At 50.3% G+C, this 123,441-nt stretch overlaps 7 protein-coding genes across 7 annotated transcripts; 4 read left to right on the top strand and 3 right to left on the bottom strand.

Annotated features, from left to right (window-relative positions):
• Positions 1-315: 315 nt before the first annotated feature.
• Positions 316-1,459, bottom strand: LOC117000198. Its single transcript, XM_033067627.2, has 2 exons — positions 782-1,459; positions 316-694 (listed from the first exon to the last, which is right to left on the bottom strand). Exons 1-2 carry the CDS (start codon positions 1,457-1,459, stop codon positions 416-418), a joined length of 957 nt encoding a protein of 318 aa, XP_032923518.1. The 3' UTR covers positions 316-415.
• Positions 1,046-16,862, bottom strand: ANKRD13C (ankyrin repeat domain 13C). Its single transcript, XM_033067625.2, has 13 exons — positions 16,532-16,862; positions 12,406-12,447; positions 10,957-11,061; positions 9,984-10,069; positions 8,971-9,016; positions 8,193-8,259; positions 6,838-6,982; positions 6,048-6,179; positions 5,246-5,407; positions 4,430-4,509; positions 3,570-3,668; positions 2,902-3,002; positions 1,046-2,006 (listed from the first exon to the last, which is right to left on the bottom strand). Exons 1-13 carry the CDS (start codon positions 16,836-16,838, stop codon positions 1,876-1,878), a joined length of 1,503 nt encoding a protein of 500 aa, XP_032923516.1. The 5' UTR covers positions 16,839-16,862; the 3' UTR covers positions 1,046-1,875.
• Positions 16,863-20,578: 3,716 nt separating this feature from the next.
• On the top strand, positions 20,579-29,868 carry LOC117000479 (cystathionine gamma-lyase-like). Its single transcript, XM_033068125.1, has 12 exons — positions 20,579-20,788; positions 22,306-22,387; positions 22,683-22,778; positions 24,389-24,498; positions 25,174-25,305; positions 26,455-26,512; positions 26,737-26,814; positions 27,461-27,613; positions 27,786-27,907; positions 28,666-28,718; positions 29,086-29,224; positions 29,664-29,868. Exons 1-12 carry the CDS (start codon positions 20,627-20,629, stop codon positions 29,670-29,672), a joined length of 1,194 nt encoding a protein of 397 aa, XP_032924016.1. The 5' UTR covers positions 20,579-20,626; the 3' UTR covers positions 29,673-29,868.
• Positions 29,869-30,933: 1,065 nt separating this feature from the next.
• LOC117000258 (retinoid isomerohydrolase) lies at positions 30,934-52,156 on the top strand. The gene is given in 24 exon segments (XM_042779577.1): positions 30,934-30,970; positions 31,706-31,971; positions 35,073-35,208; positions 35,810-35,928; positions 36,286-36,416; positions 36,821-36,868; positions 37,554-37,694; positions 39,588-39,760; positions 40,398-40,574; positions 40,761-40,946; positions 42,635-42,768; positions 45,694-45,776; positions 46,070-46,220; positions 46,610-46,717; positions 46,810-46,951; positions 47,389-47,536; positions 47,782-47,863; positions 48,047-48,179; positions 48,271-48,410; positions 49,201-49,330; positions 50,435-50,612; positions 50,615-50,739; positions 50,822-50,933; positions 51,321-52,156. Coding segments are annotated over 23 exon segments (3,162 nt in total). The 5' UTR covers positions 30,934-30,970; positions 31,706-31,738; the 3' UTR covers positions 51,473-52,156.
• A 93-nt stretch (positions 52,157-52,249) lies between these two features.
• On the bottom strand, positions 52,250-62,296 carry LOC117000259 (biotin-dependent 3-methylcrotonyl-coenzyme A carboxylase beta1 subunit-like). The gene is made up of 12 exons (XM_033067757.2): positions 61,941-62,296; positions 59,950-60,146; positions 58,948-59,126; positions 58,118-58,198; positions 57,391-57,569; positions 56,518-56,710; positions 55,469-55,560; positions 55,148-55,304; positions 54,485-54,607; positions 53,956-54,089; positions 53,562-53,643; positions 52,250-52,361 (listed from the first exon to the last, which is right to left on the bottom strand). Exons 1-12 carry the CDS (start codon positions 62,294-62,296, stop codon positions 52,278-52,280), a joined length of 1,857 nt encoding a protein of 618 aa, XP_032923648.1. The 3' UTR covers positions 52,250-52,277.
• A 19,053-nt stretch (positions 62,297-81,349) lies between these two features.
• On the top strand, positions 81,350-110,418 carry WLS (Wnt ligand secretion mediator). The gene is made up of 12 exons (XM_033067907.2): positions 81,350-81,510; positions 92,839-93,111; positions 99,297-99,421; positions 100,050-100,211; positions 102,543-102,679; positions 102,987-103,155; positions 103,270-103,367; positions 103,817-103,880; positions 104,069-104,212; positions 105,431-105,514; positions 107,170-107,323; positions 108,357-110,418. Exons 1-12 carry the CDS (start codon positions 81,405-81,407, stop codon positions 108,464-108,466), a joined length of 1,626 nt encoding a protein of 541 aa, XP_032923798.1. The 5' UTR covers positions 81,350-81,404; the 3' UTR covers positions 108,467-110,418.
• A 3,905-nt stretch (positions 110,419-114,323) lies between these two features.
• Positions 114,324-115,735, top strand: DIRAS3 (DIRAS family GTPase 3). The gene is made up of 2 exons (XM_033067515.2): positions 114,324-114,699; positions 114,854-115,735. Exon 2 carries the CDS (start codon positions 114,927-114,929, stop codon positions 115,521-115,523), a length of 597 nt encoding a protein of 198 aa, XP_032923406.1. The 5' UTR covers positions 114,324-114,699; positions 114,854-114,926; the 3' UTR covers positions 115,524-115,735.
• The last annotated feature ends 7,706 nt before the right edge of the window (positions 115,736-123,441 follow it).

The raw sequence follows: 123,441 nt of genomic DNA on the forward strand, positions 1-123,441 counted from the left end.
CAGTGCTCCCCAGCTTCCCAGAGGTGCTGGGAAAGGACCAACCCCTCCCCTCCCACTCTGGTGCTCCTGGATTTTGTTGCCTGTGATCCCCTGGGGCTTCTCCCTGTCCCTGCCCAGAGCAGCCCCTCTGGGATGGCTCAGAGATTCCAGCAGTTTGGAATCCCCTGCTCTCAGGTGTGCCTGACACCTTGCCCTGTGCTCAGCCCTCCCTTTCCCTCATGCTCAGCACAGCTGTTCCCTCCACTGAGCATCAATGATCCTCTTCATTATAAACTTTGATCCTTAACTCTATGGAATTCCAGAAAAAGTTTTACCTACAGTGCACAAAGAATATAATTTGGAAAATATTTACATTTTTGTACAATGACACCACAGCACTTGAATCTAAATTTCTTCATACAAACAAATAGCACCATCAGCCTTCTGCACAAATCTTGCCTAACAAACCCCAGAAAGGTGGATTACTGGTAAATGAGGAGACTGGAACAACTGGGAATGGGAATAAGCTCGAGGAGCTGGAGTACTGAAACATCCACAAAGGAGGGGTGGCCAAGATGAGCTTCAAGGTCCCCCCACCCCAAACCAGTCTGGGATTCTCTGTGATGGAAACACAGCAAAGAGGAAATGAGAGTGGGAACACCCCAGTGAGAGCAGCCCACGAGCACCACGAGTGCAGGGAAAGCTCCTCCTGCAGGGAGGGGCAATGCTGAGCTCTCCTCTCCTCCTGCAGGGAGGGGCAATGCTGAGCTCTCCCCCTGCAGGAAGGGGCAATGCTGAGCAGGAAGGGGCAATGCTGAGCAGGAAGGGGCAATGCTGAGCAGGAAGGGGCAATGCTGAGCAGGAAGGGGCAATGCTGAGCTCTCCCCCTGGAGGAAGGGGCAATGCTGAGCAGGAAGGGGCAATGCTGAGCTCTCCCCCTGCAGGAAGGGGCAATGCTGAGCTCTCCCCCTGCAGGGAGGGGCAATGCTGAGCTCTCCTCTCCCCCTGCAGGGAAGGGCAATGCTGAGCTCTCCTCCTGCAGGAAAGGACAATGCTGAGCTCTCCCCCTGCAGGGAGGGGCAATGCTGAGCTCTCCTCTCCCCCTGCAGGAAGGGGCAATGCTGAGCTCTCCCCCTGCAGGAAGGGGCAATGCTGAGCTCTCCCTCCTGCAGGAAGGGGCAATCCTCAGCTCTCCCACATTTCCAGGCTGCTGAGGGCACACACAGACTGAGCTGGTGGTGCTGGGACACCTCTCCCAAGTGAGGTCAAATAAAGGATGAACAGGTGACATTCCTGGCCAGGCAGCCCTGGAGTGCTCCCCAAAACCCCAGGGAGCCAGGCAGGGAGCAGAGAGCAGGGAGGGAAGGGGGAATGAGGGGATCAGGCAGGGACAGCACCAGGCTGGGCTGGGGCTCTGGAGGAGCCTCTGCCCTGGGGTGCAGCAGGAAACCCAAGTGTCAATGGTGCCCATTTGGTTCATTCACCTACAGCCAAGGCATTCCTTGGGGATACCTTCCAACATTCCATGGCTGAGCTGGGAGCTCAGGGAACAGGGAGCACGGGAAGGAGGGAGGGGCTCACCCCCAGCCCCGGGCCCAGCTCGGTGCCAAGGTCCAGCAGTGTAAAAAATTTAAAAACCAGCAGCTCCTCCCAGCTGGGGGGTGGCAGCTCCAGGGCTGTGCCAAAGGGAATGGCAGCAGGAGGCTCTGGGAAGCAGGAGCTGGAGGGGCTGATGCCCAGTGCAGTGCCAGCACATCGCACTGCCGCTCGTTCCCTTTGCTGCCTTTGGGCTCACGGAGTTCATCCCTTGCTGTGCCCCACGGCTCTGCTCTGCTGTGGGGGCAGCCATTCCCTTTGCCTGCCACGGGGGGGGTCCCCAGGAAACCTCCAGCCCCCCTAGAGGTCGGGGAAGCGGCTGGGATCCTCCTTGTAGTCGTCGGGAATGCTGAAGATGGAGTCGTGGAACTCGTCGTAGCGGAACTCCTGGAAGGTCACAGTGGCCGTGATGGTGGGGAACACGGGGATGTCTGCAGGGCACCAACAGCCAGTGAGGGCAGGGAACAGCCTGGCACCAACCCCCAGCCCTGCTCACAGCAGCCTGGAACCAACCCCCAGCCCTGCTCACAGTAACCTGGGCACCAACCCCCAGCCCTGCTCACAACAGCCTGGCACCAACCCCCTGCCCTGCTCACAGCCCAGCCCTGCTCACAGCAACCTGGGCTGCTGGGAGTTGTGCTCCATGAGAACAGGAGCACAAAGTGGGATCTGAGGTCACTGCCACCCCAAACTGCTCTGGAGTGCTGTGCAGATGTGGCAGAGGTGGAGCACAGCCTGGCCAGGCTCACACAGCTCCCTGCAGCTCCAAAAATCCTGCATCCCCTAGCAAAGGGGTTTCTGGGATCATCTATCCCATTAATACATTGTTTTTAAACATTTCCATCTGTTACAAGTGCAATCAATTTATGTATTTCATTTTAAATAAATCTATCACCAGTGGTCCTTGAAGAAAAGTAAACACAGAAATGTTCCCAAATGCTCCACACCTGAGATGCTCCCTAATGCAGGAATAATCCAGCACATCCCCCTGCTCTTGGAGCAAGGCCCCAGCACTTCTGTGCTCCTGAATTCTCCAGCAACACATTCCTGGGTGAGAGTTCTTCCCCAAAACTCAAAAAAATACTTCTGAATATATAATAAATAAATTCTCATGTTCAGATGTGGATTGGATGTTTGGGAAAATTTCTCTTGGAAAGGGTTTTCCAGCCCTGGAGGAGTCCCCACCCCAGAGGGATTTCAAAGCCCTGGGGATGTGGCACTTGGGGACATGGGGCAGTGCTGGGATGGTTGGACTCAGTCTCAGAGGGTTTTTCCAAGCTAAAATTCTGCACATGTAAAGCCCCAGGAGTGTCTGTGTGCTCTTACCTAATTTGACAGGAAAGCCTGGTGGAAGCTTCATTTGAACAAATTCTCTAAGTTTGTTAAAGTGCTTGAAGGGTGCAATGACTTCTAAGACATTCAACAACCTGCAAAGGAGAGCAGAGCCTGTGACAGATCCTGCTGCCAGCCTGGAACAGGAACACCAAAGGGCCCAGGGACACACAAGTGACAATGACAGCATCCCCTTGTCCATCCCAGGGCTCCAGAGTCACCCACACCAGCTCCTGCTGATGCAGAATTAAAACAAACCAAGCCCAGGATTGCTTTAGCAATTCCTTGTTCTCATTTTCCACAGGAGATGAGGGATGAGGCACCAACCCCCTCTCCATGGACATGTGGAACTGACCTGGTTTAGCTTTGCACTGGTTTTGGGGACACCATTTTGTGCTAGAACTTATTCTGGGGACAACCATTTCAGGATTCCATGGGATCAGGCACCAGTTACTGCTAACCCTGCCCAAAACTCTGCTCTTACCAAGCCAGGTAAGGGCTTGGTTCCTCCCCCAGCCCCAGCAGCTCCCACTTTTAGGGATTCCTTGCCCAGCAGCCTTTTGCACTGCCAGTCCCACTCTGGGATCTGCAGGGTTTTGCAGTTCATGAACAATTCAAACATTCCCAGCAGGGATGGCTCCAGTGCAGGAGCTCTGACTCACGATTCGATTCCTAGGGGGAATTCCTGGCTCATTGCTATCGTGGCTTTGAAGGTTTTCTTGCTCTCCTTGCAGACCAGCTCCCTGCCCAGGTGAGGAGCCCTGTGAGGGAGAGGCAAAATCAGTGTTTCCCAGGGAAACCCTGGGTTTAGAGGAAGAAAAAACAGACTTGGGCTGGAAAACATCAGGGAAAAATCTCTATTTTCAAAGGACTTGCTTTATTGTAAAGCCTTGCAGAAAAAAAAGATTAAAAACCTCTTAATTTAGATTACTTTGAGTTCTTCTAAACCAGGAGACAAGACAAAACCAGGGAAACTACTCCAGTAAAATAATTCCTCATAAACATGCTGTTGATAAACCCTCCAGGAAGTGTTTATAACCACTACCCAGAAATGCCCATGCCAGGGGTATTTAAGGTCCCTTCATCCATCCCTTACTGGATGGGCTTTAAGGTCCCTTCCAAGCCAAAGCATTCCAGGATTCCCTGCCTGTGGCTGAGGCACTGACACTGCTCTCACACACAGGGATCCCTCCCCAGCCCAATGGAGAACAAACAGAGACACCAAACCCAGCCTCCCTCCCTCCCCACAAAACCACACACGAGTGGAGAACTCAAAAACCCTCAGCAGACCCTTCCAGTCCCACCCAGGGGTGCAGAGGTGCCCAGCCCCACCCCAGGGATGCAGAGGTGCCCAGTCCCACCCCAGGGATGCAGAGGGGTCCAGCCCCACCCAGGGATGCAGAGGGGTCCCTGCAGCCCCACCCAGGGATGCAGAGGGGCCCAGCCCCACCCCAGGGATGCAGAGGGGCCCAGCCCCACCCCAGGGGTGCAGAGGGGTCCCTGCAGCCCCAGCAGCACTCACTTGCCACTCTCTGCAGAGATGTACTCCTCCCAGGAGATGGTGTTGGGGGACGGCGGCGTCAGCGACTGCCGGCGCACGGGCTGTGGGACAGCAGAGCTCAGCTCAGGGACAAGCAGAGCTCAGCTCAGGGACAGCAGAGCTCAGCTCAGTGCTCCTCTCCCCTCCCTCATCCTGACATTCCCACCTGGAGCTGCCCCTCAGCTCCAAGAGCAGCCCCAGAGCCTCCCTGCTCACCCAGCTCCTGCTCTCAGCCCCACTGAGGTGCTCCAAGGGCAGGTTCTGCAGGATTGGGCTCTGCTGCTCCTTCCTAATGAGTTAATTCAGGGCTCTGAGTGCCAAGGCAGCAGCTCCAGCTCACACAGAAATAAATTAATCACTTTAAAAGCTCTGTGTGTGTGCTCCCAGCTGAAGCCTGGCTCGTTCTGAAGAGCTCTTGATTTCCTGGTGTTAATCACAGGCTTCCTCCCATTTTAATGAAGCTCAAAGGAACACGATTGCCTTTCTGGCTTCCCTTTCATTCCCAACAATCAACATTGGGTCCAAAAGAATCCAAAGTGATTTGCCACAGCCAAACCTCTCATCTCTTCTAAGAGCCAAATTAAAGCTGAATACCCAATATAACCACAGCAATCCCTCCCTGTGTGCACTAATCAGGGTAATTCATTAATGCATCACCACAATTACACTTGTGGGTCATGTTTATGATTTTTAAATTATGCCAATCAAAAGAAAACAGAAACATTATCTATGTATTTTGCACCACGAGGGGTGTGCAAGATTATTCCCCCACATCCTGGGCAGGTTTATCAGCTGTACCTCAAAGTTCTGCTCCATGAGGTTGCCCCCCTTGCTCAGGCTCTCCATGATCGCTTTGTTGCGGAGGATGTCCTCCTCACTGAGGTGCTCCCTCCTTTTCCTGGACTCCAGCACAAGTCCATTCACCAGGTAGAAATCTGCCAGGAAGTTTCCTACTCTTTCCTGCACGAAAGGAATCAGGACATTAATGACTCACAGAAGATAAAATAAAAACATTTGGATTCTTGTGGATCAAACCATGGCAGTAAAGGAACTTGGGGATTGAGCTGGAATTCCCCCAGCTCCCCACATGGGCTGCCAGTGGCAAATCCCAAAAATCCAGCAGCAACAGGGAAACTTTAAGACAGAAACTGTTGGAGGACTGGAGTGAAATCCCTTCCCAGAGCACTCCCACTGCTGCCCCTCTCCAGCAGGAGTGCACAGAACCCTTCCTGCACTCCCTGCAGAGCTCAGAGCCTCCTGCACCAAAATCATTCCCAGCCCCTCTGTCCTCCCCCTGCCCAACAGCTCCAGCATCTTTTGTCCTGGTTTTTCCTGCTGAAGGCAGCCCAGCAGAGAGATTCCACATGGCATGAACCTGTGATCATTGGGGATACAGGGAGAGAGATTTTTCCTTTGTCCTGAATCAAATCCTGTCAGGATCCTGGATTGGTTTGGGTTGGAAGGGACCTCAAAGCCACGGCAGGGACACCTCCCACTGTCCCAGGCACTCCCAGGGATGGGGCAGCCACAGCTCCTCCAGGAAATCTGCTCCAATGCTTCTCCCAGTGCCCTTCCCAGGCTCTGAGCTGCTCCCACTCACAGTTTTGTCCTCCCTGAAGAGCCAGCCAGTCTGGGCCCGTGTGAACGTGATGGATTTGGTGGATAAGGTGGCAGAGTAAATATCACTGCTCATCAAAATGTCAACCTCTTCTTCTGTCTCCATCTCAGATTCCTGGGGAAAAAAATTCCAAAATACTCAGCAGAACTTACAAACAAGAATTGCTTCTCCCAAAGATACATCAATAAATACAAATCCATAAGCCTTGTCCCTTGGATCTTTTCCCAGAAGCAGCATTTCCTGCATTTTCAAGTGGGTTTATAAAACCTCTGGCCAAATGGTTTCCAAATAGTTTAATCTTGAATATTAATGTGAATAAAGCATCCCAATGAGATTTATGCAGCAGCTCAGCAGCCACACCCTTTCCACAGGCAATAATCCATTTGCTTAAGTGACTGGGGGATAAAACCATAATTAAAGGCTTGACTAATTACAGGGGGTCCAGTGGATCAGCTGAACTGGCCATGGAGTGACTAAAGGATGCAAAGCACTGGGAACCCACCTGAGCACACCTCAGCTAAGCCCAGTGGAAAGATTAAAAGCAGCACATCATAATTTAAACCTCATCTTTCCAATCTATTCCAGCTTTTCCTCAACCACAAATCCACACTCAAAGCTGGTTTTCCTCACTAAATTCGGTGTCACCTTCACAGCTCAAGTTGGAAAAAAATTATTTGGTTTGCAATTCTTTGGGTGTTTCTGAGACAAATTTTGTTTGATACATTCCCAAAAAAGCCTGGGGTGTGTCCCAGCCCCTCTCCCAGAGCTTTACCTCGTGGTGTATTCGCTGGTAAACTTTTTGCTCATTGTCTAAAACTACAAAAGATTCGGAGGGTGCGGCGTCACCGTTAAAAATGAAGCTCAAATCCCCTCGTTGGCACTTCATGTCAGTAAAGTCTATCAGAGTTGTGTCCAGCCTGTGAAAACAACCCCAAATGGCAAAAAAATGACACAGAAATGCAGGAGAAAATTCAGCTTTCAAGCAAGAAAACAATTTATCTTAATGGTAACAAACACATAAAGGGCTGAGTTCTCACAGGGTTTCAGAAGTGAAGCCTGGATGCAGAATTCAGCAGAAAATTGCTATAAAGGTGAAGTTTTCTTCAGAAAATTGTATTTAATACTGCCAGCAGGAGGAGGGGAGAGAATTTATTCAGTGCTACACTCTGAGAAACAGCAGGGTCCTCCACAAGCCCTGACCTGGGTAACAACACTGGGACAGGACCCAAAATCTGAAGAGGACTCAGAAAAACTCATTTTTTAAAAATTGGCCTCTTTTCATTGCTATTTCTGTTTTTCTCCCTCACCAACACAATGAAATGCTCCTGTAGACCTGAAAAACTGGAAGAAGGAGCCAAGGCCATGGGTCTCTGCAGAAATTCATATCCTATTGCTAGATTATTTATTTCTCTAAAAAGGTGGTTAAAGAACCTGAACTGGCTGACTCTAAGTGCTGAGGATGAAAACTCCTCACAGATTTGCCTCTGATCCCAAGAAAAAAACTGTATTTATCTATTTCCCCTCAGTTCAGGCCTCACACAGGCAGAGCATTCAGAAATGAGAAGGGAAGCAACAGCCCCAGACTCCAATTTCACCTAAAAATTCACTTTACACACCCAAGCTATGCCTTGACTAGAACAAAAATTCTTCAGATTGAATCTCCAAGATCATATTCTTGCCTCTTTAAGTTTTGGCCCCTAAAGAAAATGCCAGAAAATACATTTGATTCCAAACTAAATCAGCTGAAGAGCTTGGAGAGACTCCTGAAACCCCCTAGTGAGTTCGTGCATTTGTCACATTAAACACCTTAAAAAGAAAAATTGTATCACTTTTTTTAAAAATTAACTACAGACTGGGGCAGCTACATTGCTCCACAAAATACTGGAATTTATTTGCAATTGTGTTATAAATACTCAAACCCTGTTTTTCACTGGAATGCCTGGTAGATAAAGTCTTACCCAGCTGCTCTTGCTCTATATTTAAGTTTTATTCAGCTCAAAATAGAGAATAAGAGAGCCTGAAATTCCAAGCCATGGATGTGCCCAGGCTCCTCAGGGATTCTGTCAGCCCACTGGGACCCAGCTTCTCCCTGGCACAGAAATATCTGGGTACAAAAGCAGCACTCACCTGATATTTATACCTTGTTTGTGTATTTTACAAGCATCAGAAGGCAGAATTCGGGAAAGTAAAGGCACTAAAGGAGGGAGAGAAAAGGCAATCAGGGCACTGAGCTCCCTCTGCAAGGAATTCCCACTAAAACCATTCCAACAGCTGGATTCTGGATGTTTTCATGCAAATACAGCATTTTCCATCACCATCTCCATCAAACACAACCAACATCAAGTGTTCTATGTGATAAAACTGATTTTTGTAATTGTAACTGCACACCCTGCTTCCAATATCAGACAGGATTTGTATTCCCATCCCAGGTAAACCATTTATAAACCCTGCTAACTGTGGCTCTTCACACTTTGAATTCTGGCATTTAACAGTTTATTAATGCACCAAAACCTGGCTCCAATGAAAGCAGAGCAGCCACAAGCATGAAAAACATCAAAATGGTCCAAAAGTATTAATTAATGGTCCAAAGTATTAACATTAATTACTAAATTAACAAAACACATAAAACCATGGAATCCCACACTGGTTGGGTTGGGAGGGACCTTAAGGATCATGAGCAGGGACACTTTCCATGGCTCAGGCTCTGAAAGCAAAGAGCTGCTTCCCCTCCTGACTGAGTCACTGGGTGAGAGAATTCAGCTCCAAAAGTGAATAAGCAAAAACAAATCTGGAAAAATAAAAATAAATCTGGAGGAAGTGGTGTGTCCTCTCCTCAGGCCTCAGCTGTCCAGGTGTGCAGGTTGACTGCATTATCTCCCTGAGGAAGGGACATGGGAGCACTCACCCCAACTTTGAAAATCCCAGTGAAGCTCTAGATAGAAGTCACCTAGCTGAGAAGAAAAGGAGAATGAGTTAACAAGCTTCTCAGGCTAAAGAACTGTAAAATTTGCTCAAAGACAGGCAGAAGTTGGGTTTGGTAAACAGAGAAAGCTTTCTTTAATTTTGTGCTTGAATTTGTACTGAACTTAAACACCACTGAAGCTTCAGCAGCAGCAGAGTCAATGATGATAAAATGATGGAACTCATCTGAACTCTCATTTTTCATCATTTTTAAATACTAATTCAACTATCAAACCCTGGGTTGCTAAAGATTTATTGTAAACATGTGTTTAGAAAACACCTGGGGAGCTCTCTGCTTGCTTTGATTGATCCCATCCAACCCCATGGAATTGGAATTAATTATACAATAATTAATGAGTCAGGTTTCAGGCAGGCCCATTGCAAACACAAATTTCCACTGTGGAAATGTGCTGAAATCATCAGCTCAGAGCTCCTGAGCCAACCCCACCACCAGGCTGCTCAGGAATCACAACCCAGCTCAGCTTGTACAGGGACAATTTCATTAACTCCTGATAAATAAATGGCTTTCTACAAATTGCTGTCCCCAAACTGAACAACATTTCATTGTGCCCAAGGGGAATTGGCTGCTGGAGAATGAAACCAAAAATCTCCATCACTGGGCAAGAGTCATTTGGGGACTGAACAGAGCAGGAAATTATTCATTGATACAAGATTTGAGAAAGCCTTAAAAATCTAATTAAATAGAAATTCTTTAACTCTGAGATTGCAAAGATGATGAGCAAGTCTGTCTCACCCAAACCTCTAATTTGAATTTCTAGAAGTCGAAAGGAAGTATTCTCTTAAAATAAATAGAATTATGTGACCCATTAAAACAGAGCCAAGATTGCTTTTAAGAGCAAAACATTGGGAAAAACTTCCTGGCAGTTTTCCAGAGTGTCCTTACTCAGAGCACAAATCCCTGTTTTCCACCCATGTGGTTTTCTCAGCACCACTCACCTCTTTCAGGGCTTTCAATAACCGAGGTCGCTTCTCTTCAACACTTTCCCTGGATTGCTGCTTGAGCTTCCTCAGGAGTGCTGAAACTGCACAGGAATTAACCATCAGCTCTCTTTGTTGGGCAATTACAGGTGAGTGTCCTATGTGAGGCCTTAAACCCAGCAATGCAATGAACATTTCATCAGACCTGAGGAGTTAATCCCAGTTACAAGAACTGCACAGTAACCTGCTGGATCATCCCAGGAAGAAAAGCCTCAGGAATTGTTTGTAAAATGAACTTTATAATCATGTGAAGAGGGTTTTTACACAGGTGGTAGTAAATATGTGGATACAAATATACTGACTGTGTGTAACATCTACTCCACTGAGAAAATCAATATTTAGGAGCTGCCATGAGAATGTTGTTGGCAGATTATAAATTAGTGCATTAATATATTAATAATACCTTTATATATCTAATATACAGTGAGTTTTCTGCTATAGAAATGCACCACCACACATGGCAGTACCAAATACTATAAACATCCACCAGTGAGTAGCAGCAGACTAATTTCCTTTTGCTACTCCATGTCTGAGGTGAATAAATAATATTTGAACAATATATAAATTGTATTTTCCCCCTGCAGCCTAGAAGCCCCATCCCAGTGACTCATAAACAAACCTGTGAGCAGGGGGAGATGATCCCACCCAGCTCAGCCCCTCTGGACCCAGGAGATGCTGGTGCAGAGCCTCCCCCACCCCAGTGTGAGCACAATTAACAGTTTGCTTATGTAACCCAGAGCAATTCCTTATCAAGGAAATGGATGTGCCTGATCATGTCCAGATAGAAAATGTTCACTGATTAAGAGAAACCCTTCAGAGAGCTCAAAGAGAGCTGTGGGAAAACAGCCCAGCTTCAGAGCTGTGCTTTCCTGCTGTGAAGGAGCCCCAGTGTGGGGCTAATTGGAAGCTGGAGGAATGCAGAGGTGCTTACTCATCTGTCTGTCTCCATAGCTGATGGCTTCGGCCAGAGGGCTCCATCCCTGAGCGTTTTTCACCTTTACTGGAGCATTATGGGCTAAAAGCAGGTGGGCACATTCTGGGACAAAACAGCCACAGTTATTTACAGGAAAGGATGCAGCAGGAGCAGTCAGAATGAAACTCTACCAAAGCAATTAATATCAGATACTACACAGATTATCAAAACACAGATCTGGATTCTGACTCACCCAAACAAAGCCATTTCTGCAAGTACTCCCAGCACTTCCCTGCTCAATATTACCACTAAAAATAATTGGTGATCAGCCACCAATTACATAACACTGAAGACTTGTCCCTCCTGCTAGGTGGATTTTGCTTTTTATAACATTTCTGCATGTCAGATACACACACCACTATGGAACAACGGTATTTATATTTAATGTATGACATCAGCTCTCTCTGCTGCACACACCAACCACAGACAGCTCAGGGCCTTCATCCCTCTCCAAGGGCTGAATGGATCATGGGGACATGGATTTGGGGACACAGAGGAGGCTGAGGCACCAACACAAGCCTGTGTGCCAGAACATCCTGGGGAATGTGGATGTAAAGAGGGCAAACAGGCAGCTCTGCTCCAGGAAAGCTCAGAGCAGGTGTGGAACCAGCATTCCCCATGCACAGGTGGACATGAAGGGGACAAGGAGGGTTTCAGTGCTCCCATGTGTCCTTGGAAAAGGTTCTTGAGTTTCCAGAGCTCAGCACACGTCACTAAAGCCACCTGAGCTGTCTGGAGGTGATGGAGCAGGCCCAGCTGTCTCATCACCAACACAGGGACTTCCTTCCTGGCTCATTTTCCTCCCACAGGTGCCACAGGAAGCTGCACTGGTCATTCCAGATGCAGCAGCTGTGAGTCAGTGGCAGGCTGAGTGCCTGGGGAGGAAGAGATATTTCCCTGCTGAATAAAGTGTCTCCTGTGGGGATAAACAAAGGCCTGACTAACCCAGCCAGGGGTTCCTTAAACAGTGCCCAGGACAAGAACATCACTCTGCAGGGAGCAGGAAATCAGCTGGGAATCACCAGGAATCCATTTCCAGCTCAATAAACAGGCTGGGAGAGCTGGGAATGTTCACCTGGAGAGGAGAAGGATCCAGGGAGAGCTCAGAGCCCCTGGCAGGGCCTGAAGGGATCCAGGAGAGCTGCAGAGGGACTGGGGACAAGGATGGAGGGACAGGAAAGGGGAGATGGCTTCCCACTGCCAGAGGGCAGGGATGGGTGGGATATTGGGAATAAAGCTCAGATTTCTTTTCCCACTATTCTCCTCCAAATCCATCTTCTTCCCAGAAAACCTCACTAGTCTGAACCACAAGATCACATTCAGGAAAATGAAAAAAACCCTTTTTTCCTCCTGCCCCTGAATCTTCAGGATCACTGAGGAGGTAACAAAACAAATGGTTCCACCCACCTTTATGTCCCAACATCACAGCAAGATGTAAAGGAGTGTTTCCTAAAAGAAACCAAGAAATAAAAGAGATTAGATTAAAATTACCAGAATCCATTGCAATCCCTTCCTCAGGAAACTCCAGCTCCTGCTCTAAGCCAGGAACACACCAACACCCACCAGGAGTGACATTTTTCTAAGCAACCATGTGGATTATAATTGTCAAAATAAATAAAATGAGACACATTTCACGGGCCAACAGAGGGTTTTTAATGGTATATTGAATTCACTCCAAGCAAAGAGATCCAGAGGTATCTCTGAGAAAGACACAACCCAGAGCCTTCAGCTCCCCAGGGCCTGCAGGGTCTGATCCCTTCCCAGCCTGACAGATCTGGGTTAAAAGCTACTCTCAGATATGATACTGATTAAAAATTTAACAGCCTGATTTATTAATTTTTCAAAGACTGAGTACTCATCTTTTTACAACCACAGTACTGGGCATGTTGAGAAAGAACAGCACCTTCATACAAAGCTGCCTTTTGGTTGTTTCCAAAGGAAGCTTTGGAGATGCTCAGCAGCCTCTCAAACCTGTCCCATTTTCCATGCTCGTTTCATGGGTGGTATTTGTTGTTAAATATTCTCTGTGAGGCACCCAGAGCTGTTTTTCCTGGATTAATGTTGCTACCAGGCTCATGACACGTTATTTAGGGAGCTTAAGGATGCAAAGTTCTTCCATTTAACTGTATTTCGCACATTTAAACACTTTCTTAGAGCAGTCAAGACAAAAAATGCTGGGATACAAATTTCTTGTGCAATTCTGACACACACACACTGGGTTGAGAGTTATTTTCTAGCTCCCATTTTGTCAGCAGGAAGAACCTGCTCTGTGCAGAGGATGTGCTGCACATCTGGGAGAGGCTGTCACACCAATGCCAGCACCCTGCAGCATTCCCAGCAGGGAATTTGGGCTGGAGATGGGAACCCTGCTTGTCCCAGAGGGGCTGGCAGGGCTGCTCAGTGTGTCCTGCATTTCATCCTTGCAGGACACTGGCAGCATCCCAGGCAGCCACAGCCCAGCTCAACTCCTGCTTCTATTAATAACTCCAACATCTGGGAGGCAGCACAGCTCTGGGAATCCTGGATGCTCTGGCAGGGGATGGAAATGACCTTCCTGAGGAGCATGTTTGAGAGGGAGCCACGCTGAGCGCTCAGGAAATGCAAATTGTGCGACCCAAGGGGAAACATTTTCATAAAATCATGGAATCACAGGATTGGTGAGGGTGGAAAAGCCCTCCAGGATCCCAGAGTCCAAGCTGTGCCCAATTCCCACCTTGTCACCATCCAGCCCTTCCTTGGACACCTCCAGGGATGGGGACTCCAAAATTCCCTGGGCAGCTGCAGTGCCTGACCACTCTTTCCTTCCATGGAGAAATTCCTGCTGGTGTCCAACCTGACACAACCTGGGGCCATTTCCTCTTGTCCTGTCCCTGTTCCCTGTCCCCTCCTGGCAGGGAGTTGTGCAGAACCACAAGGTCCCCCCTGAGCCTCCTTTTCTCCAGGCTGAGCCCCTTTCCAGCTCCCTCAGCCCCTTCCCAGCCCCATTCCCTTCCCTGGACACGCTCTTGGTTGCAGTGAGTGCCTCAGAGCTGAGCCCAGGATTTGAGGTGAGGCCTCATCAGTGCCCAGCACAGCTCCAGCCCCTTCTTCCCAAGAATTCAGTGCTCCAGCAGCTCCTGCAATCCTTCCTGCCCATGCACATGCAGGTGGGCACAGAAACACACCTCACACACAGCACCTGGCCCCACACACCTGTGGCCTTTCACCCCTGCAGGGAGCCAGGGCTGCTTTCCAGCTGTTTGCCAGCTGTTTGCCAGCAAGAGGATTTGTCTGCTCCAGGATTTAAGCTCTTAAATGCATGTTATAATAAAACTGTAAGTCATCTCCTAGGTGTAGCTACAGGCTTCTCCCAGGAAACTCATTGTTTGGGAATAATGACACTGGCCTTCCCCTGGGCAGTGATTTGGAGGTTAATTTAGGAAGCTGGGTAGGCACTCAATTAACACTCAATTGCTTTTAGCAGAACAGCAGGAGTCTCCCATTCCACAGGATTTGGTTTTCCTGCACTGAACCAACACTAAAACAGGCCTGGATTATTAACAATGAGTTCTCTCTCCCCTCTGTCCAATCCTCATCACATCCCAGGATTCCTCTGGCTTATTTCTGAGCAAATCATCAGCTGGAGCGTCCCCCAAATAATTCCCAGTTCCAGTGTGTGTAAACAAGTGACAGATGGAATCAGGCAGGAAGAAAACAATAACAGGGAAATGTTACTCAGACCTTTGGAATGCCAAGCCACCAAGAGGTTTGTTGTGGGGTTTTTCTGAACAGTTCAAGTAAAAACTTGGGAGAGAGATGAGTCAGAGATCCCCAAAGTGTCCCAACTCTAAACAGAGCTGGGAAAGCAGGGAGATATTAATTAGAGATTTATAAATGGATTAAAAAAGGATGGAATACACACTGAGGGTGACAGCACAGCAAAGAGGGAGCAGGAAGTGCCTTCAAGGAAAGATTTGGAGCTGCTGCTGCTGCTGAGTTGCTTGAAGGGGAACTGGAGGAGGAACAGGGAGAAGCAGCAGCAGGAATAGAGCGAGTGGGAAAAATCCTCCCCAAGTCTCCAGCTTTCATTCTAGCGGGATTTGCTGGAATGAAGGAGGCAGGATAAACAGATCTGTAGCTGGATTTGGAACCCTGCCCTTAGGAAAGAGCTGTGCCAGTTGTAGGGAACACTCCTGCCCATCCTGGCTGGGAGCTGAGCCCTGTGTTACTCTGCATCCCTCAGCTGGAATTCCCAATTCCATCATTCCTGCCAGGCCCACAGATCCTTCACCCTCGTGCTCCTTTTGAATTCACAGAGCACACTCCAGCACAGCCAATCTCCTTATCAGAAACACAGCACGAGCCTCCCCTTTATCACAAATTCTCAGACACCACACACGTGGAACTTGCAACTCTCCAGCAGAAATGGATCATGTTACTCTTGAAATGGGCATTAAAAATAGAGATTAAAACTAATCATGAAGGTCAAGCCGACCCCCCAGGCTGATTTATTTGTTAACAGTATGAAATAGTCCCCAAATTAAAATGCTTTGAAACATCCTTGCAAGACATTCAATATTTACAAATTTCAGAGCAGCACAAGGATCAGATTCCACCCCTGACACTGACACTGCTGTGGACAGAGCATTTGCACACAAGCTGAGAACAACTCTCTCAAAATTCAGAGCTACATCATCTAAAAAGAAAGGTGGGGGGGAAATGGATTGGTTTTTGTAGCCTGGGGAAGTAACAAAAACTGCTCTGCCAACAGCCAAAGGAACCACTCGGCATCCCTCAAAGCAAACAGGTGACAGCTCAGACATCCTAAACAAGAACAGATCTTTTAAATGCAGAGGGGTCTTGGACACAGAGCAACACCTGGCCAGAGGCAGCTCTGCCAGTACTGGAGCTAACAGTGTTCATTCATATTACAAAAATCACGGAATGGTTTGGGTTGGAATCATCCATCATTAAACATCATCCAAGTGCCATGGCAGGGACACCTTGCACTGTCCCAGGCTGCTCCCAGTGTCCAGCCTGGCCTTGGGCACTGCCAGCGATGCAGGGGCAGCCACAGCTGCTCTGGGCACCTGTGCCAGGGCCTGCCACCCTCGTAGGGAACAATTCCTGCCCGATATCCCATCCATCCCTGCCCTCTGCCAGTGGAATCCATCCCCCTTGTCCTGTCACTCCATCCCCTGTCCACTGCCCTCCCTAAAGCGAATTCACACACCCTTACAGAACTCCCTGGTAAACCTCGCAACGAAATTCCTATTTCCCGGTTCACCATCCGCACCTCCCGCATTCCCCGGTGTGTCCCGCACCCCCCGGCGTGTCCCGCATCCCCCCGGCGTGTCCCGCACCCCCTCGGTGTGTCCCTCACCCCCCGGTGTGTCCCGCACCTCCCGCACCCCCCGGCGTGTCCCGCACACCCGGTGTGTCCCTCACCCCCCGGCGTGTCCCGCACCCCCCGGCGTGTCCCGCACCCCCCGGCGTGTCCCGCACCTCCCGCACCCCCCGGCGTGTCCCGCATCCCCCGGCGTGTCCCGCTCACCGTGACTGTCCTTCTGGGCGATGCCCTGGGTGCGGATGAGCGCCGAGAGCCGCCGCACGTCCCCCTTGAACACGCACTCGTGCACGGGGAAGGGGCCGCGCTCGGGCCCGGCGGGGGCGGCCCGGGCCGGCGGGCGGTGCCGGTGAGCGCCGGGCCCGCGGTGCCCCCCGGCCCGCCCGCCCTTCCCGCCCGTGAAGGCGCCCCCGGGCGCCGCGGCCGCCTCGTCCTCGCCGGCCGCCAGCAGGTCCCCGTCCTCCTTGCTGGGTTTGTGGTCCCTGCGCAGCGAGCGGAGCTTCTCGCCGGTCATGGCCGGCGGGAGCGCCCGGAGCGCTCGGAGCCCGCGGGGCCGGTCCCGCCCGGAGCCCCCGGAGCGGCCGCAGCTCCGCCCGCGCCTCACGGGCCTCGGCTCCGCGCCGCCATCTTGGGCCGCCGCTCTCGCGAGACTGCGCCGCACCGAGAGAGCGCGCGGGAGGAGCGCGGGGTGACCGGGAGGGGCGGGGCGGGGAGGGGCGGGATCCGCCCCAACGGGCACGGCCTGAGGGGCGGGAACGGGGAGTGGGGATCGATCCCGGCAACCGCATCCTGAGGGATCGGGGATCGATCACGGCAACCGCATCCTGAGGGACGGGACAGGGGATCGATCCCGGCAACCGCATCCTGAGGGACCGGGAATCGATCCCGGCAACCGCATCCTGAGGGACCGGGGATCGATCCCAACAACCGCATCCTGAGGGACCGGGGACCGGGGATCGATCCCGGCAACCGCATCCTGAGGGACCGAGGATCGGGGATTGATCCCAAAGGGCACATCCTGAGGGACAGGCGGGATCAGGGATCGATCCCAAAGGGCACAGCCTGAGGGACAGATGGGATCAGGGATAAAGGGCACGGCCTGAGGGACAGGATCAGGGATCGATCCCAAAGGGCACATCCTGAGGGACAGGCGGGATCAGGGATCCATCCCAAAGGGCACAGCCTGAGGGACAGGATCAGGGATCCATCCCAAAGGGCACGGCCTGAGGGACAGGATCAGGGATAAAGGGCACATCCTGAGGGACAGGATCAGGGATCGATCCCAAAGGGCACAGCCTGAGGGACAGGCGGGATCAAGGATCGATCCCAAAGGGCACAGCCTGAGGGACAGGCGGGATCAAGGATCGATCCCAGAGGGCACAGCCTGAGGGACTGGGACATGGATCGGTCCCAAAGGGCACATCCTGAGGGACAGGATCAGGGATCCATCCCAAAGGGCACAGCCTGAGGGACAGGATCAGGGATCCATCCCAAAGGGCACAGCCTGAGGGACAGATGGGATCAGGGATAAAGGGCACGGCCTGAGGGACAGGATCAGGGATCAGGGATCGATCCCAAAGGGCACATCCTGAGGGACAGGCAGGATCAGGGATCGATCCCAAAGGGCACATCCTGAGGGACAGGATCAGGGATCGATCCCAAAGGGCACATCCTGAGGGACAGGAGGATCAGGGATCCATCCCAAAGGGCACATCCTGAGGGACAGGATCAGGGATCGATCCCAAAGGGCACAACCTGAGGGACAGGATCAGGAATCCATCCCAAAGGGCACATCCTGAGGGACAGGATCAGGGATCCATCCCAAAGGGCCTCAGGGACCGGGACAGGGAGACTCCAGGACTCTCAGCAGCCATTCCAGCGCTCTCCCACCGTCCATGGAAAGTTCTTTTGGAAATGATGGGATCTGCACAAGCGTTCCTCAGAAACAGGTGCAGGAAAGGGAAAAACGGGACAGTCCTGCTGCCATGGTGCAAGCCTTGGAGAAGCTTTGTCAGCTCAGAACGGACCTGTTTGGGTAAGAGCTTCCCAATTTCCCACTGCACCTCCCGCTCCTGGGGCAGTTCTGCAGTTTCTGCTTCCAGCATGGGATGAGTAATTGTAAAAATGATGATGTCCCAAATTCTCAGTGAATTGGATTTTTTACAAATTCTCCCAAGGAAAAAAAAACCCCAAGTTTCCAGGAAGATCAGACTTGCTGTGGTAACAGAACTGCCTTCTTTGCCTATTTTGCATCATCTCCATCATCCCAAGAATTCAAGGCAAATTTAGGAAATCCTGTGCCTGCTGTCCCCAGCTGCTTCCCACACAGCTTTTTCCAATCCTAATACAGAATTCTAAGTAATTCTAGGGGGAAAAAACCCAACAATTTTTAATTTTTTTTTCTCTATACTCCAGTGGTCTTTCCAATGAGATTTTTCTGTCTCTCCTTGGTTTTTTGAGGAAAGTGGAACTCATTTGCAGGCAGAGTGTGAGAGCCTGGCACTGTCAGCAGTTCTGATGTCTGGGAACACACGTGGAGCACAGCCAGTCTTGTGGAATGGAGGGATTGGCTCAGGTTTTAGCTGATGTTGGAAGCCTCATTCTGCATTTTTAATTACTGGAGGTATGAAGTCACTGTTTACCAGCTTATTATGGACTCCCTTATTCACCCCAGGAATGGAACCAGGGCATTACTCACGGGAAGGGCTCTGGGAAAACTGGCGTTTGTAGGGAATCCCAGCTGGGGGATTACTGTACACTCACAAATTCTTGACAATGGGTTTTTTGTCCATCTATCAACGGAACTTTCCTACAACAAGTGGATTTGTTGACATGGGATGGAATTGTTCTTGCTTGTGTGCTGAGGCACTGCACACATCCAGAGGTTTGCTCTTCTTAGATCCATTAGATCCAACTTTGCTCAGATTTTACCCATATTTTTGTTGTAAAGACAATGTTTCCTTACAAAATCTCATATAAAAATCATTCATCTGTGGCCTTCAGCACCTATGTGCCCTTTGTCCTCAGATGTCCAGGTGCTGTTCCATGGACGTCAGTCCATGCAGGGTAACCTTGGCAGGGTGACCCAGTGAATTAATTTTTAATCACAGAATCCCAGGCTGGGTCAGGCTGGAAGGAACCACAGTGGTTCCTCTGGTGCCACCTCCCTGTTCCAGCAGGGACATCCCAGAGCACAGGGTTGTGTCCCAATGGCTGTGGAATATCCCCAGAGGAGACTCCACAGCCTCCCTGCACAATTTGTTCAGGGCTGGGAGTGACCAGGGCAGAAGTTCTGCGTCCTGTGCAGGGGAATTGCTGGGATCAATCCCTGCCCGTTCCTCTGGTGCCACTGCTGGGCTCTGGCGCAGAGTCTGGGACTGCTCTGACCCTCCCTGCACCCAGGGACAGACAGGGACACTCAGGGACACCCAGGGACAGACAGGGACACTCAGGGCTGAGGGCTCCTCTCCAGGCTGAGCAGCCCCAGCTCCCTCAGCCTTTCCCGGGCACAGGGATGCTCCAGGTCCTCCCTCAGCTCCAGGAGCTCCTGTCCTGCTGTGCTGAGGATCCAGGGCTGGACACAGCACCCAGAGGTGTCCCCAGGGCTGGACACAGCACCCAGAGGGGCCTCCAGGGCTGGACACAGCACCCAGAGGTGTTCCCAGGGCTGGACACAGCACCCAGAGGGGCCTCCAGGGCTGGCACAGGGCAGGATCACTCCCTGACCTGCTGGGAATGCTCTGCCTGAGGCACCTCAGGATCCCACTGGACACTGCTGGGCAGGGACACCTCGTTGTCCCTCAGGATCCCACTGGACACTGATGGGCAGGGACACCTCGTTGTCCCTCAGGATCTCATTGGACACTGCTGGGCAGGGACACCTCATTGTCCCCCAGCACCCTCAGGTCCTTCCCCCAGAGCTGCTCCAGCCGGTGCCCCCAGCCTGTTCTGCGCTGGCGTTGTTCCCAGGTGCTGAGGCACTCCAGGCAGCGCTGCCGGGCAGCCAGCACACTGCTCGGCTGTGGATCAGCCGCGGGCCCATTCCCGGTTATTCCCGGTTACTCCCGGTTATTCCCGGTTATTCCCACAAAGGCGCCCCGGGAGCGGCCCCTCAGAGCGCGGCGCGCGGGCGCCCCCCAGCGGGCGGGCGCTGCCCGTGCAGGGCGGGCCCCGCCCCGCCGGCAGCCAATGGGAGGGCGCGGGGGCCCCGCCCCGCCGGCGCCGCAGCCAATCAGGAGGCGCGGAGGCCCCGCCCCGCCGAGCCCCCGGAGCGCTGAGGGCCGGTCCCTCAGAGGCGCAGCCATGGCTGACAAGGGGATGCAGGGCTTCCTGCCTCCCTTCAAGCACTTCGCCACCAACGCCATCCATGCCGGCCAGGAGCCCGAGCAGTGGCGCTCCGGGGCCGTGGTGCCGCCCATCTCGCTCTCCACCACCTTCAAGCAGCGGGCGCCCGGTGAACACGCGGTGAGTGCGGCCGCCACCGGGGTAGCGAGCCCCGCACGTGGCACTGAGTCACCCACGGGGACCCCGAGTGGCCCGCGGGGACAGCGAGCCCCGCTCCGGCCCCGGCGTGTCCCGGCCGCGGGTCCGGGCAGGGCAGCGAGCTCCCCTGCGGGTGTTTCCCCACGTGGCAGCTCCCGGGCGAACGCGAGCATCCCGTTCCGCGGGCAGCGGGGCTCTGGCCCGGCAGGCGCTGCCATCTCCTCCCTGCGGACATTGCAGAGCCGCCTGCCCGCGGGGCCGTGCCCTGCGCTCCGGGAAGGCCCTGCCGAGCGGCGATGGGCCCGGAGGAGCCGCTGGGCTCCAGCCTGGGGGGCTGGGAGGGGCAGGGGAGGGATGAGGTTGGGATGGTTCGCTGTGACAGCGGGGGAAGGGGAGCAGGGACACCCAGTGCCCCCGGGCTCGCAGCGATGCTGCTGCAGGGGCTGCCCCGAGCCCGCCATCTGGGAGGCTCTTCCTGCCCTGCACCTGCCCCAGGGTTCGGCAGAATCCCTGTTCCGCTCCACACACTTTATGTAAGAACCTGCTTCAGTTTTCTTTCCAAACCGAGGGAATATTTCCTCAGGATTTGGGGGATGCCCTGTAGAAAGTACCAGAAAGGTTTGTACTGAGCTGTGCTGAAGTTTCTGACGGGTTGTGTGCTAAGCTGCCACTTCTAAATCAGCACCTGCTGGTCGGGCAGGAGGAATTTGCCTTGTGATTCCTCATTCCACGCAGAATCCCAGCTGTGCTGAGGAGTCACGCTGCTGTAGCCACATCCTGGTGACAGGATCCCTGCTCTTGCCGGGAGCTCTGGCAGAGCAATCTGCAGGATTCCTGACTATGAGGAAGTTGACATTAAAGAGAAATCCTAAAAGCAGGCAAATCCCAGGGTGCTCAGCAAGTTCTCTTGGTAACAACTGCATGTGTGCATGCATGAGTGGTGTTTTCCTCATTGCATTTCCCCATAATTTACATAAAAGGTGTGGGACTAAGGAACATGTGGGTTCTCAAAAGCTGATGACAGGATTTGGTCAATACCCTGTGGGTGTGGTGGAGCTGGACACACGTTTTTCCTGAGAATTCTCTCCAGAGAGGCTGTGGAGTCTCCCTCACTGGAGATGCCCAGAACTGTCTGGACAGATCCCGTGCCCTGGGATGGCCCTGCTGGGCAGGGAGTGGGACCTGGGCACCCTCATGGTCCCTTCCAGCCTGACCCAGCCTGGCATTGAGGGTGGCTGGACTGTGCAGCCCAGCACCTTTTCTCCCTCAGAGCCCACAGGTGGTGTCTGGGCAGGAGCAGGAGTTTGGCTCCTTGCCCCAGGGCACCCCAGGCCCCTTTCTGTGGTGGGGATGCCCAGCTGGATGCTGTGCCAGGAACCCTCCTGCTGCTCTGGGAGGAGCTGGCTGCCCTCAGCCAGGGCTCTTTAGGAACCAGAGCTGCTGTCATTGCAGACATTCCCAGTGCTCTCTCTGATGTTTGTTTCTTATTCCCTCCCCAGGGTTATGAATACTCCCGCTCTGGGAACCCCACCCGGGATTGCCTGGAGAAGGCTGCGGCCGCCCTCGATGGAGCCAAATACTGTGAGCACCTCATGGGCTGGGCACTGGGGCTTGGAGCAGCCTGGCACAGAGGGAGGTGTCCCTGCCCATGGCAGGGGGGGGCACTGGGTGGGCTTTGGGGTCCCTCTACCCCAGAGCATTCCAGGATTCTGTGCCAGGGCTCTGGCTGGCTCTGTGCTGTGCAGGCTCCTGCTGTCACTGGCTCCACGTTCCCAGTGAGGCAGTGACAGAACAGGTTCTTTTCAGAGGCAAAGCAAGGAAGGCCAAGGCAAGTCTGACTTGAGTCACGTCAAACACTGACTCCTTTCTCTTCCAGGCTTGGCTTATTCCTCTGGCTTAGCAGCTCTTTTGAACATCTGTCACCTGGTGAAGGCAGGGGACACGGTTATCTGCATGGATGATGTCTATGGAGGTGGGTACAGCAGCCTGTGGCTTCGGTCTTCACTGTGCAAGGGACCAAACCTGTCTGATCTCAGGAGCTCTGAATGTCACATGTAGGACCTCACTGTAGTTTGAAGCCTTTTCTCTTTGTGAGAACACAGATCCCTCCTGTCTGATCTGGATGTTGAAATATTCTGTTGGCACAGCATGGAGGTTTAGAAAAACATAACCAGAAATGCATGTTTGACTGAGGGGGAATGGCAACACCTTTGTGTTTGTTTGCAGAGCAGGACCCTCTGCAGCCCAAGGCAGCAGCACTCCCCAGTGTCTGGTGTTTCTCTGTCCCTTCCCAAGGCTTGGCCCTTTCCCAACCAAACAACAATTCCACAATTCCTTCTGTTGTCCCCATGTCCTCTGAACCCCTCAGTGCTGTCCTGGCCCACTCTGTGGTGTTGATACTGCTCTGTGTTTCTCAGTCCCCTCCTGCAGGTGCACCCAGCTCTGCAGGGTCCCTCAGCAGGGTGAGCTCAGTGCCACTCCCAGCCAGCCTGGCTGTCCCTGCTGTGCCATGTGTCCCTGCAGGGTCCCTGTGTCCCTGCCCAGCAGAGCTGTCCCTGCTCAGGCCCTCAGATCCAGCCTGGCTGTTGGCCAGGGGGGTTCCAGAGCCCAGCCACTGGTGGCTGTGCCCAGGCAGTGGCTGGGAAATGAAGGAATCCCCTTTGCCCTCCCTGGGAGTGGTGGCTGCTGCCAGGAGCTCCCTGGGCTTGTGCACATCCAATGCAAACACACACATTTGCTTTTCCTATCACACTGCCCTGCCAGGTGAGCTCCAGAGTGCAGCTGGATCCTGGGAACAGCAGGAATCTCTGCTGCTCTCACTCCAGGCCTGTCCCCAGCACTCAGTTAAGCAGAGGCATTAAGGCAGAGCAGGGGCTCAGTCCCTCATTCCCAGGGGCTCAGGCTGGCTCTGGCAGGCAAAGCCCCTTCCCATTAAAGCCTCAGGGCTGGTTTCTGCAGGGGTGAATTTCATTCTTTCTCCTCTGGTTTGGTTTGTTATAAAGAAAGGGTTTCTCTCAGAAGAGCCACCCAAAGATCACTCAGATATTTCCTTCAGCTCACAGAATCCTGCTCCATGTTCCATCCCTTCCTGCTCCGATGGAAAACTCAGCTCCTGGGGATAACCTTGGCCAAAGGACCCAATCAATAATTGTTAATCCAGGCAATATTTCCTGGCAGTGAGTGCTGCACCTCCACTGATCACCTGCTGCTGGATCCTTTCAGTCTTCCCAGGGAAAGGCTTCAAAGACAGGAAGGAATCATTTTTAATGGAGTGATGGGAAACAGTAGCTGGACTGTTCCCCTTGGATCTTCTTCTCTGTTTAATTTCCTGGTCATAACCCCACATTGATTTCAAGTACTTACAAACCACTCTGATCCCATATTCCCATTATTGCTATTTCATGTTCTTTAAATCCACAACAATCTTTAAACTTTGTAAATGAAGAAAATATAAACGTGCCATTGATGGTGTGCAGCATAAAGCTGTGCCCTCCTGACTGAGCCTGGATGATGAAAGAGGCTGGAGAGCAGGGAAAGAGTTCAGGAAGTTGTTTCATTTTGTGATTTTTTTGGGTTTTTTAGGCACAAACAGGTATTTCCAGAAAGTAGCATCAGAAAATAATTTGAAAGTAATTTTTGTTGACTGCACAAAACCAAAATGCCTGGAAGCTGCCATTACACCAGAGACCAAGGTAAGGGTGAGGGAGTGGATTTTGAAGGGATGTTAAATTGTTTTATCCTTGCTCCTGTGGAGTTTGGGGGGTGTGTTGAGCTGAGGGCTGGCAGCTTGGGGGCACAGCTGGATCCACCATATCCCACTGTGCTGCCTCATGGAAAACATCCTAAGGACAAAAACCCCTGGAGAGAGAGAGGAGGGAAAAGGGAAAAGGTGAGGAAGAGCAGAGGGAACACCAAGCTCAGAGCTGGAGGTGCTCCATGGCACTGGGTGGGTGATCCCTGCTCCAGGGGAGGGAACTCAGCTGGGAAAGGCTCTGGGAACAGGCTCTCTCCAAGGCTCTGTCCCTCTCCAAGGCTCTGTCCCTGTCCAAGGCTCTGTCCCTCTCGGCTCTGTCCCTCTCAGCTCTGTCCTGGCTCTGTCCTGGCTCTGTCCCTCTCAGCTCTGTCCCTGTCCAAGGCTCTGTCCCTCTCAGCTCTGTCCTGGCTCTGCCCTTCCCAGCTGGGATGCCCTGGCATGCACAAGCCCAGCTGCAGGGAAACCTCCCTGAGCCTGGAGGAGCTGCAGCCTCCCCTGGCTCTGGCACTGCCCAAACCCCACAGGGAGCTGCCCCCACTGAACACCCAGAGCCCTGGGGACTCAGCCAGCACTGGGAACTCTCTGACCTGCAGTTTTTTTTGGCTTTGTGCAGCTGGTTTGGCTGGAGACCCCCACGAACCCCATGCTGAAGGTGATTGACATCAAGGCCTGTGCAGAGGTGGTGAGGAGGCACCCGGGGGTGCTGCTGGCAGTGGACAACAGCTTCATGTCTGCCTACTTCCAGGTGTGTCACTGCCCCAGGGCAGGGGGATTGGGAAAGGGATCAAATCAGGAGGCCAAGCTAAGCCCTGGTGTTGCAGGTGTGAAGTCACCCTTTCTGCAGAGTGTGAACTGCCTGGTTTTGTTCAGGGTGCTGCAATCTTGCTGAATTAAGAGAACTCTGCAGAAAGTGTTAATGCTTAGCTCAAGCAGCTCTGCAGTTGGCCTGGGACACAGCAGAGGCTTGGAGATTTCCCCTGCAATGTGTTATTCATTTCAGAATTCCCAATTTCTTCCATCCCTGTGTGGATGAACACAGGGTGCTGGTTAATGGTCTGGAGCAGCCTGGTGTAGAGAGAAAATCAGTGCTAATGATTAATTGGTGGGAGCAGTAGGTCGAGTGGGAGCACTGGGCCAAGAAAAGCAGAATTTCACAGTGATCTGTCCATCAACATTGAGTGTAAAAGTGCTTTTCCATGATGGTTCTGGCTGGGCATCTCCCCATTCCCTGGCTGGGAGTCAGTTCAATGTAGCAGCAGCAGTCTTTGCCTCTGCCTGCTTTGTTCCACTTGAGCAGTGATGCCCCTCACTCTTTAGAATGTGTTGATAAAATGTGCAAAGTGCCTTAATTAGTGATTGATTAAAAACCTGGCACTGCTCATCCCCTCTGGTCTGTGTCACTGCAGAGGCTCCTGGGCAGAGAGCTGGGGGTGAGGGCAGAGGGAGGGCAAAGGAACCTCCTTTCCTCCTGTTCTCAGCTCCTGCAGGGCAGGGTCTCCAACACTGGGAAACAAAGCAATTCTTCTGCTCTGCAGTTTGAGTCCTTCATTTCCCAGGGAAATGCTCTTTACAGAGTAAATGCCATTATTTGTCCCTCAGCTGAGCAGTAGAAGTATTTCTTCCCAGCTGTGCACTGGATGTTGGATGTGCTCAATCTCTTCTCTCCCTGTGGGAGTTGGGGCAGTGCTTTTAAATCACATTTTCTTGTGCTCCCCCTGAATTCAGAGTGCTCCCTGCACTGCTGCTTTCAGCACCTGTTCTGTTGTCATCCTCAGGTTCCTGTGTTTGTTTCTGCACTGATTTTTCCTGTGTAAGCTCACAGCCCTTTGGAACAGCTGGGAATGAACCTGAGTGCACCCAAACTTGAATTGATGTTATTTTCCTTTTGTTTCAGCGTCCTTTATCCCTGGGGGCTGATATTTCTATGTATTCTGCAACCAAATACATGAATGGTGAGAGCTCAGCACATCCTTAGGGCAGGGTTAGGTGGGGACTGGGGAGGAATTCCTGGCTGGGAGGGTGGGGAGGCCCCTGGATCCCTGGCAGTGTCCAAGGCCAGGCTGGACACTGGGGCTTGGGGCAGCCTGGGATGGTGGGAGGTGTCCCTGGGGGTTTGTGGCAGCACCCTGGAGCAGCTGCAGTGGCTGATCCCATCCTTGTCCCCTGTCATTTGTAGGGCACAGTGATGTTCTCATGGGCCTGGTGTCTGTGAACCGGGATGATCTCTATGAGAGGCTCAAATTCCTGCAGAACTGTAAGTGCAGCCAGGGAATTGCTGATCCACAGCTCCTGCTGGGGAGGGTGTGCATGCACACAGGGGGAAATTGCCTGGGAATGTGACTTTAATGGGCACACTGAGTAAACTGAGTTTAATGAGTTTTCAATGAGTTGAACTGAGTAAAGTTCAATTTTAAAAAAAACTCCAACAAGTAAAACTCCAGTAAAATGAGAGACATTGGTCTCCACTCCCAAGCTCTTCAGGAGAGCACTGGGGCACATCCTGAAACCACTGAGGTGCCCACCTGCAGTTAGGGGGGTTTGGAACTCACCCCTCAGGATGTGCCCAGTGCAGAGTTTTCTTATCTCTGATGATTCCAAGCATTTGCCAGACTCTTCATTGTCAGGAATAAATTCCTGCCCTCTGCCTGCAGCAGTGAAGGTGCCCTGTGTCCAGTAAATGTAATCCTTGAGGCCTGAGCCTGTTAATTGGGCTCATTAATTGGTTCCCAGTGTGGGAGATGAGGAACAGAGATTGTCTCTGGTGTCTTCCCACTCATTCCAGCCACAGAACTGCTGGAGATGAGGGCATGTTTGGCTTTGCTGAATGCAAAACACCAGTGTTGCTGTGGAATATTGTGGAATTCTGTGGGATTCCATGGAATTCCTTCCCATTCCCACAGCCCTGGGAGCTGTCCCCTCTCCCTTTGACTGCTTCCTCTGCAACCGGGGGCTGAAGACTCTGCACATCCGGATGAAGCTGCACTTCCACAACGGCCTGGCCGTGGCCAAGTTCCTGGAAACCCATCCCAGGGTGGAGAAGGTCATTTACCCAGGTGGGTGGGCAGGGCTGAGAGCATCCCAGGGGAGGGATTTGGGGACATCCCAGGGAAGGGATTTGGGAGCTGTGGTGCCCCATGACTGGGGCTGGGTCACTCAGGTGAGGCTGAGCTGCCCCAGCTCTGCTCTGGAATTCACTGGGAATTCTCTCACCCCTCCCCATTCCAGGGTTGCCTTCCCACCCTCAGTACGAGGTGACACGGAAGCAGTGCACGGGCTGTCCTGGAATGATCACCTTCTACATCAAAGGGAACGTCAAAAATGCCTCTGCCTTCCTCAAGAACTTGAAGGTAAAAGAAAGGCAATAAAATCACCCTCAGAGGGCAGTTCCAGCTCCCTCTGAGGGGAGAATGGAAGTGGCTTTTCTTGCCCAGCCCTGTGGGTGTGCCCCACTGTGAATTTGGGATCTTTTGTCCCTGGGGGCTCATGAGAGGGAACAAAGGGAGGCTCAGCCCCTTGGCAGTGTTTGTTTGCTGCCAGGGTGAGGCATGTCCAGCCCAGCCCGGGAGCTGCTGCTCACTCAGGGCTCTCTGCAGGGCTGGGCACTGGGGCTGCTGCAGCTCTGCTGCAATATTGCAGATGCCCTCAGGAGGGAAAGCCTCTGAGGCAGGGCCTGACTCGTGGGGCACAGGGGGAGCCCCTGGCTCTGGGAATGCTTGGTTGGCTCCAGCCAAGGGCCCATCCAGCCAAGGCCATCCCAGGGATCCAGGGGCAGGATGAGCCTGTTCTGAATCTCAGCTCTTACCTGCCAGGTGTGCACTTTGTTCCCTAATTACACCTAATACAGTGTATAATATAAAAGTTAATATAGAAGAACTCAGGGGAAAATGTCCCTGAACTTTCCTCCATGTCCTTGAAGAGGTGCCAGCCCCGAGGCTGCTCCAGCAGGGTTTGGACAGAGCTGCCAGGGATGCTCAGGGTGGGATTGTTGGGGGGTCTGTGAGGGCCAGGAGCTGGATCAGTGATCCCTGAGGGCACTTCCCACTCGGGGTATTCCCTGATTCTGTGAATCCTCTGCATCCATAACCTCCTTCCCTCTCTCCCATAGGTGTTTGCCCTGGCTGAGAGTCTGGGTGGCTTCGAGAGCCTGGCAGAGCATCCGTGAGTTCACCCTTCCATCCTCAGATGATTTTATACTGGAGGTTGCACATTCCCCACATGCAGAGTTTACAGCCCCTCTGTAGAATAAAAAAAGAATAACTCAGGAAGGAAGAGAAATCCAGATTTTAAAGCTTCCACTTCTTAATCATTTGTATTTTGGAAACACAAGCTGGAGATGCAATTCCCTGACCTGTGAGCATTGCCATCATTGCCAGGAGCTCTCTGCATCTGTGGGGTCACACAAGTGGCACAGAGGAGGTGTCAGCTCCTGCTGCCATTGCAGGGGTGCTGCCAGGGAGCCAGCTGGGCTGGTTTCACCAGTAAAAGTCCCAAATTCTTAAGGAAATTCTTCTTTTTGTCCCTGCAGGGCCATCATGACCCACGCCTCAGTGCCTGAGCAGGAGAGGAAAGCTCTGGGAATCAGTGACACCCTGATCCGCCTCTCGGTGGGGCTGGAGGACGAGGAGGATTTGCTCCAAGACCTGGATCAGGCCCTGAAGGCTGCGGTGAGTGGGGAGTTCCCCTCCAAAAACAATCCCCACCCAGCCTTTCCCACGGGCTGAGCCTGCAGCTCCTCCCACAGGGACCCTGGGCTGTGGATTTAAAGTTTCTGATTGCAGCCCTGCTCAGGCACAGCTCCCGTGGGTTCAGGAGCAGTTGGGATGTGCCAGGCACAGCTCCCGTGGGTTCAGGAGCAGTTGGGATGTGCCAGGCACAGCTCCCGTGGGTTCAGGAGCAGTTGTGTTTTCTTTTTGTTTCTATTGGGGGGAATTTTGGGGTTCTTTACAAGAGGGAAAGTTTTCATCAGTAACTCCTCATGTTTCTCTTTGCCAGCATGAGGACAGTCTGATGCTAAAATGTGACTTTTATTTATGAAAAGGAAAATAAAAATGTGTGGTTGGTAGAGGGGCAGAGCACAATGATCCCTCCCTTTCCTTCCTGCAGTTTGAATAAACCTTGAGGGTCAAAAAGGAACTCGGAACTGGACCTGGCTGTGGACGAGGACATGGAAAACCAAACCACTCTTGCTGTGCCTTTGGGAATCCCAGCCTGGGTTCCTGGGGCTCTCCCTGTTGCTGCTGGGCTGCTCTCCAGGCTGGGCAGGGTGTGCTGGGCACAGCCTGGGCTCTCCCTGCTGCTGCTGGGCTGCTCTCCAGGCTGGGCAGGGTGTGCTGGGCACAGCCTGGGCTCTCCCTGGCCATGGCTGGGCCAGGAGCTGTGTGGGAGCCGTGGGCACCCCGGGAATGCGATCCCAGCTCTCCAGCAGAGCTCAGTGTCTCTCCTGCTGCTGCAGGGTTTGGGGCACAAGGGCTGGTTCCTGTGCTGCTCCCAGCTCCTCCTCTCCTCACCCATCAGCTCGGCTCACACACTTGATGGAGCTCAGATTTATTTTAATTAACTTAAAAATTTGCTTAAGAGCTTTTTCTTCTCTTGCTGTTTTATTGAAAATGAAGTTAAATCCAACACATGGAAAATAATAACTTTCTAAAGAGGAATCTTTGTCATTTGAAAAAAATCATGTGCTGTAGGAATTACTGGAATAATTTTAATTAAAACACGCTTTTCCTTTCATTGCCTGTGTTTCCATTTTCACGTGCTCTTTGTGTTCAAATTCAGGGGATGGAGTGACCCTGGAGCTGTTGGGATTTTCCTGTGGGAAGGCAGGAGTGGATGGAGCTGGGGCAGGACAATTCTGTACTGAGAACATTTCTGTATTGGTGGCCACACCCAGAACAACCTTCACTGCTCACAGGGATTAAATCCTGACAAAACCCAAATGTTCCCACCCAAACCTCCTCATTCCCCTGAATCCCAGACTGGTTTGGCTTGGAGTGCACCTCACATCCCACCCAGTGCCACCCCTACCCAGCAAGAGCAGCTCTGACATGAGGCGTCCTGGCATGTTAATGACTGTTCAGTGAGGAGCTGGGCTCGATGAATTTCTGTAATTAGGGTTAATTTGGGTAATCACCGCCCGTGCCGCTGCTCGGGCGGGATTCGAACCCGCGGCCCGCAGCGTCCCTCAGCCCCGCCCAGCGCGTGACGTCACGCGCGCGTGCGCCCGTCTCGGCCAATCAGCGGCCGGCGGCGGATTCGAACGGCGGGGCGGCCGCGGCCGTTAGGGGGCGGCGGGGCCGGCAGGGGGCGCTGTGCTCCCCGCCTGAGGGGCCGCCATGGCCGGGCCGGGAGCGGAGCCGGGACCGGGAGCGGGGCTGGGAGCGGAGCCCGGGCCGTACCGAGCCACGAGGCTGGTGAGCACCGAGCGGGGCCGGGCGGGACCCGGGAGCGCGGCTGCTGGAGGGAGCGGGGTGCTCATGGCACCGCTGCGGGATGGGAGGTGGCTGTGCCGTCGGGATTGCTGTCGCGACAGAGCGGCGCTTGGGGATGCGCCGTGCCCGCTGCCGCGACATCTGGGTGCTCAGGGACCCCCCTACCTGCTGTCGTGACGGTGCTCAGGGACACCCCCTTCTCCCTGTCGCGACACGTGGGGGCTGTAGGATCCCCCGCTCCCTGTCACGACACGTGGTTCCCGGCGCCCTCCTGCCCCGTGTCTGTTTTCTCGGTGTGCCGGTGCTCGGGGACGCCCTGCCCGCTATCGCCACATGGGGGAGCCCTGGGACGCGCCGTTCTCTGTCGCGACATTGGCTGCTCGGGGACACCCCGTGATACATGGGTGTCCTGGGACCCCCCCTGCCCTCTGTCACGACATGGGCTGCTCGGGGTCACTTCGTGATATATGGGTGCCCTGGCATCCTGCTGCGCTCTGTCGCGACATGGGCTGCTCAGGGTCACCCCATGATATACGGGTGCCCTGGCATCCTGCTGCGCTCTGTCGCGACATAGGACTCCCCTATATTGTACATGAATACCTCCCACGCCCTGCCCTCCCTCCGCCCTGTTAACACCCTTCTGTCGCGACACGCGGGCACTCAGTGCCGCCCCCCTGTCACGACTCCGCCGCTATCGCGATGCCCGTGTGCCCGCAGTGGAACGAGCTGACGCGCTATTTCCGCGCGGGGATGCCCCTGCGGCGGCACCGGCAGCGGCTGCGCTCGCACGGGCGCTGCTTCACGGCGGCCGAGGCCGCGGACTGGCTGCACCGGGAGCTCCGAGCGCACCGCAGCTTCGGGCCCGACGTCAGCCGGCAGCAGACGGTGCAGCTGCTGCGCAAGTTCCTCAAGAACCACATCATCGAGGACATCAGGGGCAGCTGGGGGCACGAGCGGCTGGAGGACAACGGGGCCCTGTACAGGTAACGTCAGCTGGGAATTGTTCATAAATAATGAGTTCATATAGTTCATGTATCATATAGTTTATATAATAGTCGAGGACATCCGTGGCCAGTGGGGACACGAGCGGCTGGAGGACAATGATGCCCTGTACAGGTAACGTCAGCTGGGAATTGTTCATAAATAATAATTTCACATAGCTTGTATATCATATAGTTTATGTATTCATTCAGGATATCAGGGCAGGTGGGGACATGAGGATCTGGAGGACAACAGTGCCCTGTACAGGTACTGTCAGCTGGAAATAGTTCATAAATAATAATTTCATATAGTTTGTATATCATATAGTTTATATATTCATTGAGGACATCAAGGGCCAATGGGGACACGAGCAGCTGGAGGACAACGAGGCTCTGTTCAGGTACTGTCAGCTGGAAATTGTTCATAAATAATAAGTTCATGTAGTTTATATATCATATAGTTTACATATTCATCGAGGACATCAGGGGCCAGTAGGAGGACAAGGATCTGGAGGACAACGGTGCCCTGTACAGGTAACGTCAGCTGGGAATTGTTCATAAATGATAAGTTCATATAGTTCATATATCATATAGTTTATATATTCATTGAGGATATCAGGGCAGGTGGGGACACGAGCGGCTGGAGGACAACAGTGCCCTGTACAGGTAGCATCAGGTGGAAATTGTTCATGTCATAAATAAGTTCATATAGCTCATATATTCATCGAGGACATCAAGGGCAGGTGGGGACACGAGGATCTGGAGGACAATGATGCCCTGTACAGGTAGTATCAGGTAGAAATTGTTCATAAATAATAAGTTCATATAGTTCATATATCATATAGTTTATATATTCATTGAGGATATCAGGGGCAGGTGGGGAGATGAGGATCTGGAGGACAACAGGGCCCTGTACAGGTAGTGTCAGCTGAAAATTGTTCATAAATAATAATTTCTTATAGTTCATATATCATATAGTTTATATATTCATCGAGGATATCAGGGGCAGGTGGGGACACGAGCAGCTGGAGGACAATGATGCCCTGTACAGGTACAGTCAGCTGGAAATTTTTCATAAATAATGAGTTCATATAGCTTGTATATCATATAGTTTATGTATTCATTGAGGATATCAGGGCAGGTGGGGACATGAGGATCTGGAGGACAATGATGCCCTGTACAAGTACTGTCAGCTAAAAACTGTTCATAAATAATAAGTTCATATAGTTCATATATTCATCAGGGGCAGGGGGGGACATGAGGATCTGGAGGACAACGGGGCCCTGTACAGGTAATGTCAGCTGGAAATTGTTCATAAATAATAATTTTATATAGTCCATATATCATATAGTTTATATATTCATCAAGGACATTAGGGGCAGATGGGGACACAAGGATCTGGAGGACAACAGTGCCCTGTACAGGTACTGTCAGCTGAAAACTGACAGTAAATAATAAATATGTTCATAAATAATAAGTTCATACAGTTTATATGAACTTTATATTCATCGAGGACATCAAGGACAGATGGGGGCACGAGCGGCTGGAGGACAATGATGTCCTGTACAGGTAGCATCAGCTGGAAATTGTTCATAAATAATATGTTCATATAGTTTATATTTTATTGAGGACATCAGGGGCAGGGGGGGACACGAGGATCTGGGGGACAACGGTGCCCTGTACAGGTAGCGTGCCATGAAAATTCATATAGTTCATATATATATATATGTATAAAATATATATAAGTACATATATTAAAAGTTCATATGGTTCGTATATTCATATAATAATAAGTATAAATGAGGTTTGGTTTCCTGGTAGATTTTTTAAAAAGTTTAATAAAAGATAATAAAGCAAAAGGTTGTTATGTTTGGGTGCTGGCATTCCACCAAGAGCTCTCCTTAACTCAGAACTCCTCATAAATGCTTCAGCCTGTTGTTTATTCATGGACCTGTGCATTATTCACAATCAACCCCCCAACTTGTAAATCAACTTTTTTACCTTTTTATTTTTTTATTTCCTTGTGGCTCCTTCCTGTCTGTGCACTCCTTAACTCAGAGAACATTTCATAACTGCATGTTCATATGCAGGAACATGTTGCATATTCATGGACCTTTATGTTAAATTCTAAATTTCCTTTCTTTTGAGTTCTTTTAATTCAAAATCACTCCCTTCAACTTGTAAATCAACATTTTTACTTTTTTTTTTTTCTTCTCCATGCACTCCTTGATTACAGAGGTCAGTAAATCTTTTTCTTGGAATTTTGGTGTTTGTTGCTTTTGTCTTTATCTAGATGGGATAATCTAAGAATGTGAAGAATTTCCTGATTATCTTTTTACTGCTCTGAGTTTGTTACATAAACAAAAGCTTTTCACCATATTATACTAAAAAAAATGCATTTATCACACTACTATTTCTAAGTGTTGTTAATAACAACTAAAAGAAGCTATATTCACACAGCAAATTATTCTCCATTACACATGCAGCATTTATTTGAATATTTCCAAAAAGCCAATAATATAATGTGTACTTATAACTTTAATATAATTAAAAAATAAGTGGTTGAGAATTTCATTTAAAATTGCTCAAATTTGCAGAAATCCCTTGCTCTGGGTTGAGCTTGTTGGACAAAAAGTTGATTTGGAGTTGATTTTGCTGCCCTGGGTGTTTGATTTCACTGGTGTGTGTCCCTGCCTTTGTCTGCCTGAGGTTTTTGCTGGAGCACAAACCTCACTCTGTGCTTTGGAGTGAGGCCAGGGGTGTTCTGTGGGAGCTGCCTGCTGCCTTTGCTTCTCTTGGAGCTTTCACACAAAGTCTGAGTGGGAAACAGAGCCAAAGAGCTCTGAAATTAAAGGTATTAATGAGCCTCACTTCTCACATCCTGGGCTCAGGCTGTGCCAACATCTGCAGCTTGGCTTTGGCATCAAGAGAAACAGCCCAGAGCTAATTTATCATCTGATAAATTAACAAAAAATCTGTTTTCATTTTTATAAGTCAATCTCAGAGTCACACCGGTGTGGAATCAGAGGTTTTGTTTTGTCAAGTCATTGATGTCATTACAGATCAGTTCTGAATGTATTTCACATCTCTCCCATTCATTACAGATTTCCTCCAACATCTCCAGTCAAACCTCTACCCAGCCCACCAAGGGAGAACTTGGAAAACTCTGGAGACAAAGGAAAACTTTTTAAACTGCCCAGTTCCGCCAAGAAGAAAAAACAGGGGATCCTGCAGTCTCTGGTAACAACTTCTGTCCTTACAGCACTGCACTTGTATTGTCTTTGTTCTTTAAAAACAATGGCACTGCTCTGTTGTGGCACCTTCCCTTAACAAAAAATAGTTTGGACTTACAGGAATTGAGAAACATTAAGAAATATATGAGAGGGGTTTTTATTTTGGTTTGGGTTTTCTTTGTTTTGTCTCAGTGCAGAATTATCCCTGCTAAGGAATTTGAAAGGTGAAGTCCTAGAAATGATCTGCACAATAATGGCCTTGTTGAAATTTAATTTAATTTAATCTTTTGGGAAAACATGGAATCCCTTGGTTCAGTTGAGATTTGTGTGCATAAATTCTGAATTTAGGTTCTAGTCCTAAAGGAGGAAAATTCACATATTAATACATCTGGATTTGAGGAGTTTTTACATTTTAAATTGCTGGTTTTGGATTGATCAGGGTTTTTTAAATTTTATTTCTTTTTAGTTGTGTGCTTCCATTTCAGTGCTGAGGCTGCAGGTGAAATTTAATGTTCCACAGAATGCCCTGTTCTTTTCATTCCAATTTTCTCCTATTTTTAATTGCCTTAAGTCTTGTTTATCTTACAGTATAAACCACTCATTTTCAGGAAAACTTAGCAAGACCAAAAGCTGATGGAACAGAGGAAAAGAAGGAAGACACCCTGCAAAGGAGGGAAATAAGCCAGGAAGATGTGCAAGAAACTTGGAGAAATATCATCCAGATCCAGTGAGTGAGGAATCACAGCCAGCACCTTCTCATTCCCTGGGAAACAGCTTTTGTGATTTGGTTTTAATTTTTAAAACTGTGATTTAAGTTGAATATATTTTCTGTAGTTTACACAGATTGTCTAATCTGTGTATTAACTTTGGATTGTTGCATTTCAGGAATTTCTGATGCTGTGCTGGTGCTGAAATGTGTTTTTTTGTGTTCTTCCTTGCTGATTGTTGCTGTTTGTCCCAGATTAAAATGTCCTCAGGTTGTCCTCAAACAGCACTTCAGCTCTCCAAGAGTTTTTGAATAGATCATAGATTAATAGATCTTTTCCTTCATCCCTTGCAAATCTTTGCTCTCTTCCTCCCCCAGTTTACAAACCATTTTGGGAGTGCCCTCGTTGGAGGAGGTTCTGCAGCCAGCCCAGATCATCCCTGAGTTTGTCATGTACAACATGAGCAACACCAGCAAGCACGGGGTGGTGATCCTGCAGGACAAAGCAGGTGTTTCCTTCCCTAGATTTGCTTAAAAATTCTTTATTTAGAAATAATAATGAATCTGTTTCACACTCTGTTGTTTTCCTCAAAGCACAGCTCAGGGATTTAAATCCCATCCCTCCCCTGCCATGGCAGGGACACTTCCCCTCTCCAGGGATGGAGCAGCCACAGCTGCTCTGGGAATTCCATCCCAGCCAAAAATTCCTTCCCAATATCCCATCTAACCCTGCCCACCTTCAGCTTGAATTTACTCCCCTTTATCCTACCAAAATTACACATGTAGCAGTATTTAAAACCAGATTGAAATTTGATTTTGTACTTGAAGCATTACTGAATACGTGTGAGCCATAATTAGTTGTTAATTATTTGGGCTCATGGCTAAATGGTGCATTTGTCTGTTTGCATTTCAGAAGACCTCCCTCACTGGGTGCTGTCAGCCATGAAGTGCCTGGCCCACTGTAAGTCACTGAGGAGCTTTTTAGTTCCAGAAACCTCTTTGGAGAGTTGAAGGGGAATATTTGTGTGTGTGAAATCAGCTGTGATGTTTCAGTTCAGAAACTGGGCAAAAGCTGTGGGTGGTTTCCTCCAGTGCAGATTTTCAGCAGTGAAAGGAACTTTGCTTTTCCAGCCCCTGGCTTTTTGCTGGACCAAAACATTTCCTCCACTTGATATTAAACTGGGGAGATCAACTTGCTTTGGTTTTTAAACAATCAACTATCAATTAATTAGATCAGTTCCTCTCAAATGAAACCAGAGATCATGAGCTTGTTTTCCATGTGCTGGGCTTCCTTTTGCTCCAGGAGCTTGAACTCCCTGTGGGGGAACTGGGATCACTGTGCTTTGGAAATGAAGGGATACTGAGGGTTGGTTTTTATTTTGCTGAGGAACCTCTAAAGGCCATGGATTAATTTTTCTTTATGTGTTTTCTTGGTGTGGAACAGAAGTGAGCACAGCTCCTCAGTGGCTGCCTGCAATCTCTTGGGCTGCTTTTGCTTACAGATTGTGCCAAATACAATATTTGTGGATTGCTGATAGGATTCTCTGCTTGTGAAACAAGAATAAGTTCAGGCTGATCTTGAAAATTTTCTTTTCTATGGGATTGTGGATTTTTGGTGTGAATTTCCTTTCTTCCCCTCTTTTCAGGGCCCAGGAACAATGACATGAGCCAAGCCACCTACAGTGGCTTTGAGCGGGACGTGTTCAGAACAGTTGCTGATTATTTTCTCAGCCTTCCTGAGCCATTGCTTACTTTTGAATACTATGATCTCTTTGTTAATATCTTAGGTATGTATGAATTTAGAAACAGATCAGCTAGGGGACAAATGTGATTCAAAGCAGAGCTTGGCTCCGTGATCTGTGTGGGAGCTCCAATCTGAGGAGGATCATCACTGCTCCATTCTGAATTAGTGTCAATTCAAATGTAGTTCTGCCTCATGATTTCCCATTTAAATTGCTGTTTCAGCTCACATTCTAAATATCCAATAACAAAAACTTGCCAAGATGTGCTTGTTCTGCCTGCTCCTCACTGTTGCAGTGTTACCTGGCTTTGTTCTTGCATGTTGGTTGCAATGACCTTGTTAAATTGCTTTGGGACTGGACTAAAGTCTTCTCAATTAATATCTTAATTAATATCTTAGCTTTGTTGTCTGTCTGCCCAGTTAGCAGCTCTCTGAACTGGTTCATTTTCATACCACTTGCATCTTTAACATCTCTTTCATTTCCTGATAGTTATGTGTGGCTACATCCAAATTCCTGGTCTGGGCAGTGGAAAACGTTCTGTCCAAGAGGAGAAATGTGACCCTCAGCCTTCAAAAACTCTTCACTTGAACTCTTTCAAGTCCACTGAGTGTCTTCTCCTAAGCCTGCTCCCCAAAAGGCCTGATGAGAAGGAGGAAGGAGAAGCTTCCAGGTTTTCCTCAGAAGAGCTGGGAGCCCAAAACCAACATGGAAAGAAACGGCAGCAGCACAAGCTGCCACGTCAGCAAGGGAGTGCTGGGAACCTGATGGGAGGGAGCTGCCACAATCTTGCAGGATTCAGGAATGGCCAGGAGCCACCTGGAGCAGTTAGGACAAGGTGTTACTCCTTGGAGAGAATTGGAGCTGCTGCTTCAAGTGTGTGTAATAAAAGAGGATGTGCTCCCATCAGGGGAGGTGCTGTGAGCAGCAGCAGGAGAAGTGGAGAACTGCTGGAGGAGCAGAGAGTGACCTCAGGGCTGGAGCTGGGCTGGGCCAGCTCAGCTCAAACCCAGAGGCACAGCCTGAGGACAGTGCCTGCCCCATCTCCCTGGGGAGAGGAGCTGTGGGGTGATGGAGCCCGGGGAACTCTGAGCCTGCTGAGCAGGAGGAGCTCCAGGAGCTGCAGTGCCATCAACAGACCCAGCGCTGAGATCACAGTGCAGCCCTGGGGGCAAGGAAAAGGCAGCCCCTCGGTGGCCAGCAGGACTGGGGGCTGGGCCATCAGCCCCTCGGTGGCCAGCAGGACTGGGGGCTGGGCCATCAGCCCCTCGGTGGCCAGCAGGACTGGGGGCTGGGCCATCAGCCCCTCGGTGGCCAGCAGGACTGGGGGCTGGGCCATCAGCAGCCAAAGGAGGCTGTGCAGGAGCAGGAGCAGCACAGCACTGGCAGAAGGCTCTGTGCCCCCCTCCCCCTGTGTGCTGGCTGCCACAAGTAAGGGCTCTCTGCAGCATGTTCACTGCCTTGTGTGGCCTCACTAATCCCTGCTTCCCTCACCTCTGCACTCTTGCTAGCTTTGGGGATAGGCACAGAGCATGGGGGTGTGGGGGTTTAAAAGAAATCTGCTGGCTGAGTTGTTTAAACTGCTGCAGCTCTGCTAACACTGTGTGTGGTATCTCTGGAGTATGAGCTTGCTGTGGCAGTAATTGGCCTTTTGCTCAGGTAAGTGATCTGCACACACCTGTTGGAGATGTCTTTTTCTGTTCTGTAAATTGTTATTTTCTGGGAATAACTAGTGTCATTCCTTAATTGTATTGTGGTCCTAATTGCAGCATAAGGAGGAAGCTGAAGATGACCACACAAAGGCCTGTACATTCTCTTCTGTGATTTCTGTGAAACACAAATAATCACACTGAAAAATAAGAAATCTGCAGCACTGAGCTAAAAATAAGCTGGAAGCTGCTTCAGATCTTAATGCCAGCTGTCTCTGTGGTTAACTTGCAGATCTGCTGCAGCCTCACCTGGAGAGAATTGCAGTGGAAGCCCTGCAGATCTGCTGTTTGCTGCTGCCCCCGGCGCAGCGCAGGAAGCTGCAGCTGCTGCTCAGGATGATGGCCAGGATCAGTGGCAATGTTGATATGCCAAGGCTGCACGATGCCATGGGCACCAGGACCTTGGTGAGAGAAGGAAAAAAAACTCTTCTTAATGCAGAGGATTTCTCAGTCTGATTGTTCACCTATTTAGAATCTCACACTGGTTTGGTTCTGGAGGGTTAAAGCCCAGCTCATTCCAGTTTAAACCTGGCTCTTGGTGTGAGTTAGGTCTGGCTTAGGTTGGCTCTGCAGGTTTTAATCACCTCACTTGTCTCAAGATGACCAGTTGAAGATTTAGGTTTGGATTAGAAGTAGGGATAAATTCTTTACTCAGAGGGAGGGGAGGCTCTGGCACAAGTGCCCAGAGCAGCTGTGGCTATCCCTGGAACAGGGACAGGGCTGGGAGCAGCCTGGGATGGGGGAAGGTGTCCCTTCCCCAAACCATTCCAGGATTCTGTTCTACACTTCTATAAAAATGTTCATTTTTCTGTAGGTGAAGCCTTTTTCTGCTGCTGCTTTTTTCCAATATGTATTTTTAATTGAAAGTGCTGTTCAATTCCAAAGAAATTCCTTTAATTCACACGAGGAAACAAGGATGACATCCCTCCTTGTGTGCCCACACTTGGAAGTTGGTGTTGGAGGATTTGTGCTGCTGTGTGGAGTGCAGAGGAGGGGAACAAATGCCAGTTTTAGCCACTGAAGCTGTGCTGAACTTTTGCAGCTGATCCAGACGTTTTCCCGCTGTGTCCTGCGCTGTGCAGAGGAGGAGGAGCTGGATGAGCTCCTCTCCACACACCTGGTGTCCTTCCTGATGGACCATCAGCAGGAGATATTCCAGGTGCCAGCCCAGCTGCAGGCTGCTGTGCAGGGTCACCTGCAGAGCCTGAAGGTGGCTCAGGTGAGAGCAGTTCACATTCATCTGGAATTGCTGTTTCTGGAGTTGGGAACGTGCAGATGAACCCAGGCCATTGTGAATGCACAGATATTAATGTTGTGCAGCTTGTGGGTGGGTGTGCTGGTTATTAGGTACTTACTCAGACAGTACAGAATCAGTTGAGTTCATGCAGAGCCTTTTTTCTTCCAGTGCAAACAGGAAAAAGAAGAAATTTGTGCCATCTTGCCAACTTATTCCTACTGCAAACAAATCACTCCTCAGGAGTTTGAAGAACAAAAGGTCTCCACCTCACAGGCTGCAGTGGCAGAGCTGCTGGAGAACATCATCAAGGATAAAAACCTCTCTGTGAAGGACAAAAAGAAAAAGTTAAAACAGGTGAGTTTTCATCTTCTGCAGTGCCTTTGGGAGGGAAGGGCTCAAGCACCAGAGCTGGGGCAGGAGAGGAGCAGAATGTGCTGAGAAATTTTTGTGCTCAAGGGCTTTTGAGTGCTTCATGTGCTCTGCTTGGCATTTTAAAGATGGTTTTTAATGCTGCATCCATGGAGCCAGGCTGGGAGAGCTGGAGAGGAGGAGGATCCAGAGAGAGCTCAGAGCCCCTGGCAGGGCCTGAAGGGATCCAGGAGAGCTGCAGAGGGACTGGGGACAAGGATGGAGGGACAGGACACAGGGAATGGATTCCCAGAGGGCAGGGATGGGTGGGATTGTTCCCTGGGAGGGTGGAAGGGGCTGGGGTGGAATTCCCAGAGCAGCTGTGGCTGTCACATCCCTGACAGTGCCCAAGGCCAGGCTGGACACTGGGTTTGGAGCAGGGTCAATGGGAGGTGTCCCTGCCATGGCAGGGGTGGCACTGAAAGGGATTTAAGGTCCCTTCCAATCCAAACCACTCCATAATAATCCAGCCTCTGACTGGCAGCAGTGGTGTAAAACCAGGATCAAACCATTCTGCTGGAGCTCCTGCTCTGCATTCAGTGATTCCTGATGGAATTGCAGCTTGGATTCCAAGTCACCATTACCATGCCACAGCTGGGGTTAAATTCAATAGGTGTTAAAAACAATAATTTTTGGCTTTAAGAGACCAAACTCTCTGTGTTGACAATCCTGAAACATTCTTTTGGTGGCCTTGGCTTTGTGTTTTGTAACATTTACAGTGCTCAAGATTATCTTGCACTTCTCTGGCCTACCAACAACTTGCCTAACAGTAGTACTAAAACACAGCAATTCTGGCAGGATTTAATCCTGGAGGGTTTTTCTTTCCTTTGGCAAATCTTTCTGCCCAATGGAATAGTTCTGTACTTGTCCTGGAATCTCCTAAGCAAGTCTTGTGACTCCCATTTGAACAAGCAGCTTTTCAGGGCAGCCACACTTGGTTTTGGTGCCCCTGCTGCAGCTCTGACTTCATGTGTGTTGTGGAAACTTTCTGGGTTTCTAAAAGTGAGTCTGGTTTGGTTCAACACCATCAAAACTCCTGGGTGTAAAGAAGAATGGTTAATTGATTAAAGCTTGGAGTAAGTGAGGAGTAAGAAATGGTTCACAGCAGCAGGGCAAAGGGGGGGAAGGAAATGGGGGCCCAAAAGTGATGCCAGGACTGGAGGTGCTCCTGGGCCTGCTGGACACATTCTGCTCCATGGGAGATGTTGGGAATCCTTGGGAAAAGGGAATCCTTGGGAAAAGGAATCCTTGGGAAAAGCCAAATTCGTGGCACATTCTAGAGGGTGAGGTCCCAATTGTGTCAACCCCAGGAGTTACAAAGGTGGTTTGAATCCATCAGTGGGAAGGTTTGGCTCATATTCAGATCTATTTATAGTTTTTCATCCCTTCCTAAAGCCTTGCAGGGGAACCAGGCAAAATGTCCAAATCCCTGCTCTGCTTGCAGGTATTTCCATTTCCATGGAATCAGGGAAAGCTTTCCTGGAGATCCCTTCCAAAACAGGCTGAGTCCTGGCTCCTGCTGGTAAAACACATTTACCCAGGGAGCTCCTGGAGGAGGGAATTGCTGGAGCTGTCTGTGGGGTGTGGCTGTCCCTGTTTGTCACTGTTTGTCCCTGTTTGTCACTGTGCTGCAGTTCCAGAAGGAATATCCCCACATCTACAGCAGCAGGTTCCCCAGCACGGCGTCGGAAGCGCTGCTCCTGGAGAACAAACCCACCATCAAACAGCCCATGCTGAGCCTCAGGAAAGCCAAATTCCACAGCCTCAGGTATTGATTCCACCTCACCTGAGCCACTTCTCCCTGCTGCAGCTCTGAGGGATTCACCAAAGGAATTGCTGCAGGAGCTTGGTGGTGGCTGTGCTGCAGGAGGAGGAAATGTTTACATGGACAATGTGCTGGAAGGTGCCAAAATACCTTTTGTTGTTTGTTATTTTAATTTTTATTTTTGGTGCAGATACTTTGCAATAACTTCTAAAAGAAAAATATTTATCTGTTTACAAATTATTGCAATATATCAGAGTAGGAAAATGTGAAAGTACACGTAAAGCTGTTGCCAACCAAAAATTTATATATGGGTTTTTTTAATGGGAAACTAATGACCTGCCTCTTATTATAACCTTTAAATGTCTGATGAGGAATTTGTGCCATTTATTGTAGTTTTTAGGTGTGTATGTGTTGTGACTAAGTGCCTTTTCTATTCTCAAAATGTTTGTCTTTAAACAGAGGAGTTTCTATGAGTTCAGGCCAGGAGAGCCAGTTCACCATGAATAAATGATTATCTCACTGCATACATGTTTCTGTCCATATCATCTGTAAAACCCTCATCAGCTTTTGGATATTTATTTATATTAAAAGACTTGAAGTGTATTTCTGACACTTTCATGGGATAAACTCATTTTGGATCTGTTGGTGTGATTCTCAAAACAGGAGTGATGGATGATCCATGAAATGAGAACAGGGTACAGTAATTTTCCCTTAAAAAAGATTTTATAAATAAAATACCCAAATTGACCTGATTTTACCCTGTAGTAATGATTCTTCTGGGGAACTTTGTGCTTTCAGGGCAGCTGTTGCTCCCCAGAACATCTGTAACCAACAAACTCCAACACTCAGCACCTGCCTGAACTTGTTTCCAGTGCTCCTACCCCATTCCAGGTTGCATAAATGCTTTGTTTATGTAGTGTTCCAGTTAAGTAACTTATTAGGTGAGAAGCTCACATTTCCCAGGATTTGGCTTTCAAAGGCCTGCCCTCATTATTCCCAGTTCTTGATCCAGGTTATTTAATGTTCCCTTCTAAGGTTTTGACAGAACTTAACTGAAATGGGAATAAACAGAGGAATTATAATTAAGGTTTTTCAATAGAAAGGGTTAATGGGAGGCCTCAATCAAGATCTCAGTGCAGCCTCCTGGTTTTTCTGTGAGAAGCCTTAAATGAACCCCTGTCCAGGTGGAAACTGCCTTGAAAGGGGGAGCAAAGGAACAAAGGCAGGGCAGGAAGCCAAGCCTCAGGTGTAGCAGCAAAGGGAGCAGGGGCTGTTCCATGGCTCCTGTCCCTTCACCCCACTCTGGATCCCTGGAGCTGTTTCCTTCTGCCTGGGAGGAGGTGGTGATAAACACCTTCAACTTCTGCCTAAGTACAGCAGGGACTTTTTATCCTGTTCATGTTTGAGATTACTCTGTGCACTGCTGCTCTTTTCATAAATTCTGGCTCTTACAAGGGGAGGTTCCTAATGCTGAGTCTGGAGGAGCTGAGGGGAGACCTGAGGGGCTGCAGCTCCAATCTCTGCTCCTGGGGCAGGGACAGGAACCCAGGGAGGGGCTGGAGCTGTGGCAGGAGGGTTTAGGTTGGGTTTTGGGGAAGGTTTTACCCCCAGAGGGTAAAATGGGCATGGTCCCAGCCCCAAGGCTGCTCCAGGAGTTTGGGCAGCACTGCCAGGGATGCCCAGGGTGGGATTTTGGGTGTCTGGGCAGGGCCAGGGGCTGGATCAGTGATGCTGTCAGTTCTTCCAGCTCAGGAGTTTCCTTGATGTTTGCCACTGGCATTTTCTCCTCTCCTGGTGTCCCCAGTGTCACATCTCTCCTGGGTGAGGCTCTGGAGGAGCCAGGATGGTCCCTGCAGAGCTGAGTGCTCCTGGCACAGCTCCAGCTCCGTTTCACTCCTCCCTGGGTTTTTTTTTCTTTGTAATCACTTCTGCTTGGGAAGAATTTAGGTCTCAGGAAAACAGTGAAAGCCCCTTTTTGTGTGAGCAGCAGGACAAAAGCTCCCAAAGCCAGGGGAGGATTTTGGTGCTGAAAGCCAGCTCTGTTCCCAGGGTGCTCTCATTGGTGGGGGCTGTTTTGGGATGGGGCTGCCCTGGGTAGGGCTCACACCCCATAAATACCCAGCAGAGCCCTGGCTCTGTGCTTGGCTCTGCAGGCTCAGGCCCTCAGCAGGAGGATGTACAGCCAGTGAGTATTGCTGAGGCTGCTCTCAGGATGGAGATGGAGCCTGCCTGGGGTTGGGGGCAGGAGGAGGGGGAGCTCTCCCTGTGTCCATGCAGGCACATCCCAGCCAAGGGGTGGGTCTGGGCTGGGGGAACAGGCTCAGCTCCAGGTCCCAGAGGATTGACCAGAATTTGGAGTAGAATCGTGGAGTTCTGGGATGGTTTGGGTTGGAAGGACCTCAAAGCCCTCCCAGTGTCACCCCTGCCATGGCAGGGACACTCCCACTGTCCCAGGCTGCTCCAAGCCCTGTCCAGCCTGGCCTGGGACACTGCCAGGGATCCAGGGACAGCCCCAGCTGCTCTGGGCAGAGCTCTCCAGCCTGTGCCTGCTGTGTCTTCATGGGCTTTGCAGCAGATAAAATTGGAATCCAACAAATCTTTGCTAAAAAAAAAAAAAAACAAAAACCAAAAAAACCCCCAAACTCTTCCAAGAGCTGGGAGCTACAAGCTGGATTTTGCTTTCTGCTCATTTGGGTTTGTTGTGCTGCAGTGTGGGATGTCCCCTTGCTGTCCCTGTCCCTCCTTGTGCCCAGGACAGCTCTCAGTAGCTGTTTGGAGCCTCAGAGCCTCTTCCCACGGAATGCTGCTTCTCCTTCCTCCCTCAAGTTCCTTACAAGTCCCAGATCATTCCATCCAGAAGGATCCACCCTCCCTGCAGGGGCTCCCAGCTCTGCCCCTGCCCAGGCTCACCCTGCTGTGCCCTTCCAGGGTGGAGCATCCTGCTGGAGGCTACAAGAAGCTCTTTGAGACCGTGGAGGAGCTGTCCTCTCCCGTGACTGCCCACGTCACAGGTCGGTCTGGGGCCTCATCTCCTGCTGCTCCCCTTTGTTCCTGCAGCTCAGGGGCTTCCCAAGGAGCTCCCAGGGCTGCTGATCTGGGCTACAGAGAGGTCAGCTCGGGTGGGGAACTCTTTAGACACCTCACCACTGAATGTCTCAGTGTACACCAGGTGAGGAGGGGAAGAAATCAGAGCTCAGAAAGCTCATGTGTGTTGAAACACTAAGTTTAATCAGCAAATGAGTTGAAGTTTTGATTTTCCTTGGTGTGATTTGCCGTGCCCATCCCAAGGCTGCCTCTCCCACAGGCAGGATTCCCACCTGGCTCCGAGGAAGCCTCCTGAGATGTGGTCCTGGCCTGTTTGAGGTGGGCTCTGAGCCCTTCTACCACCTCTTCGATGGCCAGGCACTGCTGCACAAGTTTGACTTCAAGGAGGGGCATGTCACCTACCACCGAAGGTACTGCAGTTTGCCAAGAAAAAGGAGCACAGAAGGGAGCATTGGTTTGTGTGGAGTGCTGGGAGCACAGAAGGAAGCATTACCTCGTGTGCAGTGCTGGGGACACAGAAGGAAGCATTACCTCGTGTGCAGTGCTGGGGACACAGAAGGAAGCATTACCTCGTGTGCAGTGCTGGGACAGGCTGTGCCTGTGGGACACACTGCTCACTGTGACTGCACTCAGCTCTAGCAGTCACACCCAGCTCCAGATGCAATCTGAGGTTGTGGGGAGCTCCCAGAGCTCCCCTGAGGCTCACCAAAGGGATGTTTGTATTTACTGCCCAGCCTGCTGGGGAGTGTTTGTATTTACTGCACTACCTGTGACAGATGTCTCCTCCTGGCCCTGCCAGGTTTGTCAGGACTGACGCCTACGTGCGAGCCATGACGGAGAAGAGGATCGTGATCACGGAGTTTGGCACCTATGCCTACCCTGACCCCTGCAAGAACATCTTCTCCAGGTACCTCAGGGTGCCACAGACACTGCTGCCATGTCCCACGGAGCCTGTGCTCCTCAGGAGCCCCTGACTGCCTGTTGGTTTTCTCTGCTCAGGTTTTTCTCCTACTTCAAAGGTGTGGAGGTGACGGATAACGCCCTGGTGAACGTCTACCCCGTGGGGGAGGATTACTATGCCTGCACTGAGACCAACTTCATCACCAGGATTAACCCAGACACCCTGGAGACCATCAAGCAGGTTTGTCCTGGGCTGGGAGAGGTGTGGAGTGAAACTGAAACGGCAATCATGGAGTCACAGAATGGCTTGGGCTGGCAGGGATTTTAAATCCCACCCAGTGCCACCCCTGCCATGGGGACACCTCCCCTGTCCCAGTGTCCATCCCTGTCCCCAGTCCCTGTCCAGCTCTCCTGGAGCCCCTTTGGGCACTGGAAGGGTCCCCCCTGAACTTTCCCTTCTCCTGCTGAACATCCCCAGCTCTCCCATGGCAGGGGGGCTCCAGCTCCTGAAGCATCTTCACGTTTGGGTTGGAGTTTGCAAATCAGAGCTCAACTGCAAACTTTGAGAGGAGCTTCCCACATGCAGAGCAAGGATGGATTGACTCCCAGCACCTCACAGAGCTTGTGCCTTCCCAGCTGCTGCCAGGGCAGCTCCTGAGTGTCCCTGCTGTTCTCCAGGTGGATCTCTGTAAATATGTGTCTGTCAATGGGGCAACAGCTCATCCCCACATTGAGAACGATGGCACCGTTTACAACATTGGCAATTGCTTTGGCAAGAACTTTGCCCTGGCCTACAACATCATCAGGATTCCTCCTCTGCAGGCAGGTCAGTCAATCCCACCTCTGAGCCAGCTGGGAAACTTTTCCCTTACGAATCATTTTGTCATTGCGTTAGCTTTTCTCCAAGCTCCTTTAGATCCCTTTTTTTTTTTAATGTTGTATTTAAATCACTTCCAGGTGGCTTCTAAATGTCAAATTTTGTGTTAAAGGCAGGGATTTGCTGGGTAGATGCTGTGAGTACAGACCAAGGGTGGGTGAGACCCCCATAACCTCTCACCTGTCCCGTTCCAGACAAGGAAGACCCCATGAACAAGTCGGAGGTGGTGGTGCAGTTCCCCTGCAGTGACAGGTTTAAGCCCTCCTATGTCCACAGGTAACATTGCATGGGGTCAGCTGGAACCAGGGACTGGTTCTCACACATAATCACCAATGAAATTTAGGTGATTAACCAAAATCTGGTTCATTTTGAGCGATGATCCATGTGTTTAAGAGGAGCAGCTCCATGGTTTTTGTCCAAACTGATCAGCCTGATGTGCTGCCCTGCCTTTCCCAACAGCTTTGGGCTGACCCCAAACTACATTGTGTTTGTGGAGACCCCAGTGAAAATCAACCTCCTCAAGTTCCTCTCCTCCTGGAGCCTTTGGGGAGCCAACTACATGGACTGCTTCGAGTCCAACGAGACCATGGGGGTAAGGATGGGCTGGGCTGGGCTGGGCTGGCAGGTCCCCTGGCTTCACCTGCATTTCCCTGAGCCTAAGCCCAGCTGCTGGCTGTTCCCAGGTGTGGCTCCACGTGGCAGAGAAGAAGAAAGGCAGACTCCTCAACCTCAAGTACCGCACCTCGGCCTTCAACCTCTTCCACCACATCAACACCTACGAGGACAACGGGTTCCTGATCGTGGACCTGTGCACCTGGAAGGGGTGAGGCCAAGGCTGCCTGGGCATCACAGCTCCCCCTGCACCCCACACAGCACTCCCTGCCCTGGCACATCCCTGCTGGGGCCTCTGACACTTCCAGCCCACTGAACATTTAACACGTGGTGACATGTAGACTACACAGCACTGAGCTCTCCAGAGCTGCAGGGAGCCTGCCTGACACTCATCTTCCAGGAAAAAATTATTTTTATCTTTTATTTACTTTTATCTTTAAGAAATGTTAGTGACTGGTGAAGGGTTGATGCTATCCTGGCTCCTGGGGCTGCAGTGAGCAGGGTGTGTGTGAGGCTTGAATGCTGCTCTTCATGTAAACACAGAAGTGTGGCACTGAAATGATGAAGCTCAGCCCTGTGTTGGCTGCATACCCAGGACACCCTGAGCTGGTCCTGGCACAGAATCACAGAATTCCAGGCTGCTTTGGGTTGGAAGGGACCATAAAACTCACTCCAAACACCTCCCCCTGTCCCAGGCTGCTCCAAGCCCCTTCCTGTGCTTGTGTTGAGCACCAGCAGTTGCTGGGTTTTCCTGACAGGGCTGGGTTCACACACAGCTCAGCTCTGCTGAGGAGCTGGCCTGGGCTTGTGTCTCACTCTGTTTTGCTCCTGGCAGTGCCCAAGGCCAGCCTGGCACAGTGGAATTTGTCCCTGCCACGGCAGGGGCTGAGATAAACATTAAGGCCCCTCCCAACCCAAACCATTCTTCAGTGAATTTTAGGAAAAAAAAACCCACCTACACTTGAAAGGCCAGCTGTGTTTCTGTGCTGCTGTTTGTGCAGGTTTGAGTTTGTTTACAACTACCTGTACCTGGCCAACCTCCGGGCCAACTGGGACGAGGTGAAGCGGCAGGCGGAGAAGGCGCCGCAGCCCGAGGCCCGCAGATACGTCCTGCCCCTGAGCATCGACAAGGTACAGCTGCTGCTCCTCCCCTGGCTGCCCTCCTGCCCCAGCTGCTCCAAATTCAACCTGCTCATTCACAGGGCAAACCTGAGGTGTGAGCCTTCAGAGAGATTTTAGAGTTTCTTCAGCTGGTCAGTGTTTTTCGGGTTTGTTTATATGGCTGCCAAGAGAGGTTGTGGTTGCCCCATCCCTGGAAGTGTCCAAGGCTGGGCTGGATGGAGCTCTGAGGAAGTGTCCAAGGTTGGGCTGGATGGAGCTCTGAGCTCTGAGGAAGTGTCCAAGGCTGGGCTGGATGGAGCTCTGAGCTCTGAGGAAGTGTCCAAGGCTGGGCTGGATGGAGCTCTGAGCTCTGAGGAAGTGTCCAAGGTTGGGCTGGATGGAGCTCTGAGCTCTGAGGAAGTGTCTGAGGTTGGGCTGGGCTGGATGGAGCTCTGAGCTCTGAGGAAGTGTCCAAGGCTGGGCTGGATGGAGCTCTGAGCTCTGAGGAAGTGTCCAAGGCTGGGCTGGATGGAGCTCTGAGCTCTGAGCAGCTGGTCTAGGGGAAGGTGTCCCTGCCCATGGTGAGGCAAATGAGATGAGCTCTAAGGTCCCTTTCATCCCAAACTCTTTGATGCCCCCATCAGTCACTGTTGATGGCAGAGCTGTGGGGCAGCAGCTGATCCTGGATGTGCTCACAGCACAGAGGGGAGCAGCCACAGCCCAAGCACGTTGGTAAAATCCTGCAGCCCTTGGTGTGAGGTCCCTGGAGCTGCCAGCCTGGCACAGACTGAGCTCTCTGCTGGGTTCCTTTCCATGACCCTGCTCGTGGTGAGGCTGGGCCAGGGATGCAGGACAGCCCAGCCTCTCAGGGAGCTCACTGGGCTGTGCATCCAGTGAGGAGTGCTAGCCCATGTGGCAGAGCTGAATGAACCCCTGCATGCCTTCAGCAGGGAGGGAGGTTTGTTTGGGCTGAGGAACAGGAGAGCTCCTGCAGCACTGCCAGGCACGGCAGCACCGCCTCCTGCTGCTCGCTGAGGCTCTGAGAGCCTTCCCTGCCCCGTGTTTGCTGCAGTTCTGTGCAGACACACTGAAACTTCTCTCCAATCTCTGGGTGTTTCTTTCTCTTTGTCACAGGCTGACACAGGGAAGAACCTGGTCACCCTGCCCTACACCACAGCCACAGCCACGCTGCGCAGTGACGAGACCATCTGGCTGGAGCCAGAGGTGATTTTCTCAGGGCCACGGCACGGTACAAGGACACCCCAGCTCCCCCAGGGCACAGCAGCCAGGTGCTGCCTGCACACCACCAACCATCTGCATTTCTGTATTTATTTTTCCTTGCAGCCTTTGAATTCCCCCAGATCAACTACAGGAAGTACGGTGGGAAGCCGTACACGTACACCTACGGGCTGGGGCTGAACCACTTTGTCCCAGACAGGGTAACTATCAGCCAACAGGGCAATGTGGGGACAACCAGGAATTATTTCTGAGCTCTGTGGTTTTGTGTGTCCCCTCCTCTAGCTCTGCAAGCTGAATGTCAAAACCAAGGAGACGTGGGTGTGGCAGGAGCCCGATGCGTACCCGTCGGAGCCCATCTTCGTTTCCCACCCGGATGCTCTGGAGGAAGATGATGGTAATGCTGGGGTTGGTGGGATTGGCATTGGGATTGGGACTGGGAAGGGCTGGGCACAGCTGGGCAGGGCAGAGCCTGCAGGCAGCTCCCAGATGAGATGGGACAGTCCTAACACTGGTGGGAAATTTCTCAGGGAACACAGGGAAGCTAAAACCAGAATAATGAAATTTTTGGGTTGGGAGAGACCTTCAAACTCATCCTGTTCCATCCCCTGCCATGGCCATGGACACCTTCCACTGTCCCAGGTTGCTCTAAGCCCTGAAGCTGGCCTTGGACATTTCCCCAGCTCCCTGGGCAGCCTCCCAGCATTTCTGGTGCCCAGAGCTGCTCTCCCCTTGCCCAGCCGGGTCAGACACATCCCACACCCACGGTGTTCTCACCTTGCAGGGGTGGTGCTGAGCATCGTGATCAGCCCGGGGGCGGGCCCCAAGCCCGCCTTCCTCCTCATCCTCAACGCCAAAGACATGAGCGAGGTGGCCCGGGCCGAGGTGGAGGTGAACATTCCCGTGACATTCCATGGGCTCTTCAAGAGAGCGTGAGCACACCCACACAGGGCCGGGCTCCTGGCAGCTCCCTGAAGGTGCAGTCTCCGTTTGCAGGTGACCCAAACTCCTTCCACAGCATTTGTGGGGCTGCTTAACTCACTTCAGGCAGTTCAGTCGTGTCAATGATTCTTCAGAATGGTTAATCAGGTATTTTTTAATTGCACAGCACCCTTCGGTATCGTTTCTAGCTAGGCCACAAGTCTGGGGTGGTGGAGAGGTTCTGTTTATGCAAAATTAAACTTTGTAGCTGCAGCAGAGTGAAAGAAGCTGAAAGAGCAGAGAGTAACCTCTGTGCTTCAGCCTATGCTGAAGGATTTGAATTTAAACATCATTTTAAACATCATTGCTGTAGTTTCCTCAGAGCAATCCTCAAGAGTGGAGCTTTTGCTGCTTTGGGAATCCCAGGCAGAGTTTTGTTCTTCACCCAGGCTGCAAACTGCACACCTTCCCTTGTGTGTTTGCTCTTTGCTCTTTCTTTTGTCCAAGTGCACTTCCTTGATTTCTGGATTTCATGTTAAAAATGGACATGAAAAAATCAAGCAATTGTTACCCCTTGGGCTGACTGTGCTTCCTTAGAGTGCTACAGATGTTCAGCTTAATCCTTCCTGCTCCCAAAATGAACTTTCAGCTGATGTTAAAAGAGGCTGTTGTTGAAAATAAAAACTTTCTGCCATCAGATTTAAAAGCTGGGATTGCTGTTTGTCTTCAATTGTTCAACATTTTTATTAATGGCATCAAAGAATTAGAAAATGTTTGTGCTCAGAGTCCTGGCAGAGGGTTCTGGTTTGAGGGGCTGCAGTTACATCCTGATGATGGGATGGGGATGGGAAAACACAGTCTGGTACTTCTTCTGTTCCATGATCTCCAAGCACTGGGCAATCACCTAATTAAAAAAGCAACATAAACAATGAGCCTTAAACAAACAAACTAAAAAAAAAAACCAGTAAAACTCATTAGTTCTGTATTTATTTATTTGTTCCTTCTTCTTGTGACACACTGAACAGTTCAACTCACTCATTTTCATGTGTAGCTCATAAAGTGGGAATTTCAGGACTAGGACTAAAAAAACCTCTTGGTGCTCTCCCATTATCAGAGTTCCCATAAACTCCATGAAAATATTTACCATCCACATAGTTCCATAAATATGTTCCATATTTAGAAGGGTTGTGTTGTGATTTAACCCCAGCTGAAACCAGGACAGATTGAGATCTTCAAGCAAACAAACCTCAGAAGTGCAGAGAAGATTTTTATTGCTAACAAACAATCTAACAAGGAAAAATAAAAGAACAAAGGCAGCAGCTTTCAGAAAGAACCTGATGGAGGGAGGGATGTGTGCCAATTTCAAATCAATAAAAAGGCAGGGGAGCACCCCAAATGTACCCAGCAAATTTAAAGCTGGAAGAGAAAATTGCAAAAAGGAACATCCCAGGCTAAAAGAATGGAAACAGAAGGAATTCTGGGAAGCCTAAACTTCAAAGAGTGAAGATATGAGTAATTATATGGAAAAAAGAGATTCAGCTGCAGATTCAAATTATGATAAAGTCAAAGGAGAAGCTCAGTGAGGAAATGCTGTGAGTTTAAAGCTCAGTGAGGAAATGCTGAGTCAAAGGAGAAGCTCAGTGAGGAAATGCTGTGAGTTAAAGGAGAAGCTCAGTGAGGAAATGCTGAGTTAAAGGAGAAGCTCAGTGAGGAAATGCTGTGAGTTAAAGCTCAGTGAGGAAATGCTGAGTTAAAGGAGAAGCTCAGTGAGGAAATGCTGAGTTAAAGCTCAGTGAGGAAATGCTGTGAATAAAGGAGAAGCTCAGTGAGGAAATGCTGAGTTAAAGGAGAAGCTCAGTGAGGAAATGCTGAGTTAAAGGAGAAGCTCAGTGAGGAAATGCTGAGTTAAAGGAGAAGCTCAGTGAGGAAATGCTGTGGTCAAGTAACCAGAATTCAAGAGGAACTTTATTGACAAACTAATGGGGAAGAGAGAGGATGAGAATTACAGAGAGCAATTCCATGGAGTGTGGAATCAGCACCTACCCTGAGTCATGCTCAGCCACTGTGAGCTTGGAGAATAAAATGGTTTAAAAGGAAAACTCACCTTCCTGGTGTCTTGAGGTAGAATGATGCCATCATCCCAGAGCCTGGAGGAGGAGTAAAAGGCACTGCTTTCTTCCTCTAGCCTGGAGAGGGCACAGATTGAACAGGCTTAAAAGCACAATAAAAACAGCAGAGCAGTGAAAAAAATTACAGGCAAATGCATCCATCTGAAGAGAGTGTTAAAATTAATCAGAAACAGCAAATAACAGAGCTGAGCATTCTGCATAATGGGAACAGCCCCTAACAGACAGACACAGAATTACATGGAAATTTAAAACCTTTTTGCAGTAAATCCATGTTTGTTTCATTAGTCAGGATGTGCTGCTGTGCAAGGTGAACATAATCAGGTAATTTAACAATGAAAGGCCTGCCAGGTTTGTATGAAATGCCCTTACTTTGCCTTCAGCTGGTTTAGCTCCAGCTCCTCTCCTGTGCAGTCCCCAGCTGTGGGCAAATGGCGAGAATCCACAAGAGCAACTCTTGCATTGGGCCACAGGAACAGAAAGTTTGGACTGAATGATCTCCCACACTACAAGGAAAAAAACCAAAGAACAGAACAAACTCACTGAGATCAGTCACAAAAAGGTGTCTGTGGGATGGAACAGCCAAGGACAATGGAACACTGGATGTGTATGAGGACAGACCCCTGTGCTAGGAGCCACCACCTCCCACTGCCTTCAGTATTTCTGTTTTCATGGTTCATTTGAGATTCCAAGCCCTTCCACATTTAATTCTTCCATGTTTACTTTTCAGCAATCAATTTAATTCTTCCATGTTTACTTTTCAGCAATCACATGCCCTGCTGCCTTTCTTACTCAAATATTAGTTCAGAGCTCAAGTTGCCCAGCTGTGTGTCAGGAATGCAGTGACACTTGAGCAGTGTGACAGGTGTGTCCCCAAGCCCTGGGCTGGTGCCACCCTCACCATGACATAGCTGTCACTCCCAAAGCAGCCTCCAATGACAATGGTTATTTTGGGAACAGCAGCACAGGCAACTGCAGCCATCATGGAGGCCTGGGCCTTCAGCCTGTTGGAATGAGCCTCTGCCTGCAACAAAAATAGATATTTTAGATCCTTTGAGACTTTATTCTAGATTCTCTCTGCTCCCAACAAACTTGTATTTCTAAATTATTTATTTATTTATTTATTTATTTATTTATTTATTTATTTATTTATTTATTTATTTGCCATTCTGCATAAACAGATCTGAGATTTTTACTTTCCTTAGCTCAGGACAAATCCTACTTCAATGCCTTCACTTTAATAGAGAAATGGCCAATTTTCTGGAGTGCAGAGTTAGCAGAGGAATCAATAAACTGTATTTTCATGTCAAAAGCACTGCAAATCCCAAACTTTGCAGCCTGCCTTGCTAACTGAACAGTTCCATTTTATATCAGCATCCAGGCCTGCTTAAAATTCAAGTGAGAATGTTCTTAAATCTTCCCATTAGCAAAGTCCTTACAAAGCTTCATCAAGAGTGGTTAAACAGATAGTTTTTCTAACAGTTAATAATTCTGAAAATGTAATTTCAGACACAATAAGAACAACAAGAGGTGTTTGGCATACACTGCAGCAAACATACCATACCTGGGAGATGCTTGCAGGCCCTGCTGGCTGTGGAGCAGTGTTCTGGAGGAACAGGATGGGAATTCCCCTCTGGCCACAGAGCTGCACAAAGTGGCTGCCCTTGAGAGCAGCATCCTGAGCCAGCTCCCCATTGCTGGCCACTATCCCCACCAGGTGCCTGCAGAACAAACAGGGACAGTTCACTCCAGCATCTGAGAGGTTCTTTCCAACCTCAGCAATTCCATGATTCTCCCTTCTGAGCCCTAGAAATGATTGGAATGACACAGAAGCTGTTGAGAAATGCATGCCCATCCATTTGATGGGGAATGTTTCCAGCCATACCCTTCCACATGGCCAAATCCTGTCACCAGTGTTGTTCCATAAGGAGCCTTGAATTCCTGGAATCTGCTTCCATCCACTAGCCGGCTCAGAATCTGCAAACAATTACACAGACTTGACTTTAGCAGAGAAACTGAAGTGAAAATAGGAGAGATCTGCTAAAAGAAATGCTCTGTTCAAACTGTAGCACACCTGTTTTAAGCACTGAGGGTCTTTGGGTGATTTGCTAAAAGCTCAACATGCACAAACAATCCAATTTGGGTTTAGTTTAATTATCAATTGTGTATTTTAAGACAAAGGCCAGCTCCAAAATTATTTTAGTTTTACAAAGCACAGTTGTTGCTGTGCATAAAAGTGTAAAAAAGCAAAACCCAAACCCCAGAGTGTGCAGTTTCAGATTTTGTGCTCAAGAAATGCTTGGATCATATGGCTTATGCTTTTTTAACACAGTTAAAAGCTGCCTTCAAAGCTTCCTACAGTCAAGTGCAGGGATTTAGCCCTGGAAAAGACACTGGATTCACATCCATGGGGGTGAAATCTCATGTAGAACACAATGAAACAGCGTGGGCAGCTCTGCATGTCCCTGCTTAAGCTTTAGTGTCAGTCCCAACCTCAAACAAGTTTGATTTGAGCTGGTTTTCAGTCAGTAACTTCACCATTTCTTTTATATCATCTTGAGTGCTTAGGGGGAAGAAGCAGAAAGGCAGGGAAGGGAAACACAGACATTTAAGGGATGGATGTTCTCAAGGCAGCCAACACACTGCAAGAAATAAAGTATCCCAACAGTGCATGGGAACAGGGCAGCACTGGCACAATCCAGGATTATTTTACCTCCAGCAGGATCTCAGGTTAAATATTTTCAGGTTAAATATTTTCAGGTTAAATATTTTCTGTAATCCCACAGAACTGTTGCCACCCTGCTTTGTTTCAGGATTAAGGCAGGCAGGCAAGGATGAGGTGATGATTCAGAATAACACCTGGAGCTGTGGGACAGAGCAGAGGGAAGGATGCAGGGATGGAATCCCTGCAGGAATAGAATCCCTGCTCCTCACCAGTTTGACAGGAAGAGTGCAGCTGTAATCCAGAGGTGCCAGCCCCAGGAGCTCCTCAGGGCTGTACAAGGGGCTGTCAGGCTCCCTGTCCTCCTCTGGCACTGGGACACAGTTCAGGGTACACACAACGTTACGAATGCACTCATAGGCCTCCTCTTCTGAGGCTGCAAAATGGTCACTGCAGCCACTGACTCTAGGAGAGACAGACATTAATTAGCACTGAATTCATGAGTTCTGAATGCTGAGGGAAAATCCAAACTCTAGGAAAAAAGCTGAGACTCCCCAAATGCTCTGTGTGATTTGGTTCTGTATGAATGAGCTGACACTCAGTGATTTCTGTGCAGTCCAATCCCAAATTAAATTCACAGTAAGGAGTTGCTCTTCCTTTGACTTTTGTGTTTATCTGGATTTTAAAATTTTATTTATTTTTGTCATGCTGTTGTTGCAGACAATATGAAAAAGGGAAAAGAGGACAGCAAATTTCAGGAATGATTTCAAAGTAAGTGGTTGCAGCCAAGATATGGACAGGAAGGTATTCCATGTAGCATAACTGGGTTAAATCTGTGTACTCTGGAAAACACTTGGGAAAGAGGAGATGTCATCCCTCTTCTGTGGCTGCTCCCTGTGAGGAACAGAGGAAATGACTTGCCTGAAGTTGTTCAAGAAGTATGTGGAACAATAGAGACCCAAACCAAACCTGTCCAATCCCTGCCTCACCCCATAAATAACTACATTTATTTCCATTTGGCAGATTTAACCCAAACCCCTGAACCCAAGAGGCCAAACCCCTGCACCCACAGGCTCCAGGCTTAGCCCTGCTCTGAAATGCCAATGCCACATTCCTCTCCCTGCTTTTGAGACCATTGCACATACTGTGAGTGAAGCCTGGCTCCTCCAAGGTCCTCAGGAGAGACATCTTCTCCCGTGGCAGCTTTCACCAGGGGTGGCCCAGCAAGGAACAGGGTCCCAATTTTGTCAATGATGATAGATTCCTCAGCCATGGTGGGCACATAGGCACCTCCAGCCACACAGGAGCCACACACCACGGCCACCTGAGGGGACACAAACACTGCAGTGCAGGACAGGGCACAGCAAAGGCAAAGCCAAGCCCTAAGTTGTTTCAGAAATGCAGAAGTGCTAAATCACAGCTTGGGGAAGAAAGCAGAGGCAGAACAAAGTGTACTACCTGTGCATAAAAGGGTCAAAAAGCAAAACCCAAACCCCAGTCTGTGCAGTTTCAGATTTTGTGCTCAAGAAATGCTTGGTTCATATGGCTTATGCTTTTTTTCCAACACAGTTAAAAGCTGCCCTCAAAGCTTAAGAGTCAATTCCCTCAAGTGCAGGGATTTAGCCCTGGAAAAGATACTGGATTCACATCCATGGGGGTGAAATCTCATGTAGAACACAATGAAAACAGCGTGGGCAGCTCTGCGTGTCCCTGCTTAAGCTTTAGTGTCTGTCCCAACCTCAAACAAGTTTGATTTGAGCTGTGATTTGAGTCAGTAATTTCACCATTTCTTTTTGCATCATCTTGAACTCTTGGGGGGAAGAAGCAGAAAGGCTCCTTTCCTACAGCCCTTCATTCCCCATGCCACTGTACCTGAGGGAGTCCCATGGCAGACATGATTGCCTCGTTGTAGAAAACCCTGCCCCCGTGCAGCTTGTCAGGGAACAGCTCTGACTGAGGGACAGCAAAAAGAAAAAGGCATTTTTAATTTCATTTTTTAATATTTTTTAATATTAATTTAATTTTTAATATGAGCTACTAAAGCTGCTGCTTCCTCTTCATTCATTCCCAACCACACCAAAACTGACACTGGGAAGGTCTCCATTAATAATCACTCCTGAACCTTTCATGTCCAGCATTCATTATGTATTTATTCCCTTACACATTGTCAAATCCCCCCAAAATACCCATTTGCTTTGAAAGCACAGGATAAGTTTTGTGATTTTTTCTGAAATCAAATGTGGAGAAGGGAAGGGTGGTAGTTCTACTTCATCTGAAATGCCTTCAGCAGTTTCCTTTTTTACTTAGGTTTGGATTAGTTTTACTTAGTTTTACTTAGTTTGGATTCCAGGTAAAAACTTTTCCTGTGTGCTTGCCCTCAGTAAAAAAGAGAACAACTATGAGAGGATGATCTCTGCATTTGCAAATTCTGTGCAAATTCTTATTTTGCAGCCAGAACTGTGAAAATCCCACTTTTAAAGGCCACACAGCTTAGTGCATCGCTGGCACGACCAGGACAATAAAATACAGACCACTTTAGAGATCCTGAATGGAAAACAGAGACCTCCCACCATGCACTCATTTATCAGCCACAAAAGCAGCTCAGCACACCCACTGGAGTTTCTAAGCTCTGATGAGGTGGGAGGTGCAAGACCAGCCCAAGGGATGAAATAAATACAGATATTTTGTGCTGTGCAGAGTACCTGCAGGGGGAGGAAGGCTCCCCCACTGTCCACCAGGTGCACAGACAGCAGCCTGTTCTCCATGGCAATCTCCTGGGCTCTCAGCTGTTTTTTCACTCCAATTGGGTAAATTGTCCCTCCTTTCACAGTGGCATCACTTGCAATGAAGACACACCAGACCCCACAGATTCTGCCAATTCCTGCAAGTGGTACCACAGGAATTTATCAGGAAAAGGAAGGGGGGCAAACTTTTTCAGGAGGTTTTTTTTTTTCAGTAATGCTACATCAAGCTCCAAGTTAACTTGAAAATACCACACAGGGAAGAAGTCTATTCTCTTCTCTGACAAAAAATTAATCCAAATGACAGAAGAACTTCAAATAAATTTACTTACTTCTGGTGACAATGTAACAGAAAAAATACACTGTGACTCCCAAGTTCTGAAAAAAAGGAAGGCAAATAAAAAATACCCCTATAAAACTGAAAAATCTGTGAATGATAAAACAATGAACAATCCATAATTTAAAAAAGGGTTTTCATAATGTTCTTCTAGTAACTTTTTAAACTGGAACCACTCTTCAAAATGCAATTTCACTGATATTGAATGAAATTGAATTCCATTGAATTTCAATGAAACTTCATTTTGAAGAGTGGTTCCAGTTTAAAGAGACAATGTCTGCATAGAAAATGCAATTGTCATGATTTGAAAAACACTTCAAAATGTGTCACAGCTCCTGTTTCTCACAGTAACTTTGTCCCTTCTCCTTTAAGAGGCAACAGCTGATTTTACACATCACCCTATATTTTTAGAGACAAAAATTAAGTAGTAAGTAGAATTATTAAATCTAGAAAAAACCAAAAACCATTTTTTTTCAAAGGTTTCTCTCAGATTTCCCATTATAGTAACAGAGCAGTGGCTGAACTCTTCCCTGTTGGCAATAAGAACTGAATAAAACCAGTGCTGTTTTTTGCTAGGAAAGCACTTAAATATCCCATAAATTTTATTCCTGCACCCTTTCTGTTACCCGTGAGGCAGCCAGCAGCAGGGACATCCCCGTAGGGCAGCTCCAGCCCTGCCAGCGGGGACAGCTCCAGGAAATGCCCGGGGTCCAGCAGCAGCCTCAGGCGCTCCCGCACGAACAGTTTCTTGTTGCGCTGCGTGTGCCGCACGATGGCGTTTTCTCCTCCTCCTTTCTTCACCCTCTCCAGCAGTTCCGAGTATCTGATGGAATAAAAAACCAAAGTTTCGGTCCATGGGGTGCTGCTCCCAAAGGGACACGGGTGGGTGGAGAGGGGCTGGAGGAGCTCACCAGGGCCAAGTGCAGATCCTGGCCCAGGGAACATCCCAGGGACAAACACAGGCTGGGGAACAAGGGATGGAGAGGAGCCCTGCGGGGATTTAGGGGGGTGTGGATGAGAAATTCATCCAGAGGAGCTCTGGAGCTGCTCCAGGGCTGCAGCCCCTCTGGAGCCAGGCTGGGAGAGGAGAAGGATCCAGGGAGAGCTCAGAGCTCTTCCAGGGCCTGGAGGGATCCAGGAGAGCTGGAGAGGGACTGGGGACAAGGATGGAGGGACAGGACACAGGGAATGGATTCCCAGAGGGCAGGGCTGGGTGGGATTTTGGGCAGGAATTGTTCCCTGGGAGGGTGGCACAGGGTGCCCAGAGCAGCTGGGGCTGCCCCTGGATCCCTGGAAGTGCCCAAGGCCAGGCTGGACATTGGGGTTGGAACACCCTGGGACAGGGAGGTGTCCCTGCCATGGCTGGGGTGGCACTGGAAGGGCTTTGAGGGCCCTCCTGACTCAAATAATTTTCTTTACAAATTACCCTTTAGCAGACTGATCTCAAATATATTGCACAGTTTTCACACAAATGACACGAAAATAAAGATAAATTCGTATTTTCAGATTATTGTTTTTACAAGGTGTTATAAAAAGCAAAGGTCTATTATTTAAAGCAAACATTTCACTTTTGTTATCCAAAAGCTGTTTAATAAAGCCAATAATACAATATATAATAATGAGGCTATCACAGTGTGCCTGCCCTAACTCAGCACAAACCTCCATGTCCCATCTACTCTTGGGAATAATCCAGCCAAGAGCTTCCTCTGTCAGTTCCTGCAGCAAGCTTATCTGACAAAAATCAGTAACTGGGAAGTGGAATAAATTACTAAATCTGGATATACTAAAAGCAGGAACCATTTCAGTGTCACGAGGAGGGAGTGATTACCCAATGTTATCGTCAGGGCAGCACCATGTACAGGTAAAACACTGAATAAACTGTAAACAACTGTGGTATCCCAAGTTTGGTCTTAAGTAAACCAAGTTCTTCCTTTATTTCAAACACATCTTCCCCCCAGATGCATCACCTTTAACTGTAAATGTTGTTTGGCACGAAGACTCACACACACTTTGTGACTCTGATCTGAGTGTGGCTCATCTGAGAGATGGAGGTTGGAAAAACTTCGGAGGGAAAGGATTTTCTTCATGTCCTGAATGCCGCCACAGGAGGGCACAGTGTGTTTTCCAAAGCTTTGCCTCCAGCTCGTGGATCACTCCCCTGAACAAAAGGCCTTCGCAATTTTGCCATCTGATCTTTCAGGACAAACACTTTAAACTCATTTTGTCGTTTTATCCATAAACCATGAGGGATTGCAGCACCCATCCCCTACTCTGTCAGGAGTGTGTGAGTCACCATTTACGTCTTTGCATTCAAAATGCAACATGAAACAAATGTTACGTAGGTCTGGAAAAAGTATTTCTTGGCAATAGATGCAAAACAACACATGGCACTGTTCTAAATAGTTTGCACCTCCATTTGGGTGTTTCAGTCAACATTTCATGGGCTGGTTTGTGTTGGAAGGGACCTCAAAGCTCATCCAGTGTCACCCTCTGCCACGGGCAGGGACACCAGGCTGCTCTGAGCCCTGTCCAACCTGGCCTGGGACACTTTCAGGGACACTTTCATTGTTCCATGGGGCAAATACGCTTCAAAACCCCCACAAAACCGGTTTATTACCTTTTAATCACAGCCTCGCTGTTCCTTAAATTCCCTTCGAACACATGTTGGTACACGGAGGGGACGCGGCCGTCTAGAACCGGGAATGTTTTGGGATTCCGCCTGGATTTGGGTTTATAACTCACAAAGCGGCGGGGAGGGAGGTGCGGTGTGCTTCCCCAGCCCTGCCCGGGCAGCTCCCGGTATTCCCTCTGGAACAGGCGGCTCGGGGTTTTCTCTCGATATTCATTCTGGAGCAGGATGATCGGGGTTTTTTCTCGATATTCCCTCTGGAGCAGGCGGGTCAGCGGCTGAAGCGGCGCGGAGGGGCCGGGGCGCCGCCGGCCCAGGGCGCACAGCGGGGCCGGGCTCCACATGGCCCCGAGAGCTGAGGGACAACGAGTGACAGGAGTTACACAGCGCGTTCCCTTGGGTGAGGGACAACGAGTGACAGGAGTTACACAGCGGGTTCCCTTGGGTGAGGGACAACGAGTGACAGGAGTTACACAGCGCGTTCCCTTGGGTGAGGGACAACGAGTGACAGGAGTTACACAGCGGGTTCCCTTGGGTGAGGGACAGCGAGTGACAGGAGTTACACAGCGGGTTCCCGAGAGCTGAGGGGCAGCGCGGCCCTTTCGCCTCGGGCGCGGGTGATGAGGGGACATCCTGACTCCCTTCTGTCGTGAGGGGACGCCCCTGTTCCCGCAGGCGACATGAGGGGACGCCCTGACTGCAGTCCTGCATCGGGGGTGGTGAGGGGACACCCCCGACTCCTTTCTTCCCGCAGGGGCTGTGAGGGGACACCGCTGGTTCCTGCTTTGATAAGGGTCGTGAGGAGCCACTTTGACTCCAGTCGGTCGTGAGGGGACACTCCCGATCCCGTGAGGGGACAGCCCCGGTCCCGTGAGGGGACACCCCCGGTCCCGCGGGGGCTGTGAGGGGACACCCCCTGTCCCGCGAGGGACACCCCATGTTCCCGCAAAGGCTGTGAGGGGACACCGCTGGTTCCCGCTTTGATACGGGATCGTGAGGAGCCACTTTGACTCCAGTCGGTCGTGAGGGGACACTCCCGATCCCGTGAGGAGACAGCCCCGGTCCCGTGAGGGGACAGCCCTGGTCCTGTGAGGGGACACGCTCTGTTCCCTCTGGGGCTGTGAGGGGACACCCCCTGTCCCGCGAGGGACACCCCATGTTCCCGCAGGGGCTGTGAGGGGACACCGCTGGTTCCCGCTTTGACACGGGGTCGTGAAGAGCCACTTTGACTCCAGTCGGTCGTGAAGGGACACCCCCAGTCCCGCCTAAACCGTGAGGGGACACCCCATGTTCCCGCGGAGGCTGTGAGGGGACTGCTCTATCCCGCGGGGACACCCCCGGTCCCCGTGAGGGCCATGAGGGGACACTCCCGGTCCCCGTGAGGGCCATGAGGGAATACCCCCGGTCCCCGTGAGGGCCATGAGGGGACACCCTCGGTCCCCGTGAGGGCCATGAGGGGACACCCCCGGTCCCCGCCGTGCCTCGGCGGCCGCGAGGGGACAGCCTCGCACCGAGCCGGGCCGGGCCGGGCGGGCCCAGCCGGGCCTGCAGAGCGCGGCGGGGCCGGGAGCGGGGCCGCCCGGGCCGGGTGCGGAGCTCGGAGTCGCGGCCTCTGCACCGGAGCTCCCCGGGCCCCGCTGGCCCCGCTCCCCGCCCGCCCCGTGCCCGCTGCGGCCCGGCCGGACCCTGCCGCCACCGCCCCTTCCTTACCCCGTCCGGTCCGCGCCCGCCTCTCGGGGCGGCTCCGCAGGGCGGCCCGCCCCCGGTGTCCTTTGTCCCGGTGTCCTGTGTCCCGTGCCATGTGTGTCCCGTGCCATGTGTGCCCCGTGCCCTCGGTGTCCTCTGTCCCTGGTGTCCTGTGGCCTCTGTGTCCTCTCCCATGTGCATCCTTTGTCCCTGCTGTCCCATGCCCCAAGTGTCCTGGGTGTCCCCTTCCTTGCGTGTCCTGTGCCACAGGTGGCCTCTCTCAAATTAAGTTTATCATTAGAATATTAAAATGAATTTGATTTTTCTCCTTCCACACCCCATCCCATCCCTTGGCTGCATTGGTTTGCTATTGCCAACCATGGCACAACCTTCTAGAAATTAGTGTGTTGCCTTTCAGTGCCTTCATTAAAATGCATCCCTGCCAGGGAGCTCTTTATCCGTATTATACATATTAATAAGGCTGGGTAGCAATTATTAAAGGATGACTAATATGTTCGTGAGTGAAAGTATCCAGCATGGGCTGGAATTCGTAGGTAAATAAGTTATATATGTTGTTAAAAAATCCTGAGGGTAATAATTAAAGTTTCCTGAGATGTAATAATTTTAAATGACATTTTTTGTCCTTTGACAACCACAGCAGACTGAGCTCTCACTGGATCCTGCTCCTCTCCAGGTGAGCACCCCCAGCTCTCCCAGCCTGGCTCCAGAGGGGCTCCAGGTTTCCTCTGGACTGAACAATGAACTCTAACAAAACCACTGACCCAGATGTGCTGTGGGGACTGACAGAGCCACGAGAGCTGATGGAGCCCATGCATGAATTCAGCAGCTGCTGCACCTTCAGGCTGCTTTGGGACGTTTTTGGGGGTGGTTGCTGCTCATTTCAGATCTTCCCCCCTTCCCCAGTGTAGCCAGAACTCTTTTCTCCCAACACTCTGAAGAGCTGCAGAGCAGACAGAGTCACTGTGCAGCTTTACAGAGATCTTTTGCATTCCCTGGGGGGTACCATGTGAATTCCTGTGCTCTCTGTGGTGCAGGTGATAATGGGGAAGGAAGGAGCGGTGACAGAAATCCGTGCAAAGCAGAACACATTTGAAGAAGTCTGAATTTCAGAGAGTTGGTGGTGGTGCTCAGCTTCCTGGAGGAGGAATTGCAGATGCAAACACTTGGATATGTGTTTGAAGTGAGATTTGAGCTCCCTGGTGTTTCTGGGCTCCTTTTAAAGTCGACCCACATATCATTTCCCTGGATTCATGAGATTTTTGACTTCTCTGTTCTGTGAATGGATGTGCCTCTTGTCCAACTATAATTTCCATGCTTATTTCATTTTCCATAATTGTTAGGCTTGCACAGGAGACATTATCTCTAAATCACTGGTGTTGCATAGCAATTTTATTATATGTGATTTTAATGTGCAGATTTTCTACAAATACCATTTGCTGCTAATTTCTTGGTTTATATTGAGGTGGCTTTGGCAGTGCTCGTTTAACAGCTGGGCTTGATGACCTCAAAGCTCTTTTCCAGCCTAAATGATCCTTTATTATTTTACAGGTTTTCCAGTGGACAGAATCAGTGGTCACAGGCAGAATTTGCTGTCTGTAACAGAAGGAGTTTTCACTCAGGCTTAAAAGAGTGATTTAATTTCATTCTCATGAAAGTTAAATGCTGTTTGCTCAGATTAAAGGAGAAACACTCTTCACATTTCAGCCCCCACATTTCTGTTTTTCCCAGAGAGAAGGTGTCAGCCACCAGTTTGTACTGGGAAGCAGCTTAGGATAAATAACAAATCCTCTAATTAAGAGCCAACGGATCCTAATTGACTTCTGTTAGTTCTCCAGCTGGGCTCAGCCTTCCTCTCTGTCATGGCATGGAGCATCCTTTGTTCAAGGCACCCTGAGGTAGGAAAACCCAGCCCCTGTGAGAGGCTGCAAGTGTTTGAAGTTGTTATTTTAGGAGCTTATTTTAGCTACCCCCGAGCTGAGCATTGAGGCTATACAGAGCAGCATTTAGGGAAAACGTTCATGTGGTGGTGGCTTCCTTTACCATGAGCTGCAGCTCTGCCAGCCAAGCTGGGCTGTGCCATTTAAGGAACACTGAAGCTCTGAGTGAAGCTTAAACTTAGAAACCTTGCTGGAGTGCACCGGATGCTGGGGGAAACCAGAACACACTTTTTGGATTGTCAGACCAAAGGCAGGAGGGTTCCCACAGAGCCCTCCTCCTTGTGGAGCTTCTGCTTCAAATTTAGATTTTGTTTTTTAGTACCCAAAGAGCTTTTAGTTGGGTTCTGACCATGGTGGCCTGGAAATTGGGCTAAATTAAAGCAGGTTTTGTTTGTTTACTTAAAAGTGCTAACAGACTTGGGCAGTCCTGCAGCGTTTTTCAGGACTTAGATCATTCTAAAATAGATTTGATTCAAAACAAATTTGATAAGAAAGTAATTCTTATGTGTTTGCATCTACCCCAAAGGAAGAGCTGAGCCTGGGCAAGTGTGCTGAGGGAGAATCTGGATTTGATATCAAATATAAGAAATTTATTTATTTTAATTGGTGGAAGAGCCAAGAGGACACAAGGAGTTAAATGAAATAGTTGGAAGATACAGAGAAATTGGGAGCCTGATCATCAGTGAGCAATTGGCATTTCCACTGAGGGTACAACTCCCATACTGCTCACTGCTTCTTTTGGGTGCTTTGAGGTTTTATGAATTCCCAGACAGAGCTCCAGGGATGTCCTCCCAAGCTGTGCCAAAAGATGAGGGTGATCCATTGAGGATGGAAGTTTTGTGCACATTTGTTCACCACAGCAGCTGGATTACACCACCTCTAAAAAATTCTATATTAGCATCAAACCCTTAGCCACAGTTATTTTTCACATCATCTAACAGCATCACAGGATTTTTAACTCTGCTTTAGCCTTCCCTGCTTCTCAGCCTGCTGCCACAAAGAGCTGGCAAAGCCAAGAATAATCCAGCTGTGGAATCCCAGCTGATTTGGAGGAGACAAACAATGTGTCCTCTTGCTTCCATCTCTGAGAAATGTGAGTTTCTGGCTTGCCTTGCTCCTGCAAAAAATGCACAGAGCAAGGAGAGAAGAATTGTCTTGGACAGAATTATCTTCTGATTAAGGAATAATTAATAATGTGAACATAACTAACAGTGTGTACATAATTAATAGAGTGTACAATTTCCTGTCACAGGGCCAGTCTGTCCCAAATTGCACTGCTAAGAACTGAAAAGAACAGAATTTTATTCTGAGAATGCAGGTGAGTGCTGATGATACCCAAATCAGAAGAGAAATAACTTTCATGGGCCAAAACCTGTTGGTTTTACTGCACAGGTGGGTGAAACCCCTGAGCAGCTGCTCCTGCACAGTTTGAAATGCAACAGCTGTGTGAAGCTCTGTTCCTTCCCTTTTCAAAGGCCTAACCCAGAGTGTGCTGAGGGAATCCAAAAGCTCTTTGTGGCTGAGAGGAGATGCAGATGCAGTTGCAAACTCCAGGAAAGTGCTGCTGGATTTGTTCCCCTGTGCAAAGCCGCGGCACCGAGCGCTGACCCCAAAGCCTCAGCCTGTGCCCCCCTGCTTGCAGTGCTTCTCCTTGGCTTTGTAAGGCCATTCCCAGCTGGTAATTGGTGACTGGATGTGGTCAGATCAGCCCTGGAGGAAGGGGGTGAATCACTGGGTAAATATCCTATGGATGCTGTAGGAGCTGCTGTTACTCACAGCACCTTTGGGGGGATGTGACGTGGTTTGTTTCCAGGAAAATGTTACTTGAAAGAAGAGTTGAGGTCAGATGTGTTCCAAACCTGCAGCTCCACACCTTCCTCATGCATCTCATCTCCCTCAGAGCAATTTAACATCCCCCCTTCTTCCTACCCATCCCCTTAGAACTGATCCCCACTCTGAGGTCACAGCAGAGAAGTTTTCATTCTGTAAATGCCAGTGTAGTTGCATCATTAAAAGCCCCCAAAGCAGATGGTCTGGGTTAAAGCAAAAAGGTTTTTTTTTCTTTTTTTTTTTGCCAGTGAAGCAGCATTATAGTGATTAGAGCAGCCTGTTGGCAGTTCCTGTCAGCAATTTTTGCAAGCATGTAATATATAAAAGGATAAAAATACCATTTACTGTGATTTGCTCACCACAGAAAGAGGCCAGAGTGATACAGTACCAAAATCAGGGGGAAAAAAGCCCTGCAAGTAGTTTTGTGTTTTCTCTTCTGCACTTTTCCAGGATTCTGGTGGATAAATCAGTCTGCTTGAAGAGTCTGACCCTCCCTGTGAGTGCTGGGGCACCCCAATAGCCAGCAGCCCCACTCTGTGACAGCAAAGTCCTCAGCAAAATGTTTCAGTTTTGAAATCATGGAGTACATTTTTATATATAAAAACCTCATTCCTGACCTTTGAACTCCTTGAAATTTGATTTGTAAAATATCTCTTCCTTGAGCTTTGGTGCAAAGTTTCAGCAAAAAACTGAATATTGATGAACAATACACAGAAAATAATTTTCAAGTTGCTGCAGTAATACCAGAAAAATCCTCCTCCAGTTCCTGCTTTCCTGATCCACTTGGCATTAAATGTTTTCTTGACTTCCACTTACTATTCTCATAAAAACCACAGGGGTTTCTTCTCACTGCTACTTGTTTTGTCCAAGATCCAGTAATTGGTACCATGTGAATTCACATTTTGCAGTGACAGAAAAGAAATGGGGCTCTAAAAAATCACTTCAGCATCTCAACCTCTGGCAAACACCAGGGCTACAAGCCCCCAGTCTCTAAAAATCCATGGATTTACACACCAAGTTACTTATTTTACTCCTGCTGGTAACCCATGTGAATATTTACAGCTCAAATGGAATCATGATAAAAAATTAACAGTTGTTAGATTTTATGAAAATTCTCTTGCCTCTTCAGACTGGAATTGTTTTACCCTTGGTTTGCTTTTATTCCCTTGATAAATTTTCCAGCATTCAGGCCACAACTGAATCATTTCAGGTGACAAAACCCCCCTGACAGTGGCTTCTCCACTCTGATGGAGACATTTTTAGCTGGTATTGTTAGAAATGAAGTAAAAAAATAATGAACACATGCTTTCAAACTGGAAACACACAGGAGCTGTTCTGGGTAACTGCAAAGAAATGAAATGAGATGTCAGTGCCCTGGCAAGTGACTTTAATCCAGCAAAATCAGGACTGGGAGGGCAGAACTGGGTGTGGAAATTCACTGTGCCAGACCTGGCCCATCCCTTGATGAGCTTGTCTTGGTGTAAATGCTGGATGAGGAATTTCTGTGAATGAACAGAACACATCCATAGGATGGGAGAAGGGATGGAGAAGCACTCCTGCTGCTGGCAGTGTCAGAGAGCCTCCCTGGCACATGGAATGGCCCAGGGAACAAACAGGGAACTCTGGAATATTCACAGAGGTGATGCTACAGAAACTCCAGAAACCATGGTGGGATTAGCAGTCAGCACAGGGAACTTTTCCACAAAAACCTGCAAGAGATTTCCATCCCAGCCCAGCCCCGGGATTAGTTAAACCGGGATTAGTTAAACCGGGATTAAATCCGAGCGGGAGTGCTGGGAGTTCCTGCCTGCTCTTGCTCTGCCGGGCGTGCCCAGTGCTGGGACACTGCCAGAGGAGAGCAGGGCTGGCAGCTCTGGAATTCCAGCACATGGATTGGCCCCAGCAGGTCCCTCAGGTAGGGCACAGGAACAGTCCAAGCTCACTGCACCTCCCTCTTCCAGCTTTTGGGTTATTTTTTGTAGTTACCAGATTCTCTGGGGCAAAATGGGAATGGAGATATTTTGGAATGTCAGGTCTCAGCATCACAGAAAGCAGGGACAATTCACTGCCAGCCCATTGCCTTGCCACCTGGGAGTTGTAATGTTCTTGATCTTAAATTCTTAAGGAGTTTTCATGAGGAATTCTGTTTTCTGTAGTTGGTTTATTCACTGAGACCCTGGCACAGGGTGCCCAGAGCAGCTGTGGCTGTTCCATCCCTGGCAGTGCCCAGGCCAGGCTGGACACTGGGGCTGGAGCACCTGGGACAGTGGAGGTGTCCCTGCCATGGCAGGGTGGGCTCTGAGGTCAACTCCAACCCAAACCATTCCATGATTCCATGAGAACTGGTACTCATGCAGCAGGAAGTGAGAACTGCCCATGAGCCAGGACTCTGATAGAAAAGTCACAGAAATAAATGCTCCTTCTTGTGCAATGACATTTCCAGTGAATTTGGGTTTTTTTCTCCAGATATATTCACCACTGTGAGTGGTTCAGCACAGTGTCCACCACAGTTAGTTCATTAAATTTTAAACTCAGCACTAATCTTTATCCCAAATCTGTCATTTTTTACCATACTTGTTGTGTGCAAAATAATAGGAATAGGGAAATTTATTTATTTGACAAACATTTTAAAAGCTTATGATAATTAATTCTGAAGGCTTCATCTTCTGGGTCTTCCCAATAGCTCCCTCAGTCAAGAGGAAGAAGGAAAATGGATTTTTACAGTGGACATTCATAATCTTCAAAATAGAACTGTCACTAAGACAGACCCCTGCCAAGACAGGTCCATTAAATGTACTTAAATTCATAAAACTTTCACAAGCAAAGAGATCTAAAAAGCCCAAAGAGATCTGTTGGACAAGGAGAAATCAGATCTCTCCTCATCCATTTGCACCCCCAGCTGAGTTTCTGGGGTTGTCTTAACTTGCTGCTCCCTCCCTGAGTTTGAAAGCTTGTTTTAATTAACCTGTTACCTTTTCAAATTTGGAACGAGGTGGGAGGTTCAGGGTGAAGTTTCAGAGATGGAGCAACCTGATCTGATAGATGGGGGAGGAATTGTTCCTCCTCCCTCCTCTGTGCATTCCTGGAGTTTATCATGTGCTGGCTCTGCCTGGGCCCCTCCAGCTGCAAACCCAGCAGAAAACAGAATTTTTTATCTGGCACAGCTGACAGCTCCTGCCCTGACAGGGGATTTTATCAGCTCCCCAAAAACTCTAATGAGTTGGGATATCAGATATCTGTGACAGGAGACTGCAGGGCTTCCCAGATTCCTCCTGGAACATGAGATCAAATCCTTTCTGTGAGTTTTGCTGCATTGGGAAAGCTCCTGGTACAATTGGTATTCCCTAGAGTGGTTCCCACCCAGTGCAAACCCATCTGGTTCTGATTGCAGGATGATTTCTTTGTGCCAGAGGTCTCTCCTCCATCCCTCTGCCCTGGGAGCTGAGCACACCAGGGCTGGGACATCCCTGTGCCCCCAGGCATCCAGCAGTGCTGAACAGGCAAAGTGCTCCCAGCTGGCACAACCTTTACAGGAAAGAGGAGGGGAAAAAAGCACAGTGAGAGTTGCCTGTTGAACAAAGCAGGGATTTCTGACTGAATTTCTGAATTTCTGATCCCCAAAACCCTCCCCAAACAGCCCCCAGGGGCTGAGGGCTGATGGGACAGCCCTTGAACCAGCCTGCTCTGCATCTTTTCCACCATTTCTTATCAAAACACTGCCCTGATACAGGGAGGCTCTCACAAAACAGAAGAAAGCCTGCAGCTGCCAAGGAATGATTGCTGCTAGCATTTCTTTTTCCACAATTATTTTCAGGGTTGTCCTTTCGAGGCAGACCAGATCAAGGAGTGGTGTGTGCAGTACCTCATCCTGGATAAATCCAGGGAGGCTCTATGACTCAGGAATGACTCACTGCTCCTCCTCTGTTCCTTCCAGACTCTTGGGGGTGTGCTAATTTATTGTCAGTCTGATTCTGCAGTCAGTTATTCCCCCCAGCTCAGCTCTCCTGTGCAGGAGGAATTCAGGTTCCAAACAGGTGAGCAGACAGTGTCACCTTCACTCTGGCATCCAGAGAAAAAGGGGGAGGAATTTTTCCTTCCTTGAATAACATGTCCAGGTTGATGATTTGGAACTAGAATGTTCCTACCAAACCCCCCAAATCCCAATTACTAAACTAAGATTGACCTTTCAGAGAGTTATTTCGAAAAACTTGGATAAAATAAGGTGGGTATGACTCAAACTGCAGGAGGAAAGTGTCTGCATCACAGTTAAGGCCCACAAATTGCTTTCACTGTCAGAATCAAGCATTCAGAATAAAAAAACACAAAACAAGAATGATTAATCTTTTTTTTTTTCTCTTTAGCAAGACAGATTGAAGCATCCCAGTGGAGCTGCAGGGGAAGTGTTCAGACAATGCCTGCTTAGTGTCCAGCAAGTCCTCACTGGTAGGAATACAAGAAAAGCAAAAATAACTAAAATATGAGATTTTTACATGTGCATGTACATAAACCCAGAGAATCACAGAAGCATGGAAAATACTGAGTAGCAAATGGGCCTTTTCAGCCAAATTTTGTGAGCCTGAGGACATGACAGACACAGCAGAAATGCATAAAAATATATTTCCAGTGGCAATGCTGATTTAAAAATCCCTTCCCCCATGTCATTCAGCTCACCCCCATCTGATTTTTCCACCTCTCTCCTCCCAGGTTGTTTAGTGAGACATTTTTCATGGCAGCACTGGCTCAAGGTGCAGCACCTTCACCACTTCCAGCTGCTCATTCCCAACCTTGTGTTCTCCTGGCATGAGGGGCTGGGTGCTAAATGCTTGTTCTGCTCAGGCTGGCCCTGAGCTGCCCTTACAAATCAAAGAGAGCTTGAAAACAAAGGTGCAGAATGGCAAAATAGCAATAAAATATCATTTTAAAATTCTGTACTTTAAAATATAAACAAATCCCCACATCCTAAATTCATGGAATTGTAGAATCCTGGAATGGTTTGGGCTGGAAGGGAATTTAATTATTTTATCCCAGCCCTCTGCCAAACACCTCTCATTAAATGTTCTAATCAGCCAAACCTTCTGAGGCAGTAACAAGCTCTCAGAAACCACAAGATGCTGCAACTTGACATTATTATATATTCAAATAATTTTATTAAGCACAGTGTGGGAAGCTTGGCTGTTTTTCAAAATATCTGCATCCAAAAGAAGTCCCTACACCTACAAAAATAGCAGTTGCAGGCAGACTCCAGATCAGAGTGTTATTCACAACATCAGACTTGTGATCAATAGCTGGGAGAGTGTTGCCAGAAATAGTCCTGCCCTGGGAAACGCTTCCTGCTGCCTCAGAACAGGTTGTGCTCCTGTCCTTCTGCAGCTTCTCCTGGATTTTAGCTCCAAGTACACAGAAAAAAATCTCCAAGTACACAGAAAAAAGGCAAAGCTGCCTGACTCTGGTGTAGCTGTGCTGTGAATGAGGCCAGAAGCACCCAAATCCCCAAGAGGCAGCAGCCCTGTGTGCTCCTGACAGGGATGAATCCCTCATCCCTTTCCCCCCACTTGCACAAGAATTCACACAGCCTCCTGATGAACCGGATGGGAAATGGATCCAGCTGGAAAAGCCAAACTCCACATCCCCATTCCAACACAAAAAAGGCTCTCCCAGCCAGATTGCAGCTCAGTCTGTGCTGTGTGCAGACAGGACAGAGTGCTGAGTTCTGCCTGAAGCAACCCAGCCTGGGAATGTGAGACAGTCTGAGGCTCCACCTGGAAACAATTTTCCCCCCATCCCTTTTCCCCCTGTCCTTCCCTGCAGCGTGCCTCGGTTCCCTGTGCAGCACACAAACAGCCTCAGCAGCACGGAGCAGGGACCCCTCCCGTGCCCAGGGCTGGGGACAGCTGGGGCTGCTGCCAAGGAAAAGTCTTTGCAACTGGGGCCAGCTAATCAGGTAAATGCTTCCAGTCTGCCCAGGCCAAGCCGTGTCCTTTGCTGTTCTCCAAATATTTATGTCTTTGTGAAACACATAAACATTCCATCAGAGCTCTCTCATTCCCAGCGTTTCATGTGAAGTTGTTGTTTCCATGCTCCTAAGCCCCCTTCAATGTGAGTGATTCACACTGGGGGAGTTCCTGACTTGCCTCACAGAGCCCAGAGCCCAATGCAGAGACCCAAATCCCCAAAATCCAATCCCCAGATCCACATCCAGCCAGGGAAGGGATGGGAAGTGGTGACACAAACTCCTGCACTGTTGTGTGTTCCCAACCTGCAGCTGAAATTCCTTATTTTTTTTTTTCCTTCCTTTTTTTCCCCCTTCCTCCATCAAAAAGTGTTTGCTCTAAACTTTCCAAAAGGAACAAAACACAGGAGCAGTTTGGGAGGTTCATGGAAATCAGCTGGTGAATGTAAATTTAGTCATTCACTTAATGTAAATTCAGCTGGTAAATGGCACTTTGGTGTTTCCTCTGCTGTTTACTAAGAATTCACACACTTAGTAAATCTCATCTTAAAATTCTGAGCTCCCCACTGCTCTGCACCAGCAAACACAGAAGAATCTTCCCAGTTAGGATGAGTAATTGAGGAGCTGAATTATTCAGCATTGTGTGGTCTGTGGCAGCCAGAGATAAAATTCCCAAGTCTCTGTTACTTCATTTACTTTCTGCAAAAAGCCTTCCCTCGGTAATTTTAGAGCTCAGAGCATGGCAGCACATAGCAAGTTCCAGCTAAATAGCACACTCCCCAAAAGTTTGCTGTTTCCTTAATGCTCATGAATATTTCAGGAGCTCTGCTGAGAGGTTTTGGTGCATTCCAGGACAATGATTCCAGGTTTCTCTTCAGCCTGTGGCTGAACTGTGCCACACTCTGTTTTATTCTTTTAGCCAGGATTTATTGCTACTACAGAATCAGATCCTCTGAAAATATATGAAAATATAATCCTTGACATGAGTTGGGCACAGTTTTTGACTGTTGTCTACAAATTCATTCATTCCCTCAAACCACGAGCAGTGCTGGAGTTAAGAATTAGAGTTTGCTTTTCTCACCCTCTCAGCTCATTCTTTTCCATTGCTTGAACTGGTAAAAACATTTGGATAAAAATTTGAAGTGACAGCAACATGCAAGATCAGCAAATCAGTCTTTCCCAGCTGAAATTTGATTTATTGTAAAAAAACTACAGTGATTTGCATCAGCATGTGGGAAAATTTGGGAAACACTCAATTGTGGTACAAGTTAATTGAAATATTTTAATGTATTGTTTCATTTATCTTCTTTTGCTTATATTGGTGCATTTTTAATATACCATAAGAATTCTCAAAAATACTGTCCTGTTTAACAGAGATTTGCAGGTCTGTGTTCTGAGAGAGCTGAATGAACACTTAAATAACATAAAAAATCTGTCTCAGGGTTTACAGCACGTGCTTGCCCTGAGTGCTGTGCCTTTAAAGAAATGCTGACAGCAAACCGAGGGAATCAGTCAAAGTTTAAAAAACCAGAATGTGAGAGAAGGCATCACTAAAAATTATCTGGGTGTTTTCCCTCTGCAGTCAGAGCAGAGAGCTCACGTGGGAGTGTGACCTTACAGCTGCTGAGGTGGGACAGGGACAGGAGGGACAGAGGGGACAGCAGGGACAGCACGGACAGGAGGGACAGGGAGAACAGGAGGTTCCCTGCCTGGGACGTGTCTCCAGGGATGGAGAGCTCTAAGGAACAGAATTTCAGTGACTGCTTCAGCCACCCCCCCTCAAATCAGCTGCTCCTGGAGCACAGGCCCCACTTGGGCTCAGATGGAGAATGTCTAATAAGAAAACAATTTTTCTTTCTGATTTCTTTCCTGTTTAATGCACACATTTTTATTTAAGAGGACAAAAGCCCTGACTTGCTGATTTTAATTGAGTCCCTGGTCAGTGGGGCAGCTTGCTTTGATTACATTGTGTTAAATTACTCATCCTGGACAGATCCTTCTCTTTATTTTCTCCTCCACGAGCCAAAATATGATATTGCTTGGCAAGAGGAATGTGCATCTAAAATGTCAAATTACAGCTCAGAACTATTACAGGATAGTTTTGGCCATGGCTCTTTGTGACTCTTCCAAAACAGATTTCTCTTTCTAGGAGATCCTAAAACCTAACCCATGCTCCATGTTTGGGTTTAGGTGACATTTTGGGCATGTATTGCTTTGGTTGAACTCGAAATTTCGAATTTCTCCAGACTTGCCAAGTTTCAGATTGCATGGGCTGATAATTCTGTGTGTACACACAGTGCAGACATTGAGAGCTGCAGATTATTTCCTACCAAACCCTAAATACCACCTACAAAATGCACATTATTTAACATAAGAGGAGAATAAAATTAGGTTCATATTGGTCAGCTTTTCATCTGAAAACACCACAGGAACTGGATTAAATCTCTGCCATTAATTAACTGATATCAGCACTCACTACAATTTAATGAGAGCCTGTTTCTTGCTGTTAGAATTCTAAACCAGGTGCCACCAGCACAAACACTCAGGCCCCTGGAGTTCACTTTTCATGGGAATATGAAGAAATGGCTTTATTTTAATTTATTATTTTTTTTTAGTTTAGCATCTGCTGGTTTGGTATTCAGTGCCAAATTTGCAGTAGATTGGATTCATGAAAATATAAAGGCTTAACAGAGAAATGGAATTCAGAATTGTATTCTGAACGTGAATAGGAGTGATGGAACCATGAAGATTTTGTTATAAATGTTTGTACAATTCAGCTTTCACTTTTGCTGACCTTGCTGTGCTCAGACATGATGCTGGACATGATTTGAAATATGAAAATTCCCATCTCTGTCAGCAACACGAGTTCATTGCTTGCCTTTGAGGAGGTCAGGCTGCAGGGAAAGGCAGATCCCAGGCTGGAGGGGTGCCTGGAGCCATCCTCACATCCCATGTGCTGCCTCTGGGACACCTGGAACCATCCTCACATCCCATGTGCTGCCTCTGGGACACCTGGAGCCATCCTCACATCCCATGTGCTGCCTCTGGGACACCTGGCTGCTGAGAAATGCGTTTTGTGGAGACCTGGCTGCTCAGAGATGCATTTGTGCAGACCTGGCTGCTCAGAGATGCGTTTTGTGGAGACCTGGCTGCTCAGAAATGCGTTTTGTGGAGACCTGGCTGCTCAGAAATGCGTTTTGTGGAGACCTGGCTGCTCAGAGATGCGTTTTGTGGAGACCTGGCTGCTCAGAGATGCGTTCTGTGGAGACCTGGCTGCTCAGAGATGCGTTTTGTGGAGGTGAGAGGGAGGGATGGGAGCAGGGGGAGTGCTGGGAGTGGTTTTGATGAGATCAAACTTAGATGATTGCTCAATCAAACTGAAGGAGTCAGAGCTGCTCCCACTGCCAGATGATGATTGTGTTATGGAAGAGGTTTGGATGGAAGAACTTGGGAATTCAGTGCTGGAGTAATGATGGATCCTCCCCAGACTTGTCAGATATCCCATCACAGCAACTCTGCCTGTTTGCTACTGATTGAAAAAGACATCTTGGCAGACCCAAATCAAAGACTTCCACAGCCTTGGAGGGCTTGAGCCTTTTAACCACATGGTAATTATAAAGACTATAAATACCACTGAAAAATCCAGTTCAAACAGCCCTCCATAAATTATTTTAATGTGCTGTTATTGGCCCCCTCCTTCAGGATATCACAAGTCTGCACTGTCAGTCTGACAGGCTGAAATGTGCTCTGTCAAATCAACAGCTCAGCTCTGTCTCACAGGCTGGGGGAAGCCTTGATGCCCTGTGTGTAGATGTGGCATTTGGGGACATGGGGCAGCTCTGGGGGAACAGCTGGACTCGATGGTCTCAGAGATTTTCCAACCTAAACCGTTCTGTAATTCCACCAAAACTTCCCCAACACGAACAAAGCTTTGTCACCTGAAAGGATGTTAGGGAAGAGCCACCAGGAGAGTTGTCTGGGACTGTTCCCTCCATGATTTTCAGGTGAAAATGACCCCAGGAATTGTGGCTTTTCTTGCCCAGTTCCCTGCTGAGGGAGCCCAGGAGAGCTGAGTGCAGACCTGAGGGACCCAGGCTGGGCAGTGCCACCCACCCAGGGCTGCTCTGCTGTCACAGCTCACACTCAGTGCTCTTGGAGCTATTTTCCAGCCTCAATTAATCTGGGATTCTGTGAAACATGAAGTGTAGCTCTGAGTTCCCAGATGCAGGAACAGTGGCAGGAATCAGCTTTCCTGCCTCCTAATCAGTGATGAATGTTTGCCTTGGAAATCTCTCCAAGTATTTACACTGTGGAGCAGGCTGCTTCTGCTGGAGCCCTGCAGACTGGGGATTTTCTTCCTCTCCCAGCTGCTGTGGTCATTACCAGGTGTAAATCTCTGGCTGCTCCCCACTCTCAACCCTCCAGGCTGGTTTTGGTGTGTGCCACATTTGAGTATCTTTCCAAACCATGGAAAAGGCTTTTCTAACAAACAGAAAGTGTTCCCCACTATCTGTGTGCTGGAAATGACATAAAACACTCTTTTCCTGCTCAGTGAGAAAATGTTCCATGTTGTCAGTATTTGCAGGAGAACAGAACTAAGAATTTACCTTCCAAAGCAGCCCATACTGAGAAGTAAGCAGGGCTTTTAAACATCTTTAAACTGCACATTGGAGCAGCTTTGTAATGTTTTAGGTGTGCAAAACAAACAAGAACCTGCATCAAGTAACACCAATGCCCACTCTGAACACAGATCTCACAGCCCCAAAATTCAGGAGTGTGTGGAAACCCTGCTGAGCCCTCACTGCACCTTTGGGCAGTAAAATCCCTTTGAAAATCTGGGCTTTAGGCCCAGCCCTGCCAGGAGCTCTCTGTACAAAGCTCCTCCTCCTGCCTGGGGCTGACCCTGGCACAGCTCTTGTGAAGGCTCAGCTTTCCAAACAGCCTAAAGCAGGCAGGAAAAAATCGTGTCAGCCGTGGTAAATAGATGAGTTCCCAGATTATTGATTCAGATCCCTTCAGAGCCAGGAATTCTGATTTGGGAACAGCTGGAAAGCACTGCTGCCTCCTCTCTGGTGCCAGTCTGTGTGTGGTCACTGGAATGTGCTCCATATGCCCTTTGGCCACGTGTCAAAAGTCACATGTCATTAATTTCTCCAAACTTTGCAGTATTAAAGGTGTAGGAAGGTCGTAGAAATGGAAAGTGCCTTATAAATGTGAAGAATTGTTTCCTGTGGCTTAGTTATTTTACTTTTTTCCAATCCAGATTTTTTTCCTGAGGACACAATTTGAGCTCTACCTCTGAGATTTTCCTCCCAGAAATAAATGGCTTAGAACAAAAGGGACTTTTAACAGAAGACAGCACCGTGTAACTTTTGTGGAGTCATTAAAGGCAGATTGGATTTATGGGCACTCCTGGCTCCAAAGATGCTCCCCAGAGAAGCTGTGGCTGCCCCTGGATCCCTGGAAGTGTCCCAGGTCAGCTTGGTGAGGACACTGGATGGAATTTAAGGTCCCTTCCACCCCAAACCATTCCAGGATTTTATTTGGTCACACAGGTCCCTGCATTTGGGTAAGCAGGACCTCAAAGAGTGGCTGGGACTTGTGTGACTGTCCTTGTCAGCAGTGCTTGCACACTGAGAGGGAACAAACACAATTCCAAGGCTTGTTCCATTCCCAGCAGAGAAAAGAGCAAAACTCATCACTCAGAATCAACACTGTGTCAGACAGACATCCAGATAATTATTATTAGATATTTCAAAAGAAGCCTTTTTAATAGCAATTGTTCTATGTGGGATTTTTTCTCTTTTTTTAATTTCAGTATAAAGTATTTGGTATTTGAAGTCTTTAATTGTGCTGGCAAAAAGCCACTAAGAGGCTTTGATTTTTGGAAACAAATCCATGTGACTGATCTGAGTGGGATCATAATGGATACAGGACCCGTCCATTAGGAGCTATTTTTAACAACAGAGTCAGAACTGGAATGGGAAAGTGAAGCTAAGACCAAGCTACAAAAAGGTAAACCTTGCTACATTTTTAAAGATTTAACTGTCCTGCAGTTACAAAATAGCTGAAGTTATTCCTGGTGCCTGTATCCCAATTTGTATTATCCCAAGTTACATTATTGCTGAACACCTACCAACCAAACTGCAAATACAGACAGCGCTCCTACGTGAATGGTCAGGGTGTGTTGGAGCCCTTCCCAACTTTTTTTCTGTTACTTTTTGCTTTAGATCATTATTGGTTGTGCTTCTACATCTTTGACCTGTATTTCATTTCGTTCCTGTCTGTATTTTTGTTATCATTTGTTTCCTTTCATGGCTTATTTGTCCTCAAGTGTTTTTGGCAACTCCCTGTCCAGTTTCAGCTGTACAGGATCATGTTCTGCATCCCTCATTCCATGTGCAGCATGGATCCTTGAATAGAATCCCAAACTGGATTGGGCTGGGAGTGACCTTAAATCCCACCCAGTGCCACCCCTGCCATGGCAGGGACACCTCCCACCATCCCAGGCTGCTCCAAGTCTTGTCCAACCTGATCCTGGACATTTCCAGCGATCCAGGGGCAGCCCCAGCTGCTCTGGGTACCTGTGCCAGGGCCTGCCCAATATCTGATCTGAATCCCTTTCAGTTTAAATCCATTTCCCCTTGTCCTGCTGCTAAAACGTGGTGAGCTCATTCTGGGCCATGCAGAGGACTCTGAGCACACAGAGTTCCCGAGGGTGGGGTGGGCACTCAGCATCCTCTGGGACATGGGGATACAAGGAGGGGAGCAGAGCTGGGAAAACTCAGTGTGAGCAGCTGGGGTCAATCAGAGCAGTGCTGGGGGAAGGACAAAGCATTGCCCAGAGCCACGGGGATGGGAGAGCAGTGGGGAAATGGGATGGTGAGGGGAAGCATCCAGGGAGAGCTCAGAGAGCTTCCAGTGCCTGAAGGGATCCAGGAGAGCTGGAGAGGGACTGGGGACAAGGATGGAGGGACAGGACACAGGGAATGGATTCCCAGAGGGTGGGATTTTGGGAAGGAATTCCTGTCTGGGACAGTGATGAGGGGCTGGGATGGAATTCCCAGAGGAGCTGTGGCTGCCCCTGGATCCCTGGCAGTGTCCATGGACAGTTTGGAACAAACTGGGACGGTGGAAGATGTCCCTGCCATGGCCGAGGTGGGCTGGGCTCATATCCGAGCCAGTGTCGGGCTGATCCCCGGGGCTGATCCCGGGCTGGTCCCAGGCCAATGTCGGGCTGATCCCGGGCTGATCCCAGGCCAGTGTTGGGCTGATCCTGGGCTTTATCCCGGGGCTGGTACCAGGCTGATCCCCAGGCTGATCCCGAGCCGGTACCAGGATGATCCCCGGGCTGATCCTGGTACCAGGCTGATCCCGGTACAAGGCTGATCCCCGGGTTGATCCCGGTACAAGGCTGATCCCGGTACAAGGCTGATCCCCGGGCCAATCCCAGCACCAGGCTGATCCCAGTGCCAGGCTGATCCCCAGGCTGATCCCGGTACCAGGCTGACCCCGGGCTGATCCCGGTACCAGGCTGATCCCGGTACCAGGCTGATCCCGGGCTGACCCCCGTGCCGATCCCAGTACCAGGCTGATCCCGGTACCAGGCTGATCCCGGGCTGACCCCCGGGCGATCCCGGTACCAGGCTGATCCCGGGATGATCCCCGGGCTGATCCCGGTACCATGCTGATCCCGGGTTGATCCCCGGGCCGATCCCGGTGCTGGGCTGCCCTGAGCGCAGGCGCTCCCCCCTCCGTTCCCACTGCCATCCCCGGTGCCGGTGCCCCCGCCGTTCGCACTGCCATCCCCGGTGCCGGTGCCGCTCCCATCCCCATCGCCGGCGCTGTGGCGGCCCGGGCGGGGCGCGGGGAGGGAGGGGCGGCGGTCGGTCACGTGTGGCCGCCCGGTTAAAGCGGCCGCGGGCGGCGGGAGCGGCACAATCACGGCTGGGGCGGCGAGCGGGGCCCGCCCGCTGCCCGCGGCCCCCGCTCCGTCCGCAGCGCCCCGGCCCGCAGCGCCCCGCCAGCATGGCCGGGGCCATCATCGAGAACATGAGCACCCGCAAGCTCTGCATCGTCGGGGGCATCCTGCTCGTGTTCCAAGTCATCGCCTTCCTGGTGGGAGGGCTCATCGGTGAGTGCCGGGGGCCGCTGCCTTCCTCCTCCTCCTCCTCCTGCTGCCGCCGCTTGTTTAGTGCTGGTTACAGTATCGCTGACTCGCTCCCATGATCTCATTATCCGCTTTTGTAGCCCAGCGATCCCGGCTCCGGGCCCTTTGTGCCCGTCCCGCGGCTGCTGCGGGGGGAGCCGGCCAAGGAAAAGTTTTTGTGTTGCTTTCTCTCTTTTTTTTTTTTTTTTTTTTTTTTGGCCTGGTTTCAGCCTGGACTTAAAGAAAGAGGGAAGTGGGAAAGCTTCAGTATGGCGACGGAACGCGCAGGGAGCCTCGCGTTTCAAAGTTGGCTTAGAAAATAATAATAATTTATTTTTTTAAAAGGATTTTTCCTCCCTTCTTGGCGCTGCACCTCCCCGTGCCTCGGCCTCCGAATCGGCCGCGGGAGGAAACCTCCCTCCTTGCCAGAATGAGAACAAAAAAATATTAATTTAAAAATCTAGGGGGGGAAAAAAAAGAAAAGAAAAAATACCCCGAGAATGACTGGTGGGAGGGGGGTCCCGGCTCTGGGTTTTTTGGGACTTGTGCTTTGTCCGGGCTCGTTTCCAGGGGGAGCCCCCCAGTCCCGTCCCAGGAGGGGTCCCCTCTCTCCCCTCTCCTCCCTCCCATCTCCCGAGCTCTGTCAGGAGGGATCCGATCCCTTCCCAGAGGATCCCCTCTGTTCCGCCTCCTGCTCCAGGAGGGATCCCCCATTCCCGATCCCCTTCCAGGGGAAGCTCAGCCCCTGATCGGGCTGGGTTTGTTCCTGCCCAGGGAGGGATTTAATCCCGTCCCGATCCCTCGGGCCCCTCGGCTCCACACCGGGCGCTGTGAAGCCCAGATTGTGTTTATTGTGTTTATTGTGTTTATTTATCCCCGAGCATTCCCAAAGGCAGGAGGTGGGAACCGGGACACAGCCCTGCGGCCAGAGCAGTTTTCCCTGGGGAATGGAAGGAGGAAGATGGAGGAGAGCGACTTTGGGGCAGTCCTGGGATTTTTTTTAATTTTTTTTTTTTTTACTAGAAAGCAGCTGAGTTGTGCGCCGGCTCCTTGGAGTGATGGGCGCACGGATGTGGCTGTTTTGGCCATTTCAGGGTGGGAATGTTGCTTTTCTGTCCGGGAAGGGCTGCCCAGCATCCCCCACTCCCTGGGGCCGGGCCGGCTCCATCCCTTCCTCCCGGGCAGGATCCCTGCGCAGCTCCGGGGCTTTTCAGGAAGAATCGGGGTCAGATTCACTCACAAATTCAACTTTGTTACACTTCGTTGGGAGAATAAAGTTGGGCTGTTCCCTCTCTGTTTCAGAGGGATTGAGGGAAGCAAACTCTGCTCCTGGTACCCATCAGTGCTTTGTCTTTGTGGCCTTGCATTATCAGCCTCTAATAACCATGAAATCCCACTAAACATCATTTTGGAAAACTTCAGCTTCCCTCATTCCCTTCCTCACCTCCATCACGAGGGAGTCACTGGCACATATTGGCTAAAACTCATTTTTCCTGCTCTTGCAGGCCTGAAACCATACAAATTTTATCAGGGTTACTTTTTATCCTTTCCCCCTTTTTTTTTCTCTTTGAGAGATGGTTCAAGAGCAGGTTACTGAACCCGCTGCCAATTCCTGAGATAAAATGTTTTGGCCTGTGCTGTGCAGAGAAGCCAGACTTCATCTCAAAAGGGTTTTTTCTAGCAGTTTCTTGCTCTTGAAATAGTTGCTTGTTCCAAAGGCTCAGAAAGCCCTGTTTGTGCTGGCAGCTGAGGACAGATGTGACAAACAGATGTTTATGGTTTGCTTTACAGGGAAGAGACAAATGTTTCTGCTCAGTTTTGAAGGGATTCAGAGATTAAAGAATTTAAATTATGTTAATTCAGTTTTTCAGCTGGTGCATGCCCTGCTTTATTGGCTGCTGCTGCTGGGCATCCACCTTGTGCCCTCCCATCCTGGAGGGGTCTCCAGGTGGGGCTGGAAAGGTGCTTGGACAGGTTGGATGGGCTGGGGCCAGCAGAGACAGGGGTTTGGGGCTGAGTTCAATGCCCTGCACAGGCTGAGCCTCTTCATCCTGCTGGAATTCCTGCAGAGCCTGAGCCACTCCATCCTGCTGGAATTCCTGCAGAGCCTGAGCCTCTTCATCCTGCTGGAATTCCTGCACAGGCTCAGCCTCTCCATCCTGTAATTCCTGCACAGGCTGAGCCTCTCCATCCTGTAATTCCTGCACAGGCTGAGCCTCTCCATCCTGCTGGAATTCCTGCACAGGCTCAGCCTCTCCATCCTGTAATTCCTGCACAGGCTCAGCCACTCCATCCTGCTGGAATTCCTGCACAGGCTGAGCCACTCCATCCTGCTGGAATTCCTGCAGAGGCTCAGCCTCTCCATCCTGCTGGAATTCCTGCACAGGCTCAGCCTCTCCATCCTGCTGGAATTCCTGCAGAGGCTGAGCCACTCCATCCTGCTGGAATTCCTGCACAGGCTCAGCCTCTCCATCCTGCTGGAATTCCTGCACAGGCTCAGGCTCTCCATCCTGCTGGAATTCCTGCACAGGCTGAGCACTCCATCCTGCTGGAATTCCTGCACAGGCTCAACCTCTCCATCCTGCTGGAATTCCTGCACAGGCTGAGCCTCTCCATCCTACTGGAATTCCTGCACAGGCTCAGCCTCTCCATCCTGCTGGAATTCCTGCACAGGCTCAGCCACTCCATCCTGCTGGGGTAAATGAATCTTCTGTCTGTGGTCAGTCTTAGTGGGTGCTGCCCCAAAAGTGCTTTAATTCCTGGAAATCCCCACTTTGATCTTCCCTCAGATCAAACTGCCCTAATCAATCATCCAAACTCTTTCCTCCTCTGCAGCCTTTACCTCTTCTGATGCATTTAAGGAGTTTAGAGCTCATCCCCTGAGCCAGCAGCTCCTGGGAGCTGCAAACCCAGGGATATTTGGTGCTTGTGAAACACCAGCTTCCATGTGTAACCTAGGTGTGGTCCCCAGCACCTGGCAGGGTGACACACGGCCTGGGAGGCTGAGCAGCTCTTCTTGCCTTGGTGTGAGCTCCCTGTATCCCTGGGAACTCTGATCCAGGGGCCTGGGGCTGAGCCCTTTAGAGCTTCCCAAGCATGGGATGTGTCCTGCAGGGCGTTCCAAGGGACAGAGCCGTGCTGGGAGAGCTCCCAGTGCCACCCCCAGCGGTGACACCAGGTGGGGTGGGAGCAGAGGTGGCACTGCCACAGGGGCCCTGCTCTGGTTTGATCCAGTGCACCCAACAGACACCAAAATCCGGTTATTTTGGTGTGCCCAGGTCTAGACAACCCAAAATACGTACACGAGTGGGACAGGGCTGCCCAGCCGAGCCAGCCTTTCCCCTGCAGGCACTTAGGTCATGTTTCAAAACAATGACTAAGTGCTCTATTTTAACAGATCCCTCGTGCCAGTCCAAAATACCCAAATGCAGCACGTTGGTACCTGATACAGCCACCACAAAGCTGATTTTCCTCACATCAGGGGGTTTCTGCTGCTGCCGCTTCCCAGCTCGGTTTGGGGCAGTCGGTGTGAGATGCCAGAGTTTTAATGCAGCTTCCACACTTCCAGCAGCTCTTTTATTTAGCAGCAGGAGCCTTATCAGCTCTCAGGTGGGATTTGCACAGAGCTCTCTGTTGGCAAAGCATGGGATGCACAAGGGTGGGAAAAATTCCTGTGGCAACAACTCCCTGACAGGAGCATTCAGCCAGGTGGGGGTCAGGCTCTGCTCCCAGGGAACAAGGGACAGGATGAGGGGAAACCACCTCAAGTTGTGCTGGGGGAGTTTAAGTTGAGATATTTGGGAAAATTTCTTTGTGGAGAAGGTTGTCCAGCCCTGCTGCAGGTTCTCCAGGGCAGTGGTGGAGCCTCCATACCCAGATGGAGTTTTGTAAAGCTCAAAAGGGAGCAAACACCCCAAGAGAGAATTTTATTGGGCTGTTTCTTTGCTGTGCTATGGTAATGAACTGTTGGCTCCAGAAAGTGGGGCTGTCACTACTTGAAACCCCACAGAATTCCTGATGTCTGCTCCCTCCTTGGAAAACATCTTGTTTAAAGGTCACGCTTCTGGGCTGTGTGTGATGTGCTCGCTTGGGATGCAGCAGTGGGAGATAGAACATGAGCCACAAAATTAATCCTAATGCAGCCCTGTCTCCACTACCCCGCTGTAAATGATGGCATGTGTGGATTACAGGAGAATGGGATCACCAGGAATGGTTTGTGTTATCGTTTGTGAGGAGTGAGGCTGACAATCATTTACAGCCCCTGCCTGCTCTGCCTTCCCTGGCTCTGGAGTGGCTGTCCCAGGATGCCACCAGGCTGGGAGCTGTGACAGCCCTGACAAGGCATGAGGACAAACCCTGCACCTCCAGTCCTGGGGCACTGCTGGGTCCTTGGGACAGGGGAGACCCTGAGGGCTGGGGTGAGCCCAGGGCAGGGAATGGAGCTGGGAAGGGAATGGAGAATCCCTGAGGAGCTGGGAAGGGGCTGGAGAATCCCTGAGGGAGCTGGGGAAGGGGCTGGAGAATCCCTGAGGGAGCTGGGAAGGGGCTGGAGAATCCCTGAGGGGGCTGGGAAGGGGCTGGAGAATCCCTGAGGGAGCTGGGGGGGCTCAGCCTGGAGAAAAGGAGGCTCAGGGGGAATTTCTGGCTCTGCACAAGTCCCTGCCAGGAGGGGACACCGGGGGATTTGGGATCTGGGAGCAGGGACAGGAGCAGAGGGAACAGCTCAGGGCAGGGGAGGTTTAGATTGGATATTTGGGAAAATTCATCATGGAAAGGTTTGTCCAGCCCTGGCACAGCTGCCCAGGGCAGGGGTGGAGTCCCCATCCCTGGAGGGATTTAAAATCCCTGTGGATGTGGCACTTGGGGACACCTGGGCAGTGCTGGGAACACTTCAGCTCACTGCCCTAGAAGGACTTTTCCAACCTAAACAATTCCATGATTCCCACAGCTGGAGCAGCTGCAGCATCCACCTGGCTGTGCCTGTTGCTGGGAATTTTGCCTGGGATGTTCCAGTGGAGTCACCACAGCTGCTCCAGGCCAGAGCTGGGCTGGGACACTCCAGTGTCCTCCTGGCAGCTGCTGGGGTGGAAGGGGTGTGTGCAGAATCTGACTGGCTTTATGTGGGTTTGATCCCTCTGGGTTGTTTTGAAAGCAAAGCTTTTGATTACAAATTATCTTACTCTGTGGGAAGCTGTGCCCCTTTCTAGTTGCCTTTTCATCCTGGAATTTTTATATATAAAGTATTTTAAAAAGAAAATCCCCAGATCTCTGTGCAGCAGCATTCCAGTTTCAAAAACTTTTCAAAAGGGAATTTCCAATGATTTATTTTATGTGAGTTATTTCAAAGGTCCCTTCCAACTCAAACTCCTGTGATTCCAAGGATGCCTTACCCCAGATCCTTGGTTCAAACAAGGGAGTGCAGAACTCTCTGTGGCCCAGGGAAATGCTGGAAGCCTGGTGCCCACCCGTACACTTTACAAATTTTACACTTTACAAATTTAACTGATTGGAAAAGTGGAGGGATTTATTTAGCACATGAGTCCTTTGGGCTGAGGGGATGGATTTAAGGAGGTGCAGGTTCACTGCTCCCTTCCCTGGCTTAGGCTGGAAAAAACAGAATTGTTGTGACTGGAGGAGCTCAAACTTCCTTGTGTGTCTGGCCCGGAGAGATAATGAGTCATGTGTGGCCATGGCTGAGCTGCTCTCCACAATCCCAGCTCATTATCTAAATGTCTGATTTGGCTCCTGAGCCCTGAGTTTCCAGGATTTCATTTTCTTTCCTGGGATTTCATTGCCTTCCTCGGGCTGAGCCGATCTTTTGACAGGGAAGGCGCTGGGATTTCCAAGGTGTGGATAGGAAAGAGTGTTTCAGGCTGGGGACAAAGAACATTTTTGTGTGCCTGACTTCCTTTCATCCCGGGGCTCTCCAGGAGCTGCTCGGGGCTCCGTGGCCGTGAATGCCAATGGATCCTCTGTGCAGCCACATTCCTGCAGTGCTGCAGCCTTGGCAGGGGCGCTGGGAGCCCAGGGGAAGGCAGGCACCAAAGGTCATGTCTGTGTGCTTTGGGTCTGCTCAATTCTTCTTTTGAGGAGCTGTAACTGTAATGGAATGGGCAGAAGTGCCAGGAATGGAGAGTTCCCAGGCAGGAATGTCCCTGCCAGAGGAGCTGGCAATCCTCAGAGCTGCTGGGTTTTTCTCCTTTCACAGCTGCATCGCTTCCAGACTCCAACCTGGGAGAGTTCAGGTGACAAGTTCAGTCCTGCTGCTGCTCCCTGGCTCTGCTGATTTAAATGTGACCTGAGCAGTGCTGCTGCTGCCTCCCTGCCCTTTGTGAGGAAAAAGCAGGGCACAGGAAGCCTTTTCCTTGGTAAATAACATTGCTGGCCTTTGAAGTCAGGCTATAACTCCCTGATAGCCTGGGAAAGCCTTTGAAGGGCTCAAGGTGTCCGTGGGGAAGGGCCTGGACCAGCCCATTCACATGGAGATGAAATTCCTCACATATCTGAGCAGGAGCAGTTTCCAAGGGATCTTATCTCGGGGAGTGTCAGGCTCAGGAGGAAAGCTGCTGGATAACAACAGCTCTTCCTGCTCCTCCATCTGTGTGCAGGGATTTCAAACCCTGGCTGGGCGTTGCAGGAAATGCACCTCATCCCACTGCAAAGCTGACTTGAGAGAGGATCAGGCAATTAGTAAATCAGTCTTACCTCTTTTTTTTTCCCTTCTTTTAAATAAAATATTTTTGAATATCTGTTTCTGCCTTTAGGGAGCTCTACTCATGCTCATCTCATTTGCATTCGTTGCTGCTGTTGAATATGGATGTGAATTATGGAGATAACTCATTCAGTTCTCCCTGCTGAAGATTTCCCTGCTTTGGGACTTGCCTGGGGCTGAGGGAAGAATTCCTGATCTCTGTTCCCCAGGAGCCCTTTGGCTGCTTCTCAGGGAGCTGGGAATCCCCTCTCCCTCAGTTCTAAGGGCTCTGGGCATGGCTGCTCCTGCAGCTCCTTGGGCTCTGATTTATTGGGAAAACCTCCAATTTGTGCTGCTCTGAAGAGGCTTTGCTGGTGGCAAAACTGGAAAAGTAACACTGGAGAACAAACCTTGAGGAAAAACACAACCCCTGGGACATGAGAGTGCCCAGCAAGCTGTAACTGGGGTTTAGAGTTACAGAATCCCAGGATGGTTTGGGTTGGATGCACCTTAAATCCCATTTATCCCACCCCTGCCAGGGTAGGGACACCTTCCACAATCCCAGGCTGCTCCAAGCCCATCCCTGTTCCAAGGGCAGCCACAAAGTTTCTGTTCTGATCCAGCAAACTTAGGTTTGATTTGGAAAAAAAAAACAAAAACAAAAGAAAAAAAAACCAAAACCAAACTTGTAGTAGTGAAAAAAAAGTCAATAATAATAATAAAAAAAGACAGAGAAACCTGTAGTGTTGAAAAAAAAAACCCAAACTCTTGGAACCAACAGAAATTTGGGTGTTCAGCTGCACCAGGATATCTGGAAACTCCCACTGTAAATCAGAATGGAATTGGTGCCCCAGGGCTTTAAAGGATTTTGGATTTTTTAAAGCTTGAAGTCAAATATAAGGAAGAAAAACCTTTCCCATGGGGAGTGGGCTTCCATTAGGCAGTGGGGTTATTTAAATATACAATTATTCTGCATATAAAAGCTGCTGCAATGTTCCAACAAGCTTTGTGAAATAAGAACCATCAAAGAAATAGTAATTAAGACTCTCTGTGTCACTCAGTTTTATTAAACTGGTGCCATCGAGGTCAGGGAGGAGGGAGGCAGAAGGGAAAATTCACGCTGCAATAAATCCATATTAATAATCCCGAGTGTATGGAGGGTGTTGTGCAGGTTCTGGCTGGTGCAGTTGGAAAAGCTGGGTCTGTCCATGATAAATTAGCTTGTTTATTCCTACCCTGCAGTCGCTTAGGGTAATGAAGCAGAAGCGCTTTGTGTGTGCTCGCTGGGAAGTGCTGGCTGCCTCCGGAGGGGGTAATTGAGTAGAAAAGCAGAATGCTCCCGCTGCCGGGAGAAGTTAAATCCCCCCGGGGTCAGGGGGATTCAGCCTTTAATCAATGTGGACACAATGCAATTGAGAGTTTGCAAAGGGCTTGTTTATGGTGCTGGAGCAAGGGTCGCTGCTTGATGGCAGCGCTGGGATGAGAAGGTGCAGGATGGGATTCCCAAGGTGAGGAGCTGAGAGGGGATGGAGATCCTTGAGTGCAGGAGGAAGGAGGAGTTTGAGGCTTCATTCATCACAGGAGCTTTTTGGACATCTGCTTAATTGATTGAAATGAAAATACTGGGTGATGGTGGCTCTTACCCAACCCTAGGTGTGTGTAATATCCCCCCCAAAAATGCTAAAAACATTGAGCTCACCTGTCTCAGTAAATTTTTTAACCTAAAGATTTACGTTTAAAACCAGAGAAACTTTGTGGGTTTTTTTAATTTGAGGACCAGCTCCTGAGGGAAGTGCCTTGGACCTTATTTGACCCTGCCCTATCTCCTGGCTGAACAGAAAGGATGAAATTGTGTGCAGGAGCTGTTCCACTCAGTGAGACACGGCTGAGCTGGCCCTGGCAGCCCTCCCTGGGCAGGGTGGCCACACTGCTGAAGGTGCCCAGCTTTCCAAGTGTTTGCTGGCTGAACCCATCCCAGGGAGCAGCAGGATCTGCTCTGCCCCTGGAATTTGGGATGTGCTTGGGATTTCTGCAGTGAGCTGGGTACGTTTGGAGGCCCAGCTGGAGGAGATGCAGAGGTGGAAATTCAGGGGAAATTTCAGTTGGAATTTGAGAAGAAATTGTTCCTTAGGAGGGTGGGGATGGTGCCCAGGGAAGCCCTGGATCCCTGGAAGTGTCCAAGGTGAGGCTGGACAGGGTTTGGAGCAGCCTGGGACAGTGGGAGGTGTCCCTCCATGGCAGGGGTTTGGAATGAGAGAAACTTTAAGAACTCTTTCAGTCTGTGATCCTGTGGCAGTGCTGGCAGCTCCAGCACCTCCTGCCCGTGGCTTTTGGCACTGCTGGTGTCCAAATCCCTGACCCAAATCCCTCCTGGGGGCTCCTGGCTGAGCTGGTCCCAGGAGCTGCATGCCCTGGCTCCTGCCCAGCCTCCCTCTGGAAACTCTGCTCCCCTTCCTCCAAGTGGTACCTGCAGTTCTCACAGCAGCACGAGGCTGATCCACTGTGTTGTGCACACAGAGCTGTTCAATTATTTATTCACAGAGCTCCTGGGATCCTGGAGCTGCTGCATCCCCCGGGCTGGGGCAGAGGGGCAGCAGGGCTGGGAGCAGCCCTTGGCACCACAGCACAGCCCAAATCCCTCGCTGTGAGCTTTGTTTTGCATAGCACTTTGTAATGCTGTTGGCTGACTTGGCTGCTGCTCCACAAAGCTTTTTTTTTTTTTTCCACTTGGTTCAAGGCTCACTTGGATTTAGTGGGCCAGGAGCCAGATCAGTAATGGAAGCCAAGTGGCGACGTTTGTTTGGTGCGCGGTTCCCGACGAGGAATATGTATAGTAATTGTCTCATGCTCCTCAAAGCTGTAACTTTGGCAGGGGGGAGGCTGCAGGGAGCGTGCCAAGTGTTTAAAATCATAATCAGGCAGTGATGAAAACATGTATTTATGGCTATAATGAGTTGCATCAAAGCAAGAAACGTTCGGCCTCTCTGTAGAGGGAACGCTGTCTCTTAATTCACAAATGCCTTCGAAATCACCCAGAATGTGTCAGAGTTAAAGAGCTCAGAGAGCTCAGAAATGCCTGGCTTGTTTCACAGCAATATTCCTGATATTCCCTTCCAGCTGCAGTTTTAGCTGTGGTTTCTGGGCTCTGCATTGAGGCAGTGTTTTGTGCACTGTGGGCACATCCTGAGCGCTCTCTAACCTGCACTTGCAGCTTTGGTTGTTTGTTTGTTGAATGCTTTGTTTTATTCCACTTTGCTGTTTCTTGGTGCAGTGTTTAGGGTGGATATTGGGAAAGGTTCTTTCCCCAGAGGGTGCAGGGCACTGCCCAGGCTCCCCAGGGAATGGGCACAGCCGTGCAGAACTCCAGGAGTGTTTGGGCCCCGCTCTCAGGGTGCTCAGGGTGGGATTTTGGGGTGTCTGGGCAGGGCCAGGGATGGGATCAATGATCCTTGTGAGTCCAATTCAGGATACATCCTGGTTCTGATATCAAGAACTTGTTTGGTTTTGGGGTTGTTTCAATGTCTGAGTGTTGTGTAGCAAGGGTTTGGGATGCAGCAGTGCAATCCCAGAGAGCTGGGATCAGTCTGGGAGTGCTCCTGGAATCCTTACAGTGGGAAAAGCCCTCTGAGGTCAGGAGTGCAACCATTAACCCAGCACTGCAGTCCCCTGGAGCCCACCCTTACCCTGTGCCTTTGGAGCTGGAAGAAACTCAGTGCTGTGAAAAAAAAAATGGAAAAAAATGCAGTTTATAAACATTTGGCTTTTGAGTAACTTCCTCCCGGCTGGCGTTGAGTCACCTCTCCCTGCCCGTGGGAAGCCGTGTGGATGTCACCCTGTGCCGAGGTGGCACTCTGGCCAAGGTGCTCCACAGGGTGTCTGGCTGCCATCCCAAACTGCTCCAGAGCTGCTGGGATGATCCTGCTGTGCCCAAATTACAAGGGAGCCAGGGCTGAATCATCTGGGTGTAGCAGTGTGGGGCTGGGGGCAGCGGGAGGGCGAAGCTCACTCTGGGGTTGTTTTTCCTCCTTGGAATATTGGGAGTTTGGAGGGTGATGTTGTTGCTGCTGGAGTTGTTGTGATCTGTAATGGATGATCAGAATGAGGATGGTGACAACATGAAAATCACCTTCTGCAGAGTCTCATTTCCCACACCACTCACTGCCCTGGAGGAAAATCTTCCTGCCCAAGGAGATGTGTGACTTGCATGGTGCAAATCCCCCTGGTGAATCCTGCCCTGCAGGCCCACGAGGCTTGGGATTACTTTATCCACCCAGGTTTCTCTGGGCACATGCTTTCTGTGTGGATTTGCTTGAGTGAGCACAGGGCAAGATTTCAGTAAATCAGGATGGTTTTGTGTGACCGAGGTATCTGAGACTGAACCAGCAGATCCCAGCTCTTCAATTAATCCTAATTTGATCCCACTACAAAGTCAGTAATACATCTGTGGATGTAATAAACTTAATTACTTGACTGTGAGATCAAAGAGCTGTGAAGGAGCAGCACTGGGTGCATTTGTTTTAAATTGCCTTCAAAGAGTCGAGCGGGGCGCTGCGAGTTTGGCTGGGGAAACCTCAGGATCAGAGTCTCCAGATGCTACAAGTGTGGTTCTCTTGCTTTGCCAGCTCCCAGCCCCACGACAGCTGTTCCCTACATGTCAGTGAAGTGCATTGATGTCAGGAAGAACCACCACAAAACCAAGTGGCTGATGCCCTGGGGACCCAACCACTGCAAGAAGCTGAAGGATTTCGACGAGGCCGTGAGCCGGCAGATCGAGGCCAACGACATCGTGTTCGCCGTGCACATCCCGCTGCCCAGCAAGGAGATGAGCCCCTGGTTCCAGTTCATGCTCTTCATCATGCAGCTGGACATTGCCTTCAAGATGGACAACGACCTCAGTAAGTGGCTGGCACGGGGAGGGGCTGCCTGGCTCTCATTTCCCTGAGTTGTGTTGGTGCCACACAGGGAGGTGGTGCTGGAACATGTTCTGGATCTGGGAATTGGTGATCCTGGGTTGCTTTGGGTAGGGAGGGACCTCAAATCCCACCCAGTGCCACTCCTGCTATGTGCAGGGACATCTCCCACTATTCCAGGCTGGCTTTGGGCACTTACAGGGATCCAGGGGCAGCCACAGCAAATCTGGGCACTCTGTGCCAGGGCGTCCCCACCCTCACAGACAGGAATTCCTTCCCAACATCTCACTTTGATTTCCCCTCTCTCAGTTGGAAGCTATTATATAAATGCTAAATAAATATAAAACACCCTCCAACCCTCCACAAAACACACACCTCCCCCCCAAACTCAAAAATAATCCTGCAATACAACCTGCAAAATTAATGGTGAGAGCAGCAAGGGCAGGACTGCTCTGGCCCTTCCTGGAAGGGAGGCTGTCCGTGTATTTGCATGTCTGAAAGTGTTTGGGGGAAATCCCTCTCTAAGGTACAGTGAATAAACAATTTGCTTTGCAGCCTGGTTGAGCTGGGCTGTGTGGAGCTCCTGCCCTGGCTCCAGCCTGGCTGCTGGGCTGGCTCCATGCTCAGGGATCCCTGGGCTGGGATCAGTTCAGGGACTCATTCAGGGTTAGGAGCTTTTTTAGCCAGCTTTGTGTCCTTGACCCCCTTCCTGTTCCTCCAGCTGGTTATCCCAAAATGCTGGGTTGGGTTGGGAAGGACCTGAGAGCTCCAGTTCCACCCCCTGCCATGGGCAGGGACACCTTCCACCATCCCAGGCTGCTCCAAGCCCTGTCCAGCCTTGAGCACTTGCAGAGATGGAGCAGGGATGATTTAATGCATCCTCATTAAGATAAGTTAGAAATGAGATTGTAGAAAGCTTTCACCTCTTCTTATCCCTGTGATTATCTCTGAAATACTGAGAGCAGCTTTGTGCCTTTATTGAGGCCTCACCTCCTTCCACTTGGAGAGATGATTGCATTAGGAAACAGCTCTTTATTCCAAGGTTTTCCAGCTTGAAGCATCGTGCTGGAGTCAGGAGCTGGCCAAGCCCTTGGAGCAGGCTGCTGGAATGCTACCCCAGCTTCTGGCAGCGTTTCTGCTGCAGGAGCAGAGCCTTTGCTTCAGCTTTGTGCCCTTCAGTGGCTGAGCCCTGCAAAGGTGGGAGGGTTTTTTTGCGGTCTCAAAGCAGAAGAGCTCATCTTGGGCCACCCCCTGGGTAATAAAAAGGTTTGGGGATTTTCCAGCACTCAGTGCCAAGCTGAAGGCAAATGTAAATTAAATGTAGAATCTCAGGAACAAGTAACACATTTCTCATTTGCTAGATGGTGTTGTAACAGCTCTTAAACAAATAAACAATAGACTTGTTGAGCTGAATTAATTGCATGTGTGTCCCTGCTGTTAAAGGAAAGGGCCTCATTGATCAGGTGATTGGGACCAGCTAAAGGGACAGTGGTCAGGATGTGAAATAACCTCAGTTCCTTCAAAGCAGCAATTCAAGTCTCTTCTCTCTGGGGCTTTGAGCCCTCCAGGCCTCCTCCTGCTGTGGCCAATGCCAGCAGGGGCTGGTGCCAAACCAGGGCCACTCCTGGCAGGCACTGAAACCTCTGGTCACTGTCCTGAAAACTTCTTGGAGCTGCCTCAGACCATCCAGGAAAGCAGCACTGCTGGGAACTGCACAGGATTTATCCTCCTGGAGAAGCTGCTCTGGGGCACATCCTGCTCTCCTGGAGCTGCTCTGCAGGTGCTGTGCAGGGTCCTGGGCCTCCACCAGGGATGTTGTCACATCCAGCTGCCTCCTGCTTTTTTCCTCAAAGGCCCTTGGTTGTCCTCTTCCCCTGCAATTCCTAAGCAAGGCCAACTCACAGAGTAAAGCTGCATTTGGCTTTTTCAGGATGCCAAAAACCCTCCTGGGACAGCTGGGCTGTGCCTGTTGGGAAATAGTGGTGATTCATGGGTGACTCCTCATCCACAGAGAGATGGAGTCAGTCCTGTGTCAGCTCTCCCCATCCAGGACCTGTGTCAGCTCTCTCCATCCAGAATCTGTGTCAGCTCTCCCCATCCAGGACCTGTGTCAGCTCTCTCCATCCAGGACCTGTGTCAGGTCTCATCCAGGACCTGTGTCAGCTCTCCCCATCCAGAATCTGTGTCAGCTCTCCCCATCCAGGACCTGTGTCAGCTCTCTCCATCCAGGACCTGTCAGGTCTCATCCAGGACCTGTGTCAGCTCTCCCCATCCAGAATCTCTGTCAGATCTCCTCATCCAGGACCTGTGTCAGCTCTCTCCATCCAGGACCTGTCAGGTCTCATCTATGGCCTGTGTCAGCTCTCCCCATCCAGGACCTGTCAGTTCTCATCCAGGACCTGTCAGCTCTCCTCATCCAGCCAGAAATGTTTTTTTTGCTGGAGCAGAGGGGAAGGGCAGCCCTGGTGAGGTGCCCTGGGAGAGGCTGGCAGGGCTGAGCTCCTGGAACACCCTGTGGGATCTCCCCTTTCAGAGCAGCAGCCAGCCCTCATCACCTTCACCTTGGGAACTCCTCTGCACTTCCAGTGGCTTTGAAATACAGATTTTTTTTTTTTTTTGGAATGCAGATGTTTAGAAGCTGAGCTGCTTCCCTGTGTTCATCCTTCCCAGAAAGCTGGGACAGACTCAGGCTGCTCCTCTGAGGAGGAGGCTATTTCTGTGCTGTCCCTTTCCCTTCCTGATGCATTGTGCACTCAATTATTAAAACCCCTTCCCAGGACAGGGAAAGGAGGGGGCAGAGGAAGGAGATGGAGTCTCTTTGCAGCTGGAAAGCAGCTGTGTACAGTGAGAGGGCAGAGTGCTGCAGCCTCCTCCCCTAATCCATCCAGCCTTGGGCTTTTTGGTAGGTTTTGTAATTTTAGGGAGCTGCTGAAGCATGGAAGTGTAATGGAAATAATTCCAGCATTTCTGCTTGCCTGCCATAGGCTTCTCCCCAGCCAGCTGGGTTAGTGTGCAGCTGGCACAGAGCCCCCTCCTGAAACAACTCCACTATTTTTAGGCCATTGTAATGTGAGTGAAGATATCCTGGGCAAGCATTGTCCTATAAAGTGATTCATGGAAAAGCTCCTGGGCAGTAAAATGCCAGTGGGAAAAATGACACTGGTGGTGTTGGAGCATGAGCAGGGAGTCCCTCACTGGGGAGGCACAGAGCTCAGGGCTGGGAAAGCTCCAGGAGCTTCCCAGGAGTGTGTCTTGTCCTCATCTGGGCTGGAATCACCTCAAAGCCCCTCCAGTGCCACCCCTGCCATGGCAGGGACACCTCCCACTGTCCCAGAGCTCCAGCCTGGCCTTGGACATTCCAGGGACCCAGGGGCAGCCAGGGCACCACCCAGGGAAGGATTTATCCCTGAGCTCCAACCTGGTCCTGCTCCCTCTCAGTTTAAAGCTCTATAATGCTGTGCAGGAAAGGGGCACTCTCCCCTCTCCAGAAAACTGTCTGTCCACCATCTGATTAATGTGGATAAGGCACAAATCCTAAGATTTGGTTCTCTGTCACTGCCCTCATTTGTTCCTCAGGGACAATGGGAGTTGCTGATGGAAGGTTGGAATAATTTAGGTTGGAATCATTTAGGTTGGAAAAGACCTTTAAGATGGAGTCCAACCACTAACACAGCTCTGCCATCAGTCTGCTGTGCTGAAATCTATGGGTAGATGGATATATCTATATTTTATGTTGACAGCCCTGAAGGGGCTTTGCACAAAACTCATTTCCAAGGGGAGGTGTCACCCCAGCAGAGACTGATGGAATTCCAGAGGGAGCCTCTAATCCATGGCCTGGAAAGGCACGCAGCAGTTCATCTTCTGCCTTCTGGTTTTCATACTCCATGGCAGCAGCAACATTTGGACTGCAAAGATGAAATACTGAAAGCTGTTTTTCTTGGATTTAATCCCAAGCATTCCAGTTGGTTTTATGGCTTCTGAAATGGAGTTCATGGTTCTTTTTAGCCGGGCCAAGTTCAACCTTATGTTCCCATTTATCTGTTTTGCTGGTCTCCTAAACAGCGGATCTGAGATGGCAAATTCGTGTTCCATGGAAACCCAACTGCTGGCAGCTCTGGAAAGGGGCTGGATCTGGATCTGGATCTGGATCTGGATGGCACAGATCACAGGCACCAAAAAATGCTCAGAAAAATCCTCAAGTGTCCACACCAGATGCACAACCCGGCCACCTCCGAAGGGGCGTAAAAATAGAACTGCAAACCACAGATCCCATCCGGTGGGATGAGTGTGCCACCACGTATTCCCAACAAAAACATGGCTGAGAGGATGGGCTCTGGGGCCATCTCCAACATTTCATGGTGGATGCTTCTGGAATGATCTCCCAACATTTCATGGTGGATGGTTTTGGAGCCATCTCCCAATACTTCTCCAATGTGGATAATTCTGGAGCCATCTCCCAACATTTCATGGTGCATAATTTTGGAACCATCTCCCCAACATTTCATGGTGGATGGTTCTGGAGCCATCTCCCCCACACTTATGGTGGATAATTCTGGAGCCATCTCCCCCACACTTATGGTGGATAATTCTGGAGCCATCTTCCAACATTTCATGGTGGATGGTTCTGGAGCCATCTCCCAATACTTCTCCAATGTGGATAATTCTGGAGCCATCTCCCAACATTTCATGGTGGATGGTTCTGGAGCCATCTCCCAACATTTCATGGTGGATAATTCTAGAATCATCTCCCAACATTTCATGGTGGATAATTCCAGAACCATCTCCCAACATTTCATGGTGGATAATTTTGGAGCCATCTCCCAACATTTCATGGTGGATAATTCTGGAACCATCTCCCAACATTTCAGGGTGGATGGTTCTGGGGCCATCTCCCAAGATTTCATGGTGGATAATTCCAGAACCATCTCCCAACATTTCATGGTGGATAATTCCAGAACCATCTCCCAACATTTCATCGTGGATGGTTCTGGGGCCATCTCCCAAGATTTCATGGTGGATAATTCCAGAACCATCTCCCAGCATTTCATGGTGGATAATTCCAGAACCATCTCCCAACATTTCATCGTGGATGGTTCTGGAACCATCTCCCAACATTTCATGGTGGATAGTTCTGGAGCCATCTCCCAACATTTCATGGTGGATGCTTCTGGAACCATCTCCCAACATTTCATGGTGGATAATTCTGGAGCCATCTCCCAACATTTCATGGTGGATGGTTCTGGAACCATCTCCCCAACATTTCATGGTGGATAATTTTGGAACCATCTCCCAACATTTCATGGTGGATAATTTTGGAACCATCTCCCAACATTTCATGGTGGATGGTTCTGGAGCCCTCTCCCCACACTTCTCCAAGGTGGATGGTTCTGGAACCATCTCCCAACATTTCATGGTGGATAATTCTAGCTCCATCTCCCCACACTTCTCCAAGGTGGATGTTCTGGAGCTTTTCCAGGCTGTGACTGTCAGAGTTTGGTGCCCTACAAGAGGAGGCTGGGCTGTGACATGCACATGCTGGTTCCTCATTCAGAGCCCTCCCTGGGCTCTGTGCCTGTGGACAGGAGGAGTTTCCAGCTGCTGGAGCTGGTACAGACTTGCCCCAGGTTTTTAACTGTGTTGATGTGCTGCTCCTTGGCAGCCTCAGCTGCAGCCCCAGTGCATGAACTCAGTCTCAGTGAGCCTGTTCCAGCCTGAAGGAGCCTGTTCCAGCCTCACTCCCTGGCAGTGTCACCTCTCCAGGCAGCTGATCCCAGGCTGTCACTGTCACATCCAGGAGGGGATGAGCTGCTGGTCCCCAGGGATGTGTGACCCTGCCAGGCCACAAGCTCCATGTGTGTCACTGGCATGCAAGTTGGGCACCTGCAGAGGCAGGAACAAGTCAGGGCAGGTGTGGAGGAGCAGGGGAGGGCTCTAAAATGTTCTGTAGGTGAGGAAGGGAGAGCTCCAAAACCCTTCTGTACAACAACTGAGGCAAGCAAGACATGTAGAAAACATCAATGCTGTTGTGTGTGGTTTGCTCTGAGATTTTTTCCAGCTAGGCCAGCATAGCTCAACTTCAGTCCATTAATTGTCTTCATAAAGGAACTTTGTGTTGTGTTTTTTAATTACTCTGGGCAGCCCCTGAGCCTCCTGTCCCCTTGCTGTTGCAGAGGAGAACGCAGAGATCACCCTGGATGTGTCGCTGGCCTATCGTGATGACATGTTCGATGACTGGGAGGAAATAGCACACGCCATAGAGATCAGGAAGCTGAAGTGCACCTTTGGCTCTCCAAAAGTAAGGAATTTCACTGACTGCAGGTGGGGATGAGTGGGAGTTATCCTCTTCCAATCACAGAACCATAGAATCACCCTTTCCATGAAAAAAAATTCCCCAATATCCAACCTAAACCTCCCCTGGCACAACCTGAGATCGTTTCCTCTTGTCCTGTGTCTTGGGGTGACTGCATGATGCTTGTATCCCCAATCATCTGCTCTGCTGGGGTTGAATACTGAGTTCTGCAGATTTAAGTCTGGTTCCAGAAGTGAAGGGAGAGAGAAGAGGTGCAGAACTTTTTCCACTTCTCTCCAAGGAAATATTTCCCCGAACCAGGTGGGGGAGGGACGGCTGGAATCTGTTTCCTAAAGGGACAACATTCAGGTTTTCCCCCTAAATTTGCCCTGAACCAGGACATCCTGTCACTTTTGACCTGGGAGAAAAGGCCAATCCAGTCAGGGAGCTGTAGAGGGTTCATCTTGGAAGATCCCATTAAAGCCTGAAATGTGAACCTGTTTGAGGTTCAAACAATCAAAAACATAATAAGCATCCCTCAGCCACGGGCTGGGATTTGCACACAGGCTCTGGGTGTCTGTGCTGTGCTGGTTCTGGGGGCTCTGCTGAGGTTCTGCTCCTGCCCTCCCTGCAGACCGTGGAGTCCGAGGGCCGGCACTACGACTGCGACTTCCTGCCCTTCATGGAGATCGGCAGCGTGGCGCACAAGTACTACCTGATCAACATCCGCCTGCCCGTCAACGACAGGAAGGGCATCAACGTGGGCATCGGCGAGATCAAGGACATCCGCCTGGTGGTGAGGGGCTGTGCTGGGAGGGTCACTGCACCACTGTGGGGGGTCACTGCACTCTGTGGGGTCACTGCACACTGTGGGGTCACTGCACCACTGTGGGGTCACCCCCCGGTGCTCTCCATGCACCCTTCGTGCTGAGTTATCTCTAAGTGATTGCAGCAGCTCAGAGTTCCTAAAAATGTTTATTGTAAAAGTGCATCAGTCTCAAAGGCACAGTCACAGACATTAAAGTCCAGGCTAAGGTTTGGTATTAACTCCTGAACAGAAGCAGGAGCTGTCCCTGGGGGTCCCAGAGAGGGTTGGTGACACTGCTGGAGCTCCAGTCTTACGCTGGGGTGTTGGAGATGCTGGCAGGCAAAGCAAAATAGAAAGTGATGGCAAAGCAATGGCAAAAAGCAGTGGCAAAAAGCAAAAAGCAATGCAAAAAGCAATGGCAAAAAGCCAAAAACACCAACTCTCCCCAATACATAATCTTATATAGGATTTTCCCAACAAGCTAACACCTAAATTCAAACCATTACTTCTCAACCTGTGAGAATTCCAATTTCTTAGCACGCCAGGATACGTATGAACCACGTGTACATCTGTCTTGTCCTATGTGAAAAATGTCAGCAATATTCTCACTGAAGTTCTGTTTTGTCTAAGTGGTGTCTAACAAGGAGCTCCTGGAGCCTCTCCTGAAAACATCAGTGTGTTTGATAACCTTCACTAGAACTTGTTCTTCTACTCTGGTGTCTGCACTTTTTATTTACTAAAACACTGCAGCTCTCACTGAAACTTACTGACTGACTGACTTATTTATCCTGAAACTCAAACTCACATCTAAACTTACACTCAAACTGATGCTTATTCTTGTACCTAAACTCCATTCTGTGTGTGGGTGGTTTAACATGTCTCAATCCATCCAAGGGCTTTAATTCAATCCCTGCACTCTGGCTTCTGCCTGAAGGATTCAGGCAGGCCTTGTCTCACTGACTCCAACACACCTCAGTGCCTTGTCTGCATTTTCTTCTGCCTTCACTCAGAGTCAGGATTAAAGCAGGATTAAAGATGGGGTGATGCCCAAGAACCTCCATCTTGTCCCACACCCATTACTATAGTCTGAAAACTCCATATTCCAAACCCTTCACCATGTGAAATCACACACCTGTGATTTTAACTCCATCACTCAAATTTGGAATCTTTCTCCAAGGCCCCAGGTCAAAGCAGTGTTCTCCTGAGGGTCAGTGTCAGAAAGAACAGGAACACGTGAATGAGCCAAGGCTCTTCCACCAGGGCTGGCTGGGCTCTGTGAGGATCTTCTGGCAATAATTCCCCAGCTTTTTCCATGCTGTGTCAGAATTCCCTCTCCCCCTCACCATGGAAGCTGTGTCTGTTGGCATTTGGAACCTTCTGGAACCTGCCCACGTGGCCTGGGGGCTCAGTGGGCCCCCGTTCCCTGTGCATCATTGGCCAAACCCTCATGGGATGCACTTGCACTGTGTGCCTGTGCTGGCACTCCAGGAGGAGGAGCACAGGATGCTGGTGTTAAACCTGATGTTAAAGCTGGTGTTAAAGCTGGTGTTAAAGCTGATGTTAAACCTAGTGTTATACCTGGTGTTAAACCTGGTGTTAAAGCTGATGTTAAAGCTGATGTTAAATCTGGTGTTAAACCTGATGTAAAGCTGATGTTAAACCTGGTGTTAAAGCTGGTGTTAAACCTGATATTAAACCTGGTGTTATACCTGGTGTTAAACCTGGTGTTAAAGCTGATGTTAAACCTGGTGTTAAACCTGGTGTTAAAGCTGGTGTTAAACCTGATATTAAACCTGGTGTTATACCTAGTGTTAAACCTGGTGTTAAAGCTGGTGTTAAACCTGATATTAAACCTGGTGTTATACCTGGTGTTAAACCTGGTGTTAAAGCTGATGTTAAACCTGATGCTAAACCTGATGCTAAACCTGATGCTAAACCTGATGTTAAACCTGGTGTTAAAGCTGATGTTAAACCTGATGCTAAACCTGGTGTTATACCTGGTGTTAAACCTGATATTAAACCTGGTGTTAAACCTGGTGTTAAAGCTGGTGTTAAACCTGATATTAAACGTGGTGTTATACCTGGTGTTAAACCTGGTGTTAAAGCTGATGTTAAACCTGGTGTTAAACCTGGTGTTAAAGCTGATGTTAAACCTGATGCTAAACCTGATGTTAAACCTGGTGTTAAACCTGATGTTAAACCTGATGCTAAACCTGGTGTTAAACCTGATGTTAAAGCTGGTGTTAAAGCTGGTGTTAAAGCTGATGTTAAAGCTGATGTTAAAGCTGGTGTTAAAGCCTGTACCCTGGTGCTCCTCAGGGCATCCATCAGAATGGAGGCTTCACCAAGGTGTGGTTTGCCATGAAGACCTTCCTGACACCCAGCATTCTGATCATCATGGTGTGGTACTGGAGGAGGATCACGCTGATGACGCGCGCTCCCGTCCTGCTGGAGAAGTGAGTGAGAACTGAGGGGTCATTGCTCCCGTGGCTGGGAGGTGGAATTGTCTCTTCTCCATCCCCTCCCTCCACCCAGGCACACTGGGAGCTGGAGACTTCCACAACTTTCTCTTTTCTTTCCTGTTAAACCCCTGGAGAAAAAGGAGCAGCTCTGAGGAGCTCAGTCCTCGGGGGTTTGGTGGCAGGAGGTGACACTTCCCAAGCAGTGCTGCATTTCCTTCTGTTCTGTCCATGCACAGCTTTGCCTTTGGGGCTCTGTCCTTCCCTTGCACACTGGACAGAGATGGTGTTTGTGCCTCTGCAGGGTCATCTTTGCTCTGGGAATTTCCATGACGTTCATTAACATCCCTGTGGAGTGGTTTTCCATCGGCTTTGACTGGACTTGGATGCTGCTCTTTGGCGACATCCGACAGGGCATCTTCTACGCCATGCTGCTCTCCTTCTGGATCATCTTCTGTGGGGAGCACATGATGGTGGGTACCACACCAGGAAACCTGGCAGCTCCTTGCTGCTGGGTGGACGTGGTGCTGTGGGGTTCCAGGCTGACTTGTTTTTCCTTTCTCTCCCCCTCCCCACCTCTCCATCAGGACCAGAACGAGCGGAACCGGCTCTCGGGGTACTGGAAGCAGGTTGGACCCATCGCCGTGGGCTCCTTCTGCCTCTTCATCTTTGACATGTGTGAGAGGTGGGTGCAGCTGCACCCCCAGGCTCGGCCAGCCCAGAGCAGAGGTCCCTGCTCACCTCCCAGCAGTTCATGGCTGGCTGCTCAGCCCCATCTCCCAGAGCCACGAGAGGCTCCTGCAGGTGCTCCCAAGTGTGCTGGCCATGGAAACATTTCCCACCTCACCCACATGGGAAAGCAGCACAGCTGGGCTTCTCCCTGCAGAGCATTGGGAAAGGTTCTTCCCCCAGAGGGTGCCCAGGCTCCCCAGGGAATGTGCACAGCCCCAAGGCTGCACTGGGACAACGCTCTCAGCCACAGGGTGGGATTGTTGGGCTGTCTGTGCAGGGCAGGAGTTCATCAATGATCCTTGTGGGTCCTTCCAGCTCAGGATATGCCCTGATTCTGTGATTCCCAGAGTGGACATGAGACCCTCTGAGCCCTCTGACAGTTGTTTTCTCTCCTCTCTGCAGGGGAGTGCAGCTCAAGAACCCCTTCTACAGCATCTGGACCACGGAGGTGGGCACGGAGCTGGCTGTATCCTTCCCCAGGTTTGTGGGACAGGGAGCTGCTCCCTCCTGCCAGCTCCCTGGGAGGTGTGGGCAACCTCCCTGCTTTGGGACTGCAGGAAATCACTGGGGGACTGAATGTGGCCATCACCTGGATAATGTGTTCTAGGATCTCTTGTCAGTTTGTGCCATTTTCCCTTAACTCCCTCTGCACAGATGGCCTTTATTATAGTCGCAGGGATCTGCCTGTGCCTCTATTTTCTCTTCCTGTGTTTCATGGTCTTCCAAGTGTTCAGAAACATCAGTGGGAAGCAGTCGAGCCTCCCTGCCATGAGCAAGGCTCGCCGCCTTCACTACGAGGTAAGGGCTCAGATTCCTTGTTTTTCAAAGACATTTTGGACCTCAGAGTCTGTTCTGAGACTCCCTTTATCCACAATCTCCTCATAATTCAATTTCTCTTCCTCTAACATTAATTTCTGTGTTTAACTGGAGGTCTTGCTAAGACCATCTGGTTTTGATGGTATAAATTTGGGTTTTTTGGCTTGCCATTCCCCCCATTATCCCCATTTTTAGCCCATGATTTTTGTATGTTTTTCTGTCCTGTGTGATTTTGCCTGCTGCCAAACCTGAGGAGCTCACTCTCAGTGCTTACCCTGCTTCCACAGGGAGTGGAATATTTATCCCCAAAGTCATTCTGTTAAATTATGGTCACTTCTTCTTTAAAGAAGTCATTATCACCCATGAGGAATGCACGTAAAAGAATTAGAAAACTGGATTTGAAAGAATTTGAAGAAGAGACTGAGTGTTTTTCCCTCTAGCAGGAGGGACAGGGGTTCAGCTTGTGGTGCAGAGCTGCTGCTGCCACGCTCCACATCCAAACATCTGGGGCCCAGGGATCTGGTGTGGAAGAGTTAAATTAATAGTCCTTTGTTGTCGTGGTGTGCAGGGTAATTACGCAGACACTGACATTTCCACCTAAATTCCAGAACCAGGTTCAAAAAACCCACGCACTCACCCAAAACCAAAAGAATTTGTAAGTAAAAATGTAAAACCAGTGAGAGCAGGGGTGGTGGGCAGTGGGATTGCCAGCCAAGGAGTTCATCTCAGAATCTCCATTCTGTGACAGCCAGCCAGGTTTTCCAGGCTGGAATCGCTGCAGCTCCCTCCCAGCCAGGCTGGGGGTGAGGATGAGTGTGGTGAGACCACGCTGAGCCACCGACCCAAGCGCTTGTGTTTGTTTTACAAGAGCCCTGAGCCATCCCCCCGTGCAGCCCAGCTCACCCTGACGTGCCACCTCTTCCACTTAATTAACTGCTGCTCAATCAGTCACCGGGCAAATGTCATGGAAAGGCAGCGCTGGCCAGACGTGCCCACCCCGGCAGACGTGTGAGGGGAGAGGGAACGGGCAGAGCTGGGCACGCCACACGAGTGGGTGGAGGTTGTTTTCCTTTAGGGTTTCGTGGGTTGGACCCTTGTTTTATTTTTTATTTTTTTATCCTCGTGTCTTGTCTATCCTAAAACCCAAAATGGGTTTTGTGGATTCTGTTAATGTGACCAGTGACATTTCTCTCCAAACAGGGGCTGATTTTTAGGTTCAAGTTCCTGATGCTCATCACCCTGGCGTGTGCAGCCATGACCGTCATCTTCTTCATCGTCAGCCAGGTGAGGGATGGCTCTGGGAGAGCACCAGCTGCTCCCCAGCCAGCTCAGACAGGACTGGCCTGTTCTGAGCACGTCTGATAATGAGTTGCTTTTGAAGAAGTTGGTTTCATTTATTTGAAGCTGTGCCATTGCCCAGGCTGGAGCCAGCACAAAGACCCTTGGCTCCCCGGGAGCGTTGCAGGAATCAGCCAGCAGGCTTTGGTCATTCCTGAGAACTCAGGGAGGAAAATGTTCTGTTCACACTGAAACACTCACATGGCTTTGTGTGCCCATGAGATGTGAGAACATCCAACCTTCCCTGGGCTGAGAACTCAGAGAGGAAAATGCTCTGTTCACACTGAAACACTCACATGGCTTTGTGTGCCCACAGAGATGTGAGAACATCCAACCTTCCCTGGGCTGAGAACTCAGGGAGGAAAATGTTCTGTTCACACTGAAGCTCTCACGTGGCTTTGTGTGCCCATGAGATGTGAGAACATCCAACCTTCCCTGGGCTGAGAACTCAGGGAGAGGGAAATGTTCTGTTCACACTGAAACACTCGTGTGGCTTTGTGTGCCCATGAGATGAGAACATCCAACCTTCCCTGGGCTGACCCTGCACCCTGCCGTGCCCAGCAGTGGCTGCACCTGCTTGTCCTGAGCTCTGATGTCACCTCTGTCCCAGTGAGCTTTGATCACTGCTGGAATCATGGAGTCACAGACTGCCTTGGGCTGGGAGGGACCTTAAAGCCCAGCTCATGGCCAGGGACACCTTCCTCTGTCCCAGGCTGCTCCAGGTCCCACGCAGCCTGGCCTTGGGCACTGCCAGGGATCCGGAGGCAAAACCAGCTCCTCTGGCAGGGCCTCCCCACCCTCACAGCCAGCAATTCCAGCCCAAGATCCCATCCATCCCTGCCCTCTGGGAATCCATTCCCTGTGTCCTGTCCCTCCATCCTTGTCCCCAGTCCCTCTGCAGCTCTCCCAGATCCCTTCAGGCCCTTCCAGGGGCTCTGAGCTCTCCCTGGATCCTTCTCCTCTCCCAACCTGGCTCCAGAGGGGCTCCAGCCCTCAGAGCATCTCCATGGCTCTCTTTCTAAGCTACTTCAATTCTCTTCTAGGCCTTTATGTTGTTCTTTAACAGAGAGCAGCATTGCAGTCTGAGCAGTCTGTGTATCTTCAAGGAATATTAATATTGATGTTATTTTCATGCTTGTTGACAGCCCTCAGCGTGTGGCAGGTTGGTGCTGTCAGCCTGGCCCCTCCTCAGCCAGCCGTGCTCAGCACAATTCCCTCATTATTCACGCTGGTTTTCCCGCTATGAAAGGTCTGTTTTTAGCACTGGGATGTTTTGGGATGTCAGTGGTGTCCCCAGGTAGTGCCCTTTGTGTGCCAGTCTGTGCTGAGCACGTGCTTGTGGCGGGGGTATTGCAGCACAGTAAATGAGACATCAGGGCTGGAGAAGTCCTGAGGGAATCATTTTGTCAGGAGCATTTTTTCCCTGCACACTGAGTCTGAAGAGGAGAATCCCAGCCTGACTTCTGCCTCACTGAACCTGTTACACTCCATTTCCCCCGTCCTGTTGAACTGCTGCTGTTCTCCCTGATCCACTCCAAGGCTGTGTCCTTATGGAATCTGCTCTTCCTGATGGCCTGTCCTTGTCTGTCCTGTCTGGCCAGGTGACAGAAGGCCACTGGAAGTGGGGGGACATCACAATCCAGGTGAACAGCGCCTTCTTCACCGGCATTTACGGCATGTGGAACCTGTACGTGTTCGCCCTCATGTTCCTGTACGCGCCGTCCCACAAGAACTACGGCGAGGAGCAGTCCAATGGTAACTGTCCCCAAATGACCCCAGGGCTCTCATGGGGACAGAGGTACAAAGCAGTCCAATGGTAACTGTCCCCAAATGACCCCAGGGCTCCCATGGGGACAGAGCTACAAAGCAGGGGATGCCTTCTGGGCCTGAGTGCACACTCAGTGCCTTGACAAGTTGTGCAAATGATGGTTTGGGTTTCCAAGCAGGCATTTGAATGAAGGGTTTGACTTTTAGCCGAGGCTGGCTGGAGCCCTTGGGATGGTTTTGTGCCTTTTAGCATTGCCCAGATGGAGCTGTGTAGCTCAGAGGGAGGATGAGGAGTGGAGGAAACAGACCCTCCTGTCAGGGAGCTGTGCAGAGCCAGAGGGTCCCACCTGAGCCTCCTTTTCTCCAGGCTGAGCCCCTTCCCAGCTCCCTCAGGGATTCTCCAGCCCTTTCCCAGCTCCCTCAGGGATTCTCCAGCCCCTTCCCAGCTCCCTCAGGGATTCTCCAGCCCCTTCCCAGCTCCCTCAGGGATTCTCCATTCCCTTCCCAGCTCCCTCAGGGATTCTCCAGCCCCTTCCCAGCTCCCTCAGGGATTCTCCAGCCTCCCCTTCCCCTCAGGGATTCTCCAGCCCCTTCCCAGCTCCCTCAGGGATTCTCCAGCCCCTTCCCAGCCCCTCAGGGATTCTCCAGCCCCTTCCCAATCCCCTCAGGGATTCTCCATACTCTTTCCCAGCTCCCTCAGGGATTCTCCAGCCCCTTCCCAGCTCCCTCAGGGATTCTCCATACCCTTCCCCAGCTCCATCAAGGATTCTCCAGCCCCTTCCCCAGCTCCCTCAGGGATTCTCCAGCCCCTTCCCAGCTCCTTTCCCTTCTCTGGACGTGCTATCCCCCCTCAATGTGTTTCTTGTGCTTCTATTTAAATAACTGTAAATAAAATTTATAGGAAAGTCGCTGGTGCATGGCTTAGGCAGCTGAAAGGCTGGAGGGAATAAACTGCATTTCCTTTGGAATATTCCCATATTTTGCTGTGAGGCTGCACTGATGGCACACCTTTGTTTCCCAGGTGACCTGGGGGTGAACAGCGGGGAGGAGCTGCAGCTCACCACCACCATCACCCACGTGGATGGGCCCACAGAGGTCTACAAGCTGGCTCGGAAGGAGGCCCAGGAGTGACACGGAGCTGCCTCAGCAGGGACCGGCCCGGGCTGGGAGCAGGGGACACACGAGTCCCTCTGGCCGGACACCTCTCCGGCCACACCCGCTCCTCCCTGGTGCATTCACAGAGCAGGCACAGCGAGCAGAACATTTGTAACTCTTTACTATGGTGTAGTTATTCCTGGGGGGAGGGCTGTGTATATTGTGTTACACGTAAAACCCTGCTGGAAGGGCACTGAGGTTGCAAAGTCGCACGTCCGGACGTGGGGCCGGGGCAGAGCTGCCGTGGGGCTGCTTTGGTTTTGCTGGGTGTGCTGGTGCAGAACGTGCTCACTACTCTGGGTTTGCTCCTGTGTGCAACAGGTGTTGGTTCAGGGGGAGGCCTTGTTGTAAAAGCGTTGAATTCCACCGCTGTAGCTGTATTGACCTATGGCTGAGCCTTTGGTGCAGCCTTCAGCCACGCTGTGTCCCTGGGTGGAGCACAGCTGGGAGAGGAGCAGGCTGTTAGTAAGGCTTGAGTAGAAGCAGTGAGTGCTTTCCCAGCAGGTTTTACAGCTGCTGGCTGGATGCAGGCAGTGTCCAGGATGCTGAGCTGAGTGGCAGGAGAACAGAGCGCTCCTGACCAAGCTCCTGGCTGGCTGATCCCACAGCCAGCTCCTCCCTGCTCTCAGTCCCTTTGGCTTCTCCTGCTTTGTGGCTTCCTCCACCTCCCCCTTTTGCTGCAGTGCATCCCTGGGAGCCGGGCAGTCTCGCTCTGTGCTCTGCTGGGCTGGAGCAGAGCTGGATTCTTCCAGGGATTATCAGACTTGAAAGAATCCGCTGGTCACGCACTAATGTGGATCTTTGCTTTCCCAGAGCAGACGCGGGCGCTGGGCTCGCTCAGCCCCGTGCTGGGAGGCCTTTGGCAAAGACAGGGGAGTGGGAACTGAGCCGGGATGGAGGCTTGAGCTGAGCCCTGCTGGGGCCAGTTCAGAGAAGTGAATGGTGGGGAAGGGTCTGCGCTGCTCAGGGCTCACCTTCCATGGCCTGGAGCGCCCAGAGAGCCTCAGGAGCTGGCAGGAGTAAATGTCTGTGTAAACTGCTGGTAACATGGAACTCACCCTCCCAGCTCTGGCCCTACGAGACAAGAATCTGCTGCTGCTGTGTGCTGCTGAAGGGTTAGAGAAGAGGCAGAGAGGGGAAACTCATTCCTGTCAGCCCAGGTACAATCACAATTGCAGGTACCATTACGATTCCCATCCCAGAGTTCATTCATTTACCCTCATCCATTTATAAAGCTCAGCACTATGAAAAAAGAGAGGGTGGCACCATGAGTTTGCTTGCTGGGCACCCCAAGTTGTGCTCCTCCAGTCAGGATGGGCCACTCCAGGCAGACCCTTCTCCCTGTGCATTAATTGGAGCTCCATTGGATTTTCTTAAAGCAATTCCATTTGTTGTGTTTGCCCTCCCCAGGATCCCCAGCTTCCCCTGCCCCTGGAGACAAAGCAGGTCCAAGCAGGTTCCTACTCGTAGTAGTTACTCCATTAGGAAGTGAATTAAATCAACGCACATCCCTGTAACCCAGCTGAACACTCGACTTTGCAACTTTACCGCCCCTTTTCCCTCGGGTTCTTACGTGATATTTATGTTGTTCCCATAGCTGTGTCCGTGGGTTCTTCTCCAGCTTAGACTATAGCATTGCGTTTTGTAAGGGCTCCCCTCGGTGGGGGAGCTGCAGCTTTCAAACCAAATTTTGTGTCAAACTAACAATTTGTTTACGGGGCGCGTGTACGTGTGCGTGCGTGTGTGGGTTTTTTATTTCTTCATTCCTCAGCCCTACTCACATGTCTCAGAAATAGTCCCTGGGTCTTATTAAAATATATCCTTTTTTTTGTTGTTGTTTAGGTTGAGTTCAGTTTTTACAGAATGCTTTAAGCAACCTGGAAAACATGTAGTTTTGTTAATTTAAATAAAATATACAATATTGTGGATTTGTTGTTGGGATTTCTCCTCATCTCCAATCTCCTCCGGCAGTGGGAAGCCATTCCCCCTTGGAGACTCTCATCCAGAGTCCCTCCCCAGCTCTCCTGGAGCCCCTTTAATTATGGGGTTTTCCCAGAGCCTTGTCTTCTCCAGGCTGAACAACCCTGCAGGGTTTTCCTTCCTGTCCCTGCTTGCCAGCCCTGGAGCTGTCCCAGCTGTGCTGTGACCTTTGTGTGTTGGCCATCACCCCACTGCAGTGTTGATTTGGCCATCACCCTCCATCTGCTGCCACATTTCAAGGTGCTGCTGCCCACTGCTTGGAGCCTGCTCTCTCCATGTTGTCTTGCTGTCTATAATCCAGGGAAAATAAATTTTTTAAAATGTGTTGGTCTCTTCTCCCAGGGAACAAGTGACAGGACAAGAGTAAACAGCCTCAGGTGATGCCAGAGGAGGTTTGGATTGGATATTTTGGAAAACATTTTCATGGAAAGAGTTGTCCAGCCCAGGGGTGGAGTCCCCATCCCTGGAGAGATTTGAAAGGTGTGTGGGTGTGGCACTTGGGGACATGGGGCAGCGATGGCCTCAGCAGTGCTGGGGAAATGACTCGGCTCGATGGTCTGAGAGGGCTTCCCCAACCTAAATAATGCCATAATTCTTCGAGTTGCACTTAGGGAGTAGAGGAAAATTTGATGAAAACACGAAGTTCAGTATCAAGAGCCTGGAATCCCCTTGCAGGAGAGGCTGCCCTGATAAAACCACACCTGAGAGAGGATCAGGTGTGAGCTTTACACAGAGCCCGTGGCTCTGAGAGGGGTTTCCCAACCTAAATAATGCCATAATTCTTCGAGTTGCACTTAGGGAGTAGAGGAAAATTTGATGAAAACACAAAGTTCAGTATCAAGAGCCTGGAATCCCCTTGCAGGAGAGGCTGCCCTGATAAACCCACACCTGAGAGAGGGTCGGGTGTGAGCTTTACACAGAGCCCCTGGCTCTGTTCCTGCTGCAGCCTGTGCTGCTTCCAGCCAGGCCACAGCTCCTTGGGACCCAAAGAGTGTCACAAGAGCGGATAAATGAGATTTCAGTGCTGTAGAAGCGCCAGCCCCTCTCACCCTCTCCTCTCCCGGCTCAGCCTGCCCTGGCAGGGCTCTGCTGCCACCTGCTGCCACCAGAGCCCGGCTCGGGCAGGGCTGGCCACAAACCAGCGATCCCGCAGTGAAATGCGGCCAATTCGGTGATTTGTAGGAGCCACAACCGCCTGCCAGGCGCTGCTCGGGGTCAGGGCTGTCCCTGGAGCTCGGTGTGTCCGTGGGACACAGTGGGAACGGGCAGGGATGGGAAAAGACACGAGGCTGTCAGCGCTGCCTGGGCACAGGGAGCTGCTGGGGTTTGCTCCTTGTCCTCTTTAAACCAGCAGCCCCCAAACAATCCATGACACTGAAACACGTCCCCTCTGCCCCCCAAATCCTGCTGTTCTCTGGGATTCTGTCAGGACTGGGTGCAGTGCTGGAATGGCAGGAGATGGAGCTGGAGATGAGCTCCGGTTCTGGATTTAGTGACAGTCACCTGCTCCCCACGACGGGACAGCGTCAGTGCATTTTTTTGGGGGGGTAAAATAAGCAGTGAGCAGAAACAGATTTATTTTGGGAAGGTTTTGATCCGTGGTGGGCACATGGACGTGTCACGGGTCTGCTTCCCACTTAGCACCTGACACCACACTGTGCAAGAGCTCTGAGAGTTCTTCCCTTGTCAGAGCCTATTATGGGAAATCAATCCCAGCTTCAGGCTTTAGATCTGGAGGTTTAAATGAAACACCTCTTAGAAAGAGCCATTGCAAAGCTTGGAAAAGATCTGGAAATGGGGTAACTGAGCAAAAGTGGCTAGCACAGAATTAGCTACTCATTCCTAGCCAGCATTTCCTTGTGGCTAATAAATACCTCATAAACACCAGAAATGATGGTTTAGAAATAGCCCATAAACACCAGAAATGACGGTTTGTAAATGTGCTCCGAAAATCCCCGATAATGATGGGATTCAGGCAAAGGGAATGGCTTGCAGCTTATGAGCCATCCTGCCTGGAGAGACAGCAACCCTAAAAGATGAACAGGAATTTTTTTCCAGCAAAAGGAAGGTGAGGGGTGATCCCTGACCCCACTAATGTTGATTAGTGGACTTTCACAGTTCTGCTTTATTCCCCTATTTTCATTATCACCATTATTAACTCAGACAGGAACTTTCGAAGCGTCTCAGTACAAATGGGCACCTTTATAGGGCTTTATAGAGAGGTCATTTCTTTTTTAAGGTCTCGGGTTTAGTTCCCCTTGCATGGGGATGGATTTGGTCCAAGTTCTATCCCAGGTATTTCGGCCTCATGTCAAGACTGAAACTCCTCAGGGCTTTTTGTGTTAAGACAAAAAACTCCCCAGCAGCATGAAATAGATCTAAAGAGGTATTTTTTGTTCGTCAGGGATAGGAGTATTGCAGGGCTGATAGAAATGAATTTAAAACAGGAGAATAGAGTTAGGAACGCAACAAGGATCAGAGAAATACGAAATGATAACCTGGAAAACCACAAATGGTTTGGGAAGAATGAGCTTGGGGAAGAACTGGGAAGTGTTCCTCCACAAGTGCTGATTTCAGCACAGTTACTGAGTTGTTTTTATGAATTTCTTCCTAATCTTGGGAGCCCTGCCAGATGTCCTTGTGGTCCATAAATCCTGCGTTCCCTGTGCCCACTATCTCTGGTTCATCCTTCTTCCTAAGCTTTGCTAAACTCCCCCAGGTCCGAGAGCAGAGAAACATGTCCAGCCCTAACCTTAACAATGATACCAACAATCCATTTGGTTTTTTCATGCATGGGCATCACTTAGATCTTGTTGGCTGCTGTTCCACAAATTCAATCTCACTTCTTGTTGCTTACGCTTCAAAGTATACAAAGACCAAACAACACCGAACATCCTTTCTTAAGAAAATTTTACATATTCCACACTTTGCAACGTGACCAGCCTGTAGATGACCCACAAACAGAAACACTTCATAAAAATGCATTAATTTCGTACAGATCCCCTCAGAGGCCGACGGCCATCTTGGGGCGTGAGGGCGGGCGGTGCCTGGGCGGGAACGCGCGGGCGGGAAGGGGCGGGAAGGGGAAGGGGCCGTGAGGGCAGAGCCGAGCCCCGGGGAGGGAAGGGGAAGGGGCCCTGAGGGCAGAGCTGAGCCCCGGGGAGGGAAGGGGCCGTGAGGGCAGAGCTGAGTCCCGGGGGAGGGAAGGGGCTGTGGGGGCAGAGCGGAGCCCCGGGGACGGGAAGGGCCGTGAGGGCAGAGCCGAACCCAGGGAGGGAGCCCATGGACGGGAAGGGGCTGTGGGGGCAGAGCCGAGCCGCGGGGACGGGAAGGGCCGTGAGGGCAGAGCCGAACCCAGGGAAGGAGCCCATGGACGGGAAGGGGCCGTGAGGGCAGAGCCGAGCCCCGGGGAGGGAAGGGGAAGGGGCCGTGAGGGCAGAGCCGAACCCAGGAAGGGAAGGGGCTCCTGTGAGGCGGCGATCGGGACGGAGCGGAGCGGGGCGAGGAGGAGCCGGGGGTAGCTCTCTCCCTGGCCGCCTGCTCCTGTGGGGCATCGGGTGGTGCGAGCTCTGGTGTCCCCGCATGAGGGCGTTGGGGGAAATTCCTAATAAACGAGGAGAAATACGACTTGTGATTGTGACACACAACTGTATTTCATCCGGCGGTGTGGAGAAGACAAACCAAACACGTTCACAGAATATCCCGAGTTGAAGGAATTACAGGGATGAAAGGTCCTGAGTGCACCTTGCTGCCCGTGGGGCTCAGTGGTTTACCCGGGGAGGGCTGGAAAGCTGCTTAGGGTATGCCTGCCTCGGGGGCGGAAACCTGACCAGGATTTGAAGTTTTTAAATTAAACCAGCCCTAAATTTAAGCTAGGAGATGCGCAGGGTGGATGAAAGACAGCAGAGCCCGGCAGCTCCTGAAGGGCTGAGGGAGGGCGAGACTCCCCTTAGTGCGAGCGAGGCACGGAGCAGCACAACTCTAATTCAGCTTGTGTTGACTATCAATTTATTTATCTCCACGAGGCGGAAGGCTGGATTTACGGAGGCACGGAGCCTCCCCTCCGGCCGAGGGTGGTGCCGCTTGCCGGGGGCTGGATCCGCCTTCCCGGGGGCTGGAGCGCGGCGAGCCCGGGGCTGGAGCGCGGATTCCCCGCAGCCGCTTCTGCTCCCCGCGGCTGCCAGGCGGCCTCAGCCCCGATCGCTGCTCGGTGGAGCCGATGGCTGCAGGTGAATTCTTATTCTCGTAGCGTTTAAACGTGCATGGGCTGCATGGCTGGGGTAGGGAGGGATAGTGGTTTGTTTTGTTTCAAGGGAAAAGGGTGGGAGTGATTTATTAATCGCTGGTTGCAATAACGCACCCTTTCCGCCTCCCTCTCCACAGCCCACCTCTGCATAGGGGTGTGTAAACTTGGTGGAAGTCGGGCTTTTTGGGCGAAACCCTCCCCTCAGCGAGCATGCCTGAGCAGAGCAATGATTACAGGGTGGTGGTGTTCGGAGCAGCGGGGGTCGGCAAAAGCTCCCTGGTCCTGCGCTTTGTGAGGGGCACTTTCAGGGAAACCTATATCCCCACCATCGAGGACACGTACCGGCAGGTGATCAGCTGTGACAAGAGCATCTGCACCCTGCAGATCACCGACACCACGGGCAGCCATCAGTTCCCTGCCATGCAGCGCCTCTCCATCTCCAAAGGGCATGCCTTCATCCTGGTGTACTCCGTCACCAGCAGGCAATCCATGGAAGATCTTCACCCCATCTTCGATGAGATCTGCCAGATCAAAGGCGACATCCAGAAAATCCCGATAATGCTGGTGGGGAACAAAAGTGACGACACGCAGAGGGAGCTGGATGCCAGCGAGGGGCAAGCGCTGGCCAGCAAGTGGAAGTGTGCCTTCATGGAGACGTCAGCCAAAATGAACTACAACGTGCAGGAGCTCTTCCAGGAGCTCTTGAATCTGGAGCAGAGGAGAACTATCAGTCTCCAGGTGGATGGAAAGAAATCCAAACAGCAGAAAAAGAAAGATAAACTGCAAGGCAAATGCTCTCTGATGTGATTGCCTTTGGCTGGACTCGCTGCACGGCGCAGCTGGAGCGTGGACTCCCACAGAAAATACATTTCTGCTGGAGGTTTTGGGGGAATCCACGCCTTGCAGGGTTGTGCTTTCCTCTAAAATCCCCACTGGGTAATTTTATGTGTTGTTTTTAAGGAGGATGGCTTCTGCATGTTTATTTTTTTTAAGCAATAAATGTTCCATGTTAGCAATTACCTGTGACTAGAAGTTTTTAATGTAAGAAGTTTTCCAGAGGAAAAAAAATGTCTGTCAGAACAAACCTCTATTTCTTGTGAGTACGTGCCAGTTTTTAAATATCTCCAGCCTGTTAAGTCAGGGGAAATAATCTACAATGTGTAGAGTTAAATTGTTTTCAGGGATCTATTGACCAGAACAAATCTCTAACAAAGTGAGGTATTTGCTCTAAAAATGAACATGTGTGTAGCTCTGGGTGCCTAAATTTTTGATTGACAGGCTGGCTTCCCCACCAAAGCTGCAGATTTGCATGGCAGAAGTGAAGTTTTCCTGTGTGCTGTGCAATTCCCGAGACTTGTGTAGTTCCGGGAGTGATTACAGCTGTACCTGTGTAAAATCAGGCTTTCATTCCTGCCTTACTCCACCTCCCTCTGCTCACTGAGGCAGTGATCCCACATGCTCTCAGTCCCAGTCCAGGAGTGATCCTCGGTGTCCTTGAGCAGGAGCTGCCTCCTGATCAGGGTAACTGGGAGGCCCTAATTTCCCAGCCTTCTGGAATTCTATTAGATATTTATTTTCCCTGCTCCATCCAAGTTACCCAGGCTTTATCTGAGACCTGGGGTGAGTCAGGATGAGAACTTTCAGCAGACACTTCATGTGAGTGAAGGGACTGCAGGGATTTAAAAGCTTTGGGGATGTGGATCAGTTGAACTCCATGGTTTAGAGGGCTTTTCAAAGCTAAATAATTCCATGATTCTGTCTCCTATTTGGGATGTGTTTTAGCAGAAGACTGTAAGATGTGTTTTAGCCAAAGACTGTGAGACCTCAGTGTTGCACCTTTGGTTTGGTTTTTACACAACAACGTGATCTCAACACATGAGACACAGGAGGAGAGGAATTGCTGCTCTTTGTGGCACTTTTCTTGTGAAGTGATTTCCTTGTTGAAGGTGAACACGATATGGAACAGGAGGTGCTGGAAGCTTTCAGGCTCTTACTGTGAAAGTGTTTGTGTCGAGAATGACCTCAGAGGAGCTGTGAGAAATACGGAGAGCCAGGGGAGACAAGGGGAAAAGGTTTCCCAATGCCAGAGGGCAGGGCTGGATGGGACATTGGGAAGGAATTGTTCCCTGTGAGGCTGGCAGGCCCTGGATCCCTGGAAGTGTCAGAAACCAGGTTGGACAGGGCTTGGAGCAGCCTGGGATCATGGAAGGTGTCCCTGCCATGGCAGGGGTGCAATGGGGTGAGCTTTAAGGTCCCTCCCAACCCAAACCAGTCTGGGTTCCAATGGAAGGGACTATAGAAAGGCCTTTTCTCCCAGATGTCTTTGTTCACGTGTCAGGCTAACACAAACACCCATGAATCCATGTGAATATAGGACATTTGAACAACTCCTGTGGTGCTCCCTTGTCTCCTGTGCTGTCCCTGAGCTTTGTTCCAGTCTCCTTAGGCTGCTCCTACACTCTCATGGGGTCAGAGGGCTCCACATGTGCCAGGGAGTTTGCTTTGATTTCATCTGGAGCCCTCACACCGTCCAATTCAGCAGAAAAACCTATTACCTATGATTTCAGAAACCCAACTTCAGCAGGAGGGTTTGGAGCTGTCCAAAAGGTTCTGCTCCCTTACCAAAACCAGCACAGAGGTTCTGCTCCTGATTTTCCCTGTTGGAGAAAGGAACCCCCAAGCTCCCAGTGCTGGACTTGTGGTGCTGGCTGCTGTCCCTGTGTGTGACCTCTCCTGGGGCACTGTGGGGGCAACCCTGATGGCTTTGCTTGGACATAACCCTTCCTTTCTCCTCTCTGACTTTGTGCTTGGGTTTTCTCCCTCTGCTCTCTCATGTCCAAGCAGTTACACAAAGCTCTTCGTGGGTTGTTTGGTTATTATTACAAAAACTATTTCAGTTCCACTGCAGCCTTTGAAACCCCTCGAAGACGTTTTCTGTCTAAGCCTTTTTAAAATGTCAGGAGACCTAATAATGTCTCTACAACTCCCACTGCCTTCATGGAGATGGCTGTGCGAAGGATCTGCAATTACTCACACAACCGGGATGTTCTGGAATGTGTCATTAGCACTGCTGTGTGTTCCCTGCGCGGGGTGCGGAGGTCTCCGAGGACTGGGATCTGTCAGAGCAGAAATCCATTGGAACAAAACAGGCTCAGGTGTTCCTGCAGCCTGGAGAATCCCTGAGGGAGCTGGGAAGGGGCTGGAGAATCCCTGAGGGAGCTGGGAAAGGGCTGGAGAATCCCTGAGGGGATTGGGAAGGGGTTGGAGAATCCCTGAGGGGATTGGGAAGGGGCTGGAGAATCCCTGAGGGGATTGGGAAGGGGCTGGAGAATCCCTGAGGAGCTGGGAAGGGGCTGGAGAATCCCTGAGGGAGCTGGGAAGGGGCTGGAGAATCCCTGAGGGGATTGGGAAGGGGCTGGAGAATCCCTGAGGGGATTGGGAAGGGGCTGGAGAATCCCTGAGGGGAAGGGGAAGGGGCTGGAGAATCCCTGAGGGAGCTGGGGGGGCTCAGCCTGGAGAAAAGGAGGCTCAGGGGGAATTTCTGGCTCTGCACAAGTCCCTGCCAGGAGGGGACACCGGGAGGATTTGGGATCTGGGAGCAGGGACAGGGACAGGAGCAGAGGGAACAGCTCAGGGTGGGCACAGCAGGAATTTCCCCATGGAAAAGGTGGTTGGACATTGGAAGGGACTCACAGAGAGTCCCCATCCCTGGAGAGATTTAAAAGCTGTGTGGATGTGGCACTTGGGGACGTGGGCCAGGGGTGGCCTTGGCAGTGCTGGGGGAATGATTCAGCTGGATCATCTCAGTGGACTTCCCCAACCTAAACAATTCCATGATTCAAAGCTTCCTTTGGTTGCCACAAGACCAAGACTGTGGCAGTGGAGACGCTGGGGTGCTCCTGGGGGTGTCCCAGATGGAGGACAAGTGACACCTGCTGTGGCTGCCTTTCATGCTCTGTAAACAATCCATGTCTTGGGTGTGCAGCTCAATTGTACTTTAATTAAAACTGTATCAACAAATAAATTATATAATTGGCTGTTTCCATATGAACTGAACGAACGTGGTCTGTGTGTGCAATCTTTCGTTCTTATAGGAAAGGGAATTAATTTGATTTTCTGGTGAAGGTATATTGGAAGGATTGAGTAAGTGCAGTTTAGAAAAGTAACAGACCTGCAGTTCTTCAGTTGCTCTTTTGATGAAGGACACTGAGGTGAAGCCATCTGTCAGCACTGAAGACAGCCCTGCTGTCTGGTGGAGCTGCTCTGGCCTTACCTGCTGTCTCCAGCACTGCTTTTCCAGGAGCTGGTGACAACATGTGTTTTATGGAGCTGTTTATTCATCCTGTAAACCTTTCAGCTTGGAGACATGCCCTGACACATTGTCAGTGTCTGGAGAGCTGGATGGGAACTCACTAATAATTCTCAAGTTGGTTGTTTAATTCCCTTTTTCATTTTGTTCTACACCAGAACTCTCTGGTTTTTGGAAGGTTCTTCATGAGGTCAGATGTGGTGAGACAAGGTCATAGAAGATGCTGACACAACTTGTTGGGTTGTTTTTAATGCCTCCACAGTGTTTTCTTGGGATCACAAGCTGAACACATTTATCTCTGAAAACTCCTTTTGGGATATCCTGAAGGAAATCCCCAGAGCTGCTGTTGCCCAGGTGTCACTGCTGGTGAAGGCTGGGGCTGTGAGGGCAGTGAGAGCCTTCAAACTGAATCACAGAATCCTGGAATCACTAAGGTTGGAAAAGCCCTCCAAAATCATGAACTCCAATCTGTGCCAACCCCCAGCCCAGAGCAGAGTGTCACATCCAGCCCTTCCTTCACCACTCCACCCCTCCCTGGGCACCTCATTCCAGCCTGACCACCCTGCCCATGAAAAAATTCTCTTCCTCTCTGCCACGCTGAATTTCAAGCATTCCTGCTTTCCATACAACACTCAAGGAAGGCTTGAGACAGTTCCCTTCCCGAATTCCACAAACAAAATCAGTGTCAGGAGAAAACACTGGGGAGGAGAATCACGAACAGCTCTTCTTGTGAGAGAAAAATGTGAGCAGTAGCTGGAGTGTCCACCCACACATGTATTTTAAAAACAAGCAGACAGAATCCTGCTGTATTCCAATTCCTCTTCCCAGAGCAAAGCAGGCTCATGATTAATGGAACAAACAGCTTGGAATAATAAGCAATATTGCTTTATATGCAGGGTCCGTAGCCACGAGGTACCGGCGCACTCCAGAAGAGTAAAAGCTCGTCTTAATCATCGCCTGCCTCCTCTGCAGTGTCTGTGGCGTAAATGAGGGACATCAAAAGCTTTGGAGAGGTAATGAAAATGCTAAAGAGGCTCCAGACCCACGGCAGCGTGGCAGCCTCCTGCTTAATGGTGTTGCTGCCTGCCAGGACAGACCTGCCACCCCTAATTGTTTCCTTTTTTCCCATTCCGGGGAAAAACGATGACATAAAATCCTATTAGATGGGAGTACATTTAATAATGCAAAAAGGATGGAGGAGCAGAGCAAGGAGGGGAACTCAGCATTGCCACGGCTCAGTTGGGTTTGTTCACAGAACAAACCAAAATTCTCTGGCACAGCTGGGCACTGGAACAGGGTCTGGCTTGGGCTGCTGCCTCCATCCCATCTGCTGCTCATCCCTCTTCACACTTCCAGCAAGTCTGGAAATCAGAGGGAAAGGAATGGTTGTGTTTTCCTGGATTAGCACAGAACAAGAGTGCTCCAACCCAACCATCCCAACTGCTCCTCCCACTGCCCTCAGCTCCTATCCAGGTGGGAAGGAGGGTCCCACCAGAGCCCAGCTCTTGTTGGCAGCCTGTGCTGAGAACCTGCTCCAAGCCTTGAGCAGAAGGTAAATGCAGCTGATGTGCTGTGAGAGGGGCTTTTCACAAGGGGGATTGGACTTAAACTGGAGAAGAGAAGGTTTGGATGGGATATTGGGGAGGAATTCCTGGCTGGGAGGGTGGGCAGGGCTGGCACAGGGTGCCCAGAGCAGCTGTGGCTGCCCCTGGATCCCTGGAAGTGTCCAGGGCCGGGCTGGACAGGGCTGGGAGCAGCCTGGACAGTGGGAGGTGTCCCTGTGATGTCTCCTCCAGCTAAAGGGATGTGCTTTTCCCACACCTGGATAGAGGTGCACTGCTCCAAACCCTCTGACATGGAGAGCAGCAGGGAGCTTTCCTTGCATAGCTCAGTGATGCATTTGTGCCTTTCAGACTAAAAATATCCGAGGATGGAGATACAAAAACTCCTCTCTCCTACGTGATGGTTTCCCTTTGTTCCCACATATTTTCCTCCAACCCCTGCATCCCATTATCTGCCTCAGGCTGCCCGTGGGTGAAGGATGAGCAGCTCACACCCAGGCAGTGAAAATCCCTCCTTGGAGGGAAAAACCCATCCATCACATGGAGTCCCTGGATCAACACCAAGGTCTCATCTGGGATGGGAGTGATGAAAAGGCTTCTTCTGCCAGCACTGGCTGCCCACATCCTGCTGCCCACATCCTGCTGCCTGCTTGGAGCATCCCTGGAGCAGGGATGGAGCAGATCCTGCACCCACGTGCAGCCCTGCACGGGTCCATATGGACCTGCTGGGATCCATGTGGAGGTGAGGGAGCGATGGAATTTACTCCTTGTGCCCCTGGGGATGAGCACCCCTGAGCTGCAGCACCCAGCTCTGTCCCTGGGCAGTCATTTCGACAGCATGAAGCCCAAAAATAGGGAAGAAAATTAATAAATGAGGGAATGTTCGTGCTCAGATTGTTTTAGCCCTTTCTGCTGTCAGATGCTTTACCAGCTGGCCAAGCTGGAACTAGGGGAGAGTGGCTGGTTTTGTGATTAGCTGGAAAGATGAGCCAGAATATGGCTCAAAAATAGGAAATATTTCAATGAACTCTAAGGAATTACTCATTCCCACAGGCGTAATTCCAGGCATTGATTCATTTTGTTAATTTTCAGTGGAAAAATAAGTCTTTACATCCAAGAAAGAGGATGCTGAAGGGTGGCTGGTGTTTGTTATGTGGAACACGAGGATATTTGGTGTTGAATCGTTTTTGTTGCATTAATGATTGCTCCAAACAGCCCTAGCAAGGCTCGTCCTGGGGGTGTCCCACCCGAAATGGGACTGTTGCTCACACGTGCTGCTCTTGCACAGCCTGTTCCAGGAAAGGCTGTGTCCAGCCCAGGGATGGGGATTTAAGAAGGAATTCCTCTGTGGAAGGAACACATGATAAAAAGCAAGGGAAGAAGATCATATCCCTGGGGGCTGGTTTTTTGGGACAAGGGTGGGAAAAGCCACGGGAGCTTGGGCTGCTGTTCCTTCTCTGATGGGAGAGGGAGGAAAGAATTCCTTTCCTTTTGGAAGCCTTGATGGAGCAGGGATGGAGAAGGAGGAGCAGGAGCTGCCCCTGGCCAGGTGCAGGGTGACAGGCCCTGCAGGCAGGAGCAGTGAGGGATGGAAAATGTCCTGGAAATCACATTGCGCCGTCTCCTGCACCTCCGGCTCTCCCACGCTTAATTTGATCACTCTTCTGCTCCAGAGAAAGCTTCCCTGGCTGCTGGCTGTGCACAGCTGTCTGCTTTGTTTATGAAGTCCCTTTCTGTGGCTGTCACTCTGGACTCTGTGCTCAGGGATAATCTCAGGACAGCGACCTCCCCCCGCAGCAGCCTTTAACCAGCAGCGAGCCCTGCCTGCTCCCAGCTCATTTCAGATCATTTTTCTCTGCATTTCTGGTTAAATTCAAGCTCAGTGAAACCAGAATTCCCATTCTGCAAAGATTCTGGGAAAAACCAAGTCAAAATTCCCGTTCTGCAAAGATCCTGGGAAAAAAAAAAAAAAAAAAACCCACTGGGTTTTGAGGAAAAACTTGGCATAATTTTGATTATATTGTCCAAGATTTTATTGAGCTTTTCTACTCTTCCTGCTCCTGCCAGGGTTGTTGGGGCTGGGAGTGTGTGGCTCATTTTCTCCACATCAGATATTTCCATGATCCATATGGGAAAGCCCCCCAAGCTCCTTCAGTGAATCCCCCACCCCCTGGAAAGGGACACAGAGCACCCAAGGTGGGAAGGAGCAGCACTGACAAAGGGGCAGAAGAAACCTGGCTTTGCTTTCTGTGACCAAAGTGCAGCCTGAGAGCAGAGCTGCTGCAAAACCTCCCAGGCTGGGCACTGCAGGCAGCCCTGGGCTGAACTCTGCACCTGGTGATGCAGGAAATAACGAGAGTTCACAGAGATAAAGGGTGGTGGGGGACAGGATTCCACGCTCTGAGTCCCTCCCAGTGCCTCAGCTCCAGACTGGTGTGGGCTGGGAGGGATCTCAAATGCCACCCAGTGCCACCCCTGCCATGGCAGGGACACCTCCCACTGTCCCAGGCTGCTCCAGCCTTGTCCAAGCTGATCCTGGACATTTCCAGCGATCCAGGGGCAGCCACACCCTCACAGGGAAGAATTCCTTCTCAATATCTAAGAGTGAGAGCCCTGATCTAGACTGCTACTACACACTAATAATAACAACAATAATAAACATGTACATATTTATTTGTGTTTGTAGGAGAAAGGGAAACCCACCAGGATCCAAAGAACTCAGTCCTGCCTTCAGAGGTGAGACATCCACTGGGTGAATGTCTGGGAGGGGAAAAAGGATGGAAAAATGAGAGATCTGCTCTTGCTGAGTCCTTATCCCACCCCTGGTGGAAAGGAAAATAAATGTTTAATAGAG

This window comes from Catharus ustulatus, chromosome 9 (assembly GCF_009819885.2).
Source record: "Catharus ustulatus isolate bCatUst1 chromosome 9, bCatUst1.pri.v2, whole genome shotgun sequence".
Lineage (NCBI taxonomy): Eukaryota > Metazoa > Chordata > Aves > Passeriformes > Turdidae > Catharus > Catharus ustulatus.

What these genes read in the sequence shown, in the direction of transcription:
- LOC117000259 (XM_033067757.2), bottom strand. Translation starts at nt 62,296, where the DNA reads ATGTGGAGCCCGGCCCCGCTGTGCGCCCTGGGCCGGCGGCGCCCCGGC. An exon ending in CTAAACCAGCTGAAGGCAAA is followed by an intron (nt 53,644 to 53,955) that starts GTAAGGGCATTT and finishes TGCCCTCTCCAG; the next exon opens with GCTAGAGGAAGAAAGCAGTG. An exon ending in TACCTCAAGACACCAGGAAG is followed by an intron (nt 52,362 to 53,561) that starts GTGAGTTTTCCT and finishes TTTTTTAATTAG; the next exon opens with GTGATTGCCCAGTGCTTGGA.
- DIRAS3 (XM_033067515.2), top strand. Translation starts at nt 114,927, where the DNA reads ATGCCTGAGCAGAGCAATGATTACAGGGTGGTGGTGTTCGGAGCAGCG.
- ANKRD13C (XM_033067625.2), bottom strand. Translation starts at nt 16,838, where the DNA reads ATGACCGGCGAGAAGCTCCGCTCGCTGCGCAGGGACCACAAACCCAGC. An exon ending in TGTGATGTTGGGACATAAAG is followed by an intron (nt 11,062 to 12,405) that starts GTGGGTGGAACC and finishes GTTTTGTCCCAG; the next exon opens with AATGTGCCCACCTGCTTTTA. An exon ending in ATCTCTGCAGAGAGTGGCAA is followed by an intron (nt 3,669 to 4,429) that starts GTGAGTGCTGCT and finishes TCTCCCTCACAG; the next exon opens with GGCTCCTCACCTGGGCAGGG.
- WLS (XM_033067907.2), top strand. Translation starts at nt 81,405, where the DNA reads ATGGCCGGGGCCATCATCGAGAACATGAGCACCCGCAAGCTCTGCATC. An exon ending in CCTGGTGGGAGGGCTCATCG is followed by an intron (nt 81,511 to 92,838) that starts GTGAGTGCCGGG and finishes TTGCTTTGCCAG; the next exon opens with CTCCCAGCCCCACGACAGCT. An exon ending in CTCGCCGCCTTCACTACGAG is followed by an intron (nt 104,213 to 105,430) that starts GTAAGGGCTCAG and finishes CTCTCCAAACAG; the next exon opens with GGGCTGATTTTTAGGTTCAA.
- LOC117000479 (XM_033068125.1), top strand. Translation starts at nt 20,627, where the DNA reads ATGGCTGACAAGGGGATGCAGGGCTTCCTGCCTCCCTTCAAGCACTTC. An exon ending in TGCAACCAAATACATGAATG is followed by an intron (nt 26,513 to 26,736) that starts GTGAGAGCTCAG and finishes TGTCATTTGTAG; the next exon opens with GGCACAGTGATGTTCTCATG. An exon ending in GCTCAAATTCCTGCAGAACT is followed by an intron (nt 26,815 to 27,460) that starts GTAAGTGCAGCC and finishes CCATTCCCACAG; the next exon opens with CCCTGGGAGCTGTCCCCTCT.
- LOC117000198 (XM_033067627.2), bottom strand. Translation starts at nt 1,459, where the DNA reads ATGAACCAAATGGGCACCATTGACACTTGGGTTTCCTGCTGCACCCCA. An exon ending in CTGCTCAGCATTGCCCCTTC is followed by an intron (nt 695 to 781) that starts CTGCTCAGCATT and finishes CATTGCCCCTCC; the next exon opens with CTGCAGGAGGAGCTTTCCCT.